Source organism: Engystomops pustulosus, chromosome 6 (assembly GCF_040894005.1).
Source record: "Engystomops pustulosus chromosome 6, aEngPut4.maternal, whole genome shotgun sequence".
Taxonomy (NCBI): domain Eukaryota; kingdom Metazoa; phylum Chordata; class Amphibia; order Anura; family Leptodactylidae; genus Engystomops; species Engystomops pustulosus.
Genome location: NC_092416.1, coordinates 32,129,167 through 32,269,640, shown reverse-complemented (window position 1 = coordinate 32,269,640; position 140,474 = coordinate 32,129,167). Strand labels below are relative to the sequence as shown.

Sequence of the window (140,474 nt, the reverse complement as noted above, 5' to 3'; positions counted from 1 at the left end):
ATATAGGCACATGGAGGCCACACACACTACTGAGCCTCATCAGGAGCATGCCGAGGTGTTGTGGGGAGGTCATATAGGCACATGGAGGCCACACACAATACTGAGCCTCATCAGGAGCATGCCGAGGCATCGTAGGGAGGTCATACAGGCACATGGAGGCCACACACTACTGAACCTCATCAGGAGCATGCTGAGGCACTGTAGGGAGGTCATACAGGCAAATGGAGGGCACACACACTACTGAGCCTCATCAGGAGAATGCCGAGGTGTTGTGGGGAGGTCATATAGGATCATGGAGGCCACACACAATACTGAGCCTCATCAGGAGCATGCCGAGGCATCGTAGGGAGGTCATACAGGCACATGGAGGCCACACACTACTGAACCTCATCAGGAGCATGCCGAGGCACTGTAGGGAGGTCATACAGGCACATGGAGGCCACACACACTACTGAGCCTCATCAGGAGCATGCCGAGGTGTTGTGGGGAGGTCATATAGGCACATGGAGGCCACACACAATACTGAGCCTCATCAGGAGCATGCCGAGGCATTGTAGGGAGGTCATACAGGTATGTGGAGGCCACACACAATACTGAGCCTCATCAGGAGCATGCCGAGGCATCGTAGGGAGGTCATACAGGCACATGGAGGCCACACACTACTGAACCTCATCAGGAGCATGCTGAGGCACTGTAGGGAGGTCATACAGGCAAATGGAGGCCACACACACTACTGAGCCTCATCAGGAGCATGCCGAGGTGTTGTGGGGAGGTCATATAGGATCATAGAGGCCACACACAATACTGAGCCTCATCAGGAGCATGCCGAGGCATCGTAGGGAGGTCATACAGGCACATGGAGGCCACACACTACTGAACCTCATCAGGAGCATGCCGAGGCACTGTAGGGAGGTCATACAGGCACATGGAGGCCACACACACTACTGAGCCTCATCAGGAGCATGCCGAGGTGTTGTGGGGAGGTCATATAGGCACATGGAGGCCACACACAATACTGAGCCTCATCAGGAGCATGCCGAGGCATTGTAGGGAGGTCATACAGGTATGTGGAGGCCACACACACTACTGAGCCTCATCAGGAGCATGCCGAGGCATCGTAGGGAGGTCATACAGGTATGTGGAGGCCACACACACACTACTGAGCCTCATCAGGAGCATGCCGAGGCCTTGTAGGGAGGTCATACAGGTATGTGGAGGCCACACACACACTACTGAGCCTCATCAGGAGCATGCCGAGGCATTGTAGGGAGGTCATACAGGTATGTGGAGGCCACACACACTACTGAGCCTCATCAGGAGCATGCCGAGGCATCGTAGGGTGGTCATACAGGCACATGGAGGCCACACACACTACTGAGCCTCATCAGGAGCATGCCGAGGTGTTGTGGGGAGGTCATATAGGCACATGGAGGCCACACACAATACTGAGCCTCATCAGGAGCATGCTGAGGCATTGTAGGGAGGTCATACAGGTATGTGGAGGCCACACACAATACTGAGCCTCATCAGGAGCATGCCGAGGCATCGTAGGGAGGTCATACAGGCACATGGAGGCCACACACTACTGAACCTCATCAGGAGCATGCCGAGGCACTGTAGGGAGGTCATACAGGCAAATGGAGGCCACACACACTACTGAGCCTCATCAGGAGCATGCCGAGGTGTTGTGGGGAGGTCATATAGGATCATGGAGGCCACACACAATACTGAGCCTCATCAGGAGCATGCCGAGGCATCATAGGGAGGTCATACAGGCACATGGAGGCCACACACTACTGAACCTCATCAGGAGCATGCCGAGGCACTGTAGGGAGGTCATACAGGCAAATGGAGGCCACACACACTACTGAGCCTCATCAGGAGCATGCCGAGGTGTTGTGGGGAGGTCATATAGGATCATGGAGGCCACACACAATACTGAGCCTCATCAGGAGCATGCCGAGGCATCGTAGGGAGGTCATACAGGCACATGGAGGCCACACACTACTGAACCTCATCAGGAGCATGCCGAGGCACTGTAGGGAGGTCATACAGGCACATGGAGGCCACACACACTACTGAGCCTCATCAGGAGCATGCCGAGGTGTTGTGGGGAGGTCATATAGGCACGTGGAGGCCACACACAATACTGAGCCTCATTAGGAGCATGCTGAGGCATTGTAGGGAGGTCATACAGGTATGTGGAGGCCACACACAATACTGAGCCTCATCAGGAGCATGCCGAGGCATTGTAGGGAGGTCATACAGGTATGTGGAGGCCACACACACACTACTGAGCCTCATCAGGAGCATGCCGAGGCATCGTAGGGAGGTCATACAGGCACATGGAGGCCACACACTACTGAACCTCATCAGGAGCATGCTGAGGCACTGTAGGGAGGTCATACAGGCAAATGGAGGCCACACACACACTACTGAGCCTCATCAGAAGCATGCCGAGGTGTTGTTGGGAGTTCATATAGGCACGTGGAGGCCACACACACTACTGAGCCTCATCAGGAGCATGCTGAGGCATTGTGGGGAGGTCATACAGATATGTAGAGGCCACACACAATACTGAGCCTCATCAGGAGCATGCCGAGGCACTGTAGGGTGGTCATACAGGCACATGGAGGCCACACACACTACTCAGCCTTATCAAGAACATGCCGAGGTGTTGTAGGTAGGTCATACAGGCACATGGAGGCTACACACAATACTGAGCCTCATGAGGAACATGCCGAGGTGTTGTATGGAGGTCATACAAGCACGTGGAGGCTACACACAATACTGAGCCTCATTAGGAACATGCCGAGGTGTTGTAGGGAGGTCATACAGGCACGTGGAGGCCAAACACACTACTGAGCCTCATCAGGAGCATGGTGATGCATTGTAGGGAGGTCATACAGGCACATGGAGGCCACACACACTACTGAGCCTCATCAGGAGCATGCGAGGCATTGTAGGGAGGTCATACAGGCAAATGGAGGCCACACACTACTGAACCTCATCAGGAGCATGCCGAGGCACTGTAGGGTGGTCATACAGGCACATGGAGGCCACACACACTACTCAGCCTCATCAAGAACATGCCGAGGTGTTGTAGGTAGGTCATACAGGCACATGGAGGCTACACACAATACTGAGCCTCATGAGGAACATGCCGAGGTGTTGTATGGAGGTCATACAAGCACGTGGAGGCTACACACAATACTGAGCCTCATTAGGAACATGCCGAGGTGTTGTAGGGAGGTCATACAGGCACGTGGAGGCCAAACACACTACTGAGCCTCATCAGGAGCATGCGAGGCATTGTAGGGAGGTCATACAGGCAAATGGAGGCCACACACTACTGAACCTCATCAGGAGCATGCCGAGGCACTGTAGGGTGGTCATACAGGCACATGGAGGCCACACACACTACTCAGCCTCATCAAGAACATGCCGAGGTGTTGTATGGAGGTCATACAAGCACGTGGAGGCTACACACAATACTGAGCCTCATTAGGAACATGCCGAGGTGTTGTAGGGAGGTTATACAGGTACGTGGAGGCCACACACACTACTGAGCCTCATTAGGAACATGCCGAGGTGTTGTAGGGAGGTTATACAGGTACGTGGAGGCTACACACAATACATCAAAGTTGGATTTGGTGACTCCAAATCGATATATAAAGAATTATTATTATTATTATTATTATTATTATTATTATTATTATTAAATCCAGGCCTTCATTGGTTAATACATTTCATTTCCATTTTTTTTTGTGATTTTGTTGTCAGCACATTCAATGTTATACAGAACAAAGTATTCAATGTATTTAATGAGAATATTTAATTCATTCAGATCTAGGAGTGTTCCCTTTATAATTTGAGCAGTGTGTGATTGTTATTCTACATTTTGTGGGTGGAAACAAGCTGATATGATATCTCCAACCGCCCTTGGAGACGAGGTTATATTGCTGCTGCTGCTGCTGCAGCAGCATGCAGAATGTTATACAGCAGTAAAAGCAGAAATCAGAAAAAATTCTGTGTGCATCTTACTCTGAAAGTTCTATCTTCAATTCTCAGTTGCCTCTGGTGGGTGAAGACTAGCTGATGGTATAGTTTCATACAGTGAAACGGTGATTCAGCTCTCGTTCTCTTTTTAGCATACCCTACAAAGCAGCATCATGGTGAGCATTATACAGCAGTATACGCAGAAATCAGCAACAACCTGTGTATCACTCTCTAAAGGATCTCTCTCTAATTCTATGTTTTCTCTGGTGGGTGAAGACTAGCTGCTGTACACATGGCCTCAGAGTGAAAAGGGGATCCAGCTCTCCATCTTTTTGTAGCAAACACACCAAAGCTGTAGCATGAAGGACATTATACAGCAGTACTGAACAGAATGGCTGTGACTCCAGCACTGTGCTAGGATATTAAAACACTTACAGTTTCTCTATGCCCCCCTCTTTACAGTTTCTCATCTTCTCCTTCCATTCTCTTTGGACAGACGTTGTAACTGGATCCATCAGCACGGAGCAGTATGAAGGACATTATACAGCAGTAATGACCAAGGTAGCACTGTGCTATGATTGGGAAACTTAATAAGCAGCCGCTGTGTGCCTTCCTCTGCAGTTTCTTATACCTCCCTCTTAATTCTCCATAGAAGCTGTAACCTGATCCCTCATTGAAGCTTATGTCTCCCTTCTCCCTCTGGAGTGAGCACAGAGCATGATCAGTGCAGGAGGCGCAAGTCAGGTATAAAAGACCAAAGCAATTTTCCCCAATCAAATGTTTTACCAGCATTATATTTGCTTATACTATTGGTTTATGGAAAGTTTGGTAAGGCAACAGGGCACATTCATTTACAGTTTTTACTAAAATAGGGTGTTTATGTCATCTTGAACCTCAAATTGTCAGGAAGACATGAGGGGGCGCCGATTGTTTTTTTTTTTTTTTTGCTGTTTGTGTAGCCAAAACACGACATGGGCAAGTGCACTTAAAGAAATCTCCTAATGTGTATTATCCATGGCCTCCTTCCAAAATCAACTTTTAAAATTATGGGTGTGTTACCAAAGCCCCTCCTTTCTGCAGATTTACAGGGCACTACAGGAAGTGCATGGGGGAGGGTGAGACAGACAGGCTGCTGCTGCGTAACAACAGCCTGTGAAAACATATCACAGAACCCTTCTGGCTCATTGGCATAATTTTTAATGTTGATTTTAGAAGGAAGGAAGCCATGGATAACAAATATGAGATGATTACCACTGAATCTATGAGTAATGCCCCTGGTGTATCATGATGGATTTCAGATTTCCTTTAAGAGCAGAACCAGCACAGAAGTAATAAGTGAACAATTGAGTCAATACGGTTTTAATCTAATAAAAGGAGAATGGCTTCTTGTTAGCCAGTGGGTGGAACTATGTATCTTACACTATGGGGTCCCTTTGGTTGCAGTCCATCTCTGTCCATAGTTATACACTTTATGGTTGGAACGCTTCCAAGTTACATTTACAGGAGCTTCTATGAAGCAACCTTGATATATTGTTTTCCAACCAGTCATTAGCCCTTGTCATGTAAAACAACTTTGCTCATTATCTTCATTTGCAATCCTCATCAGTTTAGCCTATTCCTGTAGTAGCTGCTTCCCCTGGCTGTGCTGCTTATCTGCGACACCATAAAGTTGTATACAGGCGGCTGCTCCCTGCTCACTCTAGAGGGAGGCGTTTCCTGCAAAGACTAGTGAGGTAGAAGGGTTCCACATCAATCCCTCCACCACAGTCAATCTCAGAGCTGTGTCACAGACTCCTCTTACCCCAAACTTTCGCTCTCTGTACACAGGGAAACTAGTAACTTATTCACACAATACAGACACACTTCACATAACTGCTTCACTGCTGGTCTCCACTACTTATTACATGCTGCATACTCCTCCATGCGATGAAAGCGGCCAGGATAGTCACCATATAGATCCCGTATGTGCATTATGCAGCTTTCAGTGCATTTACTTGTAGGACTCAAAAATAAATTTACAGCTAAATTACTTAATAAGAAAACACAAGGTGTTATGGGCAGCCAAAATTTGACTCAGCTTCAGAGTGACTGATCTGGTAAAGCTCTGTGCAGCGCTGCGGGAATCGGTGTGCGCTAAATAAATAAAGGAATTATTAGGATAGTTACATCAGATTAGTCTCTGCCCACTTTAGTGCTGCTGAGGAACATTTCTGACGGGCAGCTTCGGAACAGATAAAAGGCCATAAGTTTGGAAAGAAAAGTAGGAGCACAATATGGACATCGTTATGTTTGTTGTTAAATTGGTAGCCACATATGAAAATTTGGTATAGAGCTACGCTATAATACCTGTGGTGTCACACATTCCAGATCTTTTGGTGCTAAACTGCAATCTTTAATAGTTAATCTGCCCCAATATTTCATCTGTAGTCTGACCTATGATTAGTATAGAGCAAATTGATCCTTATCATGAGAATGTATATCTATTTACATAGTTCTTATCTTGTCACTACCCTTTAGTAGTAGACATATTCAAGTCAAAATTCATACAAATGAAAAGGTTATGTACAAATGTAATATCAAATTTTTGCTAATAATGACCTCTATATTGATGGAATTGAGCAAAGTGAGATCCTTCTAAAATAAGACAGAGACATCATGCACAGGGTCATGCGAAGAGATCTGGTCTTGCCTTATCTTCTTCCATCCAAAAAAATGACAATATCATATTAATGGCTGTCACTTATTCTAACACAAGACCCTGAATTCCACCAGAACCAAATGTCTTAATTTATTTACACAAAATGAATTGCAAATGCAAAAGTGTCAACCAGAAACAGGAAAGCATAGGCAAGCCGAGGAAGGACCTTCCAGTCTGAAACTTCTCTGGGCAACTGGACATCGTCAAAGTATAACCTGCCACATGTGTATCGGCCGGCCTGCCAGTCTAGTGGACGGGTAATGAAGTCGTGTGCAGTTGGATGGTTTCCGTATGGAGTCATTGATGGACCACATTCATCATCGGGGTCTGAGGCCGCCATCTCTGACCATGTGCAGTAGTAGCCCTAGGACAAACAGGATCTATTCCTGAAGTGCATCCTCTGGTTACTGGAGTGAGAGATGAAGCTGTGTATCTGCATTACCATACTAAACCAAGATAACAGCAGGTAGAAGAAATGTACAATCCCAGATACAAGCCTCCCTGTGTTCACAAGCAATGTCTGCACTGAGCAGCCGGTCATTCTGACAGTAACCTGTAGTCCTTCTCTCCCGCAGTCCTCTCATAATCCACTCCATCAGAGCCTGGACCCGGGCCTTGGCTCAGCACCAGACAGGTGGGGGCGTCCTCCAGGGGGACCCCCTGCTTCTCGCGCTCTTTCATCAGCTGTTCCGTCAGTTCTACGCTCTCGTATCTCACCAGCTGCAGGCGGAGGAAGCCGTCATCGTGCTCCTTATACCTGACACATATAATACACACCAATTATCAAGGTCACATAAAGCGGCTTTTTTTTTACAATGTCCTGCGCAGTTTCCACCACCAAAATCTATATTTTTGTTTTTCTCCCCATCTCTATCCGTGCTAATTTAGGGTTTTTCAGCAGGGCTGCAGGCGAGTGCCGGGTGAACCACTTCTTTGTTTGGGGAAGTTCTATCACTGCCTTTGAAGCTCCTCTGTTACTCATAAGTGATGTTGGCCCTTTAATAAATCTCTAAACAGTGTCTAACTTTATTAAAAAAAAAAAAAGTTTTTTTTTATCCCTGTGACAATTGGCTTTTCATAATTTTGGGCGGTCATGGGAACAAGCTTCAGTGCAGACGGTATCCCGGAGCTGAAGCTCAGTAAATTACCTGCAACCAGAGAGCTTCACCAGAGGTCAATGTGAGCAGAGGGGTTCGTCTGTAATTCGTAGGTCCCTGGAAGTTTGGGACTACCCATACAATATACAGTAATTACCAGGCGGTCAGCTTCCCTGTAGGTCCCTGGTAAGTTTCCCTACTCGCTCAAGCTGCTTTCCCCCATAGACACTATGAGGGTTATTGCTCGTGCACCAGCGTATGATCATTTTGCATCCCCCTCCAGCGCAGGCCTGGTGCCTCTTGATGTATCTGGTGGCCAGCGGCGCAGTGTTTAGTCCCATACCAGGTCCTACCTTGCATAGAAATATTCTGCAGCATGAAAACTTTTACTATAGAAAGTTTGTTTGCCGTAGCTCACGTATGGGGCACCCACTACACCGCCAACCTCGCCCGCCTTCTTGGACTCTCAACATGGAGCTCGCATTCATATTCCCGTTCATAGAAGCCCTGATAAATAGCCACTATATATTTGTTCCCTAATCTATTTCCCCTGTAGCAGTTTTAGTAAGTTTTTCAGTCTCTCAGTCTTCTTTTCCCCTATGACAGCTACAATATAGCCTGCTGTAAGCCATTGTCAGTCTGCTTCACCCTCTGGCAGCTGTTAAAGGGAACCTGTCATTAGATTGTACCCCATTAAACCACCAGCCCCCTCGGGTAGGAGATGAAATGTCCTGTATATATTTCTCTCCTCTGTATGAAATCTCACCCGTTTACCAATTAAAAAGAAACAAAACAAAACACCTTCCTCCAAAATCATGTGAAAATGAGCTGAGGGTAGTCAGATTTGCACGAGACAAGTCAAATTTAGAGGCTGCAGAAGGGGTAATTTCAGATGCTATCTTTGGTTTTATAGTACTTTATGTTTTTGTTCCATGTAAGGTAAGAATCTCATCTATCAGATTGTATCTGCTTGTGGTTCTGTGAGTTACAGACTAGGAGATACAGGCAGTTAAAGACATAGTTGAAAAAGCAAATCCAATTCCCACCTCACAGAACCACAAGCCTGCAGCGAACTAAAGGATGAGATCTTTAATGTGACACCAGGAGCATTTTTCTAGGGGCATCTGAAGTGACACTACTCCTGCAGGCAAAATCTGACACTTCTATGCTCATTGTCACAGGACTTTGGAGGAGATCATTTATAGGTAATTGAGTGAGATTTCACATAAAAGAGGAAATTGAAAGGACATTTCATCCCCTACCTGAGGGGGCGTCTAGTTTAACGGGGTAAAATCTGGTATTTCTAACCAATCGCATTCTACCTGTGGAGGCTTTTGATAAATATTTTCTAAAAAGTTTTGTAGTCCGTCTCCTTCCCCCTCTGACAGCCCTAACTACTATGTCCAGCAAGATACCAGGTAGTTGTACTTTATAGTCTCATGGCAGCATAATATTTCTGGTTTATATGTACAGTATGTGGAGGTGGCCTCAGTTACCTGAATCGGGGGTGTCCAGATGGCCACTTAAAGTGATGCTTCTTGCGGAGGTGCACAGTGAGGTTGTTTCCGCGTGTGAAGCATTTCTCACAGACATGGCACTTGTACCGGGGGGCTGAGTCCCCCTGAGGGAAACAAACAAAGGGGTGAATAAGGAATACGAGAAATGCACAAACTGGGGGAGATTTATCAGAAGTGTCTAAACTGTAAAACTGTTCTAGTTGCCCATGGAAACCAATCAGAGCTCAGCTTTCATTTTATAAACAGCTGTGGGCTAGTGAAAGCTGAGCTCTGATTGGTTGCAATGGGTAACTAAAACAGTTCGGCTCTCAGACACTTCCGATAAATCTCCTTAAAGGGGTTTTCCCCACAAACAAAAGTTAGGCTCTATCCACGGGATAGGGCCTAACTTGCTGATCAGTTCTGAGACCCCCACAGATCACAAAAAGGAGGGGTCCATCACACTCGGTTAATGGAGCAGACGGCAGCGCATGCCCCTTCTGCTTCATTAATCTCTATAGAAATTGCCGAGCGCCGCGCTCACCGATCTCCGTCAGCTCCAGAGAGATCAATGGAGCAGAATAGTGGAGCAGTCGGACGTGCTTGACCAATCCGACGGACCTCTCGTTTTTGTGATCTGTGGGGGTCTCAGCACCGAGACCCCCACTGATCAGCAAGATAGGCCCTATCCATCGGATAGGGCCTAACTATCGTTTGTGGGAAAACCCCTCTATGTCCCACACACCATGAGAAGGGTCACCTCGTGTACTTTTCTGTAATGTGCCTTCACCGAGCACAGGGAGCGGGCGCTGAAGCTGCAGTCCTCATATTCACAGCAATAGGCAGGTAACTTGCTGTGTGTATCCAGATGCTTCCGAAGATCCACCAGGTTCTTACAGCTGAGAAAGCAAAGGACAGACAAAACCGTAAAAAAAAACTATGGAAACTATGGAATCAATAAGAACTATGGGTTGTAAATGTACAGCATCTGGTACTGGGCCAAACCTGTGCCATTGTAAATTGAGCTTGTGAAGTTACGGTTCCTATAGTCTAGAAGAATCGGGATGGGTCCCCAGATACCAGAGACTACAAGGGGTCCATAAGAGAGGACCACAATCAATAAGCACCGTGTATGTAATGCAGGAAGCAATGGAGCCTCGGAACATATTGGATCCTACATCCAACATAAATATCCCAAAAATGAGCTCATGGCGGACACACGATGTAGCAAAAAATGTACATAGCAAAAAGATTATAAACAAATTACATTGCTGCCTAAGACTAAACATATTAGATTACAAAACACAATAGGAAACAGATTTTTATCTTTTAACATATACATAATAAAATACACAAAAAAAAAAAAAAAACTTTATTACACTTTTGCATACATTGACCCAAATTAAAACATTTTAAAAATATAAATTGATATAAATACAATGCCCTGTGTCCACTAAACCATCACATGTGGTTTCAGAGTTGTTTTTTTTGTGCTGAAAAACTCGAGTGTATGTGGTATATACGCTTTAAAGGTTTATTTTCACAATAGATGTTTGACTCGTGTCCATAAGATTAAGAAGTGCCAGCTGGGGGCCCGACCACTGGGGCCCTCAATAATGAAGGGTCACCCTAGTCTTCGTGCATTCACTATAACGGCGCAGCAGTAAAGCACCAGATGTTTAAGGCTTTTTCCAGCGTTCTGTATATATGTAACCCATCCAAATAATAATAAGGATTTATATAGCGCCATCATATTCCGTAGCGCTGTACAAATCATACAAAAGTAATATACAAACAGTCATATGGAAGAATAGGAGCGAGGGCCCCGCTGGCCTCCTCACCTGTAATCACACTGCTGACACTTGTATGGCCGCTCGTCGCTGTGTCTGAAGCGAATGTGAGTCCGTAAGGTAGAAGGGAGAGGGCAGGTCATGTCACACAGGGGGCACTTATAATGATTCACTGCAAAACAGGGAAGAGTTACTTTCATGATGTGCAATACGATAATAACCACAATACATGCAATGTCCTCTTCTCAATTCACAATCCTAGTTCAACCTTATCAATATAGGAAAATGACTGATACAGAACTGGGGGGTTTGGAGGGTCCAACACTGTTGGATCAGCTTTTGAGTAGTGTGGGGGCCGCACAAGGCATCGTTTTGGTACCTTTTCATTTTGCATTTATACTATGGACATTAGGCATAACACTAATTTTTGAATTTTACCACAACACAGTGTTATTTATATATATTTTTTTAGTTATATTTTTTGTTGCAGCAGCTTCACGGGGAACTTGCGTCACATCTTGTGAGAGATCCAGGTTGAATACGTTTATACAGAGGGCAAGTTTTAGTGGTTTGTCGGGAATTGGAAACCTGGGATTCTATGTTTGATTGGATTGATTGTGATTGGATTCCTGGGATTCTGTGGTTGATTGGAGCGATTGTGATTGGATTCTGAGGTTGATTGGAGCGATTGTGATTGGATCCTGAGGTTGATTGGAGCGATTGTGATTGGATTCTGTGATTTATTGGATTGATTGTGATTGGATTCCAGAGATTGAGTGCTAGAGCGGTTTTTGCAATAGGTTTTTGCAAAGACAGAGCCACATGCACTGGTGGGGAAGGTGAAGGAAATAAGAGATATGAACAAATATTGTATTTTTTTAATCTGTTTTATGTGTTTTCTTCTGTCTTTCATTATTTTCATTTGTGCAGTGTATAATAATATTAAAGCTCTATGGGGATAAATAAAGTGCGATTATCCTGGCATCAGGATTTTTCTTTCAAGACTCTTTTTAGTCTCATCATGTTACGGATATATTCCAGAATGGTTGTGGGAGAAGCCTGAAACATGTATACGGTATATAAACTCTGTATAAGGTCCAAGCTGCCCGTTCAAAATGGTCTTAAACCCTTCTGAAAGGTCACAACAACATGTAGAACTTTTACCTGTGGGGATCCAAATGCGTTCGTGTCCAAGCAATTTTAACATACAGTAATGGCAATATATTAGGTTTTAGATTTTTAGTAGGAACCAAGATATTGTACTTCATATACTTCACATCCTATAGGTTTACTGTGATTTCATAAGACTGTCGCTCCTCAGGTAGTTGGGAGGTAATAATTTGGCACAGTGATGGATACAGAGGATGGTCACGCCATGGTCCTTCATCTCATGACCATCTCGACCCCAACGTTGTAAAATGATGTTAAAAAGTGTTTTTTATGTAATATACAATTTACAAGTTTTACTCGTACATCAAAACATATCAGTTACCATGGTTTCGCATGTGGTCCCGCAGGAGGCGCTCTGTTGCAAACCTCTTAGAGCAATGTGTGCACTGGAACCTGTGTTCTGCAAAATAAAAACAACAACTATGAGACTTTACTGCAGTCACATTAATTGCCTGGAACCCAGCATGGCGTCTCCATCTGGGTTTTGTGGGTGGCCATATAATTTATGTGGTGTAACCCTGGCCACATCAGAGTCCACAAAAGTTACTGGGACCAAAACATTGAAATGTTAGCAGTGGGAATACGTCCATATTACTTACCAAGGGAGTTTGGCGTTTGTATTCCTCAGTCTGACAGCACCACCACTGCTGCTGAGGTATTAGGTGGCAACATTTTTGAAATACAAAATCAAAACCTAAAAATTGTATTGTAATTACATTAAGGGATTTCAACTACACTGAAGTTGATACTTTTTTTATCTTGATTTTAAACAATATGTGACATGCCCAACTAGGGGAGACAAATCAATCAATAAGGACTAGGTAAACCTAATAGATGACAACCCTCCATCTATATTACAGCCATTAGGTTTATTTGAAACCAATATATAATGATTCACATTACCTGGCTCCTTGCTAGCAGTGTTTGGAGAGTCCCTGAGGAGGGGCAGCTGCAGCCTGTGTGATTCTCCTCCCTTCACAATCATGCAACTCCCTCCCCACTTCCAACTCCCTGTCATGTGGTTTAAGAACGGAGGGTTAGAATACATGAGGAGACACATGGTGCAGCTGCCTCTCCCTGGGGGCCCACTACATGCTGCTGGCAGGGAGCCAGGTAATGTGAATTAAACTTATATAAACTACTGAAATGATTCAGAATGCTGACAAAGTCATTTTTTAAATTAGCTTAGCATAGCCTACTGGAACCTGTCACCATTTAAAAAGAGGTGGGACTCTTGATGTCCTGTCCGGTAGCTGTGCTGCAGGGCAAAAGTATGACAGGTCGGACCTGGTCTAGTTTTGCATAAAAACCTGCGAAAAAATATTTGCACGTTTTTAGAAAGTATGCAGGCACTGGCCAGGGACTCCTCATCAGCCCACTCCACAGGGGGCCGCACCCCTCCATGGCTTGGATGGGTCATAGCTGCAAATGTTATTGCAATTTCTTGCGGTGCGTAAAAAATGTATTAGAATTATTTCAGTGCTTCAGAAACTGGCAAACAAGAACTGATAAATGCCCATCACAGAATCAAGTTATATCAACCTCTTAAAGGGGTTTGCCCATGAAAGAAAATTCTCAAATTATAACCCCCTAGTGATGTTAACACAATAAAGATAATTTTTAATCTCAGTTTTATTGCCATTTTAGCTCCTATCACTTCCTCAGTGCTACGAGATGCTGTGTGCTAACAATGTGCTTAGATCATGAAGGTCCAGGTTTATATACACTTTCATTTAGCTTCTGAACATTCTACTAGTATCTGACTAGATAGTATATACTAGACTAGAAAAGAGAGTTATAATTAGCATTATTCTGATTGGGTTTGTCTGGTTCCATATGTCAGCCAGAACATATCAGAAGCACTTGGTATAGAAGAATCCTAAGAGAAGCAGGAAGATTACATAATGCTTTTTTATAAAGGAGAAATTTTTAAATGTGCCCATTATTTAGATTTTTTTTTTTAATTTACTGCCATCCATTATTTAAAGGAAATCAACCACTCAAAAAACACAACCTACACATCCTCTTCATCTTGATCCCGGAGCATTTGTCGCTAGTCTTGGCCAGGATCACCTAGAAAAGAGTTTTATAATTAGCAGCATAGCGTGCGGAACAAGATTTCCAGCATTCCGGGCTGCTAATTATGCACGCCCCTGCATGCCTCTTGCGTGACATCACCTCACTCTTTCATGCTTCCAACATGCGAGAGGGAGGTGCGGGGCCGTGCATAATTAGCAGCCCGGTGCAGTGGACATCTTGTCCCGCACTCCATGCTGCTAATTATATAACTCTCTTTTATAGGTGATCTGGGCTTGTCAAGACTATCAACAAACGCTCCGGGATCAAGATGAAGAGGAGTGGGGGCGAGTTGGTGTAGGTTCTTGTGTGGTTTTTTGAGCGGTTGATTTGCTTTAAATAATGGATGGCAGAAAATTTTTTTAAAAAAATCATAAAATAATAAATCATTAAAAAGCATTATGTAATCTTCCTACTTCTCTTAGGATTCATCTACACCAAGTGCTTCTGATATGTTCTGGCTGACATATGGAACCAGCAAGCCCGATCAGAACATGGGAGCTGTAGATCTAGAAGATATATATAGAGAGCTGCATATATAAATAGATAGGTAGAGATACATGATACCTAGATGATAGATACATTGACATCTTTATGCTGCTGGGTTTCAGTCCCACCATTTTCAGAATTTTATCCTGCCAGTGATGAGTTGGGGATGTGATGCACGTCCTCACAAAGACTGGCTACTGGTTTAGAGGCGCCAAAACTAGTGACCGGTTCTGATAAACTTGCAAAACACCAACCCCTTCCATCCCAATAGACTACAGATTTTATCAACAAGGATGTAGAGGAGTTGGTAATATATAAAGCAAAGACTTACGGTCTAAGGATGTCTGCCGTCTGAGGTGATCGTAAAATTTAGTGTTGTTGGAGAACATGCCTCCGCAATTTGGACAGGACACAACTTTCTCCTGTGTGTGACTGCGCAGGTGCTCACGGAGCTTGCATCGACTTTTACATGAACAGTCACAGTCTGGGAATAAACAGAGGAAAAGAAACTGAAAGGTTCCACTTACACTGATATTTACAATCACAATGTGCTCTGGTGTATGCACGCAGAGGTTCTGCAGCAGCTCGGGTGTGCGTGCGCAGGGGTTCTGCAGCATGTAATAAAGTTAATTACTATTGTAAGTAGTATGTGTTGGGAGGGGGATACTATTCTAAAGCCCTGTCAACCAAATACCATAGAAACTTCCCTGTCTGTTGTTATTGGCAGGATCGGGCTGTCATGCTGACAGCTCGATCCTGCCCTGTGACAGGGGGCCAATAAAATCAGTCCCCTTTCACAGTGCTTTGCATACTAATGTCTGGGTATACAGTGAAGTCAGTGATGACATCATCAGTATTCCAGAAGCAAACCATCCTGGGATAAAAATATTCCTCTTACCATTGAAGTATTTTTAAATCTCTTTGAAAAAAAAAAAAAAAAAATAGCGGGACCTCTGCTCCTCACCTTTCCAGCCGCACATCAGAACCCGGTTCTCTTTACCAGCGACTTCATATTCTGCGCTCAGACCGTGAGAGTCGACATGTCTGTAGTACCACTCGGCGTTGTCAAATGAGCTCTAAAGTGGGGGAGGGGAGACACAAAATTGTCAGGTTTAAAAGCACATACATCATATTAGTAAAATCTTTACATTTCTTAAAAGAAGAAGCTTCTGCCCAGTAAAGGAGTCCATGTTTATCAGACGGAGGTCGGCAAAACCCAACTAATTTCCATGGGATCTGACCACCGTATAAAACCCACTTTCACGTACAGGTGGAATCTTTGTAGATTTATTACCTTGCTTAGATCTGTGTGGATGAGCCCCTTTCTCACTGTCTATAACCCATGGAGTAGGTGAGCGCTTTTGAATCTTATATTGTATCTTACACGGATACTAAATAGTTTACAGGTTTGCTTCTTTTTATGAATATCACCCATTTTGACAGTTCTGCAGTCCTATACAACCGGTTGAGACTCTTTCATGCTACCCTAGCTCTATCACACTGCCTCGCTTTTACTCTAATGAGTTTTGGGGGGACATTAGGCTATATCCCCACCACATTTTAATCCTCTGCTGTAAGGATACATTGGGAAGATTCCCAAGGTATCCTTACAACAATGGGCTAGAACATATTCCCTCTGTATGCACTTAAAGTGGGTTAAGCTGTCCTGTTCCTTCTTTCCCCCTTGGAACGAGAAGAGGTGTGAACATTGCTATTGGTTGCTGCCGATGCTCAGGGTGTTTCCCAGTGATGTTAATTTTCTTATATAGACAGTGACATCACTAGAGAGGTCTCAGAGCTTAGGCTAAGCGGAGGTCAGAAGTGGGTGCATTACTTTGCATCAGTAACCCACAGCCTCCCTCTGGGAGGAACAGGATGGAATGGTGTAGCTTGCTGCGCCTTTCCATCCTGTGTTTCCCACAGGATACAATGTATACTGAGCAGATGCAGGCAAGAAGATGCCCCCACCTAGCAGTATATGTCTATGGATACACTAAGTGAAAATATGCCAGGAGCTTTCCTGACTTATATTTTGAACGTATACAAAACAACCCCCTGGGAGGTGTGAATCTGGGTTTACTTTATCTAGTTCTCCGGTTGCCCTTTTTTGGTAGGTAGAAACTAGAGATGAGCGAACATACTCGTCCGAGCTTGATGCTCGATCGAGCATTAGCGTACTCGTAACTGCTCGTTGCTCGGACGAGTATTTCGCCCGCTCGAGAAAATGGCAGCTCCCGCCGTTTTGCTTTTTGGCGGCCAGAAACAGAGCCAGAGCCAATCACAAGCCAGGAGACTCTGCACTCCACCCAGCATGACGTGGTACCCTTACACGTAGATAGCAGTGGTTGGCTGGCCAGATCAGGTGACCCTGGGATAGACTAGCCGCTGCCCGCGCTGCTCGGATCATTCTGTGTCTGGATGCCGCTAGGGAGAGAGCTGCTGCTGGTCAGGGAAAGCGTTAGGGTGTTCTATTAGCTTACTGTTAGGCAGGAGTGATTCTACAACAACCCAACAGCCCTTCTTAGGGCTACAATAACGTTATACTTTTTTTTTTTATTTGCTTGTGGCTGGGCTTGCTGGCACTAGTAGTGCAGCTAGTACCATATTGTGAGGAATTAGCAGGGGACTTGCTACCGTTGTGTTTAGCTCTTAGTGACACACATATCCACCTCAAACACCAAAGTGGGACAATTTATTAGGGGTTTGATTTCAATTAGGCAGAGTCTGCCAGTTTCTTTTTATTTTACGTTTATTTTTTTAATAACTCAGAATCATCTCATCTGGCATAGCAGTGTGCTGTAATACTTGGCTAGAAAATAGCCATAGGAGAATCCAAACGTCTTACTTACGCCTACAGTAGCGTTATATATATTTGATTTCTGGTTGATCTGCTGGTGGCTGTAGTTGCTGCAGTGCATCTACTAGGAAATTGTGAGCAATTTGTAGTGAGACTTGCGACCACTGTGTTTTGCGCTTAGTGACGCACATATCCATAGCAAAGACCGAAGTGGGAAAATTTATTAGGGCCCGGGGTTGGATTTCAATTAGGCACAGTCTGCCATTTCCTTTTGTATTTTACGTTTATTTTTTTCATAACTCAGCGTCATCTCATCTGGCATAGCAGTGTGCTTTCATACTTGGCTAGAAAATAGCCATAGCAATAGGATAGCATCGTTTGGTTTTAAAAACTAAAAAACACACACAAAAAAAAAAAACAAAAAAACAAAAAAAAAGTAAAAAAAAAATTAAAGTTATAACTTTCATTTTCAAAACGTTTAACCCGAGGGCTAGGGGTAGAGGACGAGGGCGGGGACGTGGGCGTCCAACTACTGCAGGGGTCAGAGGCCGTGGTCCTGGGCGGGGTGAGACACCAACTGCTTATGAGGGAGCAGGGGAACGCCGCAGAGCTACACTCCCTAGGTTCATGTCTGAAGTTACTGGGACTCGTGGTAGAGCACTGTTGAGGCCAGAACAGTGCGAACAGGTGATGTCGTGGATTGCCGACAATGCTTCGAGCAATTTGTCCACCAGTCAGTCTTCCACGCAGTCCACCCATGTCACCGAAATCGGCACTCCTCCAGCTCCTGCACCTCAGCCTCCTCCCCCCCAGTCTGCCCCCTCCCAGCAAAATTTGCCATTTGAACCGGCATACTCTGAGGAACTGTTTTCTGGACCCTTCCCACAGTCACAAACCACTTGTCCGGTTGCTGATGAGCAATTTTCCGATGCCCAGGTTTTCCACCAGTCGCAGTCTGTGGGTGATGATGACCTTGTTGACGTACTGGAAGAAGTGTGTAAAGAGGTGTCCGACGATGAGGAGACACGGTTGTCAGACAGTGGGGAAGTTGTTGTCAGGGCAGGAAGTCCGAGGGGGGAGCAGACTGAGGGATCGGAGGATGATGAGGTGACAGACCCAAGCTGGGTTGAGAGGCCGGGTGAACACAGTGCTTCTGAGACGGAGGAGAGTCCTCGACCAGAACAGGTTGGAAGAGGCAGTGGTGGGGCCAGACGGAGAGGCAGGGCCAGAGCTGGTGCATCAGCGCCAAATGTGTCAACTAGTGAAGCTCCCGTGGCGAGGGCTCCTGCGGCGAGGGCTAGATTTTCAGAAGTCTGGAGGTTCTTTAAGGAAACACCGGATGACCGACGGACTGTGGTGTGCCACATTTGCCAAACCAGGATCAGCAGGGGTTCCACCACTAATAGCTTAACTACCACCAGTATGCGCAGGCATATGAATGCTAAACACCCCACTCAGTGGCAACAAGCGCGTTCACCTCCGGCCGTGCACACCACTGCTCCTTCCCCTGTGTCAGCTGATAGTCAGCCCCCTGCCCAGGACCCTGCCACAAAAACCCCATCGTCGCCTCCACGATCCTCCACAGCATCCACCAGCGTTCAGCTCTCCATACCCCAGACGCTGGAGCGGAAACGCAAATATAGTGCAACCCACCCGCACGCCCAAGCCCTTAATGTGCACATCTCCAGATTGCTAAGCCTGGAGATGCTGCCCTATAGGCTAGTAGAGACCGAGGCCTTTCGCAGCCTCATGGCGGCGGCCGCCCCTCGGTATTCGGTCCCCAGCCGCCACTACTTTTCCCGATGTGCCGTCCCAGCCCTGCACCAGCACGTGTCAGACAACATAATCCGTGCCCTCACCAACGCCGTTTCTGACAAGGTCCACCTGACCACGGACACGTGGACGAGTGCTGCCGGGCAGGGCCACTATATATCGCTGACGGCACATTGGGTTAACTTGGTGCAGGCTGGGACCGAGTCTGACCCTGGGGCTGGTCATATACTGCCGACGCAGAGGATTGCGGGGCCTACCTCGGTCCAGGTGTTTCAGGCCTACTATGCCTCCTCCTCCTCCCACCCCTCCTCCACCTCCTCCTCCGAACTACCATCCGTGGGCATGGCGCCATCAGTCGGTAGCTCTAGGCACAGCAGCAATGCCGTCGCTAAGCGACAGCAGGCGGTGCTCAAACTGCTGAGCCTAGGTGATAAAAGGCACACCGCCCAAGAGCTATTACAGGGCATTCCACATCAAACTTGTTAACTTTGTCGCCACCCTGCTGTGTAAGCCACAAAATATACTTGCAAACTTTTACCATTTAGGGATATTATTTCAGCGCTTCTTGCGCATCTGTTTACATTCCCCTCACCCGCCATATCCCAAACTTATAAGAACGCTACTACACTTGATCTTATACAAAAGGTTCTTAGAAGTGCTGTTTGGGGAGTAGCCTAGAGACAGGGGCTTGGATTGGCGAAAGCTCGCCTGGCAGCGGAGCGCCAGCTCCATCCCAAGATCCAACTAACATAGTTTTAACTGCAGCACCTTTAATCTACTACTAGTTCACTGCCTCCATACATGGTCCCCTTATCAAACGAGCTGTGTCAGGCAGAATTTTGGGTTGTTTTCATGGCTTCCACATCAAACTTGTTAACTTTGTCGCCACCCTGCTGTGTAATCCACAAAATATACTGGCAAACTTTTATCATGTACCGATATTATTTGAGCGCTTCTTGCTCACCTCCTTTGGTTCCTCTCTGCCACCCATTGGTTTGAAGCCTGAGTCCATTTAGGGTATGTTGCCATGACACACTCTAGCCTGCCGCTGCTGCCTCTGCATGCCGTCCCCTATAGTGTCAGGGTCAATTATTGGATGTTTTAGATGCTATCTAGCCTCATTCGGTCACTCTGTCATGGCCATGCTGTTGCCCATAATTTTGGCATAATGGTGCGATTAAGCAGCCTCAGAGGCATCCATGCATGCTGTCCCTGCTGTTTCCTGTCCATTTCCGTGGTGTTTCCATCCTTTTCTGAGGTTCCCAGGTGTTTGGCCAAGCTTCCCTGTGCAGAGCCTTGGTCCCCTTGAAAAATGCTCGAGTCTCCCATTGACGTCAATGGGGCTCGTTACTCGAAACGAGCACTCGAGCATCGGGAAAAGTTCGTCTCGAATAACGAGTACCCGAGCATTTTAGTGCTCGCTCATCTCTAGTAGAAACCATTGATTACCAGGCACAAACCTCAATAACTCCAACTATGAGGTATAGTACCATAAAGGAACACTCCAGTCACACCTGATACATTGAATTATACCCTGTACAGGGCCTAAAGGGAGGAGCAGGACTCCAGATTCTAGGAATTCAATGATAATAAATCATGTTCCTCCCTTCAAGCTCTGCACCAGGCATTATTCAAAGCATTTGCATTGGCTGGGGTGTTCCTTCAATCTCTTGGCGTACTATTACGGCGTGGAGATCGGCTAATCATGCTCCATGCCGTAATAGTACGTCACGGACTCGATGACCATTCAGCTCTACATCGGAGCTGAGCCGTCACAGGGAAACATGGGTTTCAGTGATAATCTACCACTGACAACCACATGTAACAACCATGGTCAGAGCGAGATCCGGTTGCAAGTGTTAACCCTTAAAAAGCACTTTGGGGGGGGGGGGGGAGTAGGCGGAGGCATTTAAAATGGTTAACAGTTGCAACTGGAGCTCGCTCTGACCACGGCTGTTACACAAGGTTTATCAGTGGTAGATTACCACTTAAACTTTGTATTTCCTCGATGACGGCTCCGATCTGCGGTATCGCAACCCCGTGATCTGAGAGAAACCCCTGGGCTGTCCGCAAAAAAACAAGCTCTCAACCAGCTATACAGACCAAAAATCAATAGAGTTAAGCCACTTGGAAAATAACAATGCAAAAATTATAGATTTATTAGGTTTAGCATTATCATGTTAAAATTACAAAACATGTTTTAGCTCCTATCACTCAGTGATAATCTCCAAGCAGTCACAATATGATCCATGTGTGCTATGAGATACAGTGTGCTGACAATGTGCTTAGATTATCAGGTTCCAGGGTTCATCTACACGTTTATTTAGCTATGAATAGGTAAAGAATATGCAAATAAGTTTTTTTAATAACTAGAGAATGTGTTATTTTGTTATCCTGAGTATATTTAAGAATCTTGTCTTTGTGGGAATAGCCCTTTAGGTTATAAACTGGCTGCGTCCTAAAGGGGGCTGGTTCTGGGTTACATACACTGTAAGTAAGTAAAACAAGAGATTAGCTGAGACAGAAGGTTTGGTTGCTCACCTCGCACTGATCCCACATACACAAGAAGCTTTCCTGCAGTTCTGGAATCATGTTGCGGCTCTGTGTGTCTAGCTGGCAAGGAATCAGATCCGGTTGACTCTGTAACGCCTGGAGGCCCAGATGCTTCAACTTTGTATGGTAGCAGTGAAAATAAACATGGCGGAAAAGTTCCAGCTGGCTCTCCAGGGAGAAAAAGCCGCAGTCTTGCCACAGGCAACAAAACTCGTCTGTAACAGAAGAGAAGCAGAACAAAATCCTACGTACGTTAAGTATTCAACATACATAAATCTCCAACCTATGGCAGGAGACCCTTCCTTAGAAATTCTTACAAATTTTGACAAAGAATACATGCAACAAAACTAATGTCTTATTTAATTTGTCTAACGTTCTTGCAAAACACAGTGTGAATGGATCCCTAAAGATACACTAATACCCTCTGGTGAATGCTGAGTGACCATGCAGTCATCATTTAAAGGGGTTGTCACAAAGTAATATGACTAATTACAGGGACCCCACGGATAAAGAAAACAGGGGGTCTTGTGTCCCACATGCTTGTAGCAATGGTCACACTCTACTCAATGGGAACGATGAAGATAGAAGAGCGAGGTAGTCTATAATGTCCGCCAGCCTTTAGACTACAAGGGGATAAAGGACTCCCATTTGCAGAATCATAGGGACCTCATCAGCTCAATTTTCAGACACCCCTTTTAATGTCTTACATAGGCTGGCGGACATATTTTCAGGACTGTAGCCGAGAGGGGAACTTGTAGTGGCCACCGTAGTGGTCGTACACCGACACGATGGCAGTGGGTGGTGGAGAGGACACCCAAATACTTGTGCTCATTGCAATTATTTAAAAAAAAAATCATAAATTTGCATGAAAGTTTCTCTTTTATTTTTAGTAAATGGAGACTACAAAATAAAACCACCCAAATCCCCAGCTCCCTGCAGGCAGAGCTCACCCTCACAGTCCATGGCCTCGTCTGCTGGCCCCAGGTGCCGGGCCCCCAGGTGATCAGATACATGGGCGCAGAATTCTTCCATCTTAGTAGCCACATAGGTGCATGAGCCCCATTCACACTGCAGCAGGACGTTTACACTGCGCTTCACCCCTCTGCCTGTCATCCCGCTGTCAGCCATTAGTGGCAGCTGATAACACAGGACAGAGCAGAGCTATAGGCACCTTCACTGCATCTCCCCCTGTACCGCTCTCATAGCAAGACTAAAGCAATGAGACAATCGCTTTTCCCACAAGTATGTCCAACCGCGGCACCCGTCAGGAAAGCGCGCCACGTGACACCGCCAACGATCCCACCAATTAGAAAGCGCCGCACAACCATAACACGGAAGCATCGCGGCCTTCTCCAGGGAAGCGGTGCAACAATATAAACAGTCCCCCCTGGAAACACGGACTGCGAGCAAAACGTTCCGCCAGAATTCTGGCAAATTCTATAGAAGACCAGGGGATATAAACAGGATGCCTTGTGTAACCTGGGATATGATTATAGCAGAGGGGCCTACATAACTAGAATTGCATCACAAATCCCATAGACAACAGTGGATTCAATTCACTACAATGGGGTCCATAAGGTTTCCAAAATAATGAATAGGTAAGGAATATGCAAATAAGTTTTTCACCATGGAAAAATCAAAACTATGCCCCCAGTGCTTTATAAAGCTGTATGGTAAGGTGTGTAACATGTCATAGACACATGGGGGACATGTATAAGAAGTGTGTGAGAGTTGCCCACTGCAACCAATCAGAGCTTTCATTTTATCACAGTTGTTTATAAAATTATTTTTTTAATTTTAACCCCTTATCATCAACACCAGTTTTCAGCTCAATGACTAGATTCGATTTTTCTAATCTGCCCTTGGTCACGATAATTGGTTATAACTTCGGAACGCTTTAACATATCCAGGGGATTTTGAGATTGTTTTCTCGTGACACATTGTACTTCATGTAAGTTGTACAATTTTAGTGATAAGTTTTGCATTTCGTTCTGAAAAAAAAGGGGAAAATTTGGCAAAAGTTTGTAAAAATTCTTAATTTTCCAAGTTTGAAATGTTCCGCTTTCCAGGCAGGAAGTAAAACTACCCAAAAAGTTAAATTAACATTTCCAGAATGTCTGCTTTATGTTAGATTAATATTTTATAGGTCCTTTCCTTTTTCTAGGATGTTATGAGGCGCAGAACTTTAGGTGCAATTTTCTCATTTTCATGAAAATTGCTAAAACTCACATTTTGAGGGACAACTCAGCTATCAAGTGACTTTAAAAGGCCTAAATAATAGTAAAAGTCCATTAATTACCCAGCTATAGAAACTTCACCCCTCAATGTATGTAAAACAACTTCTATTAAAGGGGTTATCCGGGTTTAAATTTTTTTTTATGGCCGGGCTGGGGAGGGCTAGTTAAACATAATAAACATGGACTTACCCCCTCCGGCGCCGCCGATGTCCCGCGCCGCGGTCAATTCGATCCGTGCCCCTGTAAACAAACAGGGGCACGGAAGCCGCGCACAGGGAGCTTCCGGTCCGCGTTGTGGCCGGCTCCTCCCATGCGTCCCTATCTCTCAGCGTTGTAAGCGCTGGGAGATGGTGCGCATGGGAGCTGCCGGCCGGCCGGAAGCTCCCTGTGCGCCGGTGTAATGAAACCGGCGCACGGAGAAGACGGGCCGCGGCGCGGGACATCGGCAGCACCGGAGGAGGTAAGTAGATGTTTATTATGTTTAAATAGCCCTCCCCAGCCCGGCCATAAAAATTTTTTTAAACCCGGATAACTCCTTTAAGTCTATCATAAGTGTTTCACATGGGTTAAAACAAAATGGACCTGCAATTTAGAAACTTTTGACTTTTTTTGGAAAATACATTCATTTAGGCCAAAAATGACACTTTCATAATGACTAAAATGATGAAATGCTCTGCAAAGTTTGATGCCCAATTTCTCCCGAGTGTACTGAAAACCCAAATGTGGTGGTAACCTGCTGTATGGGCACACAGCCGGATCAAACCAGCACCATTGACCGCAGATTTGTATTGTCCCATTGTACAGGCTATAAAATGTTAACTTATTTTGGTAATGCGAACATACGCGGCTTATTATTAGCTCGCCTGGTGCAGTCCAGTCCCACCGACCCCGGGCAAAGTCCATATGGCCCCCTGGCAAATCCTAACCACGGCTAGGGGCGTCAATTTCCTGAATTGGATGTTCGTCTGCCAATCTGGCAATATGTCCAAGATCACCCGTCTGCCACTCTGGCAATATGTCCAAGGTCACCCACTCAACCCGTATGTCTTTGTCCGCTAATCTCTAACCCACAAGCCTGACACCGCATCAATAGAAAACGCCATGCAAATGCGTCACGTCTCAAAATGTTCACCAGTTTATGGCTCTTACATGAACGTGTGCAGCCGTATGGTGGCACAATCCCATGGGCTGCACATGGAGTGTAGTGTATGGGAGTCCCTGCATCATATAGAAATATAATTCAAGGATGTTCCGTCTACCAGACGATAGGCCAAGCCGGAACAGTATTAACTATTAGAGTTCTGGCGCAGCTTTTAGGCCAGAAGACGGCCTATTTACACGTGCTGCACACATTCCTAAGCAGGAGCCCTTTTAGTCACAGAAACAGAGCAGGTAAGCAGCCACTTTATGCAGCCTCCTGTTAAAAATTGGGCAGATTGCTTAGATAATGAATAAAAAAAAATGGATAAATGAGGGAACACAATGCAACACTGTTCTAACATTAAGAGAGAAAGAACTTAGAACTCAAATCCAAACGTACAGTTTTTTTTTTTTCTTTAGCATATCACAGATCAGCCCCAGAAGCTTCTTAAAGGGCTTGGTCACTCCTTTACATTTTACAACTTGCCCATGTGCCTTTACTGCCTTGTGGATAATCCCTGAATGTTCATCAAGTGATTTAGCAGTCCTGCCACTTACTTCTGTACATTGTGCAGACTCTCCATGCCCCTTTGTTTACAAGTCTGAGCACCTATGAATAGAAGGAGGAGATTATGACACATCCTACTCCCTACTCCCTCCTCCCTCTGTCTCTGTCAGTGAAAACGATCTGTGAAAAGGTGAGACTGAGAGGGCAGCATGCGGAGGACCGAGAAAAGCTGAAGCTGAAACAGGTACACATACACGCAGAGACATGTCTAATGGAAGAGATTTATTGAAAAGTGGCCAATTCCGTTAACCCCTTCAAGATGCAGCCAGTTTGTATGTTAAGGCTGTTTTTTGTAAGCTAGATTTCAAGACTGACAATAATTCTGTTTCACAAACAGTGAGATCAGCCTGTGATCATAGACCATACAGAGTCCTGTGTCCCAGGCTGACCATACTGTAAGAACAGGATTGCACCATATTGTTCTATAATGAAAAGAACCTCTGCTTCCTCCTCTAATCAATGGTACTACTATTTAGAGGGGGGGGGGGATGCAGGGATTCCTTGCATCACATATCCTTATGATGCAAGGAATCCTGTTACTGCAGTGTGGTCTGTCCATGACACAGGATGCTTCATGGCCCATGATCACAGGCCGATACCACAGTGTGAAATGACCCTTATGGTGCATTCACCTGGCGGTATGCGTTGGAGTGGAGGAGGAGGTGACCCTACCACGGGAAACAGCGTCGCACGACCCACAGTCACGGAAAGATAGAGCAGTCTCTGTCTTTTCCTGGTGTACAGCTAAGCTGCCATTGCCATCGATGGGGGCGTAGATGCCCCCGCATATACGTCCCCATAGATGGGCATCTGAATGTACCCTAAGTCAGACGACACACACAAATGTACAACCCACCCAACACTTATATATGAATATATTATAAACATAAGAGTTCTCTTCTATGTTTCAAAACTATGTAAAACTAGGAGATGTTCTCCAAGTGTGGAGGAAAGAAGGTAATACTACAAACATAGCCAAGGCTTCTGTACTGTAAGAACAGAGAGACTATAGAACTCTGTGCCAATGGACAGTGCAGAGGGGCCTGAATGTTTCATTATACAGAATACAGTTACTCCAATCTCCAGAAATTTAGTAAGAAAAAAACCTACCACTAGTGTCAGATATTATATATTTTTTTTAGTTAAAAAAAAACCAGAAAATTTCAACACACTAGAGGTGATGTAAAAATAAAAATATAAATTTTAAATCAATAATTAACACCTGACTTACAGATGACCCCCAGTTACAGACAGACCTATATGCCCTGTGTGACCTCTAGATGTTACTTTAGTCCCAGGCTGCTATAAGGTGTCTGTGATTAAGATTTATTTATAATCCTTGTTCAGTTGACAGCACAAAATTTGGAAAATTCCATTTTTTTTTTCCTGGAGCTACCATTATGAAATATACCTATTCGACTTTCATACAATTTCAACTTAAGTACCTGCCTGTATTATAAAAGGAAAATCAAACAACAATGAAAGATCCTTCACTTTATTACATGACTCCAACACATTGACCTTCATCATATTTTATACCAATTCATTACAACCGATTTGCGGCTCCTGTGTCTGGACTGAAATTTTATTAGAATTTCTGTAACATAAAAAAAACAAAACCACAAGTAGAACAAATCTCAGAATGCAGCTGTAAGTTCTGTGGGTAAGAATGATTTTTCATATGTAACATCACATTGATCTGTATGACTACCATTACCCATCCACTGGTTTTGATGGGGAGGGGATAGATATACTTTTGGGCTATATCATTTAGTGAAACTTTTCCTTTGGGGCATAAACTATTGAAAACATGTCCACAGAATAGCTCATTCGTATCAGATTATGGGGCGTCTGAAAAGCTTTACCCTTAAAAGATCATCAGCTGCTAAGTAGAGAATGGAACAGGAAGCGGACAGCTCCATTCTTTCTATAGTGGTCACATCAGGTTACTTCAGATCAACTTCCAAGACTGAAAAAGTTTTTTCTGTTTTGGATTTGCAGTCAATAGAGCAGAATCTCACCGCAGAGATTATACAGAAGATTCCCATGTTACCTGGACAAATTACCTGTTCTTATTTCACCCATTTTGTAGTCGCTAAAAAATTCTGCTAAACAAAATTTTGGGCCAATGTGGACATATCCTTATACACGTCATACTTTTTACATCTGCTAGCGATTGACCAACAAAACAAATAAAACTGCATTATAACGTGCATGTGCAATCCATCCCTATAGTAAGCGGTGATGCAGTGATCCCCAAATATTGATAGCTTAAAAAGAAGCATTGCATGATGGGTAAAGTGTATGAAGTCCATCGGGCTCGGAACAGAATCAGACAGGATCTCCCCATCATCTTTTCCACACACAGGATTCCTTCACATGATGCGTCATGGCGGACGTCCCCACGATTCACCTATAGCAGGAGACGTATTGTACACTCAAATCTTAAAATAAATACAGTAAATAAATAGGCTTGGGGTGTGTTTTTTTTCCTTCACACATTGAATTACACTACAAAAGAAAACTTCATATTAAAAAGGCAAAAACACACGGGATAATATATTAGGCCCCGGCCAGCAGAGCAAAGGACGAAACCGTTCACAATTTACAAGCAAAGTTACGTGAGGCCACAGATCCCACGCACGACTACTCACAGGTGGCTTTCCGTTCTCGTGATCGCAGTCAGACCCTAACCGATCACATGATTAACCCCTATCCCCATGATTCCTTCTTTCTCACCTCACTGTAATGTGGTCAGAAACTAGAAGTTGTGTTATTTAAAGGAAATCGACCATCAAAATCCATCATGATAAACCCGGCACATTACTCATAGACCCAGGCTCTGTCACTGTGGTAATATTCTTATATTTCTTATCGAAGGCCTCCTGCCTTCTAACATTAACTTGTATAATTATGCTAATAAGCCTGAAGGGTTTTGGGTAGTGGTGGGGTTACTAGAGCCCCTTTGTGCTGTAGCTTCACTGTGCAGGATCACTCCTCCCTGTTTGAGGCAGAGGGAGGGGGACAATTACAGTTTTACTAGATCATTAGCTTGGTTGATTTTAGAAAGGAGGCCATGGATAACACATATAAGGAGATTACCACAGTCACGATGCCTGGATCTGTGAGCAAGTGTCCCTGGTTTATCAGGATGAATTTTGATGGCAGATTTCCTTTAAAGGGATTGCCTCAATAAGAACACATCTTTTGTAAACAGGGATAAGTAGGGTTCCAGCCTCTATAAAAGAGAGTCCCTGGTCTGGATGTATGACCATCTCCTATACAGAAGTGAATGTAGACCAGTGTTAGGACCTCTTGCTATTACTATCACTTACCCTGTGGATAAAGGATAAGTATTAGAGGGAAGACCCCTAGATTACAAAAAAATAAAAGTGTAGACCATTTGTGAAAAATGCCAGGTGCCCCCTCTCTCCCATCAGCCTTTGTGTATTTCTGTGGGTGATGGAGGGATCAGAAGTTTGTCACACAAGTGTACGGCTACCTTGACTTTCAGAAAACTTTCATCCCGTTTGCTTAACTAAGGTCTACTCTAAACGAAGCATGAGGTATCCCAAATACAGGAGGTAAAATAGTGAACAGATAAAAATTCACCCAAAGCGTAGCATTAAAGAACACCATTGGGGTTTAACATTACATGGGACCTGCTTGACCATACAAAACTATAGACAGTGTAAGGTATTGGCCTTGGGGAAGATGTTTTGTTTGGGTTAGGAGCACCAGGATTGTAGCTGTAAGTGCACTGGTTGCATGTCCTCACACTGCTTAGCTCAATGCTGGGAGCCAAGAGCACAGCTGTGTGAGGACACACCCCTAGAGTACTTTGAATAACTTGATCAAAGCATTTTTCATAGTTCTGCAGCTACTAAACAAACACTCATAGCAGCTATATGTGGCTTTTACCCAAAACTTTCTGCAGTTTTGTATGGTCACTTAAAAAAAAAACATTGCACCTCCTTTGAAACTTGCAATTTAAGTCCATTTCTCCATGGCATTTGTATTTCCCCATAAGCAGCCGCACTCATATTGCACTGACACACAGTAGCCGCCTCCAGCAGTCACCATCAGGAAAACGCTGCAAGATACCCTCGCCTTCTATAATGCCGGCCTCCCGGGGGCGCTGTAGAGCACACCCACAGTAGCAGGCTGCATGCAGCAGACAGAGGTAGACAAATGTTCTCCTGAAAAAGCAAACCTCTCCCCACATCGATCACTTCTCTCCGGCACTGCCATTAACGCTGGGCTTTGATTTAGTCTTCAGGGAAAAACGCTTAAACAGGCGCCGTGGAAAGCTGCCGCTCTTCTTACGGGAAGCGGTGGCAGAATTTGTCAAGTCATCATGAGACTGGCTCAGACCTGTATCCCGGTGGTGGCGGCGGAAGAAGAGTTTAGTGCCACTCCGAAGGAACCCAACTGCAACAGAGAAGAAATCAATGTAGTAGAAGAGAGATATCCATGTACAATGTCCCTTTAGGAGCTTTTCAGTCCTCCTTATCCTAAGTGCTCCCAGGCCAGGGCATAGAAAATACATCCTTGACAAAGAAAGAATTACATCAGCTAAAAATATATTATAAAAAATACAGAAAGTACTTGTGTGATCCCACTTCTAAGTCAGCTCTGTGTTGCACTTTTGTATTGATGCCGCTAGAGCTTGCAATAAGTGTAAGATTTTTTCCAATTACAAGGTTATCATAAACATTGGTTGCTTAGTAACCATACTTACTGTGGTCACGTTGTGATATAAATTTATTTCAATCATGTCAGTGACACACTACTTTGTCTTTGTTTGATAATCATACACATGGTGTCATAACAAATACAAGTTAAAAGAAACCTGTCAGTTAAACTAACCCATACTAAACTTATCCTAGAAAACTTCTATTATACAGCAGTACAACTATCCCTATATTGTTATTCCCCACCCTGAACAGTTCCACAGTCCATTTGTAAAGTTGACTGACCATCTATGCACATTCATGTTAGGCTAGCTTAGCCACAGCTCCAGCTTCCTGATCAAGAAGAAGCCGGCTTTCTTTCAGCTCAGTGAACTCGGCTACATCATTCACCACTCCCTCAGGAATTCTCTTCAGCAAGGGTAAGGAGCTGGAGGCCCGACTAAGCAAAAAGGAGATGAATATGATGGACACAGCTCCGGGGAAAAGTGATCATCGGATGGGGAGTCAACTTTACAAACTAATTGTGAAACTTTTCAGGCATAGGGATAACAATATAGGGAAAGTTGTACTACTGTATAACAGATGTTTTCAAATATCTGTTTAGTTAGTGTAGGTTAGTTTAAAAGGGTTTTCCCCCCATTTCAGCAATTTAATGTTATGGTTTGTATTATAAAAAGTTATACAATTTTCCACTATACTTTCTGTATCAATTCCTCACGATTTTCTGGATCTCTGCTTGCTGTCACTCTATAGGAAGCTTCTATGTTTACTACCAGGTGCAAGGCTCGTTAGTTTAATAGAGTAATCAGAGCCCTGTGATATAACGAGCTGTGCACCTTTGTAGACATGGTCAGATTTCTATCCACTGGTAGTAAACATAGAAGCTTCCTATGGAATGACAGCAAGCAGAGCTCTAGAAAACTGTGAGGAACTGATACAGAAAATGTTATATTTTTAAGTGGCAAGTTCCCTTCTCAAAGGCAGAAGAAAAGTTCATTCAAAAGCCTAAAAAAAAATTTATATTTGACAAATTTAATCCAGTTACCTTTGTGGTCTTTAAGGCTGCGCGTTTCCAAGGCCCCGGTAGAGCCGGTTTCGGAGTCCACATCATCCAGGGACGGTCGATCTGAAATGTCTGACCTTGTGGTGTCATCATCTTGACAGTGCGATGCGGCCAGTTCAGAAGGAAATACAGTAGAGTCTTCTGTCAAGGAATCTTGAAGAGAAGTGGAAGTCTCATGTAGCGAGGCGTCCATGGAAGCTGCATATCCCAGAGAAAGGGCCATCTCATCCTCACCAATAGGCACCTATAGGATTATAAAACCATAAAACACGAAGAAAAAAAAAATGCAAATATAAGGGGAGGTCAGTAATTGGTTTTGACCCTACCTTTGACACTCCAGATATAATAAGGGTGCTACGTTTGGTGGGCGTCCTCTTGGATGACTTGTTGCCCGGTTCTGTTAACTGTCTAATAGCCGTCTCTGCCACAGGGTCAAGCTTGATGGATGACGGAGACCCACCTGCCGAAAAGGTTTTAGATTCACATTACAAATATCTACAAGTTATGGATTTTGAAAATCTACAATCAAAATCCATCCTGATAAACCAGGGGCACTTACTCATAGATCCAGGCACCGTGCCAGTGGTTATCTTCTTATATTGGTTATCCATGGCCTTCTCATTAGCATTGAAAAGTAGATTATAGAAGGGCTCTGGGGAGTATTACCAGAGCCCCTCCATGCTGTAGCTTCACACAGTCTCACACTCCCCTGCTCCTTCAGCACTCCCCCTCCCTCCTCCTCCGCACAACGTGGTGGTGGTAGGTGCTCACTTTACAGTGTAACAGTCTGTAACAGCACGGAGGGGGCTCTGATAACACCCCAAGAAGCCATTCAGGCTCATTAGCTTAATTTTAAAAGTTGACTTTAGAAGGAAGGAGGGCATGGATGACAAATTAGAAGATTACCACAATCACGGTTCCTGGATCTATGAGTAAGTGTCCCTAGTTTATCAGCATGGACCTTGATGGTAGATTTTCTTTATTAAAAAAAGTTGCAGCATGCGGTTGGTGCCCATCTTGCCAAAACTTGCCAATAGGAAACCCTTGCGAATACCACAACCAACTAGGGGAACATTATGTCACCTACCACTGAATGCATGCACATGGCATTTTTGGTGAACCCCCTGGGTGTGACATGGTCTCTGCCTAGTGCCGTTCTCTGTTTAGTTTCTTTCAAACGTGGGATGAGTTATAGGAAAAGTTTTATACAACTCTGTATAGCAGCACTTGTGTTAAGTTACTGCCAGATAATGAGATCGCCCAGAGACATGTCAAATTCAGCAAGGTTCATACATTCAGGTGGAAAGTATTTGCATTTCTATCTTGTCATTTGCAATCAGTAAGCTACGATGAGGCTGATCATGTTATGTTTTGCATAAAAAGCAAATCCTTTCTTTTCTGGAAATATCACAGAACATGATATGACATAAATTACAAGAAACAATATCCTTTATTGGCTTTTCTGGACATAATGTTGCACAGAAGAAACGCGAATGTGCACCAATCTGATTATTCATATGGATATGCTCGGTCGGTATGCCGACCAGATTTTGTGGACCAAAAACTATGCCGGGAATGGGAGTCCAAGCATATGATGTACAGAGGTCCTGCATCCACTCTGCACACCCTTGCCATACTGAAAAAGTGAATTAGTCTCACCGGTAATTCTGTTTCCATAAGTCCACCATGACGGCACCTGGAGGTTGCACCTTGACCTTTGGTAGGGACAGGAAGTTGCGAAGGTTATAAGGCCCCTCCTCTGCCGCTGTTCCCCAGTGTCTTCCAAATAACCACCGGAGGTTCCAGTAGAGAGCTAGAAGATATTAGCCAGACATCATTAATAACACAGGGCAGGGTAAATATAGCCGTCATGGTGGACTTATGGAAACAGAATTACCGGTGAGACTAATTCACTTTTTCCATGACGTCCCCCATGACGGCACCTGTAGACTTACCAGATAAATAGACTAGGGAGGGACCACAGCCTGGAGAACTTTCCGTCCAAAGCTCAAGTCATGGCTAGAAGGTAGATCCAGGCGGTAGTGTTTTGGGAATGTCGATGTACTTGACCACGTAGCTGCCTTGCAGATCTGGGAGATGGATGCTCCCCGTTTCTCTGCCCAGGAAGTAGCCATAGCTCTGGTAGAGTGGGCTGTTATGTTTTTTGAGAGACTCACATCTTGTAGCTGGTAGGATTTAGAGATGGTCTGTTTTATCCACCTAGCAATGGTGGAACTTGATGATTTCTCTCCTTTATTTTTTCCCCCAAACTGAATAAAAAGGTTTCTGCACTTTCTGAAAGATTTGGTTCTGTCTAGATAGATTATGACAGCTCTTCTGACATCCAGAGTATGCCAGAGCGCTTCCTTCTCATTCTTTGGGTTGTTACAGAAAGATGGTAAAACGATTTCCTGACTTCTATGGAAGTCTGAGACTACTTTTGGGAGGAAAGACGTATCTAATTTTAGTACTATCTTGTCTTCCGAGATGATCAGGAAGGGTTCTTTGGAGGATAGGGCCTGCAGTTCTCCAATTCTCCTGGCGGATGTTATGGCCACAAGGAAGGAGGTTTTGAGAGATAGGTCTTTCAGGCTGCATTCCGAGAGCGGTTCGAACGGAGGCTTCGTAAGGGAGTCTAGGACTAGTGATAAGTTCCATTTTGGTATATCTGATCGGATTGTAGGTCGCAGTCTTAAGACTGCTTTCATGAACATCTTCACCCACTTGTGCTCTGCTAAGGGGAAGTCAAAACAGGCGCTTAGGGCCGAAATTTGGACCTTAAGGGTGTTAGGTCTTAACCCTTTAGAAAAACCATCCTGTAAAAAATCAAGAATTTTAATGATATTTGGTTTGCCCGGAATCGGGGAAAGGTCCCCGCACCAGGATATATACTTTTTCCAGATTTTGTAGTATATTTTGTTGGCGATTGGTTTCCTGCTTGCTATTAGGGTCTGTATAACCTGGTGAGAAACCCCCTTAGCTAGGAGCAATTCCCTTTCAGGACCCAGGCCGCCAGGTTCAGAAACTTCGGGTCTGGGTAAAGAAGAGGGCCCTGGTGTAGCAGATCCCTTCTGCAGGGAAGGAAGATGGGTCCTGAGATTGCTAGATTTAAGAGAAGTGGGAACCAAGGTTTTTTCGGCCAGAATGGTGCTACTAGGATCACTGTCGTCCGACTCAATTGAATTTTTTGTAAGGTTCTGGAAATTAGGGGAAATGGAGGAAAAGCATATGCTAGATTTGTCCCCCATGATTGGCTTAAGGCATCCAGTCCCAGGGGGTTGTCCTTGGGTGAGATGGAAAAAAATACCTCTGAGTATTCTTTTTTGAGGCAAACAGATCTATTGACGGAGAGCCACATTTCTGGGTTAGAGAAAGAAAAACTTCCCTGTTCAGGGACCATTCGTGTGGGTCCATCTTTTCTCTGCTCAAGAAGTCCGCTGACTGATTCTCTGACCCTTTTAGGAATACCGCTGTTAAGGAATCTAGGTGATTTTCTGCCCAGGAGAAGATCTTCTTGGTGACCTCCATCAGGTCCGAGGATCTTGTGCCCCCTTGACGACGTAGATAGGCCACTGTAGTCACATTGTCTGACAGGATCCTGATATTTTTTACCTGGGTTTTGGGTAGCCTTTTTAGTGTTTCCCATACTGCCGATAATTCCCTTAGGTTTGAAGATTGTCTTCTCATCCAAGGGGACCATGACCCCTGAAGGTAACGGTCTGGAAGAACAGCTCCCCATCCTGAGGAACTGGCGTCTGTTTGGATGATCAGGACTGGAGTCGGATTCCATGGTATTCCCTTTTCTAGATGCTGTTGGTATTTCCACCAGTTTAGAGAATTTTTGACTACCAGAGGAATGACCTTCTTGAAGTCTAAATGTTCCAAGTTCTTGTCCCAAATTTTTAATGTCCACGCCTGTAATGTTCTTACATGGAACTGGCTCCATGATACACAATTTATGCAAGCTGTTAAGTGACCTAGCAGTCTCATGGCTGAACGGACGCTGCATGATTTTTTCCCCTGGAATTTGTCTATGAAGGAGGTAAGGGATTCTCTCTTGTCTTGTGGAAGAAAAGAAGTTTGGCGCCTGGAATCTAACATTACTCCTAAGAATCTTGTCTCCCTCTGGGGGTCTAGATGAGACTTTTGGAAATTTATAATCCAGCCCAGATTTTCCAGGGTTCGTATTGTCCAATCTCTGTGATTGAGAAGAGTCAGGGTCGAGTCTGCCACTATGAGGAGGTCGTCCAGATATGGAATAATTGAGATTCCTTCTTTCCTCAAGAATGCCGTCACTTCTGCCATGACCTTTGTGAAGGTCCTGGGGGCTGATGAAATTCCGAAGGGCAAGGCTCTGAATTGGAAGTGGCAGACCTTCCCTTGAGGTGATTCCACCGCGAATCTTAGGAATTTCTGATGATTTTTGTGTATGGGGACATGATAGTAGGCGTCCTTTAGGTCGATGGTGCACATTTGTGCTCCTGGAGGAATTAGTGGGGTAGCTGTCCTTACTGATTCCATCTTGAAATATTTGTATTTTATGTTCTTGTTTAGCCGCCTGAGGTTTATAATAAGTCGAAGGGTCCCATTTGGCTTTTTCACAAGAAATAAGGGGGAGTAGAAGCCCTTCTTTTCTTCTTCTTTGGGAACTGTAACAATTACCTTCATTGTTAACAATTCTTGAAGATTTTTCCATAGCTGTATTGTCATTCTCCGAGATGTTAGGTTGGAGACAAGAAATTTTTGTTGTGGAGGGGAGCTGAATTCTATCTGATAACCTGATTTGATGATACTCAGGATCCACTTGTTTGATGTGATCGTTTCCCATCTGTGGAAGAAGAAAAGAAGACGCCCCCCTACCTGGTAGACACTGTTTTTTTGATTGATGTGGAAGGTTGGAGAATAGGTATCCTCGGCCTCTTCCACCTTTGTTGAAGGACCAGCGGCCCTGTTTTCCTCTGCCTCTGGAGTCTTTAGGATCTTTGGAATTCCGAAAGGAAAAGTTTTTCTGGGGTTTCTTAATTTCCGGAAAACCTTTCTTTTTATCAGAGGCTTTTTCCAGAAGAGTATCCAGTTCAGCGCCGAACATGAAGTCTCCTGTGAATGGGATGTTGCAGAGCTTCGTCTTGGATTTTACATCCCCTCCCCACTGTCTAAGCCAAATAGCCCTGCGGACTGAATTAGATAGTGCCCCTTCTTTTGCTGACAGTCTGATGTTTTCTGCTGAAGCATCGGCAAGAAAACCTGTCGCTGAACGCAGCAGCGGTATCGTCTGTAGAAGGAGATTCCTGTCCGCATCTGTTTTAAGGTGGTCTTCCAATTCTCCTAACCAAAAGAACAGAGTTCTCGCTACCGAAGTAGCAGCTATGTTAGACTTGAGGCTAAGCATGGAAGATTCCCAGACTCTACGGAGTAGGGCATCAGCCTTTCTGTCCATGGGGTCTCTTAATTGGGAAGAGTCCTCAAATGGCAGGTCCGTTTTTTTCACCACCTTAGACACTTGGATGTCTACCTTGGGGGGGCTGTCCCAGGTTTCTGTCTCTTTGGGGTCAAAGAGTAACCTGTTCCTGAACTCTTTAGTGATGTTTGCCCGCCCCTCAGGATTCTTCCATTCCTCTTGGACAATATCTTTTAGGGTCTGGTTTATGGGAAAAACCCTTTTCCTTTTGGATTTTAACCCTCCAAACAGTTCGTCTTGAATGGATTTTGGCTCTACCACCTCTTCCACGTTAAGCGTATTGCGTACAGCTTTAAGGAGGTTATCCAGTTCCTCATTAGAAAAGAGGTATTTTGAGGTTCCTTTATCCTCGGACACCGAGGAGACGTCATCAAGCGAGTCCTTCCAAGAATAGGTAGGAGCCGCAGAGTGTTTATCATAGTCCGAATCAGTATCAAGGGAACTAAGTTTTTTAGGAGCTGGCTCTTGATATAAATCCGGATCCTGGTCTAGTTCAGGTTCGGGATTTGGCTCAGGACCTAGTCCCGGTACCGGTCGGTTTAAATTGGTAAACATCATAAGAGAGGATTGGAATTCCTCCCGCATGGCCGCTTTAAGCTCATTTAACATTGACTCCTTTTCCGGTTGTAAGGCCCTGGCTAGGCATTCAGAGCATAGCGATTTTGGATATAAATCTGATAATCTTATGTTACAGGAAAGACATCTTTTTGATTTAGTAACATATTTTCCTTTTTTGGGGTCTTTGTCTTTCTTCTCCTTGTCCTTAGGTCTAGAAGAGTCGTCCTAGGACAAGGAGACAGACTATATTAAAATCCAAACAATAATGCACAACAAATTTTTATCCCCTTTAAGCAAAGTTTTTTGGTTGTACTCACGGTACCCGGGACAATGGGGGAAGAACCAAGGTCGTCCGCCATAGTAAAGGATATTTCCACAGCTTCAGTAGTGAACTCGTTGGTGGTATAGAGGCTGACACAAAGCAGGAAGCACTTTTAAACTTCCCGCCACCTTCTAAGCCAATCAGATGGCTTCTTTAACGGTCACGTGACCCAACCCGGAAGTCGGGCGTACTGCGCATGCGCGAACCGGCCGGCGATACACGGCCGTCGCGCAGTACGCACCGGCGTTCACAGGAGGCAGTAGCTGTGGGAGGTAGCGCCCGGAAGCCGGGAGGCACCTCATCCAGGGTCCGGAGACCCGTGCTCCCCTCGGCTTCAGCTCCAGGCCGCAGGAGGAGGGGAGCCAGGACACGTCCTGCAGGACACCCAGCCAGGAAGGGAGGTACAGCCCCCGCTCGCGGCCAGTCCTGGGGGGTTTCTAATTTCATCCCCCCCCTCCCCCCCCAAGGGGAGAGACGAGGTCTCGCAACCCTGACCCTTGGTAGGGACAGGAATACACTGGGGAACAGCGGCAGAGGAGGGGCCTTATAACCTTCGCAACTTCCTGTCCCTACCAAAGGTCAAGGTGCAACCTCCAGGTGCCGTCATGGAAAACATGATTATAATACGAGCCGGTGTTCTTGCAGGAATGTGGAGACTCCTTGCATCATATTAAAACATGTAAAAAAAAATGAAGTAACATCGAGTGAGACTTAATAAAATCCAAGTAGTTTATTTCAATCTATAAAAAAATAGGGCAGAAAAGAAAGTCCATTTATGCGTTTCAGACACTACATGCGTCCTTAAAGAGGACCTGTCCCCCTTAAAAACAGCACTAAAGTAAGCAGTTCCTAGTGCCACAACAGTCACAGCAGTGTTACATTGCTAGCGTTATCGGAAACCTCCGATAATGCTAGCAGACACTGCCGCAATACACACTGGAAACGCCGGACCGCTCTCCAAGTGGTCCGGCGTATTCATGAGAGGACGGGATTAGGTGCGGTGACTGCCGCATGACGCTTGTCAGTCACCACCGGCCTACGGGTTGGGCAGGGCGGCTCAGGGAAGAGGCAACGCCTCGGACCGCCCCCTCATGAATTGAAGGAATGAGGGGGATTTTACAGAATGATAAAAGTCCATAGGAGTTGCAAACCCCCTTCCTAACTACACATTTCTTACCGCTTCCACTTGGAGAAGAACCGGAAGAGCAGCTGCGGGGGAGCAAGACTGGTTTGTTTTCCGTCACTTCTACTTTAGATGGTGATCTGGCCGGAGATTCTGAGGTAAAAGAAAGGTTTGGTAACAAATTCAAAAATTTTATAAGTGACTCTATTGCTGCACTTAAAATAATTCTGCCATTACGACTGGAAACCGTGGAGTGACTTTGCGCACACTAAACACCTTGGAAGACGTACCCACCACTCCCTTCACATGGATTGACCCCTGATGTGTGGTGGTCCCAGCAATCAAACACTTGTCCAAATTTCTTGCACTATCAACTCGAAATCAATTCCCCCACAACATATCTTGGGCCACTAGTGGTAACATATAGCTGTACATTATTCAGCTCAATATAAAAACTCACCTATTTTACCATCCAACTTTGGCCTGGACTGAATAGTGGTCACAGTAGTCACGATCGTACCATCTGGCATCACTGTGCGATCCATTTCCACCTTCTTGGTAGGTGTAATGTTAATTCTCTGAGTTGGGGTCCCTAGAGTCGCCCTTGGTAGATTCCCCTCTGGGATATAAAACTTTGAATGAGGAAAAGCAAAAGACAAGATTTTATCATTTATTAAATTCTTTGAATTGACACCAAAAAAAACCCCCAAAAAACCCCATAACACCAGAGATGAGCTGTAATATCAGATATAGTACATTGTGCTCCATATAAGGACCCTCCTTGATGACTGTATTTGGGGAAGGTCACTACTGTCAGACCTGCACATATCCTAATCAATATTGTCCAAAAATTCCTATACAACATTTGCATTATTGATTACTACCCACCTCCACAGATATTGATGGTGCTGCGATTTTTGCCAACGTAGTGCCCGAGGTCAGTGGGTACAAACGCTTTCCACAGAGGTCTTTTTCAGGCGACCTCAGAGGCACAGATGTGTGACCGAGGAGTAAATCTACAGGAGGAAAAAAAAAAGATTATTAATTTTTAAGATAACGGCACATGGTGTAATCTATAGTGTCAAAAAAATATAAAATAAAAAAAAATGACTCACTATCTGCACTTCTCACCATCTGCCACACCTTCAAGGACAGTTCCTTGCTCTGAGGAGTGAGATCACTGTATGGGAAGAATTGTCAGACATCATTATCCAAGAATAGACAGAAAATACCAAAATGAGTGTTTTATGTGTCCAAGTCTCATCAAAATCGCACCGTGCGCTTGCTGGAATGTTCAGCAAACTGAACTTTAACTCGGCATGTCAGTTGACTTCCTGTAGCTTTTTTTTCGTTCGGGACGGACGTTCCAGCAAGAACACAAGACTTAGACACGCTTGCGGGCAATCAGACTAAGGCTACATTCACACTGCCGTTGCCCGCCGTACCGCAGCACGCTCACTGCTCACCCCCACCCCTCTCCATAGGGATATATGGCGCTGTAATACGGGAAAAGATAGGACATGTCCTATCTTTTCCCTGGGTACGGAGCAGGTACGGTGCCGCACGTGTGCTGCATCGTACCGCTCCCGTAGGGCGCCGTGCGCCCATTGCTGTCTATCGGCCATATATATGTCTCCCTTGCGGCAGTGTGAATGTAGCCCAATATCCGTTTATACTATACATTCCCAATACCCCTTACACCTGCTCACAATATCATCTCCTCACTCCATGAGACGTTCCAGGTCTCTCCAATCCTGTGTATCCTGGCAGTGCGAGTTTTCTTTCGCTGAGAAGGGCAATCCAGTTCAGCTTCACATATAAGCTCCACATCTGAAAAATGAGTGAACAGTGCATCAAGGTGTGTAGGAGGGGCGTGCGCATGTGTGTAGGAGGCTATACCTGCCCAACTAAACATATAAAGATGATAAAATACCGCACCTGGATCTTGAAGAACAACATCCCGCAGATGAAGCTGGCGGACAAGAAGCTTCAAGCTGTCCGTTCTGGTGGGGGATCCCTGGATCAGTCGGTCACAGATTCCCTGCACAGTACAGAAGAGAGTATAACATGAGGAGATACATACAGCCATATAGTACATAGCACATCAGAGAAGTTGCTGACTCACCATATTGCTATCATGAGCTTTCAGGTTGAACATCATGGCTGGCTCTGCAGCGAGTAATACATTTTGTACTAGGTCTTGAAGCGTGCAGAGTTCTGCGCCTCCTTCCCTGCTCTGCGGATACATAGAACAGTCTCCAAAAATTATTGGGACCTACAACAAATCATCTCTTTAAAGTACAGGTGGAAGAACACTTATCAGCACCTACCTGATGCGATTGCTTGGGTATAACATGGAGGAGCATATCAGGACGCTCTTTAAAACCCCAGGACACCAACAGGCCGGCCTGCTGCAGCTCCTGTAACCGGACCTCTATCTGCAGACGACAGAACGGTGGACATGAGGCGAATGCTAAACTGCTAACAGGCTATGTAGAAACCCTGGAGGGATGAAGGATTGGTCAAATTCTGTATGCATTTACTGTTTATCCAAAGATGGAGCTCCTGCAAGTGCTCAGGGGGTGTGCCTTCTGTATTAAAGTACGCTATAGCCACTACTCTCTGCTCAGGCTGTAACAGTCTTCTTGTTAAATAGTACAGCAGTCACTGAGCAGAGAGGAGGAGCAATGGAGCATCTTAGCGCCCCTAAAGCACTTGCAGAAACTGTAGACCTGGATCAAAAGTTTTTTGTTCACAGTCAAGATTTTAAGACGCTGGCTGAGCAATCATCAAAACGGCTGACAGGTTCCCTTATTCTATATAACTAGATGTTAAATGTATTTACCACCCTTATCCTTTGGGTGAATTTAAAGTGCATGATCACTGAGGGTCCAAGAGTGTAGAATCCTAGTGACAATATATTTTATATTAAAAATATTGTGGTGAAAATCCTTGACCATTGCGTAATTCACTTTTATGGAACCAATGGAACACTGTACTTGACCATATAGATCTCATTAAAAGGAACCTGTCACTCATTTTCACTAAAGACAGGTTACAGAAGCCCATTACAGTTGCCCATTACAATTGCTTTGCAAATTCGCCTTTCTGCTTTCTCTCAGCATTTGCATTACAATATAATTGTGTGTTATAACTTACCTTGCACCCTGACAGAATCATCTGTGTAGTCCCAGGGGTTAGGCTTTGGTTTGGATGCATTTCAAAAAACAACATGTGACTTGTCTGTGCTGCAGACTCATCAGCTCTCAGCCCCCATCTTTGTGCTCCTGTACAGCTCTTCCCTCCTGCTCCTTCACATAGGTCACAGCCTGGTGAGCTGACATCAGTGGTGGAGGGAGGAGCTGTACAGAGGTGGGGGCTGAAAGCTGAAGAGTGAGCAGCACAGACAAGTCAGATGTTGATTTTTGAAATGCATCCACACCAAAGCCCAATCCCTAGGTCTACACAGAGGATTCTGTCAGACAGCAAGGCAAGTTATAACACATAATTAGATTGTAATGCAAATACTTAGAGAAAGCAGAAAGGCAAATTTGCAAAGCAACTGTAATGGGCTTCTGTAACCTGTCTTTAGTGAAAATGAGTGACAGGTTCCCTTTAATGAGATCTATATGGTCAAGTACAGTGTTCCATTAGTCCCATAGAAGTTAATTAAGCGATGGTCGAGGATTTTCACCACTCTGCCACTTTTTTAAACAGAAAGGCATATGTGCAATGCAGCTGTAATGGGCTTCTGTAACCTGTCTTTGGTGAAAATGAGGTCCCGGATCACAGGTTCCCTTGCTGTTATTATGTGCACCAAAATTTTATTCACATCAGAAACTCAAGGGTTTTATTCAAATAGGGTATTAAGAAACCCAATTATTGCTGCTGTTGGGAAACAGCATGACACCGTTTCTCAAGCAACTCCTCGTCGCAGTCATGTGGTCAGGGGGAGTTGCTTGAGACAGCCATTCTAGTGAAGAGGTCACAGTGATCGGAGTAAAAAAAAAATTTGTACTTTTTTCTCTTGAACTTGATGTTAAAAAGGATAAATCTCACCTGTGCACTCTGTATGGTTAAGGAGACCTGGTAGGTATCGCAGGACACGGCGGCCGGGGACTCTTGAGTGACAGACACCGGAAACCGCACAGTGTCAGCAGAAATATGGCAAAGGAAGACCTGCAGAGAAAACCAAAAATTGTGAATTAGACTCACCGGTAATTCGGTTTCCATCTAGTCCTCCATGACGGCCCACTAGGAGGATGACCCTTGACCTCTGTAGGGACAGGAAGCAGAGAGGTTAAAAGCCTCCCCCCACATCCTCCCGCCAGTGTCTACCGAATAACTACACCAGTGGAAGATACAACATATTTTTATTCTGTCTTGTTAGAATCACATACAGAATTTTCAAAGAAGTGAAAGAAACATGGGAGGGAAAAATATATAGGCCGTCATGGAGGACTAGATGGAAACCGAATTACCGGTGAGTCTAATTCACAATTTCCATAACGTCCCCCATGACGGCCCACTAGGAGATCTACAAAATTAGTAGAGTTAGGGTGGGACCACAGCCTGGAGAACCTTCTGACCGAAGGCGAGATCCTGTGAGTTGGGTAAGTCCAGCCGATAGTGTTTTGCAAAGGTGGATGAAGAAACCCAGGTGGCGGCTCTGCAGATTTGTTCAAGAGAAGCGCCCCTCTTCTCTGCCCAGGAGGCGGATATGGCTCTGGTGGAATGGGCTTTAAGGTTAGGAGGAACTTCCTTCCCTTGTTCTGTGTAACAGGAGGCTATGGCAGTCTTTAACCATCTGGCGATCGTGGTTTTGGATGCCTTTACCCCTTTGTTCTTCCCCTGAAACTGAACAAAGAGATTGTGATCTTTGCGCCAAGGTTTCGTAGCTTTTAAGTACTCTAAGACCGAGCGCCTTACATCCAGGGAATGCCACTCCAATTCCTTGCTTGAAGAAGGATTCCCGTAGAATGATGGAAGAATTATTTCTTGGTTCTTGTGAAACCTGGACGCCACTTTAGGAACAAAGCTTGGATCCAGAGTCAAAGTTATCCTGTCAGGGAGAATACACATATAGGGTTCTCTAATAGAAATGGCTTGGAGTTCCCCCAGCCTTCTAGCTGAGGTCACAGCTACTAATAAGGAAGTTTTTAAGGTTAGGTTTTTTATACTAGCGTCTTTTAAAGGCTCAAAGGGAGGCCTGGAGAGAGCATCTAGAACCAGGGAGAGATCCCAGGAGGGAACCCGTTTCAGAACCTGAGGCCTAATTCTATTTGCAGCAGCAATAAATCTTTTGACCCACCTGTGGTCCGCCAGGGGTTGGTCGAAGAATGCGCTCAGAGCCGAAATTTGGACTTTCAAAGTGCTAGTAGAAAGACCAATTTCTAGTCCTTTTTGCAGGAAGTCTAGTACCTGTAAAATATTTGGGTTAGACTGAGAGGGGGGATTAGCCCCACAAAAGGTCACAAACTTTTTCCATATCTTATGGTATATGGCGAAAGTAACCTTTTTCCTACTTGCCTTCAACGTAGTTATTACGGCCCGAGAGAGACCTTGGGACCTTAGGAACTCGAACTCAGGATCCAAGCCGCCAGACGGAGTCTTCCTGGATCGGGATGGAAAATCGGACCTTGGTATAGCAGGTCCTTCTGAATCGGTAGAATAAAGGGTTGCTGGACAGATAGGGACCTCAGCAGTGGGTACCAGCTTCTTTTTGGCCAGTTTGGGCAGATCAGGATCACCCTTGACCGGTCGAGCAAGATTTTCCTGAGTACTCTCACAATTAGGGGAATTGGGGGAAAGGCATACATAAGACTTCCGCTCCAACGATGGCTGAACGCGTCCAAGTGATCTCTGGACTCGCCGGCCTCCAGAGAGAAGTATTGTTGGCATTTTGAATTCTCCCTCGTGGCGAATAGGTCTATTTGGGGCATGCCCCAGACGCTGGTTAGATGTAGGAAGATTTCCTGGTTGAGACACCATTCGTTCGGTAGGATCTCTCTCCTGCTGAGATAATCCGCTTCTCTGTTGAGGGATCCCTTCAAATGGGTGGCAGAGATGGAAAGGATGTTTTCTTCCGCCCACTGGAAGATGGTACGAGCCAGACTCGATAATACTGGAGATCTTGTACCCCCTTGTCTCCTTAAATAGGACACTGTCGAGACGTTGTCCGAGAGAATGTGGATATGATGATCCCTCAGATAGGCTGTGTTTGATCTTAGCGCTTCCCAGACCGCTCTTAACTCCCTGTAGTTTGAGCTGCTTTTTGCTTGGGCTAGAGTCCAGGACCCCTGCTCGTAGTGGGAAGGAAGGATTGCTCCCCAGCCTGAGCTGCTTGCGTCCGTCACTATGGTGATGGTTGGGAGGTGGTGCCAACATACTCCTTTCTCTAGGTTCCTTGATTCCATCCACCACAGCAGGTCCCTCTTTACAAAGGAAGGAATCCGGATCTTCTTGTCTAGACCTGAAGACTTCCTGTTCCAGAAGGTTAGGATCCAACTCTGAAGGATCCGAGTATGGCTCTGACTCCAGGCGACCGCAGGTAGGCATGCTGTGAGGAGCCCCAGGATCTTCATCGCCTGTCTGACTGGTACAGAGTCCTTCCGTCTGAATGAACGAATCTGATGCCTTATGTTGGATATTTTCTCCTGAGGAAGAAAAGACATTTGGTGAGTTGAGTCTAGAATGATCCCTAGAAAGGTCTTTCGAGTGGAGGGTACTAAACTTGATTTTTTCAGGTTGATTAACCACCCCAACTCTGTTAAAATTCTTAGGGAAGACTCTCTTGCCAAGATTAGTTTTTGTTTGACTTTCCCTATAATTAGCAAATCGTCTAGGTAAGGGATGATTGATATGTCTTGTAGTCTTAAAAAGGCTACCACCTCCACCATGATCTTGGTAAAGACCCTTGGAGCCGATGAAATACCGAATGGAAGTGCACGGAATTGAAAGTGTAAGACAGAGCCCTCGGGAGAGAGAACCGAGAATCTTAGGAATCTCTGAGATGAGGGGTGAATAGGTACATGGTAATATGCGTCTTTTAGATCTAAAGTGCACATATAGGAGCCTGTGTGAATAAGTTGGGTAGCTGTTCTTACCGACTCCATGCGAAATCTTCTGTAAACGATGAAGCGGTTTAGCTCTTTCAAGTTGATAATTAGGCGATTTGATCCGTCTGGTTTTTTGACAAGGAACAACGGGGAGTAGAATCCCAATTTTTCTTGTTCTTGAGGGACCGGCACCACCACTCCCATGTGGATTAGATGAAACACTTCCTGCCAAATGAAGGAATGTGTAGAATGAGAGAGAGAGGGTAAGGGAGCGACAAACCTTGGAGAAGGGGGGGGTGATGAGAATTCTATCCTGTAGCCTGATTCCAAGATAGATAGTACCCAGGGATTCGAGGTGACCTTTGTCCACTGGGATAGGAATCCCAGGAGACGCCCCCCCACTCTGGCGTCATTGTTTCTTGTTTCCTGGACCCTCTGGGAGGTTAGAGAAAAGGAACCCCCTTCCCCTTCCTCCTTTGGGATAACTCCACCGTCCTTGCTTACCTTTGCCACGGTAAGTCTCTCCGGTGTTCCTAAAAGGACGAAAGGAAGATTTCTTGGGTACTGTTTTGGACTCTGGAAATCCCCTTTTTCTGTCGGACGCCTTTTCGAGTATAGCGTCCAATTCGGGTCCGAACACAAAGTCTCCGGAGAAAGGAATGCTGCACAATTTGGATTTAGAGCGGATGTCCCCGCTCCACTGTTTCAGCCATAAGGCCCTCCTGGTGGCATTGGTAAGAGCTCCTTCTTTTGCAGCAAACCTTATTCCTTCGGCAGATGCGTCAGCAAGGAAGGCAGTAGCAGATCTTAACAATGGTATGCTTTCCAGTAAGTCTTCTCTGGGAGTACCCTCCCGGATATGGGACTCTAATTTCCCCAGCCAGAAATATAGTGTTCTTGCTACCGAAGTGGCTCCTAAGTTCGATTTTAGGCTTAGCGTGGAAGTTTCCCACGCTTTCTTTAAAAGGGCTTCTGATTTCCTGTCCATTGGGTCTCTTAACTGAGCCGAATCTTCAAAGGGCAGGTCCATCTTCCTAGAGACCTTGGAAACCTGTACATCAACTTTGGGGAACGAGTCCCAATCCTTTGACTCTTCAGGGTCGAAGACTAAGCGTTTCCTGAAATTCTTAGAGACCGCGATTTTCCTCTCAGGGTCTCTCCATTCCTGACTAATTAGACCCCTAAGGGTATCATTGAGGGGAAAGACACGCTGTTTCCTGGCTTTGAGTCCCCCAAATAGTTCATCTTCGCGAGAAAGAGGGGGTTCCTCGTCCTCGAGGTTCAATGTATCTCTCATAGCTTTCAGAAGATCGTCCAGATCCTCATTTTGGAATAAGTAGCGGGAACATGTTGCTTGCTCACGATCCTGATGATCCTGGTCTCCCGCCAGAGAGCAGGAGGGAGAGTCTGAAATACACCCCTCTTCTTCCTCTGAGGAGGAAGCCGATACTATCCGAGCTTTCTTACGTGGGGGTGGGGCTCCCTGCGTAGCCGCCGCCACTGAAGAAAGCACCTTCTCGTCTATAAAGGACTTAAGCTCGTCCATAAAAGACGTTTTCTCCTCCCGCATGAATTCTTCTATGCAGAGTCTGCAGATCGGTTTCTTATAGCCCTCTAGTAGTGTACGGAAGCACATACTGCATTTTTTAACAGGAATCCTGCTTTTTTCAGGTTTTTCTCTACTCTTTTCCTTTCCTGATTTCTCTTCCTTGCCTTTCCCCTTAGAAACTTGCTCCTAGGGAAGGAAGGCAAGGAGACAATGACTTGGAGCTCACACAAAAAACAGTTGTATATGTTGCCATACAGCACCACTCACGTGCACCGGGGGGTGGAGTAGGCCCAAGTCTGCCTCATCAGCCATTATGATGTCTGGGACGGCCGGCCAAGAAGAAAACGAGTCATAGACCTCAGACCAACTGACTACCCGCTATTTGAGGATTTAAATACCTGCATGGGGAGCCCATCCCCCTGTCGGTGGCTCCTACTGCGTCCCGCGCCCGGTCCGCGGTCACTTCCGGTCGCGACCGGAAGTCGTCATCGAACAGGGGGAATTCTGGGAAACGTAGTTTCCTGCGTCCGCGCGAGAGTCTGGTGACCAGCCCGCCGGAGAGGACGCCAGCCGGAACGAAGATAACTTCCAGGGAGAGCCCGCAGCCGCCGGGCTAACCGAGGATCTGTCCGGAGGGGAACTTGGACCGCAGTCGGCGTAACCCCAGGTAAGGCTTGGTGAGTATGGAGATCCTTCTCCGTTTTTTTTTTTTTTTTTTTTTTTTTCAAAACGTCCCCCCCCCCCCTTAGGAGGAGAGAGACCCTCTCTTGACCTGACCCCTGTAGGGACAGGAAGACACTGGCGGGAGGATGTGGGGGGAGGCTTTTAACCTCTCTGCTTCCTGTCCCTACAGAGGTCAAGGGTCATCCTCCTAGTGGGCCGTCATGGGGGACGTTATGGAAAATGTGCTTATTATTTACGGTATACACCAGGTTCTCATAATAATAAATAATAATTCTTTATTTATATAGCGCACACAGATTACGCAGCGCTGCACAAAGCATGGCAAATTGGTCATATACTGTATGCAGTCCATGATATTAATGCCTCATGTCTACTGACTAGAGTGAAGAGATGATCACTAACTCTTTATTAAATCTAATAGGAGGGGACTGCATCTAGTGCCCCCTAGTAGTGCCCTTGTATGCCCTTATATACACTAATAATATTAACGATCCCATAACAATCCACTTTACTCCACACCATTGAGATATTTTTGGCTTTTTCTTTTATTATTCAGAATTCTCTCTACATTACTAAGGGCATCCTTAGTACAGGCGGTCCCCTACTTAAGAACACCTGACTTACATACGACCCCTACTTACAAAACGGACCTCTGGATTTTGGCTATTTGCTGTACTGTAGTCCAAGGCTACAATGAACAGCTGTAACAGTTATCACAGGTGTCTGTAATGAAGCTTTATTGTTTATCCCGGTTCTTAGGACAATCCAACATTTTTAAAATCCAATTGTCACAGAGACCAAAAAAAGTTTGACTGGGATTACAATAATAAAGTATACAGTTCAGACTTACATACAAACTCAACTTAAGAACAAACCTACAGAACCTATCTTATATGTAACCCGGGGACTGCCTGTATACAGTCTAGGAGTAAATATTTCACAGGGCCAGAACCCTTACACAATAGTATTACATAAAGGGAGTTTCCAAGACCTGATGCCATCGAGCCAGACCCAAAAATTTGAGCAGCCGTGGGTGCTCAAGCACCTCAGTCCTTCTAATAGGAACAGAACAGAGGCTGCTGTACCGGTCCTGGCCACTAGACAGTGTATGGAGCTGTGGTCTGGGGACACAGTGGGGGTCATTTACTAAGGGCCCGATTCGCGTTTTCCCGACGTGTTACCCGAATATTTCCGATTTGCGCCGATTTCCCCTGAACTGCCCCGGGATTTTGGCGCATGTGGTCGGATTGTGGCGCATTGGCGCTGGCATGCACGCGACGGAAATCAGGGGTGCGTGGCCGAACGAAAACCCGTCGGATTCGGAAAAACCGCCGCATTTAAAACAAAAAATGTGTCGCAGAGCTTGCACTTACCTTCACTCAGCCCGGCTCTGTGTACTCCAGTGCGTTCCAGGGAACTTCAGCGCAGCAGCGCCACCTGGTGGACGTCAGAGGAACTGCCTTAATAAATCCCGGCCAGACCCGAATCCAGCGCAGAGAACGCGCCGCTGGATTGCGAATGGACCGGGTAAGTACATCAGCCCCTGTGTGTCTAGACAGTGTGACCCACACGCATATTAGGTCTCATTTATCAAAACCTTTTGAGAGCAAAACTATTCTAGTAGCTCATGGCGACCAATCCAAGCAAAGCTTTCATTTTATAAACTGTTGTGGGAAAATGAAAGCTGAGCTTGGATTGGTTGCCATGAGCAACTAGGACAGTTTTGCTCTCAGACACCTAAAAATAAGGCCCATTGTATACAAGGAGCCTCCTTACCATCCTGCTGTCGGAGTGCTGCGTACACGAAACGTGGCTGATGTGCACCGTGGGCTGGAGGATGATATTCTCCTCAAACATCATCTGGACCGAACTCTGAAGAGGAGAAGGAGAATAAAGAATGATAAACAGTGTTTATGTTTTTGATGTGTATAAACTGAGCCCGTATTACATAGAGTCCTAGAACTATAGAAGTCTAACCTCTAGGATACCTGCTGACCTTTTACCACCCACATTGCATCCAGTTATAGACGTTGCTTCAGCATAATTAGAATTTTCTCTATAGTCACAAACTAATCCTGAGCAACCAGTGCGGTTATCTTCAGCACCACTGTGTATAATTAGCATCTCTATTGTCAAGTGGGAGGTGCCAGGATGTCAGATCCGGCTCAGGACTGCCCATCTGACAGTAAAAAGCCTATTTAGCATTCCATGTTGTAACCCTAATAGCTGTGATATTATAACTGTTGAGCTTTAATAGAGGACTATTAAAGGAAGCAAAGACTTGTGAGTTGTGATGGTAAAAGATGCTCTTAAAAGGGATTCCTACACCCCCCCCCCCCAAGCATTAAAATCTGATGCAAGTATGTATTTAATAACTGTGCTGTGAATTGCAATACACCATTTTCGTTTTGGTCCATTATGTAATTTCCATGAAATTCCAAGTTTAATCCATATGCTAATGAGACGGTTGGGTCACCCATATCGTATCCTTAGCACCTGCAGTGTAGCTTTTCCAATCATTTTCCCAAACTCTTGCTTGTCTGGCAAAGAGGAAAATTGCCCTGGCAGGAATAGCAGTGCTCCGCGATGCTGAGGATAAGGCCAGAGTGCACCAACTGCCTCATTAGCATAAGGATTAATATGGGAATTTCTCAGAAACTGCATAATAGACAGAAATAATTAAAGTGTGTTGAAAATCACTGGGCATTTCATAGGCGGGAGGTGGCAGATTTCCTTTGAGGGGATTTTAATGAGGTATTTATATATTCTGGGGAGTAAAGGACCCCTGGTCATGGAACCACCAGTCATGTTATGTCCTATCCTGTGGAGGGGGTGCAACTTATAACTAGGATGAAAATAGCTGTGGTCTAGTCTTTACAGATGGATGATATATGGAAACACTGTGAAGATCAGGAAGTAGTAGCATCCCGCGAGCAGATGTTACAGACATGTATAATAATAGCACAAACTGCAACATAATGTGCCAGGGACGTGGAAACTGCAGTCAAAACAGGAAAAAAAAAAAAGAGGTGGTGGCCGTGTCATTTGCTTAACAAAAAGTCATCTAAAAGAGACAGATGACGTGTGACGGCCGATGCACTGGTGGCATTGAGGCCAGTGTCATCTTCACAGTCAGTATAGGGAGAGATGACACATGATATACGGATAATACAAACTACACTACATACATCAAGTAAATCATAAAACAGTAACAAATAAATGTAACGCTTGAGAGCAGAACTCCTCAATATACAGCAGACACAAGGGGAAGGTCTCTATTGCGTCTGCTTCCTCCATACAGTGGGATTACAGGACTGGCAGAGCGTGGTACGAGGATAATCATCCTGTGCACAACAGACCCCGAGACCATAAAGCTAAATCCTCATTATAAGAGACTGAGCACCTCAGACAAGAAGTCCTGCTTGGCAACACATTCTCCAGTACGGAGGCAGCAAAATTTTCAAATTAAACAAAAGAGCACATAAAGAAACATTAGCTAAGAGTAACAATCAAAGAATCCACATAGTTTTGAGTCTAGTGTATTCATGAGCGAGAGCTCCACTAATGAACATACAGGATTCTAAAACAAAGTATTCTTTCACTGTGAGTCTAATGTATTCATGAGCAGCCTCTTCCTTTCAATCTTTGTGATCAGGGAAGAAGGAGAAGTATGGAGAGCTTTACTCATGAAAAAAGTGGACTCAACAACTATTCTTTTATTGGAAATCTGTTGTATTTATAAGCAGATAGCTTTACTGACTTTTATCCACTGTCCTCACAATGACTGCCAGTCAATCTCTGGGTTGAGGGCTGAGAGAGGAGGGAGAGCTCCACACATGAATCCACCGGACTCACAAACTATGTATTCTTTAATTGCGAGTCTGATGTATTAGTGAGTGACGCACTTCACCACCTCTTCTCGCTGTCCTTTCAACCTTTGTTATATGGTTGGGAAGAAAACATGAGGAGCTGTACTGATGAATACACTGGCCTCACTAACTATTTTTTTATCTGTTGAATTCATAATCGGAGAGCGTCACTGAATTTTATCCACTGTCCTCATAATGTTAATCAATGCTATGAGGGCAGGGAGATTAACTCATGAATACCAGACTCACACTATGATTGTGAGTTACTATTAACCCAAATTCGACTGATAAGGGATGAGACCCATACTCATACTACGCTGCCCAAAGTGCACAGTGTGATGACAGAGTTGCATAAAAGTTTTTTTTTTTTTAAAAAGCAGACATTATTTTGTTACCCCTTCCCAGGGTCCAGTGAGGTGTACAGCACAGGCCAGAGTGCCTGAATACTGATTGTTATCTTCTATAGGTAACCGCCAAATATAAAGTGGATGCGATTAGGACATGAAATCTTTTGGCCAATAAGAGTCTTGGCACAAAGTGGGTGGAGCCGTGACTACTAGAGCAGCCCTTCCCATCTGTAGGTGATGAACATAACATACCCTGGTACCATGTGCACGCTATGCACACTGCTGCCACATCCACTGCTCTGACATTGATGACCCATCCTAAAGTTCAGGTCATAGACCCCGAGAATATAAACAAGGGATGGGTCCAAAGAGTATTTTCCATTATGGGGAAAAAATCTGTGAATGTCAGCTCTGCAGGTTAACGCTTCTTAGTTTATTTGGCCGGATTATACACAGAAGACAAGTGTGAACAGCGGCCACCTGGGTGTATGCATTATGGTAATAAATCATAAGAATAAATCTGCTGCATGTGTACAGCGGCTTATAAGGAGCTGCAGCCTCATGCCCGTACCGACTACTCACCCTGCTCCGCACCGCCTCCCGGTTGAGCGCCTGAGCCCAGGCTCTGCTCCAGCTCTCTCTGATGGTCGGGAAGCTGCAGAGGGCGGTGAGCAACCCCCGGGCTCCGGGCTGTGCGGGCCGGGCCCCCCGGGTCACCTGCACTAGCCAGGCCAGCACCGTCAGCAGGGAGGCCGCGAATAGAAGCAGCAGCGCCGCGAAGCCAAGATCCGAGGCGGCCGGGAGTAGGGCCGGGGATCCCGCATCATCTCCCTCCATCCCGAGCCCAGAGCGGCGGAGCTCAGCAGCACCGGGGCCCGCAGCCCGCAATAACAGCGCAGCCCCGCCCCCGATGCACACCAGCAGTGCCCGCTAGAGGGCGCTCGTGCGCCGCACACCTGATATATCCCTGCTGTCTCTCTATGCGCACAGCTCATACCCACTCTGAGGATTTAGGCTCTGTTCACACTGTGCCACTGTCTCTCTCTCAATTTCCGAGGACAGCATGTCTGTTCCTCAATAATATAGATCCACTTCATTCCCACTATACTATAATACAGTTGTATAGTAATAATTCCTTTATTTATATAGCACACACAGAGTTTGCCAAATCAGTCCCTGTCCCCTCTGGGCTCACCATCTAAACAACCTACAAGTATATTTTGGAGTGAAGGAGGAAACCAGAGGAAGCCCACACAAACAACCTCTTTGCAGATGTTGACCCTGGGACTTGAACCCAGGTCCCCAGCGCTGCAAGGCTGTAATGCTAACCACTAAGCCACCGTTGTAGTACATTGTATCAATGATCTGGATCTACAATTATAAAATATACAGTTTTGACTTACATACAAATTCAACTTAAGAACAAACCTATGGAACCTATCTTGTACTTACGCAGGGACTGCCTGTATATCTGATTATCCTAATCATATATAATTCCCAATGCTTAATATGTGGACAATTATGTGACATACAAAACCTAGTGATTACCTTCCTAGATGTAACTAATGCCTTATTAATGGGAGATAAATAATTCGCCAATTCTCTATCATTTTATACATATCTAGGGGATCTGTTTTTGTAACTTTCCTTTACAAGCTTATTATTTATCATTCTAATTCTATTTTTGTATTTTTGACAATTTTTTTTAAGACCCTGAGGCCGCGTTCACGGGTGGCATTTACAATCTACAGACAACGCAATAATACTGGGTTTACATTGCCTTTAACGAAATTGCAATGTAAATGCAATGTCAATGGATGTAAGCACAATTCAGGCGACACTCGTGACCCCGGCTTCAGGTACTTGAACCTCAGTGGGTCTGATCGCTTCTGCAATATACAGCAATACGTGTGCATTACAGTATATTGGCAGTTTAGTGGATAATTATAATAATTCTTTGTTTATATAGCGCCTACAGATTACGCAGAGCTGCACAGAGCTTGTCAAATCGTGGATCTTCATTATTACACAGGGGCGTAACTAGGAGAGGCTGGGCCCCATGTCAAATTTCTAAATTGGGCCCCCTTCCCCCTAAACCTCTTAGCGCTCAGCATCCAATATATCGGACGCTGAGCTGATGCCGGCCCAGTTCGAGATCAGAGCTAAGCCGGCATCGGGATAAACGGGGGGGGGGGGGGGGGGGGGGGGGACTTCTGTAACTAACAGCCGACATCCCAGTGTAACACCTGCAGTGGGCTCCGATCGCATGTGTTTAACCCGTTAAATGCCGTGGTCAGCCTGACCGCAGTATTTAAACTGCATTCTGGGGGTCTCTGCCCCACGAGTACAACATGTCCCGCAAAAAAACAAGCCATCAGCTCTGTAGCCAAAAAAATATGGCTGCTATCCCTGTAGTTACTCTCCTGTTATTACAGATCCTGTTATGCCAGCCATGGGATATTCAGTAAGGGCCTTTGCTGTCATAGAATCAATGACGTCACAGGGGGGCAACAATCAGATCCAGTCACCTTTGACCGTGGCATTAAATGGGATCAGTGCCAGTGCTGGATGTCTACTGCATCATGCCATGAATAGGCTGTGATGTACTAATCCGTCAAGCATCATTGAAGAGTTAAAAATAAGACGCCAGAATTAGGGTCAGTTCCCATCGAGTAGTTTGGTTTCCGTTTTGTTTAAAAAAAAACAGATTGTAATTTAAACAAATGCCTGAATGGATACATTAGTATCAAAGTAGCAGTTTTTTAACAAAAACTTATTTCCATCAGTATCAGTTTCCATTATTTTATAGTCATCCGTTTTTTTTTTTATTGCAACTATCCGCTCAAATAAAGGAAGGGCTAATGGACGATGTAAAAACTGGTAAAAACGGATACTATTAAAAGTCTATTGAATTCAATGGGGAAAAACTGATACATTATTCAACCGTATTTAAAGGGAACCTACCACCACGAATCTACCTATAAAGGTAGATCGGGTGGTAGGTGGATGTATGGGACGTGAGGATAGCCCTTTTTAGAGCTAATCCTCACGTCCCCGCTAGCGTCACATAAACTTTATTGCCCTAATATGTTAATTTAATTAAGCGGCTACCGGGGCGTGGAGTAGCCGGACACGAGGCTACACGGCGCGGCATGCGCAGTAACTCCGGCCTCGTTCCCGAGATCGCGCATCTTGGCCGGAGTTACTGCGCATGCGCAGAACTCCGGATTCTCGGACGAGGGCGCGCAGCTGCCAGGAGCTGCGCGCCGAAGATCACAGTGTAGGCGGGGGAAAGCAGCTACTGGGGCGTGGAGTAGCCGCGCCGTGTAGCCTCGTGTCCGGCTACTCCACGCCCCGGTAGCCGCTTAATTAAATTAACATATTAGGGCAATAAAGTTTATGTGACGCTAGCGGGGACGTGAGGATTAGCTCTAAAAAGGGTTATCCTCACGTCCCATACATCCACCTACCACCCGATCTACCTTTATAGGTAGATTCGTGGTGGTAGGTGCCCTTTAAACATAAACTGCATAACGGAAGCCAAAACGCAGATGGGAACTTAGGGGAGTGGTTGGGGGGGGGGTCAGCGGTTTCCATAAAGAGTTAATAAAATTAATTTAATAAGTCATAGGCATCCACAATAAAGACACCATCAAAAAAGTACAATTTGTCTTGGGGCCAAAAAACTGTAGAGTTGCAGAGTGTAACCCAACTTTACTATTATCCTGATTTACAAACTTAGCAAAATAACTTGTCTGGGAGTCAGGGTTGTATAGATTGTGAGCCCCATGGGGACAGGGACCAATTTGACATGCTTTGTGCTGCGCTGCGTAATCTGTGTGCGCTATATAAATAAAGAATTATTATTATGAATACAGGCAGTCCCCGGGTTACATACAAGATAGGGACTGTAGGTTTGTTCTTAAGTTGAATTTGTATGTAAGTCGAAACTGTATATTTGTAGTTCCCGACAATTTTTTTTTTTGCCCCAGTGACAATTGGAGTTTCAAATTTTTTTGCTGCAATAGGACCAAGAATTATCAATAAAGCTTCATTGCAGACAATTTTAAGCTGATTATTACAATCTGGGACTATTTTAAAGCATCCAGAGAGCTTCACCAGAGGTCACAGTGGGCAGAGGGGTCCGTCTGTAACTATGGGTTGTCTGTAAGTCGGGTGTCCTTAAGTAGGGGACCGCCTGTATTAAATATGTTAAAATAATCTTGTCCTCCAGTAATGAGAAGTATTAACCTCCCACCACTAGGGGGAGCGCTCCACTGAGGCGCTTTTTCCTGCGGTGCTGAGCAACACTAATGTAAACGTATTAGAGACCACGCCCCTTCCTCTAGTCTGCCAATGACAGCGCAGGGCAAATGTCCAAAGTAGACTGGTGACAGGACAGGAAGTGTTGTTGAATGAAACTATGCTACCTCCCACCACTAGGTGGAGCTGTGTTCTAAAAGCGCTGTAAACAATTGTATAGCCCTTTTCCTCGCATCAAGCAAAGAAGGCCACGCCTTGTCCCCTCATCAGCCAATGATATCCCGGCACAAAGTCTATATTTTATAGAAGGAACACGCCCTTTTTCTGTGGTAGCCAATAGGGAATGTAGCACTTCGGTAGTGACAGAACAAGTTCAGAGAACCACGCCCCCCAGGCTGCTCAGCCAATGAGGGCGGTGACACTGTAGTAGTGACAGCACTGCACTGTGCCAGGCGGAAGTGTCGGTAGACGGGAGGAACATGCCGGTGGTACCGCTGCTGGTGAATGTGGGCCTCTCGGTACTGGGCGGCCTGGCCACGGCTGCCCTGATCCCGGCCTTCCAGGACCATTTCATCGCGGCCAGACTGTGCGGGAGAGACCTGAACAAGCCCAGCAAGAAGGAGATGTAAGGAGCTGCTCACACTCTGCAGCACTGTCCATAACGCTCTGCTGGCTGTAAGACTACAACTCCCAGCATGCCACAGTGTGGGGATCCTCAATATGTTTCTCTAAAGCAGCTGCAAAACTACAACTCCCAGCATGCCACAGTGTGGGGATCCTCAATATGTTTCTCTAAAGCAGCTGCAAAACTACAACTCCCAGCATGCCACAGTTTTGGGGTTCTCAATATGTTTCTTTAAAACTGCTACAAAACTACAACTCCCAGCATGCCACAGTGTGGGGATCCTCAATATGTTTCTCTAAAGCAGCTCCAAAACTACAACTCCCAGCATGCCCTAGAGAACTGATCCCTTATGTTTGCTCAGTTGGTTCCCAGGGCATGCTGGGAATTGTAGTTTCTCATCACTGTCGCCTTAAAGGGAATTTCATAGATTTTCTTTTTCTAATTAAAATAATATCTTGATATATGATATATTCTATTCCATTTCTTTTTATTGTGTGATAACAGTAATTAAAAAATAAATATTGTTTTTATACATTATTATGGGGGGCGGCCCATAAGCTGCTGTTTTTAGCATTTAAAGGGATTGTCCGGTGATGGCAAGTTAGGCCCTATCCACAGTCGCACATGCGCTGGCTGCTCTGTTCATTTCTATGGATATAGACAAGTGCGCTGCTCTGCTATCTCCTTCGCCTGAGAGGCTGGATGCATCACTCATCTCGGCTGCTAAGAGTGTACAACACCCTCTTTTATATGTCCCATGGGGGTACCATCACTGAGACCTCCACCAATAAGCAAGTTATGCCCTATCCTGTGGATGTGGCCTAACCTGCTATCACCAGACAATCCCTTTAAAGAGATGTTTTACGTCAGGCACATGTATGATAGACACAATAGTCTGGAGATGATCACCGATGGTTGTGGGCATGCTCTGCTAGCTGTGCGGGGAAGGGAGAAGATAAGCTACAACATAATCCCTTATAATGGCCGGATACTCTAATCCTGTCTGAGATGACTGCTGAAAAGTGATCTCTACAAACCAGGAAGTATCAGAATATGAATGACAGTGATAGTTGCAGGATTTTTACTTCTGTATTAATAATATACATATGTTCTCTTTCCACAGACCGGAGTCTCTAGGAGTGATAAGCGGCGCTGTGTTCCTGCTCATCCTTTTTTTCTTCATCCCTGTCCCGTTTCTGAGCTGCTTCATTGAAGAGAAGTGTAAAGAGTTCCCGCATCATGAGGTGATGGAGGCTCACTAATATATAAGTGCATGTACAGAGCCGGACTCTTTGGTCGTGTTCACACTTTCCACTCGAATCGTGTTTTAAAATGCATTTCAAGCACATTGGAGAGGAGCTACTCCTGAGTGCAGATGTGTTTAGACCTAAACTCTCGCATTCGGGAACTATAAACATTTCTTTTGCTGGTAAACAAGGCACCACTGACTAGTAATGGGTCGTTCGTGAATGAGCCGACACAAAGAGCCGGCTCACTGAACCCCATCCCTAAATGGCTTACCACGCCCCCTTTAACCTAAAAAAAAAAAAAACGGGTTAAAAGTGTAGTGGTGTGGGGTAACTGACTGGCCTGCAGCTCCCTATTATATATTTAATAGGGAGCCAGAAGAGCCGGCTCTTCTTAGTGAGCAGAGCCTAATGAGCCGACTCACTAAGGAGAGTCGGAATTCCCATCGCTACCACTGAAGGACCCCTGCAAAAAATAGTGTATAACAACTCTATTTCCCCCTGACACCGGCCAATCAATATGTCTCCAGGTGTGTCCAGCTGTTTTCCAACGGGATCGGCATACCAGAGGCCGAAATATTGACCAATGACAGTCTGTTACCAGGCAAACCACCAAACTACTAAAAGAGCGGGAAAAATTACCTCAGGAGAAGGACCGATTATAACATTGTCCCTCTCCTGAGGAGAGTCCAGGGGCCTCCATTATATTATAAGATTCCCTCACATTGAATATTTCCCATATGAAAGTGACCTGTGTGTATGTGTAAAACGGCTTATCCTCTCGGCAAACGGCGTCATTTTGGCCTCTGTCAAGAGGATGGAGCCATTTTCCCTAATTTACAGGTTACTTATCCAATGCTTTGGCCTGGTACATGTCAGTATGTAGCCATAGGTGCCTCAGGCAGTGGATTTTCTGGTTTGCGTACATTATGGCGTCTGTTGAGGTTATACATTAGTAAATCCTCGTCATGTCTGCCTCAGGGGGACACTGCATACAGCAATGAGGGAGTAGTCGGAAAAAAATCTGAGGTTGGATTTCAGGGTATTGTCTTAGCTGAGACGGTTGTGTGGGCTGTCAGAAGGGTCTGGTGTCTTATTGTTTGTGTGTGTGTATAGAGGTGGTTTGTATAACCAGATGGGACCGAATTCTTCTCACCCCTATACAGCTGTGGTCTCTGTGATATGTGACTTGTATAGGGTCACATATGGGTTTTCCCCCATATGAGTAGACTTTGCTGGTGGATTTTGTGTAACTTCATGTGACACCACATCAGATATGTCTACCACCCCCTTTATCAGTCTTCTTCTACCTCCCTACAGTTTGTTGCCCTCATCGGATCTCTCCTTGCCATCTGTTGTATGATCTTCCTGGGGTTTGCTGATGACGTCCTGAGTCTACGCTGGAGACATAAGCTCGTGTTACCCACAGCGGCGTCGCTCCCATTACTGATGGTCTACTTCACCACCTTTGGTAACACAACGATTGTTGTGCCCAAACCCTTCAGGCCACTTCTGGGGCTTCATGTAGACTTGAGTAAGTGTATTGTGAGTAGTGTGAACGCTCCCTTACTGCTCCATAGATCTTCCCTGGTGTGATATATTCTCCCTCTATCTCTAGGTATCCTGTATTATGTCTACATGGGCATGCTGGCAGTGTTTTGTACCAATGCCATCAACATCCTGGCGGGGATCAATGGTCTAGAGGCCGGTCAGTCGTTGGTCATTGCTGGATCTATAATAATCTTCAATATTGCAGAACTGAATGGTGAGGACCTGAATGTCTTTGCATTTTACAGCATTAAAGGGATTGCTTACAAATGTAAGGAATTCCTTATCCATAGGATAGGAAAATGTATTTATTGCTGGGGTCCGACCACCGGGACCACCATTGATCATGGGAACCAGGGATATGTGAATGGAGTGCAGTTGTACATCTGTTATCTGACCTCCATTCGGTTCTAGGGGGTTGCAAGGCATAGGTCCAAAGTCCACTTAAATTGAATGGAATGTGCTCCATACACTTTTATCACTTCACGGGACACACAGGGATGAGTTTTATATGTGTAGGCTGAAAAACATGGCTGCTTTATTTTAAAAACATCTCCTCTCCAGACCATGGGGGGGGGGGGTGATATTGCAGTTAAAGGGAACCTGTCAGCAGGAACCAGCCTAATAAACCACTGCCAGTATATAGTCAGAATACGATGGTTAATGATGCGACTGAATGCAAGACCATCAATAACAGCAGAGGGGACGTTCTGAGGTGAGGAGAGCTTGACTTCAGTCCTAAACTCTTTGCCTCCTTCACTTTATACAACCAATTTAAATATCGCTTCAAAATTGATTTTCTGGATGATGCCACTACACTAGGCCATGAAAGAGACATGATCTGGAAGATATTAATCTCTATGACGACATTCTGCTAGTGGTTTAATAGGTCAATTTTTGCTGAAGGGTTCCCTTTAAGCTCCATCCGTTTCTATACCAGCTGTATAGAAATACCACCACGATCAGGTGTGGAGCTGTTTTTGGAAGAAAGCAGCCATGTTGTTAGGCCTCTGGACAACCCCTTTGAATCTTTATCCCAAGAGTGTAGGTTGTACACCTCTGACAAGGCAGAAGGGTTGTTTTCTGTACACTTGCAGCTCGTTATTATTGGGAGCATGCAAAAGGAGGCCTATACCCGATGCACATACTCTATAGCCAGCTAGGCATTCATGCTGTCATACTCACTCGCAGGAAATAGAAAATCATTTGATGCCATGTTTATCCGTTTCTTGCTTCCTGTTTTTTAGGTGACTGTCGGGATGATCATCTCTTTTCCCTCTACCTCATAATCCCATTCTTTTTCACTACATTGGGTCTGCTCTACCATAACTGGTAAGGTCTAAAATTCTCTCCATAAAATGTACAAATAACAATTCGATCGAATTCCAAGGCGCTTCCTTCTGAGGGACCCCTAGAGTCTGGGATGCTGCACTTAAAGGGCACCTACCACCCCGATTCTACCTATAAAGGTAGAAGGGGTGGTAGGTGGATGGATGGGACGTGAGGAGAGCCCTTTTTTGGGCTAATCCTCACGTCCCGGGTGTCTTTTAGAAAACTGTATTGCAGGCATATGTACATTTTTTTTTATGTGGCTACTGGGGCGTGGAGTAGCCGGACATGAGGCTACTAGTCACGGCTACTAGTCACGCCCCAGTAGCCACGTTACTCCGCCTACCATTTAATCTTCGGCGCGCAGCTCCTCGTAGCTGCGCGCCCTCGTCCTGGTCCCCCGGCATCTGCGGCCTTCTGCGCATGCGCAGTAGCTCCGGCCGCGGCCCCGCAGCCGAAGGCCTGCGTTCTGCGCATGCGCAGAAAGCAGGGGACCAGGACGAGGGCGCGCAGCTACGAGGAGCTGCGCGCCGAAGATTAAATGGTAGGCGGAGTAACGTGGCTACTGGGGCGTGGAGTAGCCTCATGTCCAGCTACTCCATGCCCCAGTAGCCGCATAAAAAAATTTACATATGCCTGCAATAAAGTTTTTTAAGACACCCGGGACGTGAGGATTAGCCCAAAAAAGGGCAATCCTCACGTCCCATTCATCCACCTACCACCCCTTCTACCTTTATAGGTAGAATTGGGGTGGTAGGTTCCCTTTAAAGGGACCACACCATGATACTTTTCATTGTGCTTCTTTGCTATCTGTTAAATGATACTATTCTGTTATAACCCCCTCCCCCCCCCAAAAAAAAAAATACCGGTCCCTTTTATGCTGTGAATTAATGTGTATGTTTTATTTTTCTCTACCAGGTATCCCTCCAGGGTCTTTGTGGGGGACACATTCTGCTACTTTGCTGGGATGACTTTTGCTGTGGTCGGCATCATTGGACACTTCAGTAAAACAATGCTGTTATTTTTCATTCCCCAAGTCCTGAACTTCTTATACTCATTGCCGCAGTTACTGCATATAATCCCGTGCCCGCGTCATCGCTTGCCGAGGTAACGCACCATCATAGTATATACACTGTTATTTTATATCTGGAGGAGAGAGCTGAGACTGCCTAGCAATACAACCCCATTATTGATGTACATATGCCTTGTAAGACAGACCCCATGTAAGTTCTGTACATCTTAGTGATGGTGTAAGGGTTGTTGTGTGTTAAAGGGGTTGTATTTTTGTTCTCTCCTATCCACACAAAAGGGGATAACAATATGATCAGTGAGGGATCGATGAACAGGATCACAAAAGAACAGGGGTCCAACTTTCACTGAATCTATCAGCATGCCTGGTGCCGCTCTAACTCAATTCTACGAAAAGGTCAGACATTAAAGGGGTAATCCCACAAAGACAAGTTTCTTATAAGTACTCAGCATAAGAAAATAACACGTTCTCTAATTCACTGTAATTAACCAAAAATGCAGCATTTCAGATATAAGTCCAACCTGTCTCTATCAGTCCTGCTGTACATGATTTCAGTTGCCCCTAGACACGACCCTGTAACTTCTCTTAGCGTCAGACAGCCATCTTGGATGAGATTGTGGAGCTGAGTTTCTGTCTGTCTCTGCTGTGTGGCTGTAGCCACGCCCCCTGCACGGAGCTCAGAGACACAGACTGCTCACCATGTGCTGGCAGGCTGTGGATCAGAGAGAGAGGCTACAAGGAGATAAGTGATCCGGGGGAAGGGGATGGCAGGCACATATGTGAGATGTAGTAAAGCTGTGTGTGCAATAGGCATCTCATCTCTGATCTGTCTCATCTCTCTGTTTCAGTGTGTTAGTACAATGTCAGAAGCCAGATAAAAGTGTATGTACACCTGTACCCTGATAATGTAACCACATTGTCACCACACAGAACTAGATGGTAATACAGTAACCTGTCTGCCCCGCCCACACCCTGGGATTTTGCACTGAGCAGCCTAGAGAGTGATAGGAGCTAAAACAGTGATAATACTGAGTAAAATTGTAACGTAAGGGGTTAAAATGATCTTTATTGTGTTAACATCACTAGGGGATTGAGATGTGAGAATTTTCTTTCGTGGGAAAACCCCTTTAACCTTCTTGCTTTTTTTAGACCACAAGAGACGCTTACATAATAGTTAGAAGTTTGGTAATGTGGTTGATTAATACTTTCCAGTTATGTACTTCATCAGCTTGGCTTTGGGGGTCCCTGCAAATCATTGTTTACTTGGCTGTACCAACTTATATATTCTAAAACGGTCTTGGAAAACCTTTTTGACTCCTTCACTCCCCAAGACCACCAAATAAACTGGAATTAACTCCTTAATGCATTGGTGTCAAACTCAAGGCCTGTGACCTTGTGTTATCTGGCCCAGCTCTGGGTCCCTGCCCCCTTTACTGCTGTAGTTGGGAGCATAGCATAAGGGACAGGATACTCGCCTTTCCTCGCTCCCCTGAAGCAGCAGCAGCAGTCATCGTCTTTGCTTCCATGTGCACCCACTGTATGGGCTGGCTCTGAAGCCGACACACGTGATGTGACATAATCACATGTTCTGGCTTTAAAGTCGGCACATGCAATGGGCGCACACGGGAGCAAAGACTACAACCACTGCTGTTGCTTTGGGGGAGTCGGGAAAGGTGAGTAAATGTTTGTTTTTTTGCCCCCACAGAGGAACTGAGGAATGGCAGGGTCCGCATGGGCGAAGGAAGGGGCAGAGCGAGGGTGAGGGGCAGGGTCCACTTGGGCAAAGGGAGGGGCAGGGGCTGCTGAGGGGGCTTTGTGGCTGCTAGGGGAGGCACTGTATCGGCTTTGTGGCTGCTAGGGGAGGCTCTGTGGCTGCTGGTATGGGGCACTCTGACTATTGTCTCAGATTATTATTTATCAATATGTTCAGCTTTGTGGTTGCCCTCAAAGGGCTGATTGTAATGGTAACGCTGTATAGATGTAACTACTAAAAAGCTTTAGTAGATGCATTTACACAATAATAAAATGAAATTTGGCAATCACTAGGCTGATGTGCTCCCTGTAAAAAGGAGTTTGACCTCCCTGCCTTACTGTCCTAAACCACCCCCTATGCTGACCCTAGCAATGACCTCAGACTGTTGTTGACATTCACCCTGTCACTGCTCTAGGTCTCCAGAGATGCTGACACTATCACTGTAGACTATCAGGCACACCGACGTTAACCCCTTCTCTATCCCAGATCACCGGGTATATAGTTAATAACCTTCACTGGTGTTTAGCTTGGAAGTTGTCACACATCCGGTGGTCCTGGAATCTTTGTAGTATATACTGTATCTATAGAACAATTCCTGCTGTTCTGGGATGTTTCATGACAAGTGTCTGTACTTTTCTGAAGGTTTGACCCCAGCACAGGAAAGCTAAATATGAGCTACTCAAAATTCAAAGCGAAAGATCTGCCACCAATAGGAGCCCTATTTATAAAGGTAGGTGTCATTCATCACCTTCCAAGAATGTCAAAGTTCATATGAATTTATGTATTTGCGGACAAGGGATTAATCATCACATCCTTTACTCCTCCTTAGGTTGCTGAAACGTTACATGTCGTTGATGTCAAACAACAGAAGGCAGATGAGGAATTCATGGAGATGAGTAACCTGACCATTATAAATTTTGTCCTGAAATTAATTGGGCCAACAAAAGAGAAGAACCTGACAATACTACTACTTATTATCCAGGTACTAGGTTATAGTGTCTTAGTCATCCCTATACAAAGGTCCAGAACGTTCTATAAGGCAGGGGGTCTCCCAATTGAAATGAATGGTGGTTGTACAGAAGCACTTCCATTATCCATAGGACAAGGGATAAAGTGATCACTAGGGGTCTGAGTATTGCAAACCCCAGTGTTCACAATGTATCTGACCATTTACATTAATGGGACCTCTGGGAATTCTTAAAAGTGAATTGTACACAAGTTGTCTGCTGGTGGTCCCGTCACATGCAGAAGCTGCAGGCAGTTGTTTCTGGGGTTTCCAGTAGACAGACATTAAAGGGAACCTGTCACCAGGAGACCCATTTTTAGCACCCCCCCCCCCCCCCAGTCCCCACAGAGCATAGTACCTACACTGCCAAAGTGTTTTTGTATTAAAAATTGGTTTTACAGAAAAAAAGATATGTTATGTTGTACCTTTCATTAGTATCTGCTGTGTGACTAGGCAGTTGCCTTTTGGGAGGGGCTGGAAAGGAGCAGTCCCCCCCCCCACCTTTGGGAAACTGCTTCTCCATGTGACCTTTTCAAATATATGAAAACACCCATCACTTGGCTTAGCGACGCCCCCTGCCCCTCTACAGCCAATCCCGAGTGTGGGGAGTTATTCATATATTTGAAAAGGTCACATGTTTCCCAAGGGTGGGGGGGGAACTGCTACTTTCCAGCCCCTCCCAATTGGCAACTGCTAGTCACACAGCAGATGCTAATGAAAGTACAATATAAGATATATTTTTTTTCTGTAAAACCAATTTTTAATACAAAAACACTTTGGCAGTGTATGTACTATGCTCTGTGGGGACTGGGGGAGTGCTAAAAATGGGTCTCCTGGTGACAGATTCCCTTTAAACAAAATCTGTCATCAAAATCCATCTTGATAAATCAGGCAATATGTTATCCATGGCCTCTATCATTCTAAAATCCAACTTTTAAAATTATTTTTATGAGCCAGAAGTGGCTCTACCTGAGCGGCTCTGTATGTACAAACTGTTACTGTCTCAAACCCTTAACCTACCCCATGGCATTAGTAAACAGTGGAAGCGGGAAGGTGAGAACCATGTAACAGCCTGTGAAGCTGTAACACAGAGGGCCTTTAGTAACACCCCTAGAGCACTTCTGGCTCATTAGAATACATTTAAAAGTTTACTTTAGAAGGATAAGGTGCCATAGATAACAAATGGAGGAAGATAACCAGTCACGGTGCCTGGTTTATCATGCTGGGTTTTAAAGGTAGATTTCCTTTAAATATAATTTGTGCTCTGCACTGTGGGAGAGGTCTCATTTTTCACATTTTGGGATTTTCTGCCACCCTTTCACATCCCGTGTGTTACTTTTGCAGGTTCTAGGAAGCTGCTGTGCCTTTTTAGTGCGTTATCAATTGGTGCGACTCTTCTACGACGTGTGACCTCCTATGGACTGTACATCAGTGTTTCCTCCCCGAGCCTGCGCCGCTGCTCTAAGGCCGTCCCCAGGATACGATGTGACGGTTATCTACGGGGTCCATACTCCCTGTTCTCAAATATGCACTAAACTTTTTTTCAGGTGTACCTGGACTGGTACTGTTACATGGGCCGATAGGATCTGAAGGAACTAGAGCGGGATTTCTGTTCATTGTTAAATATTAAATGTTTTATGTTTTTAATTTTTTTTCTTAATTTTATTTTACTTCATGTAAATAGATGAAATTTTTTCATATTGAGAGTAAATCTGCAATCAAAATAATGATAAACCAGGGACGCTTACTCATAGATCCAGGCACCGTGACTGTGGTAATCTTCTAATATTTGTTATCCATGGCCTCCTTCCTTCTAAAATCAACTTTTACAATTATGCTAATTAACCAGAAGGGCTCTGGGGGTAGGTACTTGGTTTATAATACTTAAAGGGCACCTACCACCCCGATTCTACCTATAAAGGTAGAAGGGGTGGTAGGTGGATGGATGGGACGTGAGGATAGCCCTTTTTTGGGCTAATCCTCACGTCCCGGGTGTCTTTTAGAAAACTTTATTGCAGATATATGCTAATTTTTTTTATGCGGCTACTGGGGCGTGGAGTAGCCGGACATGAGGCTACTAGTCGCGGCTACTCCACGCCCCAGTAGCCGCGTTCCGTTGCCATGGTAGCTTCGGGTCTCACGAAGACCCGAAGCTACTTCGGGTTAACCCATTCATTACAATGTGCTATCAGCACATTATAATGTATGAGGAGTAAAATCCCCATATACTGCCATACTGTAGTATGGCAGTATATGGTAGGATCGATCAGACAACCTAGGGTTAAAGTACCCTAGGGAGTCTGAAAAATAGTAAAAATAAAAAAAAAAATTATAAAAAAACCTAAAAATTCAAATCACCCCCCTTTCCCTAGAACTGATATAAATATAAATAAACAGTAAAAATCATAAACACATTAGGTATCGCCGCGTCCAAAAATGCCCGATCAAAATATAATAACGGTTTTTCACTGTGTTCAACCCCGTAACGGAAAATCGCGTCCAAAGTCAAAACTGGGACTTTTTTGCCATTTAAAAAAAAAATTAAAAATTCTATAAAAAGTGATCAAAAGGTCGTACAGTCCTAAAAATAATATAATTGAAAACATCATCAAAAGCCGCATAAGATGACACCACCCTCAACTCCATACAACGAAGTATGGAAAAGTTATAAGCACAAGAAGACGGCAAAATAAAAAAAAAATTTTTGTTCATGAGGTTTTCATTTTTGTAAATGTATGAAAACATTATAAAACCTATACAAATTTGGTATCCCTGTAATCGTACTGACCCAAAGAATAAATTAGATGCGTCATTTGTGGCGTGAAGTGAAAGCCGTAATATCCAAGCCCACAATACGACACAAATGCGTTTTCTCACCATTTTCACTGCGTTTGGAATTTTTTTCCCGCTTCCCAGTACATGGCATGGAATATTCAATACGATCACTTTTTACGTGTAAAAATAAAAAAGTTATAGATTTTTGAAGGTGGGGAGTGAAAAATGGAAATGAAAAAACGGGAAAGGGCCCGGTCCTTAACCGGTTAAGGAAGTAGCAAGGGCTATCCAAATCCGCTATTGATATATTTTTCAGGCACTGAGCTCCAATCCATGAGAGAGATGGCAGATAGAAAGCAACTTTTTTCTTTATATTTGGCTGCATTACTATGTGATGCCTCCTACTGTTAGGCTACGTTTGCATTGCATATTCTTACTACATTTTGTGCCAGGAGTGCTTCCAGTGTACATGCTATACATAATTCATAGACTTGTACTAGCAGATGAAATCATAGTCTTTGTCGTTACCTGCTTATTATACATAGCGTACAGCAACAGCACAGCAGTCTGCTCTATAATATCCTGCTGCAGAGCGATGTATAATTTCAAAGGAGGCTATGGGTGCAGATGCAGCTGTATGGTATCCATCAACATGGGGAGAGACGGTGCAGCGGTGGTGGACGCCATGTGATGCCGCACATAATAGTGTAGGGGACCACCATAAAGAGGTCACCGTGAAGTGGTTGGTGGGCTCATACAATTTGATCAAAATGTAACTAAGAACCTCGAGTTCGTTATATAATGTAGTCTAGCGGCAGTAGATCATTGTGTGATGTGTGGTCCAGTTTTTGTTTTTTTTTTCCTCTCCCCATGTTGTATGGTATCCATACCCGGCCTCTGCTGAGGATTTCTCTAGTGGTGCAACGGTCCAAAAAATTGAATTACGTCGCTTGACAGACATCCAGAACATCAGCAGCTAAGAACTATCTTCTGCTCCCACTTTGAGAGGTGAAAGAGCCAAAAATGGATGATTTATCCCACCATATGTTCACACTGTGGGATATGCTGCTGTCAGATGTTGTAAGTATATGTCAGGAATCCTAGAAATGAGAAACTTTCCACATCACAGGATTTCAGAAAATCTGACACTGACAAAGAAGACGGTACATTACAAGTACTGGTGCCCGAGTTTTCTACTTTGTATGTTTGTGGTTCTTAAGGGAGATAAGTGGCTCATCCCAACCACCCTCTCCCACATGTATATGAGCAGATTAGCAAGTATATAAAGTAGTCATGTCTTCTGAACACAATGTAGGGGTCAGGACTTTGGGCAGCCATGATGCTAGGTGTATGTGCTCCCTATGGGACTCGAGCCTACACTGTAATCCTGGTATGTGGTTGTTGTCCTGCCAGGGACTCCTAGTATTATAACATGACTATAATACCAGTGATACTAATGCTAGACTGAAGTTCAGCAGCGAAATACAATTACCATAAAGTCCATATTTCACAACCCAAATTCCTTCATGTGAAGAGGTCCTTACAGTGTATGACCACCTCTACCTCAATAATCACAAAATACAAAAATGGGGCAAGACTATTTTATTAGGATTCTCAACAAAAATATACATATATTTCCATTACTTCAGCAGATCGAAACAATTACTGACAGTGTGAACATGAGCCATAGATGCAGCATATACAATTTTTCAGTGTGGCGTATAGCAGCTTCTTATGGGTCATCCTAATAAATGGTCAGAACCAGAAGGACACTTGGTGCACTCAGATCACGGCTTAGCAGCACATTGTAAAATACTATGGTTATTTTTTTTATAAAGGACTACATAGAATTTGGGGTTTTATAAGTTAGTACATTCTGAGGGCAGGGTCATTGTAAAAAGACCAAATCCTAATGATTGGGCCTAAGTATGTCTGGAGAATCTCGGCAGGTCATCTCATAGTAGTTGGGTTCTCGGGACAATAGGAAATCTTAATCTATGTGTTATCTGGCGTCGTTCAGCTGTCTGGCCACGGTCAGGATCTCTTTGGCGCCTCTGCTCAGCAGTAGGTCCGCCAGCTCTGTGCCTAAATAATCTGCGGCTTCCAGGGCCCGGCGCGGTACGCCGAGGGCAGTGATCCCTACATGCTGACAGTCATCGTTTGGTCCTTCTACATCCTAAACAGGAAACAAGAAAGTGTTAATATAACTAATCATCCCATTATACAAGGAGAAATATCTCTGTTATACCAACCTCTAAATCAGGGACGTGTTAAATGACAAAACCAAGATAAAGCTATTGTCCAGAGTTTGAAAAACATGACGTTTTTCTTCCAACATCAACTCCACGTCTCATTTGTCCCAGTATTGCAGCTCAGCTTTATACAGATGGATAGAGCTTAGTTGCTATACCACACATACGGTCAGGTGCGGCGCTTTTTTTTTTGTTTGTTGGAAAACAGACAAGGTTTTTCTCCGGACAACCCCTTTAAGGGTGACATCCTTGCAGATTACATGTAAGCATGGGAAGGGGGTTGATCCTAAAAGAAGGAAGCACTGTCTACTACCGCTTCCATACTGCACCAATGACAGGCATGTCCCTTATATCCATCTTCCAGTTACTTGCATGCTCCCCCTCTGACAGTAGCCCCACCTCTTTACTGCCTACCTGTTGCTCAGTGCTTAAAGGGGTTGTCCAAAATAAAAAAATTAAAAGAAAGCAGCAATGTATTTTTAAGACAGGGCTACACCTGTCCACATGTTGCATCTAGTAAATGCAGCTAAGCTTCATGGATATCAACAGAACCAGGTTGCAATACCAGACACAAGTGTTAGGTGATTTTTGATAAAATACAGGCTAGTTTTTACAACAAAGTATTCCCAAGTCTCAAACTTAGTTAGACCCTAGGCCAGTGATGGCGAACCTTTTACAGACCGAGTGCCCAAGCAACAACTAAAATCCACTTATTTACCATGAAGTGCCAACAGAGCATTTTATGCAGTAACTTATTGCCCCTTGTTCTTCCACATCTTTCAATTGTATCGGCCCCCTGAGGCCACCAATACAGTTGAAATTCAGACTGTCATTGTAGCTTCTCTCCAGGGTCTCCGTACAGGAAGAATGGGGGTCCAGCAGAAGGACCTCCAAAGATAATGCAGTTCTGTCCAAACCTTTTCCCTTTTCCTGCAGTTCCAAACAGCCAATGAAGTGTTGCTTTAACCCCTTCCCGACATTTGACGTAATAGTACTGCATGGCGGGAGGTGCGTTCCCGCAAAATGCAGTATTATTACGTCATGCTTCTGGCCCCGGCTCCTGAACGGAGCCGGGGCCAGAAGCTGCGGGTGTCGGCTATATATTATAGCCGACACCTGCCCCTAACACCCGCGATCGGAGATTTCTCCGATCGCGGGTGTTAACCCCTAACACGCCGCGGTCGCGCTGACCGCGGCGTGTTAGAGGCATTTAAAGTTTGACAAGAGGGAATCGGACCCCCCCGGGGCGCTTACCGGGGGGGTCCGCTGCTCCGATCGCAGCCCCGGGACTGCCGGTGCCCGGGGCTGCGAGATCTTCATCCCGGTGCCGGGTCCCTGCCTCCTGGCAGGACCCGGCTGTAAGACACTGGGCATGCGCAGCATGCTCAGTGTCTTACATTACACAGTGCAATACATCTGTATTGCACTGTGTAACCTGTAAAATAGCTTGAACAAGTGATCAGAAGATCACTTGTTCAAGCTTAGATGGCAGTAACTGTAAAAAAAGTAAAAATAAATAAATAAAGGTTTTTTTAAATAAAAATAAATAATAAAAGAAAGTGAAAGTCCCCCCAAACACCACATTTCCCTGTACACAAGTAATAAAGTATAAAAAACACTAAATCACAAAAAAAACCCACTTATTTGGTATCGCCGCGTCCGTAACAATCTGTACAATAAATCCTAATCATAATTGGACCCCCTCGGTGAACGTGGTAAAAAAAAAACCCCAAAAACATGCCAAAAATTTAAACTTTTTATCAAATTGCTTTACAAAAAATGTTCTAAAAAGTTATCCGAAAAAGTTACAAGCACCAAAATGATACCAATGAAAAGAACAACTTGTCACGCAAAAAATAAGCTTACAACCAGCTCCGTCAACCAAAAAATACTATAGTTATGCTGCTATAAAAATGGAAATACTAAAACAAATGCAATTTTTTCTATTCTAGTTTTCCTTCAATAAAATTGGACAAATATGAAATAAACTATATAAATGAGGTATCACCGTAATCGTAGTGATCCGTAGAATAAAGATAATATATTATTGTTATGCTACAGTGAACAACCCCCCAAAAAAATGCTAAAAACCCAAAACAAGAATTGATGATTTTATTTTCCTCCACACGTAAAAAGTTAATAAAATTGCTTCAATAAGCTAAAAACCCACTAAAATTAAGTTTTTTTTACAGTGCATCTCATCTCGCAAAAAATAAGCCATTATGTGTCTAAATAGCTTAAAAAATAAATAAAGATTGTATAGCCTATTCCCAACGCGCATTGTTATAGAACGGTGCGGCGGGTAGTGACTTGCCAACACGGTTCAGACACAGTGATCGGGGTAAGACGGCGGCTGTTCCTGACGGCCATTCATCCTGCCCCATGGACCAGAAGGGTTACGTCCCCCCCACATGATCGCTGCTACTGGCTCATCAATTCAGACCAGCCAATAGCAGCGAATTTACTTATGACGTCAGTAATACCGGTCACCATGTCTGTAGACACGGTGATCGGGGCAGGGTGGCGGCTGTTCCTGACAGCCACCAATTTTGCCTTGCGGTCCAGAGGGGTTTTGTTGCCCCCCTCTGTCCATGTTTGCCGCTATTGGCTGGTCGATTTGGTCCAGCCAAAAGCAGCAATATTCGTCACAATGGGCATCGCTAGGGTGAATAAGAGCAACACTTGGCGAAAATTTCCCTACGAAAAAACAAGATTTGGTACAAAAGCGCTGGTCGTGCACATTGTACAGATTACGCTGTACAACTCTTACGTGCTGTTCCAATGTGCAGGTCCTGCCGTATCATTTCTCCATTTTCAAGAGGAAGATATTAGGAAACTAATATTGGGACAAGAAGGACGGAGCCCCAGTACCTCTGGTTTAGATGTTCCTGTGTTTTGCCAGGACAGCATTTTCCCGGTGAATTCTGCTGCTTCTAAAGGTAGGACTCAATAAAGAGTCTGTTCCAAAAGAGAAGTTAGGATGGACACTATATACTAAGGATGGACACTATATACTACTAAGAGACATGCGACAACTCCAGAGTGACAAAAGTTTAGTTGGTCCCTTGGTATATTCCACCTCCTTATACACTAGACATTCACAATTCACGCCCAACCTGTTGTGAATTAATTTCGGTAAAATGAATAATTGTAACAACTGTTAGGTTACGATGCTCCCTATAACCCTCCATTATTTCATATGGGGCGCCACATAACGGGCACGGAACTTTCCAGAAATAATTGAAATTTCCATCTTGGACTCCATTGCACATCATATTTGGAAACCACCTATATGTTCAAAATGCTCATTTCACCACATGTATTACACTATACCACATATTACACCTTGCTATATTCCCCAAGGGGTGTACATTCAACAATTAGGGTCACTTTTCGGGTTTTCCTCTGTTTTGGTACCACTACGTCTCTCCAAATGTATCCTGACACATGTGAAGGATTTCTGTCAAATTTGGCCTCTAAAAGACAAACATCCCTCTTTTCCTCTACTGTGCGCCCATAAAGCATTTTATATGCACATGTGGGGTACTTCTACACTCGGGAGAAATAGTTTCACTCCTTTTTTGGGGTTATTTAATATATTATCCCTTGTGGCTTACAAAAATTAGGGGTAAAGTGACATTTATAGGAAAATTTTCACCTTTTTAATGTTTAGGGCCTAATTGGATCATTCACCTGTAGGGGCAAATACATATATTACACATTGCAAAATTCTCTAAGGGGTGTGCGTTCAAAAATTAGGGTCACTTTTCGGATTCTTATCTGTTTTATACCACTAGGGTTCTCCAAATGCATGTCAAACATTTCTGTCAAATTTGGCTTCTAAAAGGCAAACATTCCCCTTTCCTTTTACTGTGCGCCCATACAACATTTTATATACACATGTGGGGTACTTCTACACTTGAGAGAAATAGGTTTACACATTTTGGGGGGTTATTACATTTTTTTTATCCCTTGTGGCTATAAAAAATTAGGGGTAAACTGACCTTTATAGGAAAATTTTTAACTTTTTCCTATTTAAGTCCTAATTAAATCAAACACCTTTATGGACAAATACACATATTACACCTTGCTAAATTCTCTAAGGGGTGTGCTTTCCAAAATGGTGACACTTGTTGGGGTTCCCCTCTGTTTTGGTACCACTACGGCTCTCTAAATGCATCCTGACATATGTAAAGGATGTCTGTCAAATTTGGCTTCTAAAAGTCCAACGCCCCTCTTTCCCTTCTGAGCTTCACTGCGTACCCATACAACATTTTATTTGCATGTGTGGGGCAATTTTATACTCGGGAGAAATGCTAGTACACATTTTTTTGGGGTTGTTTCATCTTTAATGCCTTATGGGATACAAAAATTAGCCGTAAAAGTGACTTTTTTGGGAAAATGTTCATCTTTTTCCTTTTAGGGACCTATTTGAAGCAAACACCTGTAGGGGAAAATACACATATTACACCTTGCTAAATTCTCCAAAGGGTGCACTTTCCAAAATGGTGACACTTGTTGGGGTTCCCCTCTGTTTTGGTACCACTAGGGCTCTCCAAATGCATCCTGACACATGTAAAGGATGATTGTCAAATCTGGCTTCTAAAAGGCCAAAGCCCCTATTTCCCTTCTGAGCCCTACTTTACACCCATACAACACTTTATATGCAAAAGTGGTGCAGTTCTATGCTTAGGAGAAATAGTTCTACACATTTATGGGGGGTGTTTCATCTTTTATCCCTTGTGGCTTACAAAAATTTGGGGTAAAAGTGACTTTTTTGAGAAAATTTTCACCTTTTTTCCTTTTTGGGGCCTAATTGAATCAAACACCTGTTGGGGCAAATACACAAATTACACCTTGCTAAACTCTCCAAGGGGTGTACTTTCCAGAATGGTGTCTCTTGTTGGGGCTTTCCTCTGTTTTGGTACCATTATGGCTCTCCAAATGCATCCTGACACATGAAAACTTTTTCAGCCATATTTGGCCTCCAAAAACGAAACAACGCTCTTTCCATTCCAAGTGCCCCCCTGTGCCCGTACAGAAGGGTACAGTGACAAAATGGGTATTGGCATACTCAGGAGGAATTGCCCTCAACATTGTAAAATGCATTTTCCTTTTTAACCCATTGTGAAGGTGCAAATTTTAGTGTTCAATGAATCTATAGTAAGATAAAATTACATTTCTGTAATTTCACTTTCATTTATCTTTCACCCTCATGAAACGTTCATAGGGTTAACAAAATTCCCAAAGGTTGTTTTGAATATTTTGAGGGGTGTAGTTTCTAAAATGGTGTCATTTGTGGGGGTTTCTTGTCATGTGGGCCTTATAAAGTCACTTCCAACTAAATTGACCCTCCAAAAGTAGGTTTTGATGATTTTCGTGAAAATCTGAAAAATTGCACCTAAAGTTATAAGCCTCCTAACATCCTAAAAAAAGGAAAAGATGTTTGAAAAATGATGCCAAGTTAAAGCAGACATATGGAAAATGTTAGTTATCAAGTTATTTTAGTGATATGACCAACTTTCCAAAAAGTAGAAAATTTTGAATTTGGAAAACATAGTTTTTTTCAAAATTTTTGCCAAATTTCCATTTATTTCATAAATAAATACTAAACATATTGATTAAATTTCTCAACCAGCATGAAGTACAATGTGTCACGAAAAAACAATCTCAAAATCAACTGGATATGTTAAAGTGTTCCAAAGTTATAACCATTTATAGTGACACAGGGCAGATTTGAAAAAATGGGCCGTGTCAGGAAGGTGAAAAGTGGCTTCAGCGTTAAGGGGTTAAAATAGTGCTGAGAGCAGCATCTCTTAAGTTGCCTGGGACTGCAGGAAGATTTGGTGGATTTGTTCCTGTCTGGTGAACTCTATCCTGGGGTGACAACCTGAGTGCCCACAGAAATGGCTCTGAGTGGCACCTCTGGCACCCATGCCATAGGTTCGCCACCACTGCCCTAGGCGATGGTCAGGAATACGTGTCATGTATTTAGGGACAGTACACAAGGAAGACCTAAGCCATCAGGTTTTTTAGGGCTTGTCATCAGGTTCAGTCTCACCTCATGTGGGAACACAACAGTTCTCTGCATGGTCTCCTTCAGGCAGTCTGATCCATCCAGGCTGTATACGGCTCCGGTAAGATACAGCTAATGAAGAGGTTCCATGAGTTACACAATATAAATACAAGAGCTGCAAATATACAAGACTGAGATTCTTACCTGAGAATCCTCAATCGATGTGGATACTGCCACAGGCACGCTGCAGCCCCCCTCCTAAAACACAGAACAGAGATAAGAACACCCAGACCCTTAACATTAGAAAAAAATGACAGTAACATTAAACTTGCAGGCAGTGGGATTACAATGAATACATAAAATCCTATAACTTCATAATCTGAGCAGCCGGACATAATGCCCCTAGGAATGTATTACAGAGATTAGCCCCTGCTATAAGGGGCCTATTTAAGCCCTGGGGATGCAGAGATTATTTTCATCCCCACATTCTGAGGGCTAGAACTACATTTTTCAACCTACCAGTCTTTTCATGAACGCCCTTTCAGCGATGCAACGTAGCACAGTCTGGGGGTCCAGTAAGGCACTAACCATGTTCAGGATGTCCTGGTCCTTGGCTCTAACCTCCACAGCCAATGCACCCTAAAAAAAAAGAGGACATGGGGTCATGTCAATCTTATCACAGAGCCAATGTCCCCGCGGCTCAGGCTTTCCGGAATGATCACTAGAAGCCACATCAGCGGATGGGTTTGGGGTTCCCAGTGTCAGATCTTGATTAATCTGATATTGATGACTTTTTAAGGATTTGCCCAGAGACAACAAGTTTATCCCCTATCCTTATCAGCTCCATAGACAGTGACTGGAGCAGCAGAGTGCATGTTTGTCCTGCCCTCTATTCATTTGGGGTACAAGAGTCCCCTCGGTGGGGGATAACCACTAAGGCATACACTGCAAATACATACCTGACCCACCGCATATAGACACTGCTCAGGGGACAGGACCTGGGGAGGAGAAAGATAGAAGATGATGCTGTAACCACACAGTGACGTCTCATATAAAACTTCTCTGTGCCGAAATCTGCAAACCATGAAATGGACAATCGATTCCTTGACTCACCTGATCGATTCGGTTCTCCCAACCCATGCGACGGAGCCCAGCAGCAGCCAAAATGATGGCACTGAAGTCATCGTGTTCATCCAGCTTTTTCAAGCGAGTGTTCAAGTTACCCCGCTGAGGAGTGCAATATTAAGGACGTCACAACATCTATTCATTCAAGTGATCCATGTATCAAGTCTGACAGGCAATGCTCCAGGGGAAGAGTATGCAAATTAGCTTTCCTCTAAAAGTAACAAATCTGCCTTAATAGTGCCACCCATAGGTGATACCCTTTACATCTGAACCAGAATAGTCTTAAAACATACTAGGGATATCGGCCAAAACACACACCTGTTTAGGTTTACAGAACCAGGCATTGACTAGACACATAAATAGGGTGAGAGTGATGCAAAGTTTGATTTTGGGTCCTTGTTCTAGAAAGCAATGGCCGGGGCATGATGATAACAAGAGAAGGCGATAGTGATGTGTAAATAAGGGTTTGGAAAGTGCATTGCTTGTGTCTGCTCCCAGAGTATATGTCTATATTCTATGTAAAGGTTTAAAGGAAACCTACCATGAGGAATCTACTATCAGAAGTAGATGTGATGGTAGATTCCTCCTGCTGCCTCTGCCCTAATCTGTAATATAATAATCCTGGAACCTAACTTGTTACAAACTTTATTTTAGTAATATGTAAATTACCTGCAGAGGCTACTGGGGCGTGTACTAGCCTGGGCGGGCATTGGGAGCCCCCTGTTGCCTCTGCAGGTAATTTACATGTTACTAAAATAAAGCTTGTCACAAGTTCAGTTTTAGGATTATAAATTAGGGCAGAGACAGGAGAAGGAATCTACCATCACATCTACTTCTGATAGTAGGTTCCTCATGGTAGGTTTCCTTTAAGCTGCGGACACATGGATGGTCGAGTCATTGCTCACCCACAGGACTTGGTGCATTGCTCATATCAAAAGCCGAAGGAGAGACCCGCAACGATCATTGACCTGCTGTGGGTTTACAATCCTGTATTTTTGACAGGATGTAATAAAAAAAACATTTCAATATTTAAATTGTAAAAAGGATACAATATCCTTAAACTGTAGGTGAGGGAAGTGCTTCTTCAGCTGAGCTGCTCTACGAAGAGAACTTGTCCCGATTGTACTAAAACAAAACAAAAAAAAAAAAAAGAATAAAATACATATAAAAAAAACTAAATGGTCTGAAAATTTTTTAATCAGAATGGTTCTATATTTTGTATACAGAAGCAATTATAAGTATAGGCCATGGTCGCCACATGTATTCTTTGTTTTTTTTAAGTTGGCTCCACATAAAGGGAACAGGTTTGGTCTAATTTACTCCAGAAAAAGTAGCTGTTTCTTACTCCAGCAAAAGGGATAAATTTGCACCAAATTTCCATATACACCACTAGACTAGGACGGGTATGGAAAAATTGATTGTGACATTTCAGTGTATGTCATCAATTTGAAAAAAGTGGTGGTCTGACACATGTCGTGCCGCATATATATAGTGACAAAGTACTGCAGTTTGGCTCCACTACTCAATCTGTTTTGAGCAATTCTTGCTGGGTTTATGCTAGAACAGAAGCCAATTGTCTCATGTTAAAGCAGTGATATAGTAAGAGCCGTGAATAATTGATGTGACCGCTCACAGTCAATTACATTTTGTGGTTTTGAAAAATAAAAACAACGAAAAAAAGAGGCCTATCCTGTAAAAAGTCAATACCAACACTGCAGACAGGAGTCTAGTGATGTCACCCATGGACCCATGCCCAATGTGACTACATCTTGCTCAGGGTCTAGCTACATAACAATATGCAGTCCAAGGATCTTACCTATTTGTGGGTAAACTCTCCAAAGACTTTTCTGCGTTCTTGGGGTGAAAAACAACTGCATCATACGGACTTTCACGCCTAGAAAGAAAAAAAAAAATTATCTGTCAAAATAGGAGCACAAACATAAAAACAATCTATTATCCCTAGAAATACAGACGCTCATGCCCCTCATACACATCACATGACAATCACCCAATCAATTTTTTTCACGGTTTTCTCGATCTCTGCTTGCTGTCATGCAACAGGGAGCTTTGTTGATCACTTGATCTTGTAGATAAACACCGGTTTATTGCCATGTGACGTCACACAGGTGCACTGCTCATTAGGACAAAGCTTTGATTACACCGTGTGTGACATCAGACGACCACGGATTGAGGTTTATCTACAGGAAGCAAACAAGGAAGCTTCCTGTTGCATGACAGCAAGCAGAGATCTAGAAAACCCGTGAAAATTTGATACATAAAGTATATTGGAAAATGTTACAACTTTTCATCACACACACAATTATTTGCTGGAATGTGCTTAAAGTGGACAACCCCTTTAAGTTAGCTTAACTTTAATGCAACTTTGTAGCATTGAAAACAAATGCCTAATACTGGAAATATTTGGTATAACACTTGCCCTGCCAGATATTGACAAACTATAAAAAGGTAAATCTGGGGTAATTTTATTTTTGATTGAAAAAAAGCAATTCAGGATAGCAAATGTCCTGATCATAAGCTAGGGATAAGAAACTCACTTGCACACAGCTCCAATGGTAAATCCGGGAGGTAGCGATGTCGGCAAATCCTTCAGTGAATGAACAACAAGATCCACCCTGTATAGGAAAGGAGGGAGGAGGCAGCAAGTTATTACATATCCCTGGAAGACAGATCAGTCATACATGACATCCACATGAATGGGATCTGGTCCTCTAATAACTAATAATGCCATAAACTGTATCAAACCTGATAGGAGCAGAAAGCGAATAAAACAGAACAAATAAACATAAAGCTACTCACTCATTTCTCTCCAGGGCGTTCTCCAGCTCCTTAGTAAAGAGACTCTTTTCTCCAATCTGTAAAATAAATACATATATTCACGTGATGAGAGAAGACGCAGCTTTATCATCAGACTATGGAGTAGAACATATCACCAAAACCGCTTACACTGCCAGGACCCCCCACCCGACCACTGAATAGGGGGTAACATGCTGTGACAGGACCGCCCCTTTAACTTGAGCTGCAATAATACACAGAACCAATGGACCTCTGCAGTATTTCAGGAAGAATCTTGTACGACCCCTTTAAATAAATGCCTCCTATTCTTCCTGATAAGTCTGTATGACTCAGAGTCTCCGAATAAAGGGGGACCAGTAGATGCTGATACCAGCTGCCCGGTGGTCCTGTGACAAGTCCCTGGTCATTCCTGTCACTTACCTTCGATAAAGCAGTATCTAATATCTTGTCTCCCGTCGTTGACATGGCAACTAGGAAAAAAAGGGGTAAAAGATGGAAAAGTTTAGCCCCAAGATCCCGGAATAACCATGAATACTGATAGTTAGATCAATAACTGGGCCAGACAACCAGGCCCATATGAGATCAGTGTAGCATATATAGCGCCATACATTCCGAAGAGGCTGTATTGTGTTACTGCAGCTTACCTACCATTCAAGTGATCAAACCATTGATTCTGGACAACCCCTTTAAGTGCTTTCAAAGCTGCAGCGTGCTCCTTATCTCATCTTCCGTTTTTCCACAAACCTTAACCCTTTAAGCTCGGGTACTTACCAATTTCAAAGTGAGCCTCAGGGAACTTGTTGGTCAGCATTTCCACCACGCTGTCCGTCTGGATACGCGCCAGCTGTGTAAGAAGAGCATTTATAGATAACTACAGTATAGAGTGCATATATTACCCACAAGACAAGGTAGTGGCTAGATCTCCTCTCACCTGGCTTTTCCGGGTACCAACTCGGATGACATTTCTTCGTTCCTGCAGCAAAAACAATACACATATATATTAGAAATAAAAATGTATCACGTAGTGTAAATGTGGCCATAACAAGGACAGACCAATACCTTGGTCTTCTGACTCTCTCCTATAGGCAGGTTTCAAAGAAAAGATGTCTCAAACATGATATTTCCCAAAACCTGATATTTTTGTTCTATAAAACAGACAACGGTCCATTCAAAACACAGGCACACTTGACTGAACTGAGCATGCATGTGTATTAGGAGATCGGGAGGAATAGCCGTCGGCTAAACTGACAATTGTTGAAAGTGTATGAGCACTTAGATACCGATCACAAATAGAAATCACTTTTTTGGTTTTAGATTAAGGAGTCTAATGAATTTTGGAAGCCTAGGCCTCCCAATTCCCAATTTAAAAAATGATAAAACATCACGACAGACGAAAAACACTGATCCACAGACGCATTTCTGTAATAAACTATGACCGCACGTCTTCCTCTGTTACCTGTGAATTTCCGTTCTCCATCTTCCCCTTTGCTCCACGTGTCTTCCCCGGCCGGCAGCCCTTGTTACACTGACGGTTACTAGGATCTGTGAGGGACAATGTGGTCCCACTGATAATATAAGGACTGAGGGGGGGTGGGATAGATAGTATATACCAGGACCCCACCCCGCTGGATACTACAACCTGGAAGTACGTTATCAGCGGGGCTCACACTGGACTTCACAGTCTTTGAAGCAAAGCTAAATGTAGTCGGCAGACGTCTTATCTGGACACAGAAGGGAGACTCCCCTGCCAGTGCTGAGCTGCAGAAATGAGCCCTCTCATCACATGTCTGTACACCAGGCCTGGAGCGGCATGAAGAAGAAGTGATGGAAACATAGGCCATACTAAAACTCTGTAGGGTATATTAGGTAACTTATACATTGGCCATAATTGTACACATCGCAAAGAAGGGGCAAGTCACTTCTGCAATAGATGTCATCCCTGCTACCAGGGGGAACAGGGGGAGAGACCCTCTAACCAGCTGGGGAGCCAAATATCAGACTCCTACCCATGAGTTTTTTTTTTATTTAATCAAATACATTTTTATTGAACACATTTTTTTATGTTCTTTTCAGTTTTTCCCCAACTAACGGAGATCATCCCCTTATCCCAACTCCCTCCCCCACCCACAAAACCCAGACCCCCCTTTCCCCCAGTTCAGTGGATTATGAAACAACAGTCATTGTCAAATTGTACAGTACAGGCAGTCCCCGGGTTACATACAGGGTCTGTAGGTTTGTTCTTAAGTTCTCAGAGCCCCTACGTCAGTGGTGGCGAACCTATGGCACGGGTGCCAAAGGTGGCACTCCAAGCCCTATCTGTGGGCACCCAGCCCTTCACCCCGACACAGAGTTTGCCAGATATAACTCAAGGCTAGCTCCTGTGATCCAATACAGCCCAGGCCTTGCCATACACAGAGCTATTTTAAAGCGACATTCTTAGCTGCCAGGACTACAGGAGGAGCGAGAAGGTGTGGATAGAGATGGATTGTCATTGGAGTTCCTGCTCTGGGTCCCCTGATCCCATTCAGGGGACCCTGGAAGAAAACTACAATGCAAATTGCTCCATAACATTTCTCTTGTATTGGTGACCTCAGGATCCCAATGCAATTGAAACCTGTGATACAGCAGGGATCAATATGTTACTGCTTAAATTGTCATGTTGGCATTTTGAGATATATAAGTGGATTTAGGTTGTAGCTTGGGCACTCTGTCTCCAAAAGGTCGCCATTATTGCCCTACGTGCTGCAAATTCACAGGAGCACTTCCCCTCCCAGTGTGTGCTGGAACTTCCTCTGTTGCAAAGAGATTACGGTACATCAGGCAGAGAGGGGGGAAGAGATGAGGGAGCAGAGGGCGAGTCTGTGAAGCTACAGCATGGCAGAACTCTAGTAACTCCCCAGGAGCCCTTCTGTCTCATTAGCATAATTATAAAAGTTGATTTTAGAAGGAAGTGGACCATAAATAACACGGTGCCAGGAGTAACTGCCCCTGGTTTATCATGATGGTAGATTTCAGGCATAAATGTCTGGTAGATGTGTGTCCTACTTCGATCGATTGATAGATGTCCCAGTGCTGGGACCTGCACCTCTCACACACAAGATACACCATAAATGTCTCCTATATGTAACCCCCATTACACGGCGCAGTCTCTAACACTGAGCAGGAGTGGCCCAACCCAGAGAATCCAACACCTCAAAAATCCATCTCCATTGTCCGGAAACTTCAGGCGGTCCTTGGCCTGAACACACGTTTTCAGAGAAACGCATGTGATCGCCCTCTGTGCACTAGCGTCGCGTTATGAACAGACGACCTAGCAGTACAGGTGACTGCGGCCAAAGTATTAACAGCACGAGACGCCATGTAAAATCCAGACCTCATACCAGATCCCTTTGTATTTTTTTTTAAATAACAGCCGTATCGTTAAAAGTAAAATAAAATAACACTGAAGCTGCCACTTTTTTTTTTAGGCTAAACGGTGACACGAGGTTGCGCTGCGATGGCACATCTAAGGCTGCGCACATTGCGGATTGTTGTGTGGAAAATCCACATCAAATACAGATGATTTGTATCTGTGGTGCCTTTTCTGATGCAGATTTACATTCTTTTTTTTCCCATCGGATGTAATTTGAAGCAAAAATCCACATCAAGTCCACCTCATGATGCACGTGTGATACAGATTTTCACTCTCCCATAGACTACAATGCAATAATCCGTGAGGACAAACAAGAAAAGTAACAAGATAATTATTTTACTTTCCACACAGAACAAAATACACATAGGGAGAGATTTATCCTCAAGTTTCTGAGGTAAAACTGTTCTAGTTGCCCATTGAAACCAATCAGAGCTCAGCTTTAATTTTATAAACAGCTGTGGAAAATGAAAGCTGTGCTCTGATTGGTTGCCATGGGCAACTAGAACAGTTCTGCTCCAAGAGGCCTATGATAAATCTCCACCATTGTCTCCGTTACTTTCTCCGAATCACAATCTCCTTTATGTGGCTGTATTACATCACGGATTTTCAGCAATAAAATCTGCCACGTCCATGCTAAGGACCAATTATCTTAATTAAAACTGGTCAAAAACGATGAGTTTTTCCAAAAAACGCATGCGTTTTTGGACGGATTGCTTAAAAACAGACCAAGGGTGATGCCACACATAGTGCGTTTTCAGATGGTAAAAAAAACGCATTCGTTTTTTACAATCTGAAAACGCACTAACTAAAAACTAGAAACGCCCCAAAAACGCCATGTGTGGCATCACCCTAAATCTGTACCAGACATGCACGATTTTTTATGTGCGTATCTAGTTGTGTGTCATTTAAATCCATTTTTCATCATACGTTTTTCTACCGTTTTTTTCTGTCAACGGATCTGACGTAATTTCAAAGCAGAAACTGAAAATTATTTTTATTTTCCGCATCTTCTACATGACTTTTTCCAAATCGCATTCACTTTAACGCTACTGTATTATGCTGCTGATTTTCCCACAACACAATTTGTGCATAATCCACGCTACGTGTGCAGATAACTTATTGTCACGTAGACAATCAATCATTTAGCTACTACATGAGACTACAGAGCAACCAGAAACATTGCGCCGCCCTGCGACTTTTACTAATAAAAATGAATGGAATAACACCGAGACCCTTAAGAATGTTGAGACCGCAAATTATTTTTTCTAAACAAAATAAAAAAATTTATAAATATTCACACATGGCCATCCTGCCCCCATAGACTTCTACAAAACACGTCACGTCATGTGACTATTCCCCCCTCACCGGCAGAGCACATGACCCGCACAAGTTCTCCGCTAAACATAGACACGCCCCCCTAACAAGTCAGCAGCCAATCAAGAGCAAACTTCAAAACTGCCGCATCCAACTTGACGCTGCGCAGTTTCCCGCCAGCGCCGATCACTCACCATGGTGTCTCCTCCTGGTGACGCTATGCTCTGCGCTGCCCCGGCCCAATGTGCTGCAGAACTCACCAATCCCCCGCCATAGTCTTCTGCCGGCTACCTGCAACCCGCCACAGCGTGCAGAGGGCACCCGTAACGTCACTTCCGGACTGTCATTTTTTTTTAAACAAATCTTTATTAACTATGTGTTAATAAAGTTAACATTACCAGAATGGTGGTGGTAGTCCTGGAAAGGGGGAAGATGAACTTTCTAATAAGTGTTATAGACTTTTCTGTATACAAGACATGTTATTCATTTAGGAAGTTTCTTGTTCACATGAGCAAACAAGTGAAGCAAAGTGCCAGTTACAGTCCTGAGTTACTTAAAAGAATTCGATAAACATGGCTGCATTTTTCAATAAACCCGCGCCACCCATGCACATTGGTTGTTTGTGGTATCGCAGCTTTACTCCGTACATTTTTACAACTTTAAATTGCAATAACAATTACAACCCATGGAAAAGTGTTCAAAAAGCAAAGAATTTGTGAATGTTTTTTGAATACTGTACAAGCCCTTTTAGGGCCGCGTTCACATGTTCAGTTTTTTAGATGAAGTTTTTGATGTCTAAACCAAAAGTGGAGTGAAAACAGAGGTGGAATAGCTTCTCTCAATGATCTGTGCTCACCCATTATTATCCAATTCTGGCTTTAAAAAATGCATCTGAAAAACTGAATTCTTGAATGCACACTTTGGGGGTTACTCAAGTTTTCAAGTTATTCCCCATTCAATTCATTGGTGAGAGTCCGACTGCTCGGATCCCCACTGATCTGGAGAACATGTGTCCTGTTCTCATTAATGGATGACATGACAGATCAAGCATCCAGCCTGTGGACAGAGGCTAAATTGGTACAATTCCGTTTAAAGGGTTTGTCCACTGCATGACTGCTTTTAGGGTACGTTCACATGTGGCACAAGTGGCGTTTTGAACTAGTTTTTGGGCCGTTTTTAAGCAGTACATTATTAAACGCATCTGTTTTTTCTGGTTTTGTAAATTTTTCCCCCAATTATGATAATTGGGAAAAATTGACAAAAACTGAAAAAAAAAACACATGCTTTTTTTTAACGGACTGCTGAAAAACGGCCCAAAAACAGGTTCAAAACGCCACGTGTGCCGCCAGCCTAAAGGAGTACGATGCCCGATGCCAGGAGTCCAGGTGGTGGGGCAGTGTTCATTTTAGAAATATAACAGATGTACAATCTGTTCTTTATTGCCGTAAACATGAAAGAAATTCCTTTTGCTTTTGATAGGTCAAATAAAGTCTTGACCTTCTTGAGATTGTGATACCTTTTAATGGCTAACTGAGATATAAGATGTAACAAGCAAGATTTCGGGACATCTTAGGTCCCTAAAAATTTAAGAAGTACAAATCTTTAAATGTGTACAGTAATTTTACTCAGGTTTTGCACTAGTCCAGGTTTTGGCTTACAAATACTGAAGAAAAATACTGAGCAGAATACTGTCATCTGAATGGGGCCTAAAATAAATGGTGATTGACGCTGACCCTTTAATTGTGAGTGGGTGGGTTAGTGAGGTAACATTACTAAGCACCTGCTGAAGGCCTCCACCTGAGGACTGTGTATCTGAGGAGTGAGGAAAATGTACCTGCGCTTCTCAGATAGGACTAGGTATGAAAACCTGCACTTATCCACCGCTCTGGAGGACTGGGACATGACAGAGGAGATGAAGCAGTGCACCACCATTGACCAGTACTTCATTGGTAAGGCCATGTCTTACCTGGGGGAGGTCACCGCTGCTCCGTATAGTCCTATCCTCTGTCACTAAACTTTTATCTTACAGTTCAGAACCTGTACTGATCCAATATGTGAACCCAGCCCTAGGGTAGATGAAAATAACTGAGAATGGGTTTCACAAACTTGGACTGTGCATTGACTAGCTCAGGTGAAACTAATTTAGCATGTGAGGGTTGTACTGGACTAGAATGAAATAGCAGATACAGCGCATTGCACTTCAGCTCCATTGATATGTAGCTAAGCTCTAATTACAAGACTTTAACAAAGCGTTATGATAACCCATCATAAAATGGAAGCCTATAATAATAATCTTTAGATAGCGCCATCATATTATGTAGCATTTTATAACTCCTAGGGGGCATAAAAAAATAAAATGCTACATTACAGAGTACAAACAGACAAATTGAACAATAGGAGTGAGGGCCCTGCTCACAAGATCTTACAGTCTATGAGGATGAGGGGGTGACACAAGAGCTTACAGTCTATGAGGATGAGGGGGTGACACAAGAGCTTACAGTCTATGAGGATGAGGGCCCTGATCATAGGAGCTTACAGTCTATGAGGATGAGGGGGTGACACAAGAGCTTATAGTCTATGAGGATGAGGGGGTGACACAAGAGCTTATAGTCTATGAGGATGAAGGGGTGACAGAAGAGCTTACAGTCTATGAGGATGAAGGGGTGACAGAAGAGCTTACAGTCTATGAGGATGAGGGGGTGACACGAGCTTACAGTCTATGAAGATGAGGGGGTGACACGAGCTTACAGTCTATGAGGATGAGGGGTGACACAAGAGCTTACAGTCTATGAGAAGGAGGGAAGGACACAAGAGCTTACAGTCTATGAGGATGAGGGGGTGACACAAGAGCTTACAGACTGAGGATGAGGGGCTGACATAAGAGTTGACAGTCTATGCAAAGTGGATGCTATTGAGTGGAATATGTTTTTGCATAAAGTTTTTTTTATAGTCTTCTATATCCTACAAAGGTGCTGAAGACAAGGTGGACCGCTTTTCTTTAAAAAGACCACACAGCACAGAGTCGTCACCCTGCAGATCTGAGGAAGGGTCTCCACAAGGTAGGTGCTACTGCTTTACCTATATGGTTTAATAGATTACATAGTTTATGTTGGTGCCCATGAAAACTATTTACAGCAAACATTGAAATCCATCATTAGGAGATCCATTAGCTCACTGCTTTATGTTGATGTCTTCATATTGGACTGTTCTACACATTTTTTCTTTACAATATCACTATTTGTAGGGGTAATAAAAACAATTAGAATAGATAGATGTGATATTATGTAAATTTATTTTTTAGAGCAGACTTGTCAGGACAGCCCCTACAGGGCCGATTCTAGCCTTTTTGCTGCCTAAAGCGAAACTTGAAAATGCTGCCCCCTGGGCGCCCGATGATGCTACACACTAGTCAGTGACACAGACATTAGCGACATCTAGTACATTACAGGTGATTATCTGCTCAGGAAGAGCATTTCTTTACGATTTCCTGGCCCAGCCATTTTATCTGCTGAATTCATAGTCAAATGTCTTCAACCCCACACTGTGCCCCTAAAAATACCACAGTCACTTACAGTATATTGGAGCATGTAATATATATTATCTTCACAACATGACTAAACACACACTATTCCCCACATAAGACCTCCTTTATATTGTCACCCAAATAAATTATAGTAGATACAGCACCCACAATATATTAGGTGCCCCAATTCAGCCCCCCCCCCCTGTATACGCAGCCACCCCCCTTAATACACAACCTTCCCTAAATACACAGCCATGACACCCAAAAAAAAAAAAAAGTAAACCTTGCACTCACCTTCGGGCTCTAGCCCCGCAGCTCCCCCAGCCCCTCTCTTGCCCGCAGGCGCATCTCCTGCAGAGGGACACAAGCCAGTGTGCCTGTTGATGTCATCACGCACGCTGGCTTGTGACCTGCAGAGCAGTACGCACAGGCATGATGTACTGCACTGCTCTTCCTATCAATTACATCTTAATGGCTCAAATGTAATTTATTTTTTCAGGTAGTACGCACTTGCCAGCCATTGGCGAGTCTATACTACTGGCAGCGAGATGCCGCCTCTATAAGGGTCCGCGATCTGCCGCCAGAGGCTGGGACTTCAACCCACCTCATGGCAGATGCGGCACTGAGCCCCTCATAAAAGGACATTTACCACCAGAATGAAGAATTGTAAACCAAGCACAATAAAAGAATTGGGCTCCATAGCTATTAATGAAACCTGGAGCACCCCAGGTTCATTTGCATAATTTTTAAAGCCTTTTTGTCTTAAAAACATGGGCATAAGAAGATAAAAGAAGAGTAAATTCTGCCAGAGACAGCACACACCAGTATGTCATTGTGCTTGGTTTACAATCCTTCATCCTGGTGGTGATGTCCTTTAAATGCCATATTCATGCCATGAAGATGCATCATTCGCTGTAGAAAATTTTTACTTGTGTATATATTTACTTTTACTTTTCCTTTATAGAAAACCCGTTTCATCCCACCCTATGGCTTGTTGTGGATCCTAATATTGTAATGCCTTTCCCTGGGGTATCTAAACCTTTACCCCCTGAGCCTCATGTGACCTCTTCCTATAAATCCTTCAAACCAGACCGCAAGACCCAGTCTACTGTTGACTGTTCAACCATAGAAGAATCTGATGATGAAGCTTTAACCTCCAGCAGTGAAATGGTAAAATGACCCATATTACTGAGTCTTTACATCTGCAGTAGGACAAATGAGACTAGTGTAGGTAATGTATTTTAAAAACAGAATAATTGAGATCTAAAAATAGTGGCATAACGATCGTGGTCCCAGCAGGTGTGACCTGGACCCGTAGTCTGCGGGGAAGAGAATCAATTGTGTAAGACACTCATACAATTGAATACAGATGCAATTCTATGTGACGTGCCTGCGCACACTGATGATGTCATCAGTGGCACTACCGCTGTGTCATACAGTGTGTGTGCGGCTACAGTGCACAGATGGATGCGCATCTGCCTACACTGCTGCACCACTCTCTGGTTGATGTGAGTATTATTTTTGTTTCATTAAGAGGACCTCTTCTGACCTCTCACCAAGGGGACCTCTGCTGACCTCTCACCAAGGGGGCCTCTGCTGACCTCTCACCAAGGGGGCCTCTGCTGACCTCTCACCAAGGGGGCCTCTGCTGACCTTTCACCAAGGGGGCCTCTGCTGACCTCTCACCAAGGGGGCCTCTGCTGACCTCTCACCAAGGGGGCCTCTGCTGACCTCTCACCAAGGGGGCCTCTGCTGACCTCTCACCAAGGGGGCTGCTGTGAGAATATCGTTAAGGGGGCCTCTGCTGACACTTAATTCATGCTGAGACAGGTTTTTTTTTTTCCTGCATAATTCCTATCTGCCGTTCAAGATTGTGATTACATCTCATTTATTTTATTTTCCCAGTACACAGAGGATGACCGCTGTTCAATCCCAAGCCCACCTGCCAGCCGTCTACGAAGAGCGGCCAGTCAAGCCAAGTACCGGAAGGCCCCGGTACAGAAATCTCCATATGATTTGTGGCCTCGCCCTCCCATCAACTACTGCAACTTGATTTCACTAGCTCTACGAAACAGCGAGGAGGGCAGTCTGAACGTACAACAGATTTACAGCTTCGTCAGGTAATGTGAATTTTCAGAAAATTTACAGTATCTACTTTTGCAGATTGGAGGGTTTGCAACAGACCGCCTTATGTAAACTGCCTGTAAGGGCACTTTAGTAAATTAGCTGTAACACAAATATCAGTAAACTTTAACAGTATAAATTAACTTCCATAATATGTCACACTTCTTGCTGGGTGAAAACTTAGGTCACAGATTTTTTTACATATTAACCAATAATATCCAATAATCATGCACTTGGGTTAGAATCATACACTTTTGATCCCTGGAAGCTGTATGCCCAGCTGGCAAGTCGGCCAACCGAGCAACCACCATCTCAAATCTTCTACCATTTCACCTGCTGTGACTTGAAATTAACTATAATATATAAGAAAAAACATAACGTCTCAATAACATAAGGAGGGAGAGACAGATTGAGTGTCCCCTCTAAGAGGAAGATAACATTGAGTCATCAACCATATAAACCCCCATGTCCTATAGGAGGGGAAGACGTCATGAGGTAAGCAACAGGGGAAGAGTGAGAACACATCTTAAAGGCACAGATCACCAACCCTATTAAAGTGCAATAGTACCCAAATTTTTAACCCTTTCACATCTAATAACGTCTGGGGGTACCTTCCTTAATCAGTCAGGGGTACTCCGCCAACAACAACAACAACTGCTGTAGGTTAAGCATATAGAAGATCTAAAGCTGACCATGTGCTTTTAAGAAAAACTTAGGCGACACTGTCGATATTTGATGACGTTGGCCGCCCACCTTATGTGTATGAGGTTGTCTGGTAAGTGTAGCCCCACAATTAAGCCTGAAGACACTCTTGGCTTTACCAAGGCTTCGATGGGAATTGTCCTTTATATAAGTATTTTGGCAAGTTCTGTTATCCTAAATAAATTCCTATATAAATAAAGGAATTCTTATTATTAGTGCCATGCTCTCCCTTTGTTAGGGAGCACTTCCCATTCTTCCGAGCTGCTCCGGAGGGTTGGAAGAACACCGTTCGGCATAACCTGTGCTTCAGCAGCAGTTTTGAGAAGAGCGCTGGTTGGGTGTGCGCTGATGGCCACAGACGTTCTTGTTTGTGGAAACTAACCCGACAAGGGAGAAGGAAGTTCAGAACAGAAATGCATTCCCTGTCGGAGGAGCTGCTGCGTGTGTTACGTAAAAGCATGAACAAACCAGGTAATTGGGACTTTGTGTGATGCCCATTCTATACACTGCTGATTTTTGTTCTTGGATTTCCATCATTTTTCTATTAGGTTCTAGTCTGTGTTTTTAGTTTCACGTCAGTTTTTTTTTTTTATACATATGTATAAGGAAATACTGGTGAATTACCTAAAGCAATGCATCAGGGAAAAAAAACGAATATTTTAAAATAGTTTTTATTTTCAATTTGCATATCACTCGTTGTAAGAAGTTGCCAAGTTCTTGCTCATGTAAGTAGGAGAATATATTGAGAATGTTGATGTTTTATTTTCCAGCACTGATGGAACTGATGTTTGGGATGTGAAGATCCTGTTGTATCGGCAATAGTCGCCCTTGCGTTTTCGGCAGACTCTACACTGGGACTGAAAATTTTTCTGTGTAAATTATTTAAGTATTCCTGAAGTCAAGGAGTTTCCCTGTTATGTGGTTTTTTTGTGGTTTTTGTGTGTTTTTTTTTTTGGTTGCACTTTACGTTCATCACATTAAAGTAATAATATTTAACATAAAGTTATTAGTTTTTATTCACTTGATTTGAGGTGAATTCACTTGGCTGCAGTCAATTGGACAGATTCCAATGGATGGATATAGATACCTTAAGGGCTAAAGCCTTGCAAACACATTGGGGCTCATTTACTAAGGATCTGAACGTCGCACTTTCGTCGGGTATCCTGAATATTTCCGTTTTACGCTGAATTGCCCTGGGATTTTGCAGCACGCGAACGGATTTTGGCGCATCAGCGCCGGCTTGCACGCGACAGAGATCGGGGGTGCATGACCATCGGACAACCCGACGGATTCGGACAAACGGCAGAATTTAAAAAAGGATTTGTGTCGCAAGATCAAGCACTCACATGCACCGGGAAGAAGCAGGTGAACTCCGGCGGACCTCGGCACAGCAGGCACACCTGCAGGAACTCGGACGCACGATATTAGTGAATCACGCAGGACCCGAATCCTCGTCGGACAACGCACCGTGGGATTGCGACGGGACCGGGTAAGTAAATCTGCCCCATTCTGGCCGGAAGGCTGCAAACTAATAGCTGGAAGCTGCTTATATCTGTTATTCTCTACCTGGTAGGTGTACTGTAGTGTTATCTGCTACCAGACAACATCTGTGTATTACTAGTAAGAAATCCTACATGTGACGAATCGTCTTGTGTTATAATTATGCAGCGCCAGAGCTGATAAACCGGTTGAACAATTTGTTAACCCAATTATGTTATAACAATAAAATACAGAAAATGAGGTTTGTAATGTTGAAACATAGGTATGACTATCCATAGGGCAGTAAAAATAATCGCAATATATAACAAAAAAGTCCATTGCCCTACTTAAGAACACCTGACTTACAGACGGACCCCTCTGCCCACTGTGACCTCTGGTGAAGATCTCTGGATGTTACTTTACTCCCAGACTGCAATGATCAGCTGTGAGGTGTTGGCAATGAAGCTTTATTGATGATCCTTGTTCTCAAATTTTTTTTAAAAGTGTCACTGGGACAAAAAAAAATTTGTCTGGAGCTATAATTATAAAATATACTAGTTATGACTTGCATAAAAATTCAACATAAAAACAAGTCTAAAGAACCTCTACTGAATGTAACCTGGGGACTACGTTACAGGAAGTGCCTGATAAGTGTTAGTAGTTGTGCAACAAACAGTCAGGATGTTGGCAGGAATATCAGAGCGTCACAGCAAGGGCTCCTTGCATCATATTGCATATTGTGTAACTGTGGTGTTTTTTTTTTTATTTGTTTGTTTTTTATTTTGGTATATAGGGATATCTAGTGTGATTTTATTTCATTTCCCTCAGCATCTTAGGTTTAAGTGATGTGATTTCAAATTGTTATTGTTTTTTATGGCATTTTCTTTTTTTAAACATTAAGGTTTTACAGTTTGTTTGTTTTTTTTATGGTCTGATCATGCTCTAGGTTCGGGTGTGTGTTCGGTCACCAGTGATGAACATGTTATTTGTGAGGGGAGGCCGCTGCTGAGACATGTTATTAGTGAGAGGAGGCTGCTGCTGAGACATGTTATTAGTGAGAGGAGGCTGCTGCTGAGACATGTTATTAGTGAGGGGAGGCCGCTGCTGGACATGCTATTAGTGAGGGGAGGCTGCTGCTGGGATATGCTATTAGTGAGGGGAGGCCTTTGCTGGGACATGTTATTTGTGAGGGAAGGCCGCTGCTGGGACATGTTATTGGTGAGGGGAGGCTGCTGCTGAGAGGGGGAGGGCAGCCAAAAGTTTGCTTTCGGGCCCACTAATTCATAGTTACGCCACTGATGCCCAGGAACAATACCTGGGATAAGGCATAATAAATCTCCCCCAATGTTTCCCAGTGACAGCCCCAAAATCAGAAAGAAGCAGGGCCCCATAGAAGCCTTTTGTATGGGGGTCCCCCATTAAAAAAAAAAAATATTTGTATGCTTGCACGTGTGAGTTACAAACACAGACATTTTTACACTCCTATATACACAAACCATTTATATACTTCTAAACATAAATTTCTTCATTCATACATTCATACACTCTTACATACATTTTATTCATGGAAATATACACTTATACATAGAGTATATGCACTCCTATACACCTACACTATACATGTTATACACACCCACAGTGTTTACACCTCAAACACATGTAGGGGGAGATTTATCATATGCCGAAGCTCCTGTGCAGACGTATGATTGCGTCCACGCCGCCCGCGACCCAAGAGGCTTAGGCCTTCTGATGTATCCTTGTGAAGATCGTGCGCCCGACTTGCTGAATGTGTCACTTCCCCAATCAGGTCCGCCGGTGTATGCAAGTGCATGGCTTGCGACACAATTTTTAAGTTAAATCCTGCGGTTTGTCTGAATCCGTCGGATCGTCCGAGTTTGTGCCAGGCCCCGACTATAATGTATGGGTTATAGTACTAGTCTTCTCATATGGGAAAGTGACACCATAAGGGCCCCCTAAACCTCTTGGGCCCAGGTGCGACCGCAACCTCTGAACCCCCTATAGTTACGCCCCTGCTGCAGACCCTTAGTAAATCAGCCCCATAAAGTATATACACACACGTACAGTACCATATACAGCATACCTCCCAACATTTGTGAAAGGGAAAGAGGGACAAAATGGCCCAATCACTCCCTGGCCATGCTCCAAATTTTAGCCATATTATAATAATAAAAATCATCTAAAAAAAAAAAAAATACCCTGACTGGGATTTGAACCTAGAACCAGCAGTGTCCATGAACAATAATGACACAGCACCTCAACCAACTGAGCTATGAACTCAGTGATTATCTAGTTTAAGAATTTTGGTAACTAAGAACTGTGACTGCTACTGTTACACTGTGAGACAGATTTAATGCCTTAGTATATAGAGAGGGATATTCTCAGAGATGATTGTAATTATTGAGACTATTATTATTATTGTTATTATAATGCAAATGATTATTATTATTATTATTGAGATGATTATTATTATTTTTACTATTTTACTATTATTAATAATCGTCTCCATAATAATAAAAATAATTTCTAATAATAATAATAGTCTCAATCATTACAATAATAATCTCTGAGAAAATCCCTCTAAATATCAGGGCATTAAGTCTGTGTCACAGTGTAACAGTGGCAGATAACACTTCTTAGTTCCCAAAAATCCTTAGATAAGTGTCACTGGTTAGATAGTGCAGAGGGTCCCAGGTTCAAATCCCAGACTGGGCAAAAATGTATATAATTTAATTAAATAAAGAGCTTGTGTCTGGGGAAGCCCTGGAGACCATATATGGAGAGATGTTGATCTGCACCTGATGACGTGGTCCCTGTCCTCCACCAACAAAGAGTTAATTAAATCTCACCAATTAGCTGTAGATGCCCCAAAATTACATACCAGAAAAGTGCATCTCATGTGGCAAAAGAAATAAGCCCCTATAGGTCCTCATTAAAAAAAAAAGAAAAAAATTATAGCCTGTACAATGTGACATAGCAAATCTGATCTGGATGGCGCCCCCTTCCCTTCTATGCCCGGCCGTGCACCCATACAGCAGGTTACCACCACATATGGGGTATCGGTGTACTCGGGAGAGATTGGGTAACAAACTTTGTGGAGCCTTTTTTCATTTAATCCATTTTAAATGTTTAATTTTCCACCCAAAATGAGTGTATTGTGAAAAAATATTACAATTTGCAGACTCCACCTCCGTTTTGTTTTAACCCCTATAAAACATGTAAAGGGTTAACAAACTTCTTAAAAGTGGTTTTTCATACGTTGAGGGGTGTAGTTTCCACAATGGGGTAATTTAGGAGTCCCACTATTATTTAGGCCTCTCAGTGTCAATTAGAAGTTGATCAGGTCCATCTAAATACGGGTTTTGGTGATTTTACAAAAAATGTGAAAAATGGCCCCCAAATTCTGAGCCTCATAACATTCTAGTAAAATATGTGGAATCTGAAAAAACCATGCCAACATAAAGCAGACATTTGGTAAATGTAAATTATGAATTTATTTGGGTGCTATGACTATCTGCATCAAAAGTAGAGAATTTAGAACGTGGAAAATAAAGAATTTTTCAAAATTTTTGCCAAATTTTGTTTTTTTTCATAACTAAACGCAAAAGATTTCATCCAAATTTTTAAACTAATTTGAAGTACAATGTGTCACGAGAAAACAATCTCAAAATCCCCTGGATATCTCATAGCGTTCCCACGCTATAACCACTTATAGTGACACAGGCCAGATTTGAAAAATGGGGCCGCGTCCTTTAGGCCAAAATAGGCTGAGTCCCCTAGGGGTTAAGGCGTACTGAGATGCAGGATATTAACACACAGGACCTGCTAATTTTGGTAACTGGATTTAAAAAAAAAAAAAAAAAAGCGCAAAAACACAATAAAGAGTCAACAAAGTTGAAATTGAATTTTAATAGGATAAAGTGGTGGGTACCAGGGTGACAATACAAGCATGATAATAATAATGCCATAGAGATATTTATAATAGTTATTAGTAAATGATAAAGTATAGTAATATGGTATAGTTACTAGTACTGAAGTTAAAATACATTAGTAATAAAATTAGTATTATATCTTAGTTATAACAATGTGGTAGTAGTAATATAGAAATAATATAATAAAAAGTGTATCCCAGGGTTGTACAGCATAATACTCATGTGAATACATTCATAATTAGTGTGAATAATAATGTTATTATATTATAGTGATTTTTGGGGTTCAGGAATAGCAGTAAAATGTGATTTTTATACAGTATATATGACGACTAAGAAGAGTGAAACGGAACTTTAATTTTCAGAACTTGTGTCGGATGCCATAGCAATCCAGGTCAGTTAAGCTTTAAATCCCTGAAAAATTATACCTGGGTAGGGTGAAATCTACCGTATGTTTCAATTCATAATGCACAATGTCCTTAAAGGGGTTGGCCATATTACCTCATGTTTTAAGAAATGTGTGTAAGTGTGGGGGGCAGGTAATTTACCAATATACATCTATTCATAGTTCATCTTTATATGTAAAGTGAAGTCTCCTGTCTTTTACCTCATCAGACAGAGATTCCTGACTATAAATTGGCCGCAAATGGAGGGTCATGTGATCTCTGACCATGAACAATCGCCCTGCCAGGACATTAATCTAATCATAAGGTCCTGGCAGGGTGATTGTTCATGGACAGATAGAGATCACATGACCCTCCTTGTGAGGCCATTTTATGGACAGGAATCTCCGGCTGATGAAGTAAAAGACAGGAGACTTCACTTTACATAAAGAAAGCGGAGCAGAACTATTACTAGATGTACAGTATATGCAATGTATATACATCCCCTGAACTGCCATGTGAATGAGGCCTTAAAGGGTGCTACTATTGTCTCACACACAGCATTATACACGGAAATAGCGCTTTTAGTGAAGTTTCCGACTTTTTACATAAATGTGGCCCAATGTATTAACGCCAGTTACTGAAACACTTAGGGCTCATTCACACAAACGCAATATGCGGGCACACCATTTGCGGTCAGATATCGGTCCCCATTGGCGTCTTAAGCTAATGTAAGCACACATTGGGGCTCATTTACTAAGGGACCACACTATCAGCGGAATACGATATCGAATTTTGGCGCTTCGGCGCCGGCTTTCATGCGACACAAATCAGGGGCCAGGCCACGCAATTACATGCACTGGGAAGAAGATGGTGAACTCCGGTGGACCTCAGCGGGGAAGCAACAGATGCAAGAAATCGGGCGCACAATCTTCTTGAATAGCGGCAGATGTGTATTCCGGCGTACAACGCACCTCGGGGATCGCACAGGGACCAGGTAAGTAAATGTGCCCCATTGTCTCACCACACAGTGACCATGCACAGTGAAATATAGGACATATTCTATATTTCGCGTGTTATGGCGCTGGCCACTCGCTTCTCTGGGGGAGCAGCGCTCATTCCTCTTCCTCTCCAGCGCACGGCTCTATGTTTGCTCCAGCTATCAACGTGAATGTACCCTAAAACTAAAACATAAGTTGCCTACCTACATTGCAGCGTTTTCCCCTCCTTGCAACTAAGATTTTATGTATTGTATGTTTCATGTTCTTTTGGACTTCACATCGGGACCTTTAATATCTAAAATATTCTTTATACATTTCAATGAGGACTGTAAAGATTTTCCAATTAGTGGGAAGAATGAACAGGATGAGTTAGAATCAACATCAGAATGGTCAACCAGACTACCATAGGATCCCCTAGGAACTAACCCAAAAATGGACCCAGAGGACTGGCAGAAAACAACCAGACTAGGAGACTGGTAGTAAATATCATATCCAACATAATGGATTTCAAAAAGTCACATTATGATAAATCCCCCCTCCCACATTGATCACACATTAAGAACATATCTTGAGGATATCAACCTGTCCTTAGGATGTAGTGTCATAAGCCACCACAAACCTTTTATTGAGGATAGTGACAGGATCAGAAGGATATGATATCATCATAATTCTGCCCTATGGGCTGGTGGTGGGTTAACTACTATGGTTTCTTGTGTTGTTTCCAATACATGCACTGTATTGATCACTGTCAATGACAACGTACAGACGTCATAAGGGATACAGAATTGTTTTGTCCACCAAATACATGTTATTTGCTAATGACCATTCACTCTAAATCGATATGGTGTGTTCCGAGTCTTCCAACCCGCGCCAATGTAACTTTCCATTTTAACCTCTCTTAGATGGACGCTTATTTTCCTCAATTTATTGAGGATTGAATAGATTGAAGGCGTTGTGTCATGGATAATGTGTATCACCTATCCATGGGTTGGGGATAAATATATGATAGTGGTTGATCTCGGCTGTTGAATCCTCCTCAATTAGTCGAATGAAGGATCTCAAGATCCCTAGATCTGCTTTGGACTTCTGGGCTGTCGCCCATCCTGTCTGTTGAGCTCCGTCCTGACTTCTATGGGACTTCTGGCTCCGCATTCAGTTGTCACGGGTGATCCCGCTATCCATTTATCGGATCACGGGTGCACCCGTGTTCCCCCCTGTGGCGCGGCCCCAGCCCGGTCCCGATGTTGCGGATCGTGGGTGCACCCATGCACCGATATGTGCGGTCCCGTCCAGCAACTTACCTGGTTCCGGTCCCGTCTGGCGGTGCTCCTGCTCGTGGACTAGGCCGCGCGCGTCCCCACTCACTAGGGCGTGTGCGCCCGACTCTTCAGGAATTTAAAGGGCCAGCGTCCTCCTTATTGGCGCTGGCATCCCGTCTCTGCTATATAGCCTGGCGACTCCCAGTATCCCCTGCCGGATCTTCAGGTCATTCTGCTGAAGAGAAAGCCTCCTGAGCCTTTCCATACGCCTCCGAGTTTCCTGAGCGTTTCCATGTGCCTCCGAGTTTCCTGAGCTTTTCTAGATGCCTTCGGTGTTCCTGTGGTTTTCCCGTGTTCCTGTGGTGTTCCCGTGTTCCTGTGGTGTTCCCGTGTTCCTGTGGTGTTCTCGTGTTCCTGTGGCGGTCCCGTAATCCTGTGGCGGTCCCGTAATCCTGTGGCGGTCCCGTAATCCTGTGGCGGTCCGGTTATCCTGTGGCGGTCCGGTATCCCAGTGGTCTTCCGAGGTCCTGCCAGCCGTCCTTCCGAGGTCCTGCCAGCCGTCCTTCCGAGGTCCTGCCAGCCGTCTTTCCGAGGTCCTGCCAGCCGTCCTTCCGAGGTCCTGCCATCCCGTGGTCCTGCCAGCCGTCCTTCCAAGGTCCTGCCATCCCGTGGTCCTGCCATCCCGTGTCCCTACCTTGGCTGTCACCGCGGGCCTAGTCGCACCCGTGGAGCAGCCCGGTGGCTCCCCGCCGCAGCAAGGCCATCCCGCTTTGTGGCGGGCTCTGGCAAAGACCAGGAGTCCACTTAGACTCCACTCTCGGGTTGCGGCTAGCATCGTTATCCCCCACGGTGGTCCAGGGAGTCCACAGACTTTAGCCCCAGAGACTCTTCCCGCACCCTAGTGCGTGACAACAGTGCAGCTAAAACCCAGAAGCCCAGAGCAGATCAGGGGAACACCACTGTTCCAATGATTGTGGGAGAAAATCTACCACGATCCCGTTGATATAGGGCAAATATATAATTGATTTATAAATATTTATATACATATTTTTGTATACTTTGAACAGTCCCTGCCAATAACAATGTGTTCATGCTAATTACCCTATATTCTCGAGTATAAGCCTAGTTTTTCAGCACAAAAAAATGTGCTGAAAACCCAAACTCGGCTTATACTTGAGTAATTTTATTCTATATTCTTTTGGATATCCCAAACTTCATGTCAGGACCATCATCAAATTCCTCAACACAGATTGGATCTCCCTTTATGATATGCCAAAAATACATTGACATTCTGTAGGATATTGAGGATTTTTCATTTAGTTAAGAGCACTGTATAGGATAATAGTATGAGAGTTCTAGAAAACCAAAATAGATTTCATCACAAAGCATAACTATATATACAGTAATGAATCATTTCTCATTTAAGACTATGAGACTTATTACTATTTCTTCCTTAGAAACAGTCTTGCGGTCTTACATAACTACCATATATTCTCGAGTATAAGCCTATTTTTTCAGCACAAAAAAATATGCTGAAACCCCAAACTCGGCTTATACTCAAGTAAAAAGTAAAAAAATTATATCAAAACTCACCTTTCCAGCTTCCCCCGCTGCTGGCTATGTGCTGGGGCAGGGGGCTGGCTATATACTTGGGGATATTGGCTGGCAGGCTATATACTGGGGGGCAGGTGCTGGCTATATACTATGGGGCAGGGTCCGGCAGGCCATATACTGGGGAGGCTGTGACCAATGCATTTCCCACCCTCGGCTTATAGTCACGTCAAGAGGTTTTCCCAGGTTTTTGTGGTAAAATTAGGGGCCTTGGCTTATACTTGGGTCGGCTTATACTCGAGTATATACAGTAATTCATGTATTGTCAATGTGTGATCAATGGTCAGGAGACCTTCAGGGGGTCAGTAGGACAGATATGTGTTGGAGCTCTCAGATGTTTCTATCGTTTGATTATTTAGGGGTATAGTCTGGGGTATAGTCAGGACCTCTTAGAAGCTTCACCACCTACAGTGCAGACGATGGCCTTGTACAGTTTTATACAACCTTCTCTTGGTTCTCCAATACATACACTGTATTGAACACTGTCAATGACACCGTATAGAAGTAATACTAAGAGGCCCTGGCCGTTCCCCGGATAGTTCTACACCAGTACAAGCCTTAATAAATCCCCCCTAGTGTGTGATAAAATATGAGAGTAAAAATGGCCAGTGAGTCAATGAGTAGGGATGAACGGACCTGAACTTTAGGTTCGGCTTCCTCCGTTCTTCAGCGCATTAAGTCCGGGTCAGGTGGAGCTGGCAAACGGAGGACACCAAACCTAAAGTTCATCTCTACCAATGAGTAATGTCATGACAGTACTGAGGGTACACTGTAATATTATGAAATCTGTAAGGATATGATACGTTTATGGGTTGATGATACCAGATGTAGATCCGATGTTGGTTACTGGTAGAGTTCCCATTTGGAATAAGCTCTGGTGACACAACTCTCTCCATTGTAGGTTTATCTACAAAAAGAAGATAAGTAAGAGAAGTCATGTGCTGGCAATGAGAATCACACTTATTTTGGGCCTCATAGTAACCCAAATTCTACTCATCCAAGCAATCCGGTTCAGACATAAGTGATATGTGTAACACAAAATTCGGCGCAAAACGGAAATCGTCGGAAAAACCCAACGAAAATGCGCTCTGCTGACCCTTAGTAAATGAGCCCCAATAAGTTAGATCTGATGGTATGTTCCCAGTGAACTTCTAAATCCTAATCTATCTTAACCTAACCCTATACTAACTACTAACTACTACAGTACTTTCTATGCTAAACTACAGTTTATCTACTTAATATGCTAATTACTGGCAGGGGCTGCTGGAGTGTGGAGTAGTCCCTCCAGGCAGCAGGAGCAGGGGCTACTGGAGGGTGGAGTAGTCTCTCCAGGCAGCAGGAGCAGGGGCTACTGGAGTGCGGAGTAGCTTCTCCAGGAATCGGGAGCAGAGTCTACTGTTGAATGGAGTAGCCTGCTCATCCCTTGGACGCTGCTGCCTCTTCTCCTTCGGGCGCCACTATCTATATGCTTTCCGCATAGACTCATAGAGGATACTCCATGCCCCAGTGGCCACTGCCAGAAATTAATATATTAGTTAGATCAACTGTAGTTTAGTGTAGAAAGTATTCTAGCTAATAATAGATTAAGGTTTAGAAGGTCATTGGGAACCTGCCATCAGATCTACCGGAGTCGGTGATCATACCTGTCTTGATAGGAATAGCGAAATATTAATCAGTATTGAAGAAAATATATAGCATTTAGGATCACCCTGCAGCGATGGACTTTATATACAGTATTTTTCGGACTATAAGGCGCACCGGATTATAAGGCGCACCATCAATAAATGCCTGTTAAAACGTCTAGGTTCATATATAAGGTGCTCCGGATTATAAGGCGCACCTGATTATAAGGATGAATGACCAGCAGGTGGCAGACCTGTGTACAGTTCAAGGCAGCTGTTTTCTGTAAGTCCGGTTCATATATAAGGTGCACCTTTGATTTCTGAGAAAATCAAAGAATTTTTTGTGCGCCTTATAGTCCGGAAAATACGGTAGCAGTCGTGGGGAACCTATGACATGGGCTCCAGAGCTGGCCTTCTCTATGAGGACCTGGGCCGTCAGTGCAAAGTCTGTACCGGGCCCCCGACTGTAATTTATGGTTTATAGTACTAGTCTTCTCATATAGGAAAGTGACACCTTATGGGCCCCCTAACCCATTTTGGGCCCGGTTGCGACCGCACCCTCTGCACCCCCTCAAGTTATGCCCCTGTCCAACGACAATCTGAATCTCCTCTCCTTCTATCATACATACAGGGGGTCATTTACTAGGGGCCCAATTCGCTTTTTCCCGACGTGTTACCCGAATATTTCCGATTTGCGCCGATTGTACCTGAATTGCCCCGGGATTTTGGCGCACGCGACGGAAATCGGGGGGCGTGGCCGAATGAAAACCCGACGGATTCGGAAAAACCGCCGCATTTAAGAAAAAAAATGTGTCCGCCTCCGGGGAACTTCAGCGCAGCAGCGCCACCTGGTGGACGGCAAAGGAACTACCTTAGTGAATCCCGGCCAGACCCGAATCCACCGCAGAGAGCGCGCCGCTGGATCGCGAACGGACCGGGTAAGTAAATCTGCCCCACTATTGAAAGCTGTGACAGAACATAGAATACATTTGTTCCATCATACTGGAGAAGTTTTAGTGTAAAAAGTACTCACATAGTGATGGCAGTGGCAATAAAGAATAAGGCTATGATGCCTTTATTTGCAGTTGAAGTATGTCCAGCATTTTTCTTAGGATCCGTTGCTTCAGAAGGACAGGCTGACAAACAGAACAACAAGACAAGCAATAAATAGATCAAAATAACTAAAATACAGCCCCTCAATACATAAGACATAGATGAGATTTATTAGAAGTCTCTTTGAGCAGAATTGTTCTAGTTGCACCTGGCAACCAATCAGAGCTCAGCTTCCATTTTCCCATAGTAATTTATAAAATTAAAGCTGAGCTCTGATTGGTTTCCATGGGCAACTAAACCAGGTTTACCTCACAAACTTATGATAAATCTCCCCCGTGTAGGTAGCCAAACTCCATCTAGAGTAAACACTCCCTATAGACGCAAGAGCTCACAATTCTTGTTGTCCCAGAGGTGGGATCCCCAGCGATCAGCAATTTATCCTCTATCCTGTGGATAGAAGATACTGGAATACCCCTTTAAGCTCTGTGTTTCCAACCCATATACTAAAAAGTGTATTGCTTCATTACTAAAAAAAAAAAGCATGCGTTTTTGACAGGTTTTACCAATTGTCTTTATTAAAACTGGTGAAAAACGCATGCGGTTTTTGACGGCCTGCTTAAAAACGGGCCAAAAACGGGTTAAAAACGCCACATGTGACTGCAGCCTTAGGCGCTAAATGGCGCTTGTAGAGGAGATAGGTTGCAGATACAATTAAATACAGTGATCAAGAGATCCAAAGTACCAGACATAGCACCCAGCACACGTGCACCTGGTACCAGGTACTAGTAGTATATCATTGGATCAGAGGTTTCCTTATAGTGAATGTTAAAGACAGGGTACCCACCTGCAGTATAGGATACCTCCTGTTTTCCTGCGGCAGGTCCGCCATGCTCATTGGCTTTGCCATAGTTAAGAAAGAATATGTCATTTGCTTCTTCCTTTAACTTCAGTAGGACGTGAGTGCTGTTTAGTCTTGTGGCCGTATCATTGCCTTTACAAGGTACAAATTCTCCATCTTTTGTCGCTTTATTGATCGCGCAGTAGGTCTTCCTATCAAAGATGATCTCCAGAAATTGGTCGGAGACGTCAGAGGTGTTAAAGTAGCAGCAGGTGTAGGCTGAAGCCACTAACAAGAAAAAAACATTAAGCTAAAACACAGTGTACAATAGCATAAATGTATGGTTCAATATATTTTATTGAGTATTGAGCATAATACATGTTAAGGGTGAACATTTTCACAAGTATTGCATCGCTAAAGAAACAACACATATATGGTGCGTAGAGTGGTCGGCAATTTGCACAAAAGTCATTATGGTGTAGATTTTAGTGACCAAACAATGGCCAACAAATTCTCAGAACTTGAGAGCAACAAAAAGACGAATAGACATCGAACATACGAGCGAGTGAAGGTTAGGATGCGGAGGGGTTGGTGGGGGAGATGTTTTGGTTGAGAAGGTGCAGGAAAAAGTTTACTCTATGATTCTAAAATAGCAATGTATGTAATGCACTTCAACAGGTAGAATGGAATGTTGCAATTAGGTTATGAAAGTGGGAACCTATGCCTCGATAGAGGAGTTATTAGGTGTGTTATAATATCCAAAGGTCCTTGAATCGAGGAGCTACAACAGACTAAAAAGTACCTTAAACAATATTGCTACTAACATGTTACAAACAGTGCAGGGATACTAGACAAGGGACAGTGGGGTAGGAAGGGAAGGGGATATGCGGGTAAGGACAACAGAGGCATGTCTTTGTGTCCCGGCGTTATGTCCCAACTGTCAACCATGTCTCCATAGCTGGAAGGGATCTAAAGGTGATCCAGGGGCTCCAGGTGTTATGGAAGAGGTCATACTTGCCCTCATCGCTTGCCTTATGCTCCTCCATGTGTAGTCTTGTGTTGAGTGCTTCTACCCACTGTGCCTTAGTGGGAGGGACATTAGATTTCCACAGCCTTGGAATTATCTGCCTTGCTGCCATAAGGAAATGTCGGAGCAGGCTTTTTTTGAATTTAGAGATAGTCCCTGGAAACATTGAGAGTAGGGCGAGCTCGGGTGAGGGGGGGGGGATTCCTGGTGAACAAATGTCCTTGAATAGTTTAAAAATCTCCTTCCATAAGTCATATATCGGAGGGTATTCCCACCATATGTGTAGCATGTTGCCTTCTGCATCTCCGCAGCGCCAGCACCGGGAAGAAGCCTCAGGGAACATTTTATGCAATTTACCGGGATAAGATTTTATAATTTAGTTCTTGGAGACGACAAGAGACTGAAGCCTTATGGGTTAAAAGAAACCTTTTATTGCCATTGTGCATGTGAGAAAGACTTTTGAAGGTCTCTCCCAGGCGCTAGCAAACAGAGGTAGAGTGTCCCCCAAACCCTCCCGTATCAGCATAGCGTAGACCAAGGAGATCGTGTGGACTGGGGGAGATGAGTCTAGACATAACTCAATAGCATAAATGTAGATTAGATACCGTAATACTAATTATCTGGAGTTATTGTATTTTTCGGACCATAAGGCGCACCGGAGTATAAGGCGCACCATCAATAAATGCCTGTATATACAGTAGTGATGCAGTATAAAGCATGGCTAGGCTTTTATGGCCGACTTATAAGACTTGAATACATATTAATTGTCAATGTAAAGGAAGTAATTCAGTATAAGACACTACCTCTTCATACTTAAGTCAAGAAATGTGTACTTACCACTAATAAGCATGTACAAGACCCATGGCATCCGAATACCTGTAACAGACACAATTATTATTCCAAAGAGAGGCAATGGTGTTGTTAATTGATCGGATTATAGGATACATAAAGATATTCTGCAGGTCGAGAAAATAAACTCTCTATTCTTTGAAAGCTGAAAAACTTTGACTAAAACTTTTAAAGCACTAAAAATAAATCTACCACTAGGATGAAGGATTGTAAACCAAGCACAGTGACATACAGGGGCAGATTTACTTACCCGGTCCATTCGCGATCCAGTGGTGCTTTCTCTGCGGTGGATTCGGGTCTTCCGGCGATTCACTAAGGCAGTCCACCAGGTGTCACTGCTGGACTGAAGTCAGCCGAGGTCCGCCGGAGTGCACAATCCATTGCCAGGTGAAGGTAAGCGCGTGTCCAGCGACACTTTTTTTTAAAAATGCGCCGGTTTCTCCGAATTCGTTGGGCGTTTCGTACGGCCACCCCCCCCCCATTTCCATCGCGTGCATTCCGGGAAGATAGTAGAGGGGAGGCCCCAGATCATATCCGGCATCCAGGAATCACACTTAGCCAAGGGATGTAAAACATCAACTCATGATTCCTTTATTCTAGAACACGAACACAGCAAAGGCAACAGGCCAAGGTAGCAGTTCAACTGGTCCAGGTCCAAGGTGGCTGGTTGGATAGTGTCTAGCAAAGGGCGCTGTAGCTTTAGGCTGGAGAGACTCGGAGCTGCTTTAGCAGTGATCCAAGGCAGGCTCTGGACGGCGGATCTGAGGCACCTCTGCTTCTCATGAAGACTGGAACTGAACTCTCAGCAAAGACCCTGAACTTTCTAACCACAAGGAGTTTTATGAACTTCCCTTGAGACGTGGAGAGTTCTATTATCCAACCAGGGACCTTCTTACAAATGGATTCACATTAATCAAACAGTTCATATCATTGGTTAACATGTAAATATTCCTTCCCAGGCAGGTGTTATGCAACTGTAATACCAGATATAGACAGTAGATGGCAAACAGAGGTGATCAGGCTCTATGGGACACATACAATCTAATAGGAGGGTAATATTTCATGATGGCTGCGTTGGCAGTGGCATTAAACATACTTACCCATAGTTCTACCTTGGGTCCCTTTCTTCTACCATATATTGCACAATCCTCTTTACACCTGCAAATTAAACATATTGGTTATGAAATGATCCATCTACTTGGATTGTAGTATTATACCTGTTGCCATAGATCTTACAATCTATGCACGTGAACCCCACGTGGTTGCATTTTGAACCATAACACCCCCCATTAAGACGGTCCTTAACTGGTTAATCTATATTACTTAAAGTGAAAGGTTTGCAGGGATCTAAACACAGTGTAATAGAGAATCCAGATACAACTGCTCTATAACATTCTGCTCTCACTTACTACCTAGTCTACATAGCTGTTACCCGGCAGTCGCCATCTTGCAGCACATGTGCTCGCCCTACGCTTTACGGAAACTTTCTTCTGCAGCTTTCATAACATGACAGAGAGGATGAAGGAACATCAGACCTGTTAAACTATAAAGCCTTCGCCACAAGAAAGGATGTGAAAGTCCAAGTGAAGGTTATGTTTTGTCGTAACCCTTCTTCCTGCTCTACGCTTGTGATGTAACGTCAGGTGATCTCTATAACGTATATACGCTGTATAGGGCTACGTCGCACGTTACGGCAGCAGTAGTTGGCACCGTATCTTTATTCCTATTGTTCCATATGACTGTTATTACTCTGAAATGTCTTATTTTATGTGTATATGTTCCAAGCGCTATATAAATAAAGATTAGCATTCTTTACATTGGGTAGAATACAACTGATTATAGGAAGTCAGAGAAATTCTTTCTGTTCTTGTTATATAAAGTCACTGTAGTGTAAAGAAAAGTGGTTTTGAGGTTTTGGGCAGAACTTCTGTAGTTGTCTATCCTTACACTGATAGTCGTGGTCAAGAAACTAGAAAAACATTGCGAACTATGTAGCTGTAAAAGGGGTTGTCCAGGTTGTAAACAAAGCTTACAGCTACCTTGCAGCTTGGGTATGCACCTGCTTTGATGTTCCCCACCTGAGGCTTTAAGTCCAGCATGCTTTGCTCCCCTGCGCCTAAACAAATGTTCCTAGCTAGTCTAGTCCTGCTGGCGACTATGTATGGCGACTTGTTCTGTGAATCCATTTCTGATCAGTGTTACTCCGTATACGACCCGGCTAGTCAGTCCCTCAAATTGTGCCTCCCATCAGGTCCCCCTCACATTGTGTCCCCCCAGCAGCTCCAACTCTTATGTTGCCCCCTTTACTGTGCCTACCCCAACAGGTCGCCCTGTTATTGTATCCCCCACCACCAGCTCCCCCTGTAAGTGTGCCACCCCAGAAACTGCCCCAGCTGAGAGGAGCTGCTGTGGAGGAAGGTGTAAAAGTGAGTGTGTTTTTTATTTTAGCAGAGGCTGGTAGTGCAGGGAGCTGCCGGCTGCTGCAGAGCTGGTGTCCAGGCACATGCCTCCTGCCGGGCGAGACAGAGCCCGAAAATCGTGACCGTCCCGCTGGATACGGGATGGTTAGAAAGTAATACCCTTAGGCTGCATTCACACACATGTATGGGGGACGTATATACGGCCGATATACATCCCCCATACACTTCTATGGGCTCACGGCCCTGTAGGGGAGCAGTACGGTGCGGCACATGTGCTGCACCGTACCGCTCCGTAGCCCGGGAAAAGATAGGACATGTCCTATTTTTCTACGTGATACGGCACCGTGCGCTGTATCTTCCTATGGAGAGGGGCCGGGGTGAGCTGCACTCTTCCCCTGCTCCTCTCCGCAGCGCCCATGTATGCCCGCCATACTATGGTACGGCGGGCATAAATTGTGTGAATGTAGCCTTAGTCTGTTGCCCAAAGTGAAACCAGTAGGATAGCGTGTTGGGTTCATAATGCACTAGTTGTTACACAGGGTACTTGGTCAAGACAAAATCATACCATATTAAACATTACTTATTACATTTATTATTATTTTTTTAGATGCATTAAAAAAATGAATGTGATTGCAAAGTCTTCCGGTATAGTTAGTAATTTAATATTTTTTAACACTGGATGGGCTCAAAAGGGGCACTCCACCATTATGAATCATGAAATATAAGATGGATCTATGTCATTCCTTATCTACTCTGACATTTTAAAGTAGTAACAATCACAGATATAATTTATGGTTTAAAGCTTTGCAACAATATTCATGTATAATCTGAAGAGACACTAAATTCTAGCAGCAAAGGGGCATGGGTGAGTCCCCCCATTTGGCCTGCCCCTCTTCTAAGGTCTGAGAAACCTCTGCAGAAGGTCATGGTCCAGGATATTGTCCTCGGGTTCCCAAGATCTCTCCTCCGGCCCGAACCCCTTCCAGTCAACCAAGTAGAACCGCTTACTTCTCACCATTTGAGTGATGATACATGGAAGGAGTTCGGGATGCGCAGGGTGGGAGGAAGGCGGAGCTTGTAGGCCACAGGATTGATGCGCCTGAGTACCTCGAAAGGACCCAGGAAATGAGGACCAAGTTTGTAGCCAGGAATCTTCAACTAAACATACCTGGAGGACAACCAGACTTTGTTGTCCGGAGATATAGTAAGAGGAGGCCTGCGCTTCCTGTCCGCCTGGAGCTTGGTACGAGCAGAGGCCTGTAGCAGGGAAAGGCGAGTCTGCTCCCAAATAGACTTCAGATCCTGTACCAACTCTTCAACTGCAGAAACATCTGAGGACACAGATAGAGGAAGAGGAGGGCGTGGGTGAAGACCAAAGTAGACCAAAGTAGAATGAAGCAGAGCCGGCAGATGAAGAATCCAGGGAGTTATAGGAAAATTCTGCCCATGGTAGCAGAATCAGTCGTCCAGACGGGCAGAAACATAATGGCCGAGATAGCAGCCCAAAGTCTGGTTCACTCTTTCCAGCTGGCTTAAGGCGGGATGGTTTATTACGAGCACAGGAAGTGCAAGAACCCACAAAATCCCGAACATCTTTGACCAGGTCAGGCCACCAATAGAAACAGGAAATGAGGGCCATAGAGAGTTGCACTCCACGGTGCCCAGCCACACGAGAGCAATGTCCTGAAGTCAATATCCTCTTGAGCAGTCTGGAGATATAGGAGATTCTTGTGAGCGGTATATATATACGCAGACCGGATGTAGAGCTCCCTTCAGAAGATAACGCCATTCTTCCAGAGCAAGTTTGATGGTCACTAATTGGAGTAATTCCTCTCTGCGGAGGGGAAAGTCTTAGAGAAAAAGCTGCAAGTGAGAGTTCGGCCTTTGGGCCCTTTCTCGGTGAGCACCGCCCTGGCTCCAATTGAGGAGGCATCAACTTCCAGATGAAAGGGCTTCTCTGTATCAGGCCGATTGAGAACAGGGGCTGAGGTAAAGGCAGATTTTAATCTTGAGAAGGCTTCTTCAGCCGCCGAAGGCCAGAGACGGGGATTGGCGCCCTTCTTGGTGAGCATCACAATAGGAGACACAAGAGAAGAAAAGTGCGGGATAAACTGCTGGTAATAGTTCGCAAAGCCCAGGAATCTTGGTATTGTACGTAGTCCTTCTGGACGCAGCCACTGTAGAACAACAGACAACTTGGCATGATCCATCTGGAGGCCCCTGTTGGAGATAATATAGCAAAGGAAAGGAAGACTCCGCTGGTGCAATTGACACTTTTCAAGTTTGGCGTAAAGGCGATTGGTCCTGAGACGACTAAGGACTTGCTGTACGTGGGACTGGTGGGATTCAAGATCCGAAGAGAACACCAAAATGTCGTCCAGATAGACCACGACACAGGTTGTTAAAAAGTATATATCACAATATTCACTTGTACTAGACCATGCAGAGTTAAACTGATAGCCATACACGAGCTGTGACATACACAATTAGGGATGTACATTACATCCAGCCTAAATATATATGAATACCATATATAGGGACACAGAACGTCCAACACTACAAGACACACCTCTACTATGACTATATATGACAGACAGACAGTGTCGTGGCGGCTGATACCGAGAGGCTGTTACATCGGGGCTGATACATCAAGGCTACGACAGCTGGACGACGCTCACAACTGAAACTCTTGTGCTCTCACATCTTGGACACATGGAGAAGAGACAACAGGTGTAATGTATAACGATATATGGAGGAGGAAGAGATGGAAACCTCCCGGCCATCTCCAGAACATATTCTCACTGATAAAGTATACCTGTGCAAGTATCTTGTATCCTGTATTCTGCAACCTGGATGACGCCAATAAAGGAGACTTTTTATAAGTATCATCAAGTCCTTCTGGTGCCACCGAGTGATGTATTTGGGGAATAATCACTTTGACACCAAGTATAGTTATTTGTATCAAATTACATTTAACAATACATAGAACAATAGACGATATCTATTAATATTTTACACAGGTATATACCAAATATTCGAAGTGTCCATATTCCACTCGTCACTCTTGCGAATATGGATGAGGTTGTAGGCCCCACGAGGACGATCAAATAGCTCCGTGATCAACGGCAACAATAGCTGTTCTTAATTGTGACCTTATTAAGATCGCAGTAGTCAATGCATGGATGGAGTGACCCACCCGTCACGAAGAAGAAGCCTGCACCAGCTGGAGAAGAGGATTTACATATAAACCCCCTCTGCAGGTTCTCTTTGATATAATTCGACATTGCTGCGGTTTCAAGCACAGACAGAGGGTACACCGTTCCCGGCAGCAGATCAACAGGGCACCGTTCCCGCCAGAGCACAAAATAGCAATCGGAGTCGGACGGAACTGGGTCAAAACCAAGATGGGAATTGTATAGCAATAGAATTTTCGGAAGGCAAAGCAGAAGTCAGATACAGAAGATAGCAAACAATAAGATAGCCAAAGCACAAAATAGCTGAGATTAAACTGAATACCAGCACCCTCTGAAGGATCTGGGCAGAATATAAAGAGGACTCGCATCACACTCACAACGCGTGCTGCTGGGATCTCCCGGCCCGAACGGGACTGAACTGACATGCTGAGTTCAGTCCCGGTTTGCAGCGTTCGGGCCGGGAGATCCCAGCAGCACGCGTTGTGAGTGCGATGCGAGTCCTCTTTATATTCTGCCCAGATCCTTCAGAGGGTGCTGGTATTCAGTTTAATCTCAGCTATTTTGTGCTTTGGCTATCTTATTGTTTGCTATCTTCTGTATCTGACTTCTGCTTTGCCTTCCGAAAATTCTATTGCTATACAATTCCCATCTTGGTTTTGACCCAGTTCCGTCCGACTCAGATTGTCTGTCTGTATCTGTTAATTGTCTCTCAGTATATCTCTCAGTGTGACCCCGCATTCCCTGTCTCACACTTGTACTGGTTTTCTGTGCACCAGTGTGAACACTGGTCTATATCTGTATTCATGTTACCTGTCCGCTCCACCATCCAGCAGCTGCCATACAAAATAAGTCTCCCCTCTCACCTTGTAAGGTCACTTAGGGACTGTCAGTTAGATTCCTGATAGCGAGTTTGACCTTGTCAGGGCGACTTATCTACTGCAGGCAGGGCCTAAGCCCACAGGGACATCGCAGGGTGAGTCACCATCACTTACCTACCCTGACAGCTTGCGCCAAGCCTGGTTGTGGTTGGGTTACATTACAATAACAATTCTGGAACATCTGTCCTCAAAACATTCTGGGTTTTACCCAGAGGTCGCATTAATGGGGAGTATTTTCTAGTCAAAAAGTAAAGTATTTTTTCTACTAATGCTGCTGTGTGATGCTCCTGAATCACATACATGAAGAAGCTGCTGGATACTTCCGCCTTGTATAATTCTCCACATCTTTCTCCTACTAGTAACAGATGTGATCAGCATCCGGACATGAGCCCCCTCCACCCCTCTCAGTGATTGGGCGCTGCAGTCACTCCCTAAACTTCTGATAGATAGCAGCACCCATAGGTCACCATCAGTCCTCTACTGAGAGCGGACAGCGTTACTCCACCACAGGTGGACAATGTGCACCCCCAACGACACCGCCGTCCTGCACGCCATCTTCAATCCCAGCGCGCCATTCGGTGATATCTGTGGTGATAAAGACAACAATACACAGCAAGAGCCGGATGTAGGTGAGTTATCTAGTGCACCTTATAGAGGGGGAGAGTTATCATCATGTTTCTGAGGTAGAACTGTTCTAGAGCCCATGGATAACACATAAGAAGATTACCACAGTCACGGTGCTTGGATCTATGAGTAATGTCCCAGGTTTATCCTGATGGATTTTGATGGTAGATTTCCTTTAAATCTAAAAATAATAATATCATTTAATATGTTCTGTGTGGAGGTTATTTTTTTCTCCTTTATATATGTTTTATTAGTTTTTTTGATTTACTGGTTTTATTTTTTTTGTTAAGTAATATGGCCCCTTAATTTTGACATTTTCTTTTACAGCTTCTTTTATCACCACTATGTTGGAGGGTTTTTATCATTGAGCTCTATGTGGGGTGGAGAAATCAGCTCTGCCTCCTCACCGGGGTCCCCAGCTGTCCCTGATTGTAGGGGCCCAACATGGTTGACCGGAGGAACAGAAGCATTAAACCTCTACCATAGATTACAATAGCCTAGGTATAAAGTCCAGGTTCAAGGTCCATAGGAAAAACTTCCTAGTTATATTTTTTTCTGGGAAACTTGAGTGACAACTAACCCTTTCTGTGCCAGAAACTCTATGCCCTCTAGGAACTAGAGCAGATTTTATTTTTCTTTCTGGGTCAGATCTGTAGGAGGCCCAACCCACTTCCGCGAAGCCACGCCCCCACCACACCTACTGTACTTTCCTAAAAAATGGTGAGAATGGTGTAATACGTTATGAAGATCCAAATATGTGTGTAAATTTGTGTTCTGAGGTAAGGGGTTGATAAATACCCCCAAATGTGTATTAAATTTTTTTATAAATTCTAATTTTTACAAATTCACAGTAGAAGGCCACTGGGACCACCACTTATCAGAAGAACCGGGATCCCTTATACCATACCGAAATGAGTGAGACTACCTTCTGACCCCAATTCTCGTGATTGGTGGGTGTCCTTAAAGGAATATCATGATAAACCAGGGACACTTACTCATAGATCCAGGCACCTTGACTGTGATAATCTTCTTATATTTGTTATCTATGGTCTCCTACCATCTAAAATCAAGGTTTATTATTATGCTAATGAGCTAAAAGGGCTCTGGTGGGTGTTTCCAGAGCCCCCCCCCCACCCTGGTGTAGCTTCACAGGCTGTTACAATGAGCAGATCAGATGAGGCATGTTCTGCTCATTGTAACAGCCTGTGAATCTGCAGCACGGAGGGGCTCTGGTGATCATTGGGTGTCTCAGCGGTCAGATCCTCATCATTGTGTTATCCCCTATCCTGTGCAGAGGGATAACTTGAAAACTTGGAACAATCTCATGTAGGGCGCACAAAGGGTGACACAGGTGACACTACTGAGTTTTCTAATCAAAAATTATTACATTTGAAGTTTTTTGGAAGGTTTGTCAGATGTGTATCCTGAGCAAACACAGGGTCATTCATTATCCAGAGTGCGGAGATGACTTTACCCAGTATTTGTTTTGTGGAGATCGACTTTCAGATCAACACATGGGTTTAGGCCTGAGCGATTTCATATACATGACTGTATCTATAGGCACTGAACGCTGGAAACCCAGGACACCATCATGTAGGTGTGCAGAAAAACATGGCTGATTTGGAGACAAAATAAAAAGCGCCACAGCTGACTTCAGGTTGTGTGTGGTATTGCAGCTTATTTTTTGCACATATCCCTTGGACAGGTCTGGTGCTGGACGACCCCTTTAAATCTTCTGGCTTTTGAAATTAACTGTTTATTTGCTGAAATGTCTACTATGTTTTCACACAGGAGGCGCAGAAATGGACACAGATGGGATGTGAAGATTATTTAGGGATTAACCCTTTAACTCAGGGAACTTTTTTTCTGTATTACTTGTTTGTACACTTTTTTATTTATAGATAGCAGATTTCCCGCTGATTTATTGGAGGAGGCTCAGAATTTGGAGCTGACCGGTGTACGGGCGGCCGAGTCTGGAGATGTGAAGGCAGCAGTACAGAAGTTCACTGAGGCGATCACGCTTCTTCCTGAGCGGCCATCTGCATACAACAACCGTGCCCAGGCTCTGCGACTAGAGGGCAATGTGACAGGTGATGAGCTACATGTAGCATTATACAGTAGGACCGCCGGGCGATCCCCCTAAGCCACACCCCCAATTATCCTCATTGGGATTAGAACCCAGAACCTGCAGTGTCCATGTATAATAATGCCGCAGCGCCCCAACCAACTGAGCTATAACCTCAGTGATTATCTAGATGTAGAATTTTGGTAACTAAGAACTATGACTACTGTTACACTGTGACACAGATTTAATGCCTTGGTATATAGAGAGGGATCTTCTCAGAGATTATTGTAATTATTGAGACTATTATTATTATTATGGAGATGATTATTATTATTTTTACCATTATTAATAATCATCTCCATAATAATAAAAATAAAATTTATAATAATAATAATAATAATAATAATAATAATAATTGTCTCAATAATTACAATAATAACCTCTGAGAAGATCCCTCTCTATATATCAGTGCATTAGTCTGTGTCACAGTGTAAATGGCAGATAACACTTCTTAGTTACCAGAAATCCTCAGCTCTGTATCACTGGGCTTATAGCTCAGTTACTTAAGGCTCCGGTCTACAGTGCAGAGGGTCCCAGGTTCGAATCTCAGCCTGGCCAAAACTTTATTTAATTTAATTATATAAAGAGCTTGTGCCTGGGGAAGCCCTGGAGACCATATATGGACAGATGCTGATCTGACCTGATGATGTGGTCCCTGCTCTCTCTGCTAAGCCGACACATATGGACAGATGCTGATCTGACCTGATGACGTGGTCCCTGCTCTCTCCGGCTAAGCCGACACTTCTCTGAAAAGGATTCCCTCCCGATGTCTGTAGAAGCCATTCTGTACTATCAGTTCTGGCTTTTAAAGTATTTACTCTGCGGACACAGCGCCGGGACCTGGGGGGGAAATCCGTGACAATCTGACAGCTGCCCGTGACGCGGGGCAGAGGTAAGAAAAACGGGAAAGTCCCGTCAAAATCGGGACGGTTGGGAGCTATGCAGTGTTAGGATATACAACCCTGGCATTTAAATGTATTTTTCACAGTCCTGCTGCTACTAACAACAAAAAAATACTGACTGCTCAAAACTAATGAAAGATTCCTTAAATACACTAAAAAATCTGGTGTAACTGCTTGGAATTTATACAAAATTTACTAAATCGAGTGTTTTTCTCTCTTTTCCACTAGGGGCGCTGCAAGACTTGGACCATGCAGTGGAGTTGAGTAAAGGGATGGGTATTTCCGGACGCCAGGCTCTGGTCCAAAGAGGACTGATCTTACGTCTTAAAGGCAATGACGACGCAGCTAGAGAAGATTTCCAGAGAGCGGCACAGCTGGGAAGTGACTTTGCCCGGCAGCAGTTAGTTGCGCTGAACCCATACGCTGCGCTGTGTAACCGCATGCTGAGGGACATGGTGCAGAAGCTGCAGGAGCCAGACCTACAGGAGTGCTGAGGGATGCAAGGATCCGGGACTGAATAGAGAATTCACCTACATCCCCTTCCTAGAGATAAAGGGGTTTTCTAGCTAAATACTCCGGGGGCATTCATCCCTCCCTGATGTCCAGGCACTGCAGAACCCAACTCCATTCCACTGCCTCGTGTCTACTGCCACACAGGAAATGGGTGGAGCCTCCTATTCAGCCAATCACTAGGCAGTTTTGTGACCCCGCCTTTGACTGTGATTGGCTGAATGGACATCTCCAAGATGATGAGCATCTTCCACTAAAGTTTCTCTTCCACTATTGTTATCCAGGTCCAGAATTGGTTCCTCTAAGAGGAGTCATTCCTGACTGTTTAAAGTCTGTCCCATCTTAGTTTTTTTCAGCCCCCAGCAAATGTTTAATAAAAATAAAAGCAATAGTTTGAATCTAATCGTTTTAATTTCTATTGTTTTGTTATGTCCACTTTTTGTTCCCAGATCTTGAAAGTTTGTGGGCGATAATTTAACTTTCCCGCCCTCCGAAAGGATCGGGAGTAGAAGACACTGACATATTTAACAATATAGGAGGGGAAAGCGGGGCGGCCGGGCCAGGTCAATAACTAAATAGTTTGCACGTGTCTGAGAGAGATCCTGGAGGGAAGCACCGCCCACTGGACACTTCTCTAGAGGCACATCCTTTTCCAACTCATAGCTGTTTGCAATGGGGCAACTGCTGTGTTTTTCCTTTTAAGGGGAACCTGTCACCAGATTTACCCCAAAAAGTTACCTGGAATGGTATGAAATGTCTTTTTTAGAATTTGCCTTTGTTATGTGAAATCTCACCCGTTTACTTATAAAAAAAAATCTCTTTGAAAATCATGTGAAATAGAGCAGAGAAGAGTCATATTTCTCCAGAAATTTGTCAAGTTTAGAGACTGCAGGGGCTGCCCCTTTCTTTAATTATATAAGATCTAGTGTCGTAGTAAAGATAAGAATGTTATTTTTCAGATCACATCAGGGTATAACAAGAGATACAGACTTATAAAGACATATTGAGCTGTGGATAAATATCCATTTCTTGTCTTTTTTTTTCTTACCACTATCTCTGGTTCTGTAGCTCACAAGCCTGATGGGATCTGAAGGATGAGATTGTTATCGGCGATAAGACAACAGCAGCATGTTTCTAGGTCCTATAGAACTGAAGATAGGGGTGTCAAAAGTGGCCATCCTCCTGCAGCCTCTTAACTTGACTCATCTCAGGCAAAATATGACTCTTCTTTGCTCATTTTCACATGACTTTGGAGGAGATTATTTATAGGTAAAGGGGTGAGATGTCACCAAAAAGAGGAAATTCTAGAAGGACATTTCATCTCCTACCTGAGGGGGCTGGCATTTTAATGGGGTAAACTTTGCTGACAGGTTCCCTTTATGAAACTAACACAATGGGTGCCACTCGTAGTACAAAATAACAAATAGGAAGAGATTTTAAATCGTTTGCTACCATAACGCCAATATCTTGCAGGGGCCGCGTCATTTGACATTGTAAAAGCAGGAGAAAGTGAAAGCTGTCTTGTACCCTCACAACAAAAGTATTAATATTCCACATATCTGGTGCCCTCCATTCTATTGCAATAGGCACCCAATATTATTGGTCATTGCCACCCCCTACGTAATTGATGGGGTCTATTTAATAGTGACTACTACACAGATTTTATGACACATGGAGGATCCCTTTAAATTGCCCTACATGTAGCATTCTGCAATGTCCATAGCACATCAATGCTTTGTGAATGATGCCCTCTGCTGGCCGCACGGTGACGCTGCGCTTTGCCTGCTGGATGCGAGCCACTTGGAATAACACTGCAGTGGCTGCACAGGCCAGAGAGAAGCTGCTGATGCTGCAGGTGCAGCCATGGGACGCAGCTCCCCCCAGGACTCCTGTGACTGAGGTGGTCCCTGTTGTATCTGCAGGCTGGAGCTGAGCGCAGTATATATAGGTGAGTGCACCAGGAGAGGGGATATATTATTTATACCGGATGGGAGTCCCGGATATGTACAAGGTCAGGGCACAGATTCTGTTTTTATAACTCTTCTGCCTTACAAAATAGCAATGGGATCTTTCTGTAACTCAGCGGAGACCTGCCGGGGCTTACAGCCAAAAAATACGGATCGCTCGTCCAAGACTGCACTGACGTGTAAATATTTAAAGGGACGCTCCACTCTAAATACTCAGCGTAGATACATCAAACGGGAATAAAAGTCACCTTATACTATGTGTATAGAGGGCGGCAGATAAGTAGTGATCATGGGGGGGAGGAGTCTATTACTGTAGTTGGCCTAAAAAAAAACTTTATGGACAAATTTTGGGGGGTAAATGAGAGCGATTTCCTCTCCTGACGCGTCTTTTTTCATGACTAAGTGTTGTACCGTTCCTCTGTTATTCCCCTAGGAATAAATTGGCAATTGGGTGAGTTGTAATATTCGGAAAACTCACCTTGTCCTGCTCCAATGAAAATCAGAGTTTGTTCAAACCTGCCTCAAATATGAGGATGGGAAAAAAACCTTGTTTTCACGTTGCTCCGGTACTTTCAGTTTTTTGCACTGAACCTACCCAGGGTGTCATGGGACCAGAGTCGGCACCAGGTTTCAGTAGGTCCCTGGGTGACAGAGCCTCAGTAGGCCCCTTTGCAGTGAACTCACGTTGCGGAATTAACAATTCAGAAACTAAAACATTCTCCTGTTGCCTAAAATATTCCCTAGTTCATCATACCAAACAGCCCTGTCATGGTAATTTTATATAAATCCCCTTCACCCCATGGATTCCTTATGTGGGGCCCCCCAGCAGTGCTGGATCCCGGCACTTGCCCAGTTATGTTTAGTGCTGGCCCGGCCCTGCATGGGACCTGCTTCACCCAATGAGTGGCCTTCTAGGACCATAGGAAGTCAGTTGCGTTGGGTAACACAGGTGACTTACCGTACTTTGTTCTAGGTCATAGGAGGCTACTCCCACGACCCCCCACAAAGCTAAAAACTGGAAAGAGTGGAGTGCAAGGATGGAAAAACCTTTTAAAAAACTTCTTACTGATAACAAGTTGTTTGTGAACACCCTGATAACTCTACTGTCTAGGACTGGGGCATCTTGCCCACTGCGGTCTACCTCTCCTGACCCCTGAATAGCTTTACACAACATTCCCTGGCAACCTGCACACACGTGAATAATATATAAGGGGGTCCGAGGAATGAAAGGATAGCCTGTGCCAAGGATTGTAAGAACAATCTTCAGGCCCCGGATCTTTACTATGAAATTTCTTTACTAGATGAAACTGATCTCCATTCATAGTGACGTCCCCACTGTGGCCAAATACCAGAGGCTGATTTATAAAGATGCTTTTAGAAAGATCTAAGCTCCAAGTCTAATATTATATGTCAAGGCAAGACGCGTCTATCTCAAGTCAACAAAATGGAAAATTACATATCTGATGCAGGCTCGGCTCCAGGATTCAGTAGGCCCCTGGGTGACAGAGCCTCAGTGGGCCCCTTTGCAGTGAACTCATGTGGCGGCATTAAAAATTCAGAAACTAAAACAGTCTCCTGTTCCCTTAAATATTCCCTAGTTTATCATCCCAAACAGCCCCCTCATGGTTATTTTATATACAGGTTCATTCAACCCCTATGGATTCATTAGCTACAGCCCCGCTCACCCCCATGGATTCCTTATGTACAGCCTTATGTGGGCCCTTAGCAGCTCTGGACCCCGATACTCGCCCAGGTTTGCCCAGTGTTGGCGCCGGTCCTGCCCCAGGATGTAAAGCCACCGTATTGGATCAAAGGCAAGTTTTTCCAATGTGAAGAGTCGGTCATATGGCAGATGAAAGAAGGAATTGAGGAACAAGCTTTGAATTATCTCCTGGGTCAAAAGTTTTCAACACAGAGGCCCAAATTTATCAAAAACAGTGAAACTGCACTAGGTGCAGTTTGCCTGTGGACTGTGTAGGGGGCGCAATATTCATGAATTGTGGTGCATGGTCTTCATTAATCTGGCGCCCCATGCAGTGTTCCGTTTTTTTTCTTTCGGTGCACTTTGTTCATGCTGCAGAATTGTGGCGCACGTTCCAACTGTGCAGCGGGACGCCCCTTTAGGTGGCGCAGACGCTTTATAAATACATGTTACCAGCAGTTTGCACGTTCTTTCTAGTGCAAAGTCAGACAGAAAACTGGTGCAAAAACTTTAATCAATGTGGCGCAGTAAGTTGCAATAACAACCGGGCACGTTCCCTGTGATGCACAGCTATGTGACGTGTTGTCCTAGGTCCTGAAAGCAAAACTGAAGGCACTGGATCCAATAACGAACCCTCTGGGGAGTAGAGTGTTCTCCATAAAACAGACACCAAAATTATAGTTGTCTTAAAGAGCTCTGCTCCAGTGTTGCTTATCTCTCCATTCGTCCACTATTATTAGGCCCCATATACATGACTGTATATGACGTGTAAGCCGGCTGTAAAAATGGCATCTAACTTACGGCCACCATTGAGGCCTATTGTGCACAGTCATGGTGTAGTTTCTCCGCACCATTACCAAACCAGGCGGCTCCCATGGAGATGGAAGGGGTGAGCAGCGTTCACCCCCATCCCCACCTCCACCGGTAGGGGTGCATGAGGCCTTACTCGTATTCCTCATATTTCATGTCATATTTTTCCACTATAGGAATGAGGGATCCGTGATTCCTGGCAAAATGTTGTTGAGCCTTTCTCTCCTGCTGACCCAGCAGTTCTCTCTGAGAGGTAAGTGGCTGATGGACTTATTAAGTGTTCTTGTAATTCTTGCGTCATTTCCATAACCAATACATAGGGGATCTTAAGTATGGGTCAATAACTGCATTATTTTTGCAAAATCAGTTTTGGGGTTAAACCTCCCTAATAGCAAGATGATAGGATTAGGGGACATGATTAATTTATATAAATATATGAATGGTCCATACAAAAAATATGGTGGTAAGTTGTTTCAGACTGAATCAAATCAAAAGACGAGGGGGCACCGTCTCCGTCTGGAGAAAACAAGGTTTAATCACCAGAGGCGACAGGGCTTTTTTACTATGAGAACTGTCAATCTGTGGAATAGCCGAGCTCAGGCGCTGGTCACAGCAGGGACAGCAGAGAGCTTCAAGAAGGGTCTAGATGCCTTTTTACACCTAAATAACATTGATGGTTATGTTATATAGAATTGTTTCCCCTAAATCCCTTCCTCATCCAATCCCTTTCCTTCCTTGGTTGAATTTGATGGACATGTGTCTTTTTTTTTACCGTATAAACTATGATACTATGTGATTTTACAGGAAAATATAAAATTTAGTGGAGGGGGGGTCAGAGGGTCCTACTGCCCTTATCAAGAAAAATCATAAACCTATAACCTCCAAGGTCATATAAACAAGATGTGTCTCATCTGTCAGGAATCCCTTATATCAGTGATTGATGGCCAAGAGAGCAGACAAAAAAGATCAATACAGAGCAGGAGAGGATGATATTACCCCCCCCCCCCCCTCAGCTCTTAGCCAAGATCAATATCTACCAAATACCTGGCAGTAAGGAAAGGATTTCATGTATCAGGCTCTATTCAGTCCCTCAATCCAATTATATCATCTGTTATAAGCATCCGGAATCCATATCTTTGGAACAGTTGGATGGATTTTAGGAAATTGGCACAGCGGTGATCATACAAGTAGGTTTTTCATCATTTGTTCTTGGTGACGTCTCGAATGTTTGTGCTTATTTCAGTTCTTGGGAAGCCAATAATAAAGGATGAGGTTCATGGAGCGTCGTGTGAGGCCAGCAGCTCATCTCTCGCTTGGTACCTGAATGGTGTAAGGCAGGAGGTAGGGCTGGGTAGAGAACCCCCATATATGCTCCCGGTATCCCCGGGAAGTACCAGCAGTCTCTCCCTATCCGAGATCATTGGGGAAAACTGTAATGATACCAAAAGCAAGGATGAAGAGCTGCTGAAAATACACTGTGAGTACTGGGGGTCATCGTGGGGAACCTTAGCAAGTGTTAGATCTTAAGCACAATTTTTCGAGATCCCCCTAATATATCTAATAAGCAGTGGGTTGAATAGATGGACTTTGTCCCTTCCATAAAAGATGTACAACTTGTGATTGCTCCAGGAAGCCCTCATGGTGGTCACATGATGTCCATACAGGTTCGTCATTCATGGGATTGGCAATAGTGATGGGAAGTCCCTATTAAATGTGTAATAGGGAGCCTCAGTCCTGCCAATCATTCCACTCCACTCTACTATTAACCTGATTTTATCGGAGAGCCAATTATGGGCGGAGTTAACTAAGCTATTGGTGCCAGCTCTCATTGTTCACGCGAAAGAGACGACCCATCACAACATCACACTGGGGCATCATCACTTCCATTACTGCAGGATAAGAAATGGGATGGGAGAGGAGGGGGGGGGGTACAACTGGGGTAGCGGAACATTTTAACAAGATATCGATCTTCTCTCCAGTATGCCTGGAGAAATATTAGATTTTACATCTGTAAAATGTACACAAGAGCCATTTCAGGACCTTTGAAGGTCCTCCAAAGGTCCCGAAAGCACAGATTGAAAGCAGTAGAAGGGACACATCCTCCATTCTCCAAGAAGCTGATTCTAGTACCAGATGTAGGAAGTGATTCCAGGCTATAATATTCATACACCCCAGGGCCCATGGTAGTCTTATTCCACCTCTGGTTAATACAGAGCATGAATGTCATGGACAGGGGATGACCTCTATAATTTCCCACCCTACAGTTCCACCCGACTCTCCGGTTAGTGCTCCCCATCTCTCTGGATTGTCCCTCCTACTTCTACTCGTGATACAGAGTCAGCCTCCTTCTGGCTTCAACCTTCGAGATCAAGATGGCCGATTCTTCACCAATTCATCTCGTTTCCTTCTGCTGGACACCCGCAGTGTAGATAAGAATGGTACTCTGAGGGTAAAGGTCAGCACCAAGCAGGGTGAAGTCAGTCAGACATCTCTGACCTCAACGGGTAAGTGATCAGGATCTAGTTTGTAGTCACGTCTTTGTGTTATATCCAGATTTGGTTGTTTCTCTACATTGAATTTTAGGTCTCCTGAATATGAGGGTAGAGCTCCCCCTACTGCACCTGATTGTGGCCGGGTCTACACTCATCGCTGGGATCCTTGTGGTTAATGCTCTGGTCTGTTGCCTTGTATTGAGGAAAAGAAGAAGCGAATGTGAGTTCAAGGACCACCCAACCTGCCCCTGAATGACCACCCTTGAGTGGAGTTTACATATGAGCCCCCCAACCCCCCACCATGGCCAGGATTGTTAATGCAAATTTAGGGAATTAAAGAAAACCTTAAAGGGCATCTACCACCAGGATGAAGGACTGTATGTAAATGAGCCTGAGGGGCTCCAGGCTCCTTAGGCGGTAATGTAGCCCCTCAGACTCATTACATACAGTCCTTTGTCTTGGTGGTAGATGTCCCTTAAAGGAAATTCACAAATATTCTTTGATTTTTTTTTTTTTTTAGATCAACTGGGGAATCAACTAACACTAAGGTGAGAACCAGCTGATGCTATAACCATGATGTTATAGAAGAGGAGGAGAAGGAGCTGAGAGGAGATTTGTGCGAAGAGATTTTTGGCCTTCTGTTGGGCAGTTCTATCTAGTGATTGATAGCATTACTTGCAGTTTGCACCATTCTTAGTAAATGTGCCCCTATGTATCATCTGCTCAGCTCCCGCTGCTCTATAACATGCTGTATAATATACTATAACATACTATATACTATACTTAATCGGGCCAGCTGCTCCTGCTCTGGAATGCTTCTTACAAATAGGACACTATGTACACCTGCTCCTCATGCTCTATAATATACTGTCTGCAGTATATTTATGATCTGCACAGCTTCTCCTGCTATATAGCATGCTGCCTGTAGATAGGTCACCATGTATAACTTCTGCAGCTCCTCCTGCTGTATAATACACCTCCTACAAATGGAACACCATGTATAATTTGACCAGTTCCTCCTGCTCTATAACATGCTGCCTGCAGATAGGACACTATGTACAATCTGCTCAGCTCCTCCTGCTCTATAACATGCAGTCTGCAGATAGGACACTATGTACAAAATGCTAAGCTCCTCCTGCTCTATAACATGCTGCCTGCAGATAGGGCACTATGTATAATCTGCTCAGCTCCTCCTGCTCTATAACATGCTGCCTGCAGATAGGGCACTATGTATAATCTGCTCAGCTCCTCCTGCTCTATAACATGCTTCCCATGAACACCATCAAGACACTCTGGACTGGAAGATTATCTATGTGAATAGGGCGTCATACTATCTTTCCCAGATAGTAGATGGTGGGAGTAAGGAGTTTTAGGCATGTTGGATTTGAATATGCCCGATCATTTTGTTTTGAAGGAATATAAGATGCCCCCAGAGATGCCTGGCAGTGGCACCCCCCAACCCCAGCCTGCATGTGTATATCACTAGAGCATAGAGCTTGTATTTGTATATCCAAGAATCTTTCCGTATATTACAGCATTTCCAATAACATGAAGCTAAACAACAGTTGTCTGCCCCGGGAGCACATGTCCTTACCGTCCAACCTGCAACTCAATGACCTCCGACCCCAGGTAAAAGGTAAGTATCCAATTGTCAATGCTTCTTATACACCTATCCACGTTGTCTCTTCAACTGAAAAGGATTTTTCAAAGCAGAAAGTTTTTTCCTGGGAAGGAAATGGGTAAGCAGGGGAAATCCCTCCTACAGTCAATGTAATACAAAACCATAAAACAGATGACCTTTGCATCATCTCATCCCTGGCGGTTCAGCCCAGGCTCGGTGTATCATAAAACCACTACTATGAAGAAAGTTTTTCATACAATCTATTCAAGGTTTTTTTTAATTTTCAAAAAAAAAAATATCTATAACATAAGTCTGTGCCATAGGGTCAGGAAACTCGACAAGTGCCACACAGGAGGACGTGTCTGCGCCCAGTGGGACGGCTAATGAAAGCGTGTATTCGTGTAAGTTATACAGCAGTTATATTCTTTACATTTATAAATCAGATTTGTTTCATCGAAAACATTACTTAAAGGAAAACTACCATTCGATTTGATGCATTATGAAGCAAACATACCTTGAGAATGCTTTAGCTACACTGAAGCAGAAACATATCTTGTTTTAATTAAGTTGAGTGGTTTTGCTGAAAAAAACAATTATAAAATTCAGGACCTTGGGAAAGCTGGGTGAGGCTGGCTGCCGTACATAAACACATTACAAACAGAGCTTAGTCAAGACATGACTAATCAACCTGAGCTGGATCACTCATACACAGCAGCTGGGGGATGGTGCAGCAATTGATTATTTTGCCTTCAGGCAGAACCCAGGGATTACATCATCCTAAGAACCAGTGGATAACTAACGTGCAAGAAGAGCTGAGACCAGGCAAAGGATCGACACAGCTTCTTTATTATAAAATATATAATTGTTTTATCAGCAAAACCACTCAGCTCAGGGATTAACCAAGATATGATCCTGCATCAGTGTAGCCACAGCATTCACAAGGTATGTTTGCATCATAATGTATCAAATCAAATGGTAGGTTTTCTTTAATGAGAACCCGTCATGCAAAATAACCTCCCTAAACTAAATATATTTTCATAAACTGCCATTAGAGAGCATTGCCTCTATCCCTTCATTGTCCCTCTACATGCCTGTAAACCTGAGCAATGAGGTCCTAAAGCTGTATGCAAATGACCTGTGAAATGTCCAATGAAGCATTAGCATATTCAAGCTGTCCACTCTATTCATGAGTGGGAGGCACAGCCACACCCCCAGTGCTTGACTGACAGCCTGTATAATGGTGTGAGGCTGTATAATGATGTGCTTCCTGGTGCTGGTGGCCACGCCCCCTGCAGCCTGTGTGTGCATGTGTGTGCGTGTGTATAGGAGAGATACAGCAGCTCCAGGCAGCCATGTTATAGCAGAACATGTCAGGTACTTGTGTAGCTGATGTTTGTGTCTCTCACCTGTATATTAGGAGGATGCAGCATGTCAGCAGATGCAGTAGAGACACCAGCAATGCTTTACTATACATTACACACAGACCTGAGCAGGGGGAGGAGAGGGGAGGGGTAACAGGGGTGACATCACTGCCTCTGACCATGTGACCAGCCTCATTTACATGATAAAAAATAGATGATTTTACAATGAATAATGTATGAAATAACTACATAAAGGCTGGGATGGGATCCTTGTGAGCTGCTCCAACAGGAAGAGGTGACAGGACAAGTGGCAGAGACCTGATGACAGGTGTCCTTTAAGGGGAACACACGAGATGTGGTTGCAGGGGGAGAGTCACTTCAGAAATGAGTGAATGTATGAAATACAATGAATGGGGGAGATTTATCATAGGCCTCTTAGAGCCTATGGCAACAAATCAGAGCTCAGCTTTCATTTTCCCACAGATGTTTCTAAAATTAAAGCTGAGCTCTGATTGATTTCCATAGACTCTAAGAGGCCTATGATAAATCTGTGTCCCAGAGACAATCATTTCATTAACCCCTTTTTTTCCTCTTTTGCTGCTTACTACGAGTAGACTTGTCCATAATAAGCCCTGGCAGCATCAAAATTGAGGTTCTGTGCAGAATGGATCTATGTCGGACCTATGGTGGCATCAAGTTTGCTCCAGTGTTTTTGGAGAAAAAAAAAAAGAATGGAATAAATTTTCTTCCATGACATACAGCGAGTCAGTGTCCAATAACACATCCAAAGATCCCCAATTCTCAAAGCAGGACATCAGTATTATCAGTCACATAGGAAAGGGGGGGGGGGGGGGGCGCGGGAGCATGTTTTTATGTTTTAATCATTACCAGAAAAACCAAAGATGTTACGTTACCCTCTGCCGAACCGGAAATATCATTTGGGAGTTTCTTTCCACTTTCTTCCTCTTCCTCCCAATCTGCAGGGTTTGACCGCTTTCCTCTGGTGGGCTACATCTACAAAGCCTCAAGTGTCAGCAGTGATGAGATCTGGCTGTAGCTGCCTGTATGGAGACTGGACCTCTCTCTATTAGTTGGACTTTCCTATACTGGATCTTTGATCGATCACTGGATAATACACATCGTCAATCATACAGCTTGGAGTCTACTCTTTGGATATGCAGAGCCCAAGCTTTGTGCGCCAATGAAACCGAGCCCAAATACTTGTATATATTTTTCTTGGCTAGCTGTATACAACCTGATGGCGGTATTTTTTAGTTAGCGCTGCCTTAAGTATTGCTTGGCCTCAATCTGGACCATCACTGGTAATAAAACCTCTGGGAGGTGACGTGAGTAACATAATCCCATTACATTGGCTTCTATCTATGGGTAGAGGTAGGAAAATTGGGCAATCAGACGACAACTGGGTAACTCCAATTGCAGGTCCTGCGTGGAGCCAGTGGTGCACAGTGGTCAGTACCTGGGAAACATGGGCCAAGAGTCACGGCTCCTCAGGGGGTTTTAGATGTGGAGAGCAAACACTAACCCATACGATCAATGGGACCAAACATATGACTGACTTTGTCCTGTAAGGCAGTGGTGCCCCCTGTTGGGAAGGGGGGGGGGGATAATGTGGTGTCAGGAATGGTCCACGGACAAAGACAAAATGTCCATGGTATCGATTTGCCTCCCAATTCCCCAGATTTTCATTTGATCAATGATTCTTGGGCAGATATAAAGGGAGGGGATGGGAGATTTATTTGGTCTTGTATGTCAGTTTTCTGATGTTTAAGCCCTGAAATAATCGCAATTACTAGTGAGACACCATTAATTGCGATTATTTCCCCTTTACGCCATCTCTTTGCCAAGTATTCTAGGATGGGTACACGGCAATCATCAGACATGCTATAGCCTACATACTATCGTGGCTGAAAGTTCACAGACTGTGGCGCAATTCTACACAAAGCATGGCCTGGCGGAGGATGGTATGCCAATGAGCTCCTCAGCTCAGCTCCTCCTGCTCTATAACATGCTGCCTGCAGATAAGACACTATGTACAATCTGCTCAGATCCTGCTGCTCTATAACATGCAGCCTGCAGATAGGACACTATATACAATCTGCTCACCTCCTTCTGCTCTATAGCATGCTGCCTGCAGATAGGACACTATGTACAATCTGCTCACCTCCTTGTTATAGAGCAGAAGGAGGTGAGCAGATTGTACATAGTGTCCTATCTGCAGGCAGCATGTTATAGAGCAGGAGGAGCTGAGCAGATTGTACACAGTGTCCTGTATGCTGGCAGCATGTTATGGAGCAGGAGGAGCTGAGCAGATTGTACACAGTGTCCCATCTTCCTCCTCTATAACAACTTCTCTGCAGAGTGGACTCAATTATAAATGTAACCGGAATCCTTTAAACAAAATTAGAAACTGGTGTAGACCTAGTGTAACATATTCCGAATTATTTTTATAAGAAATAAGTGTAATGAGAACAAACACACCAGAAAATAGCTGTTGTATCTGTGTGCCTGTGTCTACTACTCTTTGATGCCTCTGCTTCTATAGCTCAGCGAGTCTATAGAACAAGACTGCCTTAGAAAATCAATCAATTGCTGGTAAGACATTGGAAAAGTAAAGGGTTAATTAAAAGCTTCTAATTGTAGTGCAAGCTTCTGGTGGCGATACCAGCTCTCCATAGGACTGCATGAAAAATACAAGATATTATTTTATGTAAAATTGTATCCCTGGTTATTTAGCTAGAATAAACTCTACTGTTCAGATGGTGGGCTCCTGTGTGTACAGTCTTATCTATGTGTAGCATTACGGGAACACTAAGGGTGATTCCTGGTGCGCATGCCTCACCTTCTTCTTTTTTGGTTTGCCGATATCCCATGATGTCTCAGCATAGTGTCAAATGACCAATTGGAGGCAGAACCGTCTCTGCTGCACTGTGATTATCCTCTCCATACCATAAGTATATAGTCAGGGAGGCTGAGCTGTGAGCTTCTTATGTATAACTGTATGACAGGAAACTCTGATTATTACAAATAAATGTAATAGGAGTTACCACTATCTAGGGACATTCAATACATCAATCAGAAAGATCTGATGCTTGTGATGGGTGACAGCTAGACTCCAGTATACGATGATACAAAGTGATGGAAACTGTCAGTAAATCATATGGAATATCAGAATGGAGAACATGGGAATGGTCTGGAGTTTCCCTTTACATATGTACCTCATGTGTGCAGCTGGGATTGTACGTAAGCAACAAAACTTTTCTATATTTCTATATTTTGTTACTTCCCTTTGAAGGAAATCTCATATCATAGTCCCTCAAGATAAACCAGGGACATTACTCATAGATCCAGGCACTGTGACTGTGGCCTCCTAAAATCAACTTGTAATATTATGCTAATGAGCTTGTAGGGCTTAGGGAGGTGGCGTTACACAGTAGGAGGGAGAAGTTTTCCTGCACCGTTTAACAGCCTATGTAGCCAAGACATGGAGGAAATCTACCATTAAAAAAAGTAAACAATGCCTACACCTACTCACCTACTCTCCTCTTCATCCTGGAGCTGGTCTTTGCTAATTATGACACCTATAAAAGAGACTTCTAAAAAGCAGTATGGAGTGCGGGGACGAGAGGTAAACAGTGCTCAGCGCTGCTAATTCTTCACGTCTCTCGCATCTCCCTTTCCCATGCTGGGAGAGGGAGGGAGGTGATGTCAAGCAGGTGGTGTGAAAAATTAGAAGCCGGACCGCCGTACATCTGGTCCTCTGTGCTGCTTTTTAAAAGTCTATTATTTAGGTGATCCTCGCGTGTCATAATTAGCAAAAACAAGCGCCGGGATAGGGATGAAGAGGAGAGTAGGCGAGGATGTGGAGGCGTTTTTTCCTCTTATTAGATTTCATAAGGCCAAAGTTTACTTTCTGCTCCTAAACGTTAAAAGTTTTGTAAAAGGTTTTTAAAATTTACTGAAAAAAAGTTTATGAAATGAGGATTATATTACACTGCAGAAATATATATTCATATTTACAGGAACACATGAGAAGCTACAAGTAGTGATACCCCTGACATCTGATGGGAGCTCCCAGGTCAGGAGAGTCTGTATCAGTGAGATCACACACGTCTGTATATATATGCGAGACTGTGACGCTTGGATGGTGACAGTCCGGAGCTCTTCAGCCTTCGGTGTCAGCGCTTGTAGTGCCGCTCTTCCCAGAGGACGTTCTCTCCTTCTTACCTTCTGCTAACGCTTTAAAGTGCTGTAAAGAGAAGAAGCTGATACATCAATAACCTCTGTAACTCACTCTACAGTACAATAAACCAGAGTCATCTTTTGCAGGGTCGGCTCCTGGCTTCAGTAGGCCCCGGGGCGACAGAGCCTCACTGGGCCCCTTTACAATGAACTCACATGGCAGCATTAAATATTCAGAAACTAAAACAGTCTCCTGTTCCTTAAAATATTCCCTAACTTATCATACCAAACAGCTCCCTAATGGATATTTTATAAACAGCCCCTTATGGATTCATTACATACAGCCCCCACATCCCCATGGATTCCTTATGTACAGACTTATGTGCACCCCCCAGCAGCTCTGATCTTTTGCTCACTCAAACTAAAAGTTAAAATGAATGGATTAAAGCCCCTGTATATTTACATCACTGCCAGTCTACATAGAAGACTGCAATGTCTTCTGTCTGTCCAGACACGTCTGTGCGTGCTCCCTGCAGGGGTCCATGCACTTACCTGCGAGTTCTTAAATTCTGAATAGAGGGAGAAGAGGACGTGTAGTGACTGTATGCGACTCTTGTACACAGGGATATCCAGCAGAGCTAAAACACAAGGAGGGTGACACTTTGTGAACCAGAAAGCATAACACTGCTGGGGTAGTGTCATACAAGTTGTATTGCCCACCATATACACTTATCATTGATCTCAGTCTGCTTTTTTAATATGGAATGTGTCACAAAAGACATGACATAAAAGAAAGCATGGAAGGGTTATCTGTGATTAAAATTTTTGCTCACATAATTTAAAATACTGGGTATTTCTTTCTATATAAAATGGAGCCCCTATGATAAAGGTTACATTATGAAGCCCCTTGCACACAAACTTTTTGTTACCGACGTGTGCAATCCGTGCCCTGCCATTTTAATATGTGTAGCACATGGCCACATTCACTTCAATGAGCACTATGCTGATCCATTTGAATGGCTGCATGGGCCACAGTACCAGGTTAGAGCTGTGTGGATGCTCCAGAAGAGATAGGGCCGTCCAGCTTCCTATGGAGATGGGAGGGGTGAGGAGCATTCACCCCCCTCCGTCCTGCACCCGGCCATACACTACACCTAGGTAGGGCTGGGGTTTGCATACAGCCATGTTCAAGGGGCCTTTTACAAAGATTCTACTCCAAGAACCGTCACTTACCGAGGATCATATCACTGTAAGTGGAGAGGTCACAGTCCAAATCCGCAGTTGGAAGATTTATCTGGAAAGGAGAAGATGCACAGAAGGTTAAGCTGAAATGTTTCTGCAGTCTCAGGAGTTAGGGTAAACAGATGAATCTAACCTTTCCGAGGCTTTCCTCAAACTCTGGAGGCCATTCCTGCATCAGAGTCTCCACTTCAGGCATAGGTCTGGCAGATAAAATACCATAATGACTATACAGTACATGTATACAGGTGAGAAGCCCAGTGCATAGCATTATGGGTAGAGGTTATACACGGGAGTAGAAACTGGCCGGGTACACATTGCTATTTCATTCTGTACCATTTAGTCACACTTCGCCACTACTGTCACACAATGGACTCAGGACCCCTGAGATCAGTGAGGACCCCAGTAATCATAAACTTATCTGATAACCTGTGGAACCCTGTGCCACCATTAGGTGGTGTATTTGTTCATAATATTGTGGAATTTGTAAAAATTTGTGTTAGATCTTTATACTGCCGGGTCTCAGTTCACACTAAACATGAGAAAGAATTTGGCATTCTATCTGTAAGTCTTAAGATGGGTATCAAACCTGTTATAGTGGACGGTGGCAGGAGGCTTGGACCGATGTAATTCGCTTATACTTTCAATCCAAGTGTCGATGGCTTTATGATTCTTCTCCGCGTTTTCCAAGCTCTTGACTTTTATTTGCTGCTGCTTGAGAAGGAATGGGTTAATCGTGCATAGATAATTAGAAGTGAATTTTCCAACCGGTTCCCTACTACTCCTTCCCAAATTAATGGAAAATAATGCAGACTAGGGAATTCATCCGTTCATACACACTACCTGATTGTCACATCAAAAAAATGACAAACGGGTTTGTAAACCCTCACAATTATTATCCAACCAATAACTTTCAGGGCTAAATATTCCGAATCTCCTAATCCTCTAACCCTGTGGAGACCCAGACATTGAACATTGTATCTCTAATACTCACGGTTACACTGTGTTGTTTGGAGTTCTCAGAGAGCCAGAGCGCCATTACCGTGGGGTCCGACTGTTTCATGGATGGTTCATCAAGGGTTAAAAGGCCAAGTTTATCCGGCTTGTTATCGGGTCGTGGAACCTACAAAGAGGTTAAAGTGCAACAATAAGAGATATGGATCCAGATCTATTATTCTGGCTGCACCAGTTTTCTGTCTGACATGCACGGAAAAGAAGTTGCAAACTGCTTGTACATGTATTTAGAAAGTGTCTGCGCCAGTTTGGTGTTGCGGCTGCTCTGTGTCCAAAAAGGCAGAAAAAATGTGCACCTAAAGGAGCATTTTAGTGCTAAGTCAGATTCTGGGCCACATTTATTACTCACGTGCACCACACTTTTGCAGGAAATGGTACACACTTCCAGTGCAGTGCAGGGGGGTGGGGGGTTTGGAACAGAGTAACGAAAAACGTGCACCAGTATGCAATAATCTGTGCACTTGGTGCAGTTTGCCTCACTTTTGATAAATCTGGCCCAGCATGTGTACAAGAGATGCTCAAAGCATAAAATGGACGTGTTCTCTGTACACGACATGCACTTTATAAGCTTATACTGGTCATTGATGGAGAACGTACCTTTAAGAACGCATCAATATCTCCTACAGCGGGAATGAAGTCCGGGATGAAAGGTTTCAGCTTGTGCTCCAGATCTATGGCATGTGGGGTGTATCTGAAACAGTGCAAGACATTGGTAATGTATACTGTAGACAGTAGCGATTTAAGGGGGTTGTCCGAGAGCGTAAAAAATACATTGGTGGCCTGTAGGGGGCCCTCCCAGCGCCCTGCGCTGCCTTTTCCCTGGTCCGTGCACCTAGTAAACAAACAGGGGCACGGAAGCGGCGCTGCCTGTGCCACATTATACAGCGCTGGGAATAGGGCCGGGTGGGCATGGACGACCACCTCAGCCGGAAGCTGAACGCAGCGTGGCTTCTGTGTGCCTGTTTGTTTTCATGGGGCACAGACCAGAAAGATGGAAGCGCAGGACGCTGGGAGAAACCGCCGAGGTAAGTAAATGTTTATTTTTTTAACCAGCTCCCTCCTGGCCACCAATGGCTTTTTTTTTACGCTCTCAGACAACCCCCTTTAACCCACACCATAGGCACTTTCCCTGTAAAGTTAGATGGACATCTCCCTGGCTTCAAGGAAGAACTATGCAGGCAAAGTGGACCTACAGACTTCTCTCTAGGTAAGTGTACAATGGCAGTTCCGATTTCTCAGAGATCTGAGACACTAAACTACCACTTTAACCATATGATATAGACCTGTTTATGAAGGGGGAGGCAAGGTCCCAAATCTAGGTGATAAATTCCCTTAAACACTGAGTGCCTTCTAGTTCACTAGCTATAATTTTATTTCCCATGGTATTAAATGTGATTTTTTTTTTTTTTTAAATTACATTTATCAAAATTTCCAAAAATTTTATCACTTTATGACAGGGCAAAGGAAGCAATTAGCGCTGATTTTATCATAGTGGAACGTGCAAAGTGATAAATCTGGTTTGTACATGATCTGTACTGCGCTATGGAATAAGATGGTGCTATAGAAATCAACATTTCTTATTATTAATAAGGGAACACGGCCGAGCAGTAATACAAGTTGCAACCCATGATGAACACTAGCCAGCACCCATTTCTCCTGCAGCACCCACTATGCTGTATGACATAAAGGTCAGAATCACATTTGGGTTACCTGGTAATATACTGGAACAGCTCTTTAATTTCAGATGTGACTGGAAGATGCTCAAAATCTGCAGGATCGTAACTGTTGGAAACATTAAAAAGTTATCTTTTCATATCTGACCATTTACACAAGTCAGAACCAGATTAGGCACATTCTGATTGTGACCACCTTTGGCACCAGAATCATCAAAGAGAATGGAGAGAGATGAACAGCTCCTTCTCTGTGTAGTGGCCAGGTTGTGTTACTGCAGCTCATCTTTCATTCTAGATATTAGAGCTGTTATTCTCGGTTCTCTGTGCTGGAGGTAACCAGGGACAGCTGATTAGTGACGGTCCTGAGCATCACTAATACAAGGTATTGGTGACCTTACTTTTAGATAGGTTTATCAATAGAAATAACGTCAAAATAAAGTGACTTATCTCTTACCCAACATTTGAGGCACCATTCTCTTCATCGTCATCATCATCGTCATCATCATCATCGTCGTCGTCGTCCTCATCATCATCATCGTCGTCCTCATCATCATCATCTTCCGAATCCTCTGTATTTTCATCATCACTTATTTTCTGGCGTGCTGCACCACGAGGCTCCTTCTTTCTCTTTATGTACAAAATAGAAACCTTGCATTGGATTGAAACATTACATGGAAAATAACTTATAGGAAACCCGTAGAATTTATGCCTTAAGGTGGGGTATGAAATGTCCCTCTTTTATATGAAATCTCACCCATTTACCTATAAAAATTTTCTCTAAATTATGTGGAAATGAGAAGCGAAGAGTCAGATTTGCCTGAGATGGGTCAAGTTTAGAGGCTGGAGGTGGAGTGAAACTTCAGACGCCAATGTCTTCAGTTCCATAGTACTTAAGAACATATTGCTGGTGTCATATTGAAGACAAGAATTCTTGTCTTTAATATGACACATATCAACAGGCTTGTGGTAGTGTGATCTAGAGAACCGGAGAAAAAGTTAAATAAAGCAAGAGCTGAATTTTTATCTGGAACTTACATTCACAAATATGTCTTTAAAGGGGTTTGCCAATGAAAGAAAGTTCTCTAATCTTAATCCCATAAATAATCTACCACTTACTTTACAATATCACTTGTGCTCTTTGCCTCCTCCCCCCCCCTGCTCGTGCAATACAGGAGGAAAGGCACGGTGACTGAGTGAGTAGCATTTCTGCCTTGCAGTGCTGGAGTCCTGGGTTCAAATCCCACCAAGATCAACATCTGCAAAGAGTTTGTATTTTCTCTCTGTGTTTGCGTAGGTTTCCTCCCATACTTCAAAACATACTGGTAGGATGTTTAGATTGTGAGCCCCATGGGGACAGGGACTAATTTGGCATGCTTTGTAGGCGCTATATAAATAATGAATTATTATTCGATGTGTGTTCATGTGAATCTGAACAGATTGGAAGACCTTCCCGACCATAGTCAGGACCGAGTTTATGGTTGGACAGGTTGGAATTATATCTGTGAAGAGCAGTATTTTTGTTGATAGCATTGAATTAGAGCACATGATATTTTTCCATGCTAAGTTGATTTGAGAATTTTGTCTTCATGGCTCTTTCAATTCCTCAAACTTAAAAAACACCTGAAATTCTTATCTTTAATATCTATAAAAGCATATTTCTAGATGCTATAGAACCAAAGCCTCAGAACCTAACTCATCTTAGGCAAAATATGGCTCTTCTCTGCTTATTCTCAATGACTTTGTTGGATATTTTGTATATGTCTTATATGCAAGATTTCATATAGAAGAGGAATTTCTAGAAAGGACTTAAAGAAGCTGGGAGTTTAATGGGGTAAAATAAGCAGGCAGGTTTCCTTTAAAAGGATGCTGTCATTACCCTAGTCACATATAAATGGCCTTGTAGGTGAAGTGTTCTGTATTATAAGCATGAATTTCCTGAGAAAATTCATAGTCTGGATGCAGGGAAATCTTCACCTTTAATATTCAATCAATGCTCCTTATTATTGGAGATGGTGCCTCTCTGTCCCAGACTATAAAGCCGAGGTATGATCTGGTACAATACATGTGCTGTGTATTATATCTATCTATGATGTCTCCAGTATTACCGTGGTGATCTCCTCATCCTCACTGCTGACATTTGGGTCTATCATGACTTTTCCTTTTCCTGGAGGACGCTTCAAAGGAGCTGGTTGAGAGAAAAAAAATTAATAAAATTAGAATTTTTCAAACTTGTTGTTTGAAAAAATGTTACAACCCTCTACAGGCAGCCGTACACGATCACGCTCAGCCCAGAAAGCTGTGTCCACATGAAATGGGCTGAGCCAGGCTCCAACAGTAAATGTGCCCATCGTATGGACTTGGCTAACCAATCCGAATCCTGAACAACCATCCTTATAATTGTAGATGTCTTTAATATTCCTCTCACCGGGTTTTCTTGGAGTAGGAGAATGAATGCTGGCAACTTCCTCCGAGTCGTTTATCTCCAGGCTCTCGTCATACGGCTGGTTCTGCACTAATCTCGTCTGGAGGAGAGAAGTCAAAAGGACCAGACGTCAGTCACTTACACTCCGATGCTCCTGCCTAATCTGATGAGGGAGAGTTTACACTTAAAGGAGTTTTATCATCTTATCTGTAGGAGTGCGAGGTGGGAACAGCGATCATCACAGCCTTTGTAGGGAGCTCTGGTGTAGATGCCGACCTGAGCTCCATTATAGGGCTTCCAGTATCCCCGAGAAAATGGAGCCCTGGTCGAGGTTACATCATTTACTTGTATGTTCCAGTGGGTACAACCCCCCAGCAATCACCAGAGGACTACAAGTACATCATTTAAATTAATGGAAATCTTCCATCAAAATCCATCATGATAAACCAGGGATATGTACTCCATAGATCCAGGCACTATGACTGTGGTAATCTTCTTATATTTGATATCCATGGCCTCCTTTCTTCTAAAAATCAACTTTTACATTTATGCTAATGAGCCCTTAGGGCTCTGCGGGTGTTACCAAAGCCTTTATAGGTTGCAGCTTCACAGACTGTTAGCACTTGCTCCTCCCACAAAGTGAGATTACAACAGGCAGAGGGAGGGAGAAGGACTGAGTGAGCAGGGGAGGTCACTGTAACAGCCTGTGAACATCCCCAGAGCCCTACAGGCGCATTAGCTTAATTATAAAAGTTGTTGTTAGAATGAAAGAGCCCATGGATAACACATATAAGAAGATTCCCACACTCCCGGTGCCTGGATCTATGAGTAATGTCCCTGGTTTATCATGATGGATTTTAAGATTTTCTTTACGCTCTATCCAGAGTCCATTCACTTCTATAGGACTGGGAGCATAGACCCCGCGCTTCATTCACCTGATCCCTGGGGTGGTCTCTGACCACATATAGTTGGACAACCCCACTAACTACAACACCCGGTGAGGGCAGTGCATCAGTCCTGGGGCTCATGTAACATTGGACCAGTAGTCACTGGGCATCTCATGTTCTGATGTTTGTTTCTTATCCAATGTGCACTTTCCTCGCCCAACGTCCGATGTTGGGGAGGAGAACATGACCCAGTTTTAATACACTTGTAATAAAATCGCCATCTTCTGAAACCCGTAACTTATATTACATTAGGGTGTAAGGAGCCGCGTATGGGGTAATTTCTTAGTGAGACGAGCCGACACTTTCATTGATACCACCCTGGGTAACACTTATCAGAACATCTTTTCATTGGTTTTTTTGCTTTTTTGCTAAAAATCTCTATTTTTTTAATTCTTGTATCTTGGATCGGGCACTTTTGGATGCAGTGATTTTGCTATATGTGTTCTTTAATATATATTTCAATTCATTTCATTCTTTTTGTCCCCAGATATTTCTTATTTACAGTTGTGACACTCTACCATAACATTAAACTGGAATTGCGATGACTTTTCGGGCATAATAAGCTGTAGATGTAGTTTATCTGCACCAGTGTCTCTTGCAACAAAGGCGACCAATCACATCGCAGCTATGATTTCTAGACAGGCGTTTGAAAAATGAAACCTGCGCTGTGATTGGTTGTTACGGGTAACATACAGGCAATGACGGACTGGACTACGGGCCTCTCTAACAATAAACGGGTCACTCCCCTCGGACGCTCCAGTTACCTGCAGCCCCTGCGCCTCTTCCATGCTGCCTATTACTGTCTCGTACACACACACCGGCCCCGCACATGAGCCGTTACCTCCACTCCCGATATGTCGCCGTCTCTCGTAGGTAAACGACTCTATCACTATGGAGACGGCGACAGCTTCCGGCCGCAGATATCTGTCGTCACTTCCGACCGCAGATATCAGTCTCTCTCCCCACAGAGCTGTGGAAGACAGCGTCACCTGCTGGAGACTGACTGACACTGCATGGAATGAGCTAATTGTATGTGTTAGGTCCTGGTATTACCGCACGACGCCCAACTCTTACCATGTATTCATTCTAAGTAATTTTCTATCACATTTTTTCACACAAAAATCCACATTATTAAGGTTTTTTTTCATGCAGATATCAGAGATTTGATTTATGGAAAAATCCAATGAAAAATGTATCTGCCTATATATCTGCTCTGAAAAAAGGCTAAGAACACAACGCAGGGCTTCCACAAAAAAAGTGCTGACTTTTTTAAAAAAAAGTTTACGTAAAGTTAAATTTTTTAGGTGTTTTCAGCATCATTTTACTGCTTGCCACCAAAAAAACCCAGTTTGAACATACCCTTAAATGATATCTACTATCAAAATCCATCATGATAAACCGGGGACAATACTCATAGACCCAGGCACCGTGACTGTGGGAATTCTCTTGTACCTGTAACCCATGGCCTCCTTTCTTCTAAAATCAACATTTACGATTATGCTAAAAAGCCAGAAGGACACTAGGGTGCGTTACCAGAGCCCCTCAGTGCTGTAGCTTCACAGGCTGTTACACTGTGACGCTTTTGCAGCTCTGTTTCAGTGTTTTTCAACGCAGTATGAAAACAAGTTGGTAGAGGGATGTTTTTCATTTGTACTATTTTGGGTTACATATACTTTTTAACCCCTTAAGGACACAGACATTTTTAGTTTTTTTCTTTTTTCATTTTACAATTTTTTACACCCCACTTGTAAAAATCCATAACTTTTTTTTAACTTTTCCATGTACAGAGCTGTGTGAGGGCTTGTTGTCTGCATAACATGTTGTACTTCCTAGTGACA

General features: G+C 44.1%; 9 protein-coding genes across 16 annotated transcripts; 4 read left to right on the top strand and 5 right to left on the bottom strand.

Moving 5' to 3' along the window:
• Positions 1-6,762: 6,762 nt before the first annotated feature.
• Positions 6,763-23,274, bottom strand: HINFP (histone H4 transcription factor). The gene is made up of 9 exons (XM_072155578.1): positions 22,889-23,274; positions 21,927-22,153; positions 15,780-15,891; positions 15,147-15,299; positions 12,573-12,650; positions 11,132-11,252; positions 10,051-10,189; positions 9,291-9,415; positions 6,763-7,454 (listed from the first exon to the last, which is right to left on the bottom strand). Exons 1-9 carry the CDS (start codon positions 23,064-23,066, stop codon positions 7,235-7,237), a joined length of 1,353 nt encoding a protein of 450 aa, XP_072011679.1. The 5' UTR covers positions 23,067-23,274; the 3' UTR covers positions 6,763-7,234.
• Positions 23,275-27,362: 4,088 nt separating this feature from the next.
• On the bottom strand, positions 27,363-53,543 carry C2CD2L (C2CD2 like). Its single transcript, XM_072155577.1, has 14 exons — positions 53,191-53,543; positions 50,169-50,264; positions 43,161-43,280; positions 41,432-41,539; positions 41,227-41,337; positions 41,040-41,142; positions 40,811-40,931; positions 40,217-40,281; positions 39,990-40,117; positions 39,562-39,733; positions 39,156-39,254; positions 31,967-32,100; positions 31,623-31,884; positions 27,363-30,314 (listed from the first exon to the last, which is right to left on the bottom strand). Exons 1-14 carry the CDS (start codon positions 53,443-53,445, stop codon positions 30,112-30,114), a joined length of 1,977 nt encoding a protein of 658 aa, XP_072011678.1. The 5' UTR covers positions 53,446-53,543; the 3' UTR covers positions 27,363-30,111.
• LOC140134845 (uncharacterized) lies at positions 43,437-45,659 on the bottom strand. 3 transcript variants are annotated; one of them, XM_072155573.1, is made up of 2 exons: positions 44,031-45,659; positions 43,437-43,958 (listed from the first exon to the last, which is right to left on the bottom strand). In XM_072155573.1, the coding sequence occupies exons 1-2, from the start codon at positions 45,657-45,659 to the stop codon at positions 43,656-43,658; spliced, it is 1,932 nt and encodes a 643-aa protein (XP_072011674.1). In that variant the 3' UTR covers positions 43,437-43,655. The 3 variants fall into 3 exon arrangements, with proteins under 3 accessions (XP_072011674.1, XP_072011675.1, XP_072011676.1); XM_072155574.1 differs by having other exon boundaries at positions 43,437-44,522; positions 44,631-45,659; XM_072155575.1 differs by having other exon boundaries at positions 43,438-44,163; positions 44,413-45,659.
• A 3,657-nt stretch (positions 53,544-57,200) lies between the features above and the next one.
• DPAGT1 (dolichyl-phosphate N-acetylglucosaminephosphotransferase 1) lies at positions 57,201-67,056 on the top strand. Its single transcript, XM_072155572.1, has 9 exons — positions 57,201-57,496; positions 58,620-58,740; positions 60,064-60,277; positions 60,362-60,508; positions 61,539-61,623; positions 62,539-62,727; positions 65,046-65,133; positions 65,233-65,385; positions 66,754-67,056. Exons 1-9 carry the CDS (start codon positions 57,351-57,353, stop codon positions 66,817-66,819), a joined length of 1,209 nt encoding a protein of 402 aa, XP_072011673.1. The 5' UTR covers positions 57,201-57,350; the 3' UTR covers positions 66,820-67,056.
• A 2,720-nt stretch (positions 67,057-69,776) lies between these two features.
• Positions 69,777-85,470, bottom strand: HMBS (hydroxymethylbilane synthase). 3 transcript variants are annotated; one of them, XM_072155569.1, is made up of 14 exons: positions 85,312-85,470; positions 81,323-81,364; positions 81,163-81,235; positions 80,812-80,861; positions 80,395-80,450; positions 80,133-80,210; positions 79,394-79,471; positions 78,627-78,702; positions 77,566-77,679; positions 77,412-77,450; positions 76,972-77,091; positions 76,657-76,710; positions 76,498-76,584; positions 69,777-70,360 (listed from the first exon to the last, which is right to left on the bottom strand). In XM_072155569.1, the coding sequence occupies exons 1-14, from the start codon at positions 85,312-85,314 to the stop codon at positions 70,187-70,189; spliced, it is 1,044 nt and encodes a 347-aa protein (XP_072011670.1). In that variant the 5' UTR covers positions 85,315-85,470; the 3' UTR covers positions 69,777-70,186. The 3 variants fall into 3 exon arrangements, with proteins under 3 accessions (XP_072011670.1, XP_072011671.1, XP_072011669.1); XM_072155570.1 differs by having other exon boundaries at positions 85,378-85,446; XM_072155568.1 differs by lacking the exon at positions 85,312-85,470 and adding an exon at positions 81,848-81,979.
• Positions 85,471-86,722: 1,252 nt separating this feature from the next.
• FOXR1 (forkhead box R1) lies at positions 86,723-92,435 on the top strand. Its single transcript, XM_072155571.1, has 6 exons — positions 86,723-87,066; positions 88,087-88,176; positions 89,605-89,810; positions 90,546-90,760; positions 91,705-91,937; positions 92,237-92,435. The coding sequence occupies exons 1-6, from the start codon at positions 86,946-86,948 to the stop codon at positions 92,263-92,265; spliced, it is 894 nt and encodes a 297-aa protein (XP_072011672.1). The 5' UTR covers positions 86,723-86,945; the 3' UTR covers positions 92,266-92,435.
• A 21,049-nt stretch (positions 92,436-113,484) lies between these two features.
• TTC36 (tetratricopeptide repeat domain 36) lies at positions 113,485-117,591 on the top strand. The gene is made up of 3 exons (XM_072155567.1): positions 113,485-113,656; positions 115,553-115,741; positions 116,907-117,591. The coding sequence occupies exons 1-3, from the start codon at positions 113,545-113,547 to the stop codon at positions 117,170-117,172; spliced, it is 567 nt and encodes a 188-aa protein (XP_072011668.1). The 5' UTR covers positions 113,485-113,544; the 3' UTR covers positions 117,173-117,591.
• A 1,387-nt stretch (positions 117,592-118,978) lies between these two features.
• On the top strand, positions 118,979-129,247 carry TMEM25 (transmembrane protein 25). Of its 2 annotated transcripts, none has more exons than XM_072155566.1 (9): positions 118,979-119,136; positions 121,844-121,920; positions 122,911-123,144; positions 123,932-124,171; positions 124,272-124,379; positions 124,680-124,707; positions 125,695-125,795; positions 126,104-126,181; positions 128,125-129,247. In XM_072155566.1, the coding sequence occupies exons 2-9, from the start codon at positions 121,872-121,874 to the stop codon at positions 128,196-128,198; spliced, it is 912 nt and encodes a 303-aa protein (XP_072011667.1). In that variant the 5' UTR covers positions 118,979-119,136; positions 121,844-121,871; the 3' UTR covers positions 128,199-129,247. The 2 variants fall into 2 exon arrangements, with proteins under 2 accessions (XP_072011667.1, XP_072011666.1); XM_072155565.1 differs by having other exon boundaries at positions 124,251-124,379.
• A 1,896-nt stretch (positions 129,248-131,143) lies between these two features.
• Positions 131,144-139,606, bottom strand: IFT46 (intraflagellar transport 46). 3 transcript variants are annotated; one of them, XM_072155563.1, is made up of 12 exons: positions 139,478-139,606; positions 137,693-137,789; positions 137,373-137,452; positions 135,722-135,894; positions 135,305-135,376; positions 134,192-134,285; positions 133,575-133,703; positions 133,170-133,294; positions 132,717-132,783; positions 132,575-132,635; positions 131,894-131,979; positions 131,144-131,408 (listed from the first exon to the last, which is right to left on the bottom strand). In XM_072155563.1, the coding sequence occupies exons 3-12, from the start codon at positions 137,415-137,417 to the stop codon at positions 131,325-131,327; spliced, it is 936 nt and encodes a 311-aa protein (XP_072011664.1). In that variant the 5' UTR covers positions 137,418-137,452; positions 137,693-137,789; positions 139,478-139,606; the 3' UTR covers positions 131,144-131,324. The 3 variants fall into 3 exon arrangements, with proteins under 3 accessions (XP_072011664.1, XP_072011662.1, XP_072011663.1); XM_072155561.1 differs by having other exon boundaries at positions 139,401-139,560; XM_072155562.1 differs by having other exon boundaries at positions 133,170-133,291; positions 139,401-139,560.
• Between the last annotated feature and the right edge of the window lie 868 nt (positions 139,607-140,474).

Excerpts from the sequence above, each read along its gene's own strand:
- DPAGT1 (XM_072155572.1), top strand. The coding sequence starts at position 57,351 with ATGCCGGTGGTACCGCTGCTGGTGAATGTGGGCCTCTCGGTACTGGGC. Across the intron at positions 58,741-60,063 it reads AAGAGTTCCCGCATCATGAG|TTTGTTGCCCTCATCGGATC; the intron begins GTGATGGAGGCT and ends ACCTCCCTACAG. Across the intron at positions 65,386-66,753 it reads TACTACTACTTATTATCCAG|GTTCTAGGAAGCTGCTGTGC; the intron begins GTACTAGGTTAT and ends TTACTTTTGCAG.
- LOC140134845 (XM_072155573.1), bottom strand. The coding sequence starts at position 45,659 with ATGCCTACCTGCGGTCGCCTGGAGTCAGAGCCATACTCGGATCCTTCA. Across the intron at positions 43,959-44,030 it reads TGGAGTGGCATTCCCTGGAT|TTTCAGGGGAAGAACAAAGG; the intron begins GTAAGGCGCTCG and ends CTCTTTGTTCAG.
- FOXR1 (XM_072155571.1), top strand. The coding sequence starts at position 86,946 with ATGTACCTGCGCTTCTCAGATAGGACTAGGTATGAAAACCTGCACTTA. Across the intron at positions 89,811-90,545 it reads TAACCTCCAGCAGTGAAATG|TACACAGAGGATGACCGCTG; the intron begins GTAAAATGACCC and ends TTATTTTCCCAG. Across the intron at positions 91,938-92,236 it reads TAAAAGCATGAACAAACCAG|CACTGATGGAACTGATGTTT; the intron begins GTAATTGGGACT and ends TTTATTTTCCAG.
- HMBS (XM_072155568.1), bottom strand. The coding sequence starts at position 81,868 with ATGGAGAACGGAAATTCACAG. Across the intron at positions 80,211-80,394 it reads AACGCCCTGGAGAGAAATGA|GGTGGATCTTGTTGTTCATT; the intron begins GTGAGTAGCTTT and ends TTTCCTATACAG. Across the intron at positions 77,680-78,626 it reads ACCTACAGTTTAAGGATATT|CGGGGTAACTTGAACACTCG; the intron begins GTATCCTTTTTA and ends TGCACTCCTCAG.
- TTC36 (XM_072155567.1), top strand. The coding sequence starts at position 113,545 with ATGTGCACCCCCAACGACACCGCCGTCCTGCACGCCATCTTCAATCCC. Across the intron at positions 113,657-115,552 it reads ACAGCAAGAGCCGGATGTAG|ATAGCAGATTTCCCGCTGAT; the intron begins GTGAGTTATCTA and ends TTTTATTTATAG. Across the intron at positions 115,742-116,906 it reads ACTAGAGGGCAATGTGACAG|GGGCGCTGCAAGACTTGGAC; the intron begins GTGATGAGCTAC and ends CTTTTCCACTAG.
- TMEM25 (XM_072155565.1), top strand. The coding sequence starts at position 121,872 with ATGTTGTTGAGCCTTTCTCTCCTGCTGACCCAGCAGTTCTCTCTGAGA. Across the intron at positions 121,921-122,910 it reads CCAGCAGTTCTCTCTGAGAG|TTCTTGGGAAGCCAATAATA; the intron begins GTAAGTGGCTGA and ends TGCTTATTTCAG. Across the intron at positions 124,708-125,694 it reads GGGAATCAACTAACACTAAG|CATTTCCAATAACATGAAGC; the intron begins GTGAGAACCAGC and ends CGTATATTACAG.
- IFT46 (XM_072155561.1), bottom strand. The coding sequence starts at position 139,424 with ATGGAAGAGGCGCAGGGGCTGCAG. Across the intron at positions 133,704-134,191 it reads ATATTGATGCGTTCTTAAAG|GTTCCACGACCCGATAACAA; the intron begins GTACGTTCTCCA and ends ACCTCTTTGTAG. Across the intron at positions 132,636-132,716 it reads TTGAGGAAAGCCTCGGAAAG|ATAAATCTTCCAACTGCGGA; the intron begins GTTAGATTCATC and ends TCTCCTTTCCAG.
- HINFP (XM_072155578.1), bottom strand. The coding sequence starts at position 23,066 with ATGGCTGACAGCGGGATGACAGGCAGAGGGGTGAAGCGCAGTGTAAAC. Across the intron at positions 12,651-15,146 it reads ACGGCAGACATCCTTAGACC|AACACAGGTTCCAGTGCACA; the intron begins GTAAGTCTTTGC and ends TTTATTTTGCAG. Across the intron at positions 7,455-9,290 it reads TCTGGACACCCCCGATTCAG|GTATAAGGAGCACGATGACG; the intron begins GTAACTGAGGCC and ends TATATGTGTCAG.
- C2CD2L (XM_072155577.1), bottom strand. The coding sequence starts at position 53,445 with ATGGAGGGAGATGATGCGGGATCCCCGGCCCTACTCCCGGCCGCCTCG. Across the intron at positions 43,281-50,168 it reads AGCACTCCGACAGCAGGATG|GTCTTCCTTTGCCATATTTC; the intron begins GTAAGGAGGCTC and ends TTTTCTCTGCAG. Across the intron at positions 31,885-31,966 it reads TTATATCTGGAGTGTCAAAG|GTGCCTATTGGTGAGGATGA; the intron begins GTAGGGTCAAAA and ends ATAATCCTATAG.